Here is a 134,896-nt window from a genome sequence, read left to right on the forward strand (position 1 = left end):
TGTTAATACCTCTGGGCTTTACTGTAGTGTTAATACCTCTGGGCTTTACTGTAGTGTTAATACCTCTGGGCTTTACTGTAGTGTTAATACCTCTGGGCTTTACTGTAGTGTTAATACCTCTGGGCTTTACTGTAGTGTTAATACCTCTGGGCTTTACTGTAGTGTTAATACCTCTGGGCTTTACTGTAGTGTTAATACCTCTGGGCTTTACTGTAGTGTTAATACCTCTGGGCTTTACTGTAGTGTTAATACCTCTGGGCTTTACTGTAGTGTTAATACCTCTGGGCTTTAGTGTTAATACCTCTGGGCTTTAGTGTTAATTCCTCTGGGCTTTAGTGTTAACACCTCTGGGATTCAGTGTTAATACCTCTGGGCTTTACTGTTAATACCTCTGGGCTTTAGTGTTAATTCCTCTGGGCTTTAGTATTAACACCTCTGGGATTCAGTGTTAACACCTCTGGGCTTTAGTGTTAATACCTCTGGGCTTTAGTGTTAATACCTCTGGGATTTAGTGTTAATACCTCTGGGCTTTAGTGTTAATACCTCTGGGATTTAGTGTTAACACCTCCGGTGATTTAGATTTAATACCTCTGGGATTTAGTGTTAATACCTCTGGGATTTAGTGTTAATACCTCTGGGATTTAGTGTTAACATCTCTGGGCTTTAGTGTTAACACCTCTGGGCTTTAGTGTTAACACCTCTGGGCTTTAGTGTTAATACCTCTGGGCTTTAGTGTTAATACCTCTGGGCTTTAGTGTTAATACCTCTGGGAATTAGTGTTAATACCTCTGGGATTTAGTGTTAATACCTCTGGGATTTAGTGTTAATACCTCTGGGATTTAGTGTTAATACCTTTGGGATTTAGTGTTAATACCTCTGTGTGTTGTCAATGTGCAGTGACATGATGCATTATATTATAGCAGTGATGTAATAGTCACTGCTTACTCTTGCGACACAGGGTTTGATTCCTGAACGGCACCCCCAGAAAGCAGTAATGGTGAAGGGTTGGGCATGGGGATAGTAACCCCAATCGTAAAATCCTTGTGCTCATGAAACATCAACAAATAGAGGTGATGCTACTGATGTGGCTGTATAGTGGGGGTGCTGAGGTAATGAGTTGGAGCTCTTTAGTAGAACAAGTCTGTATGTTTCTGACTGACTGTCCCTTCCTCCCGGATCAATAGTGAGCTCTTAGGCGATCCACTGACTGTGTTCAGAGGGCTGTGCCTGCCTGCCTGTTTCTCAGCTCTGCCACAGAGAGAGAGAGAGAGAAAGAAAGAGAGAGACGGCTGCTATGGTGACGTCACCTCCAACGGGGAAGTGCACCGCCTCTCTCCTTATCCAAGCCTGGGCGCTCTGGGGTGTTGAGGAGGAGTCTTAACATCCTAATCTACTGTCTGGCACACACACACACACACGATTGTATACGGGTGCACATGCACACACATACATTGTTGTATGCCTGTGCACATGCACGTATGCACACACACAAACTTGTATGAATGTGCACTCACACAAGGGGCCACAGAGTGGACTCACTTTTCCTAAAAACCCAAACCCATTTTCCCTCATGTCCTCCCTGAAGACATATTTTCCCCTGGGCAGATAGCCTTCCACCAGCAGAGTAATCTTATTAAGAAATGCTCTTGGATCCGAACACCCCCTCCCCCTCCATCCCCAGCGGGAACAGAGTAGAGTGATCGCTCTGAGACTTTTCATCCCAATCCGGGGGAGTAACATGACAAGCCATGACCTGAATCCTGCCCTTGTTGCCCCAGAGGGAGGGCTGGGGGGGGGTGGAGGTAGAGGGGGGTGGAGCTCAGGAGGTTGGTGGCATCTTAATTGGGGAGGACGGGCTCGTAGTAACATGGTTTCCATGCGTTTGATGCCATTCCATTCGCTCCGTTCCAGACGTTATACAAGCTGTCCTCCCCTCAGCAGCCTCCTGGGGGGGGTGAAGGTAGAGGGGGGGGGGGGGGGGGGTGGAGGTAGAGGTAGGGGGGTGGAGGTAGAGTGGGGAGTGGCGGTAGGGGGGATGGAGGTGGGGATGGAGGTAGTGGGGGTGGAGGTAGGGGGGTAGCTACTACCTCCTCAACCTCTGGTGCCATCTGCCAGTGACTTTGCAAAAATGCAAATCGGCTACCCACAGTGCACAGCAGACGCGCAGCGCGCTCCATCGGAATAGCCTACAAAAATAGGTCAGACGCACCATGAGCCTAGTGTCTTGGGCAGCATGCTTTACTGCTTTGTGTAACGGGGGGTGGGGGAACTTCACAGAGAGAGACAGAGACAGAGAGACAGAGACAGACAGAGAGAGAGACAGAGAGAGAGAAAGAGAGAAGGGGTGGATAAAAGTGAAAAGGAGTCGGGGGAACATTTTAAATGAGTGCTGGCAGTGAAACAAAGGCTTCGCTTGACTTTGTCATTTACCAAGCGCTCTGCCAGCCAGCCAGTGAGAGTGGCACAGGGCCTGCAGCTCTTCTCACTGCTCCAAACGCAACGCTGCTCTGTTCTGTCTCTCGTCCCGCCGAACAATCACACAGCAGTAACCATCCAACCAGCCACACACAAGCCCACCGGCAGACCCAGGTTTACTCTAACAGCACCGTCCTCCACAACCCAAATCCCCAGCATTCTTCTCCCCTCCGCAGCCTAACTCTTCATCCAGAACCAATTCTTTCTTATCGGATGCTAAAAAAAGATCAAAGACCCCCAGCTGGGGATGGGTGTGTTAATGAGAGTCAGACAGGCAAGCAGGAAGAGAGGCAGGCAGGCAGAGCAGAGGCAGGCAGGCAGAGGCAGGCATGCAGAGAGGCAGGCAGACAGAGCCGAGGCAGGCAGAGCAGAGGCAGGCAGAGAGGCAGGCAGCTGATGCAACGTTGTGGCAAGGCTAGTGCAATCCAGGCAGCTGACTTCTTTTTCTTGCAGGATGACTCTGATGAATTATGCATCCCCTTGGAGCAAAAAGCTTCCCTTTCACCACCACCCCCCCCCCCCTGCTGCAGTTCTGCTCTGTTCCACCTAGTCTCTGGATGAGCATTAGCATGTCATCTGAGCAGCTTCTATCTCTCTCCTCCTGCCCCTCACGTGAAGCTTGGTGTGGCACGAGGGGTACAGTGACTGATGTACTCTGTGTGCTTAGTCAATGTCTTGCATTGTGCGACCTGCTGAGTGAAAATGTTACAGGAGATCACACACATACAGTTGAAGTCGGAAGTTTACATACACGTAGGTTGGAGTCATTAAAACTCGTTTTTCAACCACTCTACAAATTTCCTGTTAATTTCTAGTTTTGGCAAGTTAGTTAGGACATCTACTTTGTGCATGACACAAGTAATTTTCCAACAATTGTTTACAGATAATTTCACTTATAATTCACTGTATCACAATTCCAGTGGGTCAGAAGTTTACATACACGAAGTTGACTGTCCCTTTAAACAGCTTGGAAAATTCCAGATTGTAGACCTCCACAAGTCTGGTTCATCCTTGGGAGCAATTTCTAAACGCCTGAAGGTACCATGTTCATCTGTACAAAATACTATGCAAGTATAAACACCATGGGACCACACAGCCGTCATACCGCTCAGGAAGGAGACGCGTTCGGTCTCCTAGAGATGAACGTACTTTGGTGAGAAAAGTGCAAATCAATCCCAGAACAACAGCAAAGGACCTTGTGAAGATGCTGGAGGAAACAGGTACAAAATTATCTATATCCACAGTAAAACGAGTCCTATATCGACATAACCTGAAAGGCCGCTCCGCAAAGAAGAAGCCACTGCTCCAAAACCGCCATAAAAAAAGCCAGACTACGGTTTGCAACTGCACATGGGGACAAATATCGTACTTTTTGGAGATATGTCCTCTGGTCTGATGAAACAAAAATAGAACTGTTTGGCCATAATCACCACTGTTATGTTTGGAGGAAAAAGGGGAGGCTTGCAAGCCAAAGAACACCATCCCAACCATGAAGCACGGGGGTGACATCATCATGTTGTGGGGGTGCTTTGCTGCATGAGGGACTGGTGCACTTCACAAAATAGATGGCATCATGAGGCAGGAAAATTATGTGGATATATTGAAGCAACATCTCAAGACCTCAGGAAGTTAAAGCTTGGTCGCAAATGGATCTTCCAAATGGAGAATGACCCCAAGCATACTTCCAAAGTTGTGGCAAAATGGCTTAAGGACAACAAAGTCAAGGTATTGGAGTGGCCATCACAAAGACCTGACCTCAAATCTCTAGAAAATGTGTGGGCAGAACTGAAAAAGCTTGTGTGAGCAAGGAGGCCTACAAACCTGACTCAGTTACACCAGCTCTGTCTGGAGGCATGGGCCAAAATTCACCTAATTTATTGTGGGAAGCTTGATGAAGGCTACCTGAAACATTTGACCCAAGTTAAAGAATTTGAAGGCAATGCTACCAAATACTAATTGAGTGTATGTAAACTTCTGAACCACTGGGAATGTGATGAAAGAAATAAAAGCTGAAATAAATAATTTTATCTACTATTATTCTAACATTTCACATTCTTAAAATAAAGTGGTGATCCTAACTGTGGTGATCCTAATTTTTACTAGGATTAAATGTCAGGAATTGTGAAAAACTGAGTTTAAATGTATTTGGCAAAGGTGTATGTAAACTTCCGACTTCAACTGTAAATAGTATTGTGTGCACATTGCACACAAGCATGCATGCACACACACCTTAGGGCCTTACAATTACACACTGGTGCCAGTTGTGGTAGGTTGGCTTCATATCACACTCCTATTAGAAAGCAGACCGTCCACACCGCAGTAAAACTGCACTTACTGGAAAGGAAACGCTTCAATTTGATTCTACCACTCTGTTTTTATAGTCATATATCAGTTAACCCTGAGAGAAATGTGCTTGTATCTGACCCTGAATCCCGTTATCTGGTTTTAATGTCCATTCCAGAACGCCCTTCCAGCCAATCAGAACCGACTATTCAACAATGCTGTGGTATAATTAAGCAATAGGCCAGAGGGGGGGTGTGGTATATGGCCAATATACCACGGCAAAGGGCTGTTCTTACACGATGCAACGCAGAGTGCCTGAACACAGCCCTTAGCTGTGGTATATTGGCAATATACCACAAACCCTGAGGTGACTTATTGCTATTATAAACTGGTTACCAATGTAATTAGAGCAGTAAAAATAAATGTGTCATAACCGTGGTATACGGCTGTCTGCCAATCAGCATTCAGGGCTCAAACAACTTTTACGTATTGTTCAGTGACAAGTGTTAGATCAAGAAAAACCCTCCAAAAACAGGGCAAACCCTTTGAGAATATCGAACCTCCCAAGCATGAAGAATACTACCCAAACTCCACAAATACAGCGCATGGTGCTGCATCAGTACCCGAACCCCCCCCCACCCCCCACTCTCAACCCCCCTTCCCGTCTCTCATTTCTTTGGATAGTTTTGGCCTCTTCAAGCCAGTGTGTGAAATCTGTTCAGTGGGCTGTTCATAATTCTGCATTCTGGGGTTTCTGTGGCACACTGCGTTGATAGTGGTAGCATGCGAGACGGCATAGCCTAATCACACACAGACCAGTGTGGAGGCAGAGCCTGGTGCCATAGCAGGTGTTACTGCATGGGGCTGGAGAGCGACGAGGGCCCGCCGCTGCACTTTTGCCCATAGACGTGGGAAGTAGGGGTGCTGCAGCACCCCCTGATAATTTTTTTTATAATAATAATAATTATTATTAAAAAAAAGAATACCACAAAATCAGTAAACTAGGACTTTATTACTCCTGTACGAGGGGAGAAACATACTCATCAGCACCCCAACCCAAAACATCTTCCTGCGGCCATGCGCTGGGTGTGTACACACACACACTGTAAAAACACTAAGCACATATACATGTGTGTGCATGTGTATGTAGGCACATGTGTGTGTGTGTGTTAACCCCGATCTGGGTGCTGCAGACTAAGTTGAGTGGAGGAGAGTGGAGGGCCTACTACTACCCCAGCAGCCCGGGGCCCCGGCCCAAAACGGTGTAATTATGTAGGATTAGTCGGGGGGGGGGGGGGGGCTCTCCCTCTCCAGACCGGCTGCCAAACATTTTGTCCCAGATTACTGCCCTGCCACTAAGCAGCTGAACTCAGCCAGCGTCGGGCGGCCGCCCCGGGTGGAATTACACTGCCCCGGACGGGGGGTGGCAGGGTCACAGGGCCCTTACCCAGGATCTGCCCTGTGCCCATGGAGGCTAAGTTATGTCAGACAGTCATACCCAGAGTCCTCCGGCTGTACTAATGCCAGGGGTCACACAATGGTGGGTGAGATCTGGTATTACTCAAGCACTACATAGTGTGCCTACTTTGCCTAATGCATTTAGATGTCATTAAGGGATCTTGATTGCTTTCTAATTGCTTTTTGACTGCCACATCCATTTTGTACGACTTTTCTCTGAGCTCTGTGCGGATTGGTTTCCATACCACCTGCCATCTTCCTGTTTATCAGTGCGAAACGCAAGTGGAGTTAAAGACACAAAGTGGGAGATAGTTCGATTTTTTTTTTATTCAAGCTGAATCAAAATAAGGTGTTTAGAGAGAAATCCTGAGTAACAACACAATAACTTACAAGTACAGCTTTTCATTTTGCCTGAACAAGGCAATAGAACAGAATCATTGTACACCTTTTTAAAAGATCAGGTCAAGGGGGGTGTTAAAGACACCTGTTTTGCATCAAACTACACATGAACACAGCATAGCCTCTTCATCCTCCAGCATATAAACACCAAATGTATTTGGACATTGATTTATTTTTATTTTTTTACATTTATACTCATTTTGGATTTGAGATTAAATGTTTCATATGAGGTGATAAATAAAAAAGGTGACATTTTGTACTGAGGGTAATTTCATACCATGTAACCATTTAGAAATGAAAGCACTTTATGTATCGAGTCCCCCCATATGAAGAAGTCATAAGGGAAAGGGGAGAATACCTAGTCAGTTGTACAACTTAATGCATTCAACTGAAATGTGTCTTCTGCATTTAACCCAACCCCTCTGAATCAGAGAGGTGCGGGGGGGCTGCCATAATCAACATCCACGTCTTCGGGCCGCCGGGGGAACAGTGGGTTAACTGCCTTGCTCAGGGGCAGAACAACATATTTTGACCTTGTCAGCTCGGGGATTCGATCCAGCAACCTTACTGTTACTGGGTTACCGGCCCAACGCTCTAACCACTAGGCTACCTGCTGCCCCTTTAATATACTTAGTGTATTAAAGTAGTATTTGGTCCCATATTCCTTGCACACATCAAGCTTGTAACTACAAACTCCTTGGTTGCATTTGCAGTTTGTTATGTTTTGCCCAATAGTAACTGAATGGTGAATGATGACTGGAGTCATTTTCTAAGTGAGTAGATCACATGTTTCTGAACAGTTCTAAATTTATCCTGATAATGCCATGATTATGAATAAATTCATTCAGGATTTGTAATAATGATGAGTGAGAAAGTTATAAAGGCTACAACAAAACATGCAAACACCTCACCATTACCAACAACAGGTTAAGTTTTTTTTTTTTGGGGGGGGGGGGGGCAACCTTTGTGCCTCTAACTTTCTCAATCCTCATTATTCACAACTATCCATTCATTATGGCATTCATCCACATTTATAATAAAAGTGACACAATACATTATTCACCATTCAGTTCCTATTGGGCAAAACATTATCTGAAACAACCAAAACAAACTGCATATGCATCCAACAAGTTTGTAGTCACAAGCTTGATGTAGTCACTGTGTGCTAGGAATATGGGACCAAATACTAAACTTTTGACTACTTTAATACACTGTTAGTGAATTTGTCCGAATACTTATGCCTTCTTCAAATGGGGGTACTAGATACATAAACCGTAAAAACAGATATATATGAACATTTCCTCCAAAAAAAGGTGACATTTTGTACTGTCGCTCAAATAAAAAAATGCTGGAGTAAAGAGACATTTTAAATTGTAGCTTCACTGTCCAAATACATATGGTGTTGACTGTAGTGTCAGACAACATATCAAGTACCTCAATGGATGAAACTGATCTTTTTTAACAGATTCCATCCATTCACAGAGATCGATCATTACTCCCCCCCCCCCCCCCATCTCTGTGAATGGATGGAATCTGTAAAACAGATCAGTTTCATGCCACCCTCTCTGGGCTAACATGCTGTACACATAGAACCCCACCACACTATTCTCCCAACCCCAGAAGGCGGCATCAGAGAGAGTGCTTCAGAACGTCAAACACCTTCAGGGCAGACTCGATACAGCCGTCGAAATTGGAATGCGTGAAGCCATCGCCCCCACACACCAACAGAGGCTGGGACAGCAGCGTCATCTGCCCCGGGCAGTCGGCCACCGAGCTCCTCACCTAATTAGTCGAGAAAGAGGGGGGTAGAGAGTGAGGGGGGTGGAGGGTCCTTCTGATTTTTGCGATATTTCACGAGACTCTTTGGATAAATTTGAATTATTACCGATATTGACATTCAGGAAAATATGAATCTCTACACTACTTGCCACATATCTATTCACACAGATATAGTAGAATGAGAATTGAGAGAATTATTTGTTTGTACTACAATTATCCTGAAATCCCCAAAGTATTTTCTAACAGTCTGTGCTCAGGGTAGGTCTATACATGGTGGGATACAATGGAGGCTGCTGGAGGGGAGAACAATTCATAATAATTACTGGAACGGAGCAAATGGAATGGCACCAAATACATGGAAACCATGCGTTTGATTTATTTGATACCATTCCACTCCAGTCATTACCACGAGCCCGTCCTCCCAAATTAAAGGTATCACCAACCACCTGTGGTGGGATAGTACAGATCAAGCCAGAAAAATGCACTGTCTTTGGCTAGACGAGCAGATATGAAATCAGCCTCGCAGCCAACTGTCTTCCTCATGTTTCAACCCTGAATGCCGAGAGTTCAGTGTGTTAATGATTTGGGAGTGTAAACACACAAGTCTGTGTACGTGTCATAGCAAGGGCCATTTTTAGAGGCTTCTGCTGGCCTGCACTGAGGTACAGTGCTAAGGGTAAGGAAATAGTATCCATTTCCTGCTGGGGCTTTTAATAGCCTACTACTGTGTGCTGATATCAACTCCCACTCTCCATCTCCCTCCATCCCCACTCCTCCCCAAAAACTAAATATTGTGTTTGCCCATGCATTTCTGAATGGTAATCACCATGTAAATCAATTGATAAGCATTCTTGTTGAAATCTAGCCATGGACAAATTGTTTGGTTTACTCTAGTGGTAAGTTGATACAGCAGGCCTGAGCTCTGCTGTCTCCATATACAGTGTGAGGCTGATTTTCCAGGGGAAAGAGCACGGAGAGTGAAGGAGGAGGGTGGTTTTGGACATTAAGATAAAATGCCCCAATATAAACACGTTTTATAGCAAGGAAAGCATGAGATTCTATCAGCTGAGAATATGGCTGTTTCATGGCCAGGTCGCAGTTGTAAATGAGAACTTGTTCTCAACTGGCCTACCTGGTTAAATAAAAGTGAAATAAATAACATAAGTATCTAAAGAGAGAGCAACCTATAACCTACATCTAAGCAACAGTTAACTACTATAACTTTTAGGATAAATAATTTCCTCAAGTTTAAATATATATTTTTTTACACTTGTCATTTAGCAGTCGCTCTTATCCATTTTCGTACTGGTCCCCTGTGGGAATCGAATCCACAACCCTGGTGTTGCAAGTGCCATGCTCTACCAACTGAGTCACACATGTTCCTCGCTCTCACAATGGTCTTTGCTAGAATGTCTGCTTGTGTATTTGACAGGGAGCTGATGTGTGTATGGTATGAGTGTGTGTGTATGTGTGTATTACAGTATAAATGTGCATGTGTTCTATAATGGCCCGTCCAGTTCGTGGGCCTTGGCCCATGCTCTGGCACTCCCAGTGATGTGCCTCCCACACAGATGTTCTGTGGCCTCTGACCCCCAGCCCAGTCTCGCTTAGCAGAGTGTGTGTGAGTGTGTTGGAGAGGGAGAGAGAATGATAGAAAGAGCGAGAGAAAGAGCATGATAGAGAGTGAGAGAAAGCGAGCGAGAAAGAGCGAGCGAGAGAAAGATCATGATGGAGAGAGCGAGAAAGAGCGAGAGAATGATAGAGCGAGAGAGAATGAAACCGAGAGAGAGAAAGAGCGAGAGAATGAGAGAAAGAGCGAGCGAAAGAGAAAGAGAGCACGAGAGAGAAAGAGCGAGCGAGAGAAAAAGTGCACGAGAGAGAGAATGAAACCGAGAGAAAGAAAGAGGGAGAGAGAGAATGAGAGAGAAAGAGGGAGGTAGAGAGACATGTTCTTGTTCGACTTCAGTAATTAAAGCTATAGTGTCTGGTCCAAGAAGCTCAGAAATTCAGGGAAACATCACAGTAAGTAAACAGGACATTGGAGCTACTTGAAAAATGAACACCGTGTCCAACCAGTCTCCATTCACTATACTCATGTAGTTTATACACAAGCAGAGAAATGTAATGCACTGAAGTTTAATAGGGTTTGATCATGATAGATACAGCATGTCAATCCTCTACGTTGACCTTCTTTCCATGCATCGTGACAGGACTGTGAAGTAGAAACAGTTATTAATGAAGTAATGAAGACAAACCTCTTGACAGTCTACTTTATCTTCTCTCAAAGAAGGAATGCGGTAAAACTCCTGACCGAGTAACCCCGCTCACCTGCGAGTATCTCCACTTCTGGCATTTGATGCTGTCGGGCTGTGGCAAGCCGGGCAGCAGCTTGTTCAGCTCCTCCAGGATGAGAGGCTCCACCTGCTCCTTTGCCTCCTCCAGGTGTTTGATACCAAAGGGAACACTGGTGTGAACCACCATGGAGGTACCGCACTCAGGGGATTCTGCACAGAAAGAAAACACAGCACGGTTCAGAACCAATACCACCATGGATGGACTAACTCTGCTGACTTTGAACAGCACCACACAGGCATAGCTAAGAACACAGTGCAGTTATGTTTACAATGCAGGACAGTAGAAGTATCAATAAAAATATATATATATTTTAAGACATTTATGTTTTGGCCATACTGATCATTAGAAACAACTTCTAAGACAGTGAACTCTTAAAATCTCACAGCTGAACAGTAAAAAAAATTAAGAAATACAAATCCAAAACCCCTACTGAATGTGTCCTCAATAGCGGGTCATGAGAAGATTCGTTTTCAGAAAGAACTAAGACCTCAGATTTAAACAGCTGGAGATGGAAATAGCTAAGATGTTGAATAGAACCAAAAATCATCCTTGGCATCAAGATCGGTCCCCTAATCTAACAGCGGAATTCTTTGATAGGATTCTGACTCCAGGAAGAAAAAAAAGCACTTCCTTATCTCTGTCCTGATGTTTAATTAAGAGTTGCATGCCAATACCAAACGGGGGTCAAAACTGTGCACGCCGCCGACAACATACGTCATGGCTTTTTAATGAAACAGACTCCTGGCCCCAGAATCCCCTGTTTCTGCTCAACTAATATGACCAGCTTGATTTGTAATGCAAATGTCTCCCTCAGTCAGAGGTTGTTGTGTGTTGCATGTACAGGTACTGCCAAAAAGGTAACGCCAATGTAAAGTGTCTTGAAGCTGTTCTGGCCACCACGAGCCAGAATAGCTTCAATGCGTCTTTGCATAGATTCTACAAGTGTCTGGAACTCTATTGGAGGGATGCGACGCCATTTTTCCATGAGAAATTCTATCATTTGGTGTTTTGTTGATGGTGGTGGAAAACACAGTCTCAGGCACCACTCCAGAATCTCCCATAAGTGTTCAATTGAGTTGAGATCTGCTGACTGAGACAGCCATGGCGTGTGGTTTACATCGTTTTCATGCTCATCAACCACTCGTACCCTGTGGATGGGGGCTTTGACATCCTATGGGGGCATAGCCATGGTATCCAAAATAATGGCCTGCCCAGCATTTTTACACATGACCCTAAGAATCATGGGATGTTAATTGCTTAATTACCTCAGGAACCACACCTTTGTGGAAGCACCTGGTTTCAATAGACTTTGTAATCCTCATTTCCTCAAGTGTTTCCTTTATTTTGGCAGTTACCTGCATGTTGTGTTTTTGGTAACTGTACACACAACCGAAAGGCTTGTCTGCTGTGGGTCCGGCTGTGTGATGGTGACATCATGCAGGGAATGGACACAGTAAGGTCCTGTTTCTAATGACTGACAGACAACAGGCACAGACACAGGGCTCTGACCCATAAAGGATGCTTTGCGTTGATATATCGCGGCTGTACGTCGTGAAGTCATCTCTCTGATGAAAATGTCTTATAAACATATTTAAACTGATTGCGGAGAATAATAGTTTACCACAGCAAATAAACACGTCCCGCGATTGACTTGCCGGAGCGGGACACAGAGTTACCAGAAGGTCAATAATCTCTTCCTGCTCGGTTCATTTTTTTTTTTAAGCGGCAGACGAGACCATGTCGCGGGACTGAGCGTACACACAAACACAGCCAGCTGTTTTGTTTGGAGCTCAACTGGAGATGCTAAACTGACTTGTGGGAAACTAGGGAGCTGGGGATGCTCACTGTGGGGTCACAGACACTCTACAGCACACATTCACTGGGGTCCAACTTTTGTCCAGTGGGCCATTGTGGGTTGGCTCATGGGTAAGAGAGACACTCTAACCAGTGTTTGGCATCACTGTGCCCAGGCAAAGGGCCAGCTAGAGAGAGAAAATGAGAGCGGGAGAGAAAGAGGAAGACAAACAAAGAGAAAGACAGAAAGAGGTGCGAAACCCAAACAGCGTATCCTGTGCGGAGGATATTTGTTGTCATGGTGACTGAACCCACAGATGACTGTTTCCCCCTGATCACTTGAGATGTGTCATTCCTGGAAGTGAGCTTTTGCATCTGCCGTTCTCCTCCAACAAAAAATTCAGTTCAGATGGATAGGGCAGAAATGGAGATGGAGACCATGTTAATATGACAGGGTTCTCCAACCCTGTTCCTGGAAAGCTACCCTCCTGTAGGTTTTCAATCCAACCCCAGTTGTAACTATCAAATACATTTTTATGGTCACAAACATATATAGCAGATGTTATTGCGGGTGTAATGAAACGCTTGTGTTCTTAGCTCCAACAGTGCAGTAGTATTTAACAATACACACATCTAAAAAGTAAAAGAAACGAATTAAGAAATATTAGGACGAGCAATGTCGGAGTCCGGAATGTAACGGGATGTATAGACAATATGGACAGTATATAGAGTAAAAAAAATTGTATATCTGACGAATAGTATATGTACAGCGATTGTTAAATAGGATAGGCCTCGACTAGAATACAGTATAGAAGTATGATGTGGGTGAAACAGTACTGTATGTAAATATTATTAAAGTGACCAATGTTCCATAACTATGTACATAGGCCAGCAGCCTCTAAGGTGCAGGGTGGAATAACCGGGTGGTAGCCGGCTAGTAACAGTGACTATGTTCAGGGCAGGGTACTGGCTAGTGGACTAAGTTCAGGGCCAGTTGAGGCAGGGTACTGGCTAGTGGTGACTATTTAAACAGTCAGATGGCCTGGAGATAGAAGCTGTTTTTCAGTCTCTCAGTCCCAGCTTTTATGCATCTGTACTGACCTTGCCTTCTAGATGGTAGAGGGGTTAACAGGCCGTGGCTCGGGTGGCTAAGATGCTTGACCTTCTTAGCCTTCCTGTGACACCAGGTGCTGTAGACGTCCTGGAGGGCAGGCAGTGTGCTCCCTGTGATGCGTTGGGCAGACTGCACCACCCTCTGGAGAGCCCTACAGTTGCGGACGTTGCAGTTGCCGTACCAGGCGGTGGTACAGCCCGACAAGATGCTCTCAATGGTGCATCTGTAGAAGTTTGTGAGGGTCTTAGGGGCCAAGCCGAATTCCTTCAGCCTCCTGGAGGTTGGAGGCTGTTGCGCCTTCTTCACCACACTGTCTGTGTGGGTGGACCGTCTCAGATTGGCAGTGATGTGTACGCAGAGGAACTTGAAGCTTTTAGCTTCTCCACTGTGGCCCCGTCAATGTGGATGGGGGCGTGCTCCCTATTACGGTCTCCTGAAGTCCACGATCAGCTCCTTCCTACAGGACGGTATCTCTGTAGGAACCTACAGGACGGTATCTCTGTAGGAATGGTGTTAGGCGAGCCCTGTTATAATATGTAGGATATGACACAGAGGAGATGGACAGAGGGCTCTTTTGAAATTCATATCTCGGACTGTGCAAGGCCATGGTATAAAATATTAGATTTTTTTAACGGTATATGGCACCACTAAAAGGTGTTTGAGTAGCTGGTATTTAGAGCTCACAGAATCAGTTATTGGTTGTTTTATACGTAGGTAGGTAGAGGCTGGCACCAACTCTGCTTCCGAGGTAGAAGCAAGAGACTACAACGTTCACCAGGTAGAAAAACAAAGACAGGCTCCACTCAGAGGAAGTTGGCAACCAAGTTATGCAGTGTGCAATTTGCATTGGTTAACTTACTTTTATATGACACAGGGGGCCCATTGTCCTGTCCTGTGAACTGACACTTGGTCACAGCAAGCGCCCCGTTTTAGACCACTGCAGAGAGTTGGAGAGACACTCCACAGCTATTCTTACAGCGCCTCTCCTGCTCTCTGCATTCACAAGCTATCAAAGGGCCATTCAGAAATAATCTGAGAGAAGTTTGCTTGCACACTACTACCCTGCTTAATCAGGTGGGAAGTGAGCTGGGAACTGGCGGGTTGATGGTATCAAATCCATTGCCTGCGGTAGTGACCTTGAGCAAGCTCCCCGGACACCCAGTGTGGCAGCCCCCCACAACTCTACAAAAACCCGGATACAGTGAGTTCGGAAAGTATTCAGAAAATTACTTTTTCCACATTTTGTTACGTTACAGCCTTATTCTAAAATAGATTAAATATTTTTTTCCCCTGATCAATCTACACCACACACAATACCCCATAATGACAAAGCAAACTTTTTACTAATTTATAAAAAAGAAATACTGAAATATCACATCTACGTAAGTATTCAGACCCTTTACTCAGTACTTTGTTGAAGCACCTTTGGCAGTGATTACAGCTTTGAGTCTCTTGGGCATGACGCTACAAACTTGGCACACCTGTATTTGGGGAGTTTCTCCCATTCTTCTCTGCAGATCCTCTCAAGCTCTGTCAGGTTGGTTGGGGAATGTCGCTGCACAGCTATTTTCTGGTCTCTCCAGAGATGTTCCATTGGGTTCAAGTCCGGGCTCTGGCTGGGCCACTCAAGGACATTCGGAGACTTGTTCCGAAGCCACTCCTACGTTGCCTTGGCTGTGTGCTATGGGTTGTTGTCCTGGTGGAAGGTGAACCTTTGGCCCAGTCTGATGTCCTGAGCGCTCTAGAGTAGGTTTTCATCAAGGATCTCTTTTCTTTGCTCCGTTCATCTATCCCTCAATCCTGACTAGTCTCCCAGTCCCTGCTGCTGAAAGACATCCCCACAGCATGATACTGCCACCACCACGCTTCATGGTAGGGATGGTGCCAGGTTTCCTCCAGACGTGATGCTTAGCATTCAGGCCAAAGAGTTGAATCTTGGTTTCATCAGACCAGAGAATCTTGTTTCTCATGGTCAGTCCTTTAGGTGACTTTTGGAAAACTCCAAGCGGGCTGTCGTGTGCCTTTTACTGAGGAGTGGCTTCCGTCTGGCCATGCTACAGTACCATAAAAGCCTGATTGGTGGAGGGCTGCAGAGACGGTTGTCCTTGTGGAAGGTTCTCCCATCTCCACAGAGAAACTCTGGAGCTCTGTCAGAGTGACAATTGGGTTCTTGGTCCCCTACCTGACCAAGGCCCCTTTTCTCCGATTGCTCAGTTTGTCCGGGCGGCCAGCTCTAGGAAGAGTCTTGGTGGTTCCAAACTTCCATTTAAGAATGATGGAGGCCTTGGGGACCTTCAATGCTGCAGAAATGTTTTGGTACCCTTCCCCAGATCTGTGCCTCGACACAATCCTGTCTCGGAGCTCTATGGACAGTTCCTTCAACCTCATGGCTTGGTTTTTGCTCTGACATGCACTCTCAACTGTGGGACCTTATATAGACGGTTGTGTGCCTTTCCAAATAATGTCCAATCAATTTAATTTAGCACAGGTGGACTCCAATCAATTTGTAGAAACATCTCAAGGATGATCAATGGAAACAGGATGCACCTGAGCTCAATTTAAAGTCTCATAGCAAAGGCTCTGAATACTTATGTAAATAATGTATTTACATATATTTTTTAAATTATTATTATTATTTTTTAACCCCCTTTTTCTCCCCAATTTCGTGGTATCCAATTGTTAGTAATTACTATCTTGTCTCATCGCTACAACTCCCATACGGGCTCGGGAGAGACGAAGGTCGAAAGCCATGCATCCTCCGAAACACATCCCAACCAAGCCGCACTGCTTCTTAACACAGCGCGCATCCAACCCGGAAGCCAGCCGCACCAATGTGTCGGAGGAAACTCCGTGCACCTGGCGACCTTGGTTAGCGTGCACTGCGCCCGGACCGCCACAGGAGTCGCTGGTGCGCGATGGGACAAGGATATCCCTACCGGCCAAACCCTCCCTAACCCGGACGACACTGGGCCAATTGTGCGTCGCCCCACGGACCTCCCGGTCGCGGCCGGCTGCGACAGAGCCTGGGCGCTAACCCAGAATCTCTGGTGGCACAGCTAGCGCTGCGATGCAGTGCCCTAGACCACTGTGCCACCCGGGAGGCCCCTGTATTTACATTTTTAATACATTTCTTAAAAATGCAAAAAACGTTTTTCGCTTTGGCATTATGGGGAATTTTGATATCATTATGGGGTATTGTGTATAGATTGATTAAATACATTGATGAGGACAATTTTTGAATAAGGCTGTAACGTAACAAAAATGTGGAAAAAGTCAAGAATGTATATGTTTGTGTGTCTTTAGGAGGGGCTGTGATAAAAATCTAAATGTACATTTCGGTTGGACCTTGTGTGGAATTGACCGATGAAGTGATCTTTATTTTAATACCCCCCCCCCCCCCCCCCCCGTACTGTGAGACATCCATGTCTTCATCACTAGAAAAGACTAAAGGTTTGATATCATTTAAAAGCTTCAAAACATGGCTGTGAAACAACGGAAACATTTCTGTAAAAAATGTAATAAAAAAACATTTAACCTTTAACTTCTCTAGGATAGGGGGCAGCATTTTCACTTTGGATGAATAGCGTGCCCAGAGTGAACTGCCTCCTACTCTGTCCCAGATGCTAATATATGCATATTATTATTACTATTGGATATAAAACACTCTGATGTTTCTAAAACTGTTTGAATGATGTCTGAGTATAACAGAACTCATATGGCAGGCAAAAACCTGAGAAAAAATCCAAACAGGAAGTGAGAATTCTGAGGCTGGTCGATTTTCAACTCATCGCCTATTGAAATCCCAGTGGTATATGGATATGTTTGCACTTCCTACACCTTCCACTAGATATCAACAGTCTGTAGAACGTTGAATGAAGCTTCTACTGTGATGTGGGGCCGGATGGGAGCTGTTTGAGTCAGTGGTCTGGCAGAGAGCCAGTTCCTGGTCACGCGCATTCCACATGATATCGACTTGCGTTCCATTACTTCTATAGACACAAAGGAATTCTCCGGTTGGAACGTTATTGAATATTTATGATAACAACATCCTAAAGACTGATTCTCTACTTAGTTTGACAAGTTTATTCGACCTGTAATATAACTTTTTGAAGTTTTCGTCCGACGTTCGCCTGGATCTGCGCGAGCGTTTGGATATGTGTACTATACGTGCTAACAAAAGTAGCTACTTGGACATAAATAATGGACATTATCGAACAAAACAACAATTTATTGTGGAACTAGGATTCGTGGGAGTGCATTCTGATGAAGATCATCAAAGGTAAGGGAATATTTATGATGTCATTTCGTATTTCTGTTGACTCCAACATGGCGGAGAAATGTTGTTTCTATCTGAGCGCCGTCTCAGAATGCATGGTTTGCTTTTTCCATTAAAAAAAATTGAAATCTGACACAGCGGTTGCATTAAGAACAAGTGTATCTTTAATTCTATGTAAAACATGTATCTTTCATCAAAGTTTATGTATTTCTGTTATTTGATGTGGCTCTCTGCAATTTCTCCAGATATTTTGGAGGCATTTCTGAACATGGCGCCAATGTAAACTGATATTTTTGGATATAAATATGCACATTATCGAACAAAACATACATGTATTGTGTAACATGATGTCCTATGAGTGTCATCTGATGAAGATCAAAGGTTAGTGATTAATTCTCTCTCTATTTCTGCTTTTTGTGACTCCTATCTTTGGCTGGGAAAATGGCTGTGTTTTTCTGTGGCTATGTACTGACCTAACATAATCGTTTGGTGTGCTTTCGCCGTAAATCCTTTTTGAAAGCAGACATATTGGCTGGATTCACAACAAGTGTAGCTTTAATTTGGTGTCTTTCATGTGTGATTTCATGAAAGTAAGATTTTTATAGTAATTTATTTGAATATGGCGCTCTGCATTTTCTCTGGCTTTTGGCCAAGTGGGACGTTAGCGTCCCACATATCCCAGAGGAGTTAACATCAATTATCTAAAAACACGTAAAAAATTGATTCATTTTTACATAATCTGAGGTATTTGTGTCGTGCCCACCATCGTTTGAGACACAGCATACTCTTGAATACATGGTGGGTGTCATGTTTTGGCTGATAAAAGAACTCAAATAGGAATTTATATTTTCAAAATGGAAGCACGACGATGGTTGGAGGTCCACACATCAGAGAATGTTGGCTTGAATGGGAATATCAGTTTTTTTTATTATTATACTATCAATCTTCCATAGGAAACCTATTGAAATCAAAGACACAGATAATGAAATATACATTCCTATTTAAGTTGGCATTCGCCAGTGGGTGGACCAGAAAGCCACCTTTGTGGTAGTAATTGTGAGATAAAACTTCAATTCAAATAACATTTCAATGATGTACCAACTAAATGATACTGGTCTGAAAGTAGATTTCAAATCTATTAATTCTATTTCTATGATTGAAATGACAGCCACACTTTATTCAAGAGTATGCTGTGTCTTAACCGATGGTGGGCACCACAAACACCTCAGATTATGTAAAAAGGGTATAAAAATGTAAAAAGGGTATAAACTACATATGTATAATAAAAAAAAATATATATAAATATATATAAAAAGCCATTTAAAATGTTTTTTTAAATTCATAAGGATTTTTTTTAAAACAACATTTTATACAAACTTTTTTTCAAGGAATTACAAAATACTTTGACAAAACTGTTTGTAAGGATTTCAATTATATAAAACTCAACCGTTTATATTTTCCAGTGATGAAGACATGGATGTCTCATGGTATGGTAGGGTATGCAACATGGGTCAACTTTAAGCACCTTCATCCCCTGAATGTTTTGGCATTCAGGTCAAAAAAGTAACTTTATGAACACTTCTATGATGGGCAAATATGTACGGAAAATTGTAAAATTTGTCTACTATTCTTGTGGGGACTTCTGGTCCCCACAAGTATAGTTAAACATGTCCACACACACAAATACATATATTTCTCTCTCTGAAACACACACACACACAAACCCCTCCAGGTGTGATATAAGAGGATGTTGTTCCTTCTTATAGCAGCCGAGAGGCAGTGGTTTTGTAGCAGAGATCAGAGCTGTTAATGAAGGCTGGTGCATGTGCGTGTTCGCAGAAGCCTGACCTCAGGGTGCTGTGCTCCCCTGCTCAGCGTCTAATGCGTCTCCCTCCTGTGTTCAATCAGTAATGAAGCCTGACTACCAATGGACTGACTGGGCAAGCCCAGCACTCAGGGAGCCAATCAAATACTTAGGACTATGGAGGGTCTCCCCAGCACCATCAAAAAAGGTTGAGTTTGAATGAAAACATCACAACTTGTATATTGGGATTTTGAATGCACACAAAATGCAGCTTCATAAAGTCAAGGAAGAATTCGGTGGACTGAAGGCATAAGCTGGCATGGAAAGTTACATGCCTGCTGAACAGTGGTACTCAATTAGAGAGAAATTCTGACGCATGCCTTCCAGAGAGGGAGAAAGAGAAGCAGAAAATCAAACAGAAAGAGAGAGAGTGAGTCAGACAGAGAGAAAAAGAGAGTGAGTCAGACAGACAGGAGACAGAGAGTGGGAGTCAAACAGACAGACAGACACAGAGAGACAGACAGACAGAAAGAGAGTGGTAGCACTGACCTAAATTGGCGATGAAGCAAAAAATAGATTAATGCATAGCGGGGTAGGGTGAGATGAGCCGGCGGAGGGGTGGGGAGAGAACGAGAGAGCGAGAGAGAGCGAGCAAGAGAGTGAGACCGAGAGAGACACAGGCAGAGAGAGAGAGAGACACAGGCAGAGAGAGAGAGAGAGACATGGCAGCAATAAAATGGTAGCACTGACCTAAATTGCGCTTTTTATCGTCAATGGCGATGAAGCGAATGCAGGGATTATTGGAGATGTACTTGGCGGCCCAGGGGACGTCGATGTGAGCCTGGGCTTTGTAGAAGAGGCCCAGCGCATAGCGCGACGAATAGCTCACCGCCTCAAGCTGCTGCCGCTGACTCTTCTCTAGCACTGCAGCATAGAGAAACAGAGGGACAATGTCAGGGTCTATACGCCTGTTAACATGCCAGTATCAGGTAGCCTAACCTGGACACACACAACCTACACTTACAATGAATACCACTGAGGTGATGGGACTGTGTACCAAAGTCTAGGTCCCAGTCAAGCTAACATTTACCAGTATCAGGCTTCACTCATTCATTCCCACTGAGCCCTCAACAACGGGACATTAATGGCTCTACACAGTAGTCTACGAAACGGATCCGACGGAGGTTCGTTTGCGTTGCTCTCTACAAAGTCAGATTGCGTAGACTGTGACACCACTGTGGAGAGCCCTTCAGATGACATAGATTACATTTTCTTAAAGGATTTGATCCAAGCAGGTTTACAGCAGCGACATTAATGCAATCTTGAAAAAATAATTAAAATACTCTGCATGTTAGGCTCCAGTTATGATATGAATTATATTGTAACTTGACCCATATAAAAGCATGTCTAATGAGGTGCTCAGAGTATGATCATTGAGCAAGCATTCAGTCTACTGAGGCAAGATAGCTACCGCCTATCAGACCACATGCATAAGATTGGGTGCAACTAAACGAACATCCATTATTGCAAAGACTGAGTGGAGGGCGAAAAGAGGTTCTCTCCTTAGCTTATTCATAAGTGTTTGGATTTTTTTTATTTTTAAAATGCTGTTTCGTCTGGAACATCTGTTGTTTATTGGCCTCTGAAGCATCAGCTTGGCCGTGCTTTAGTTATTTAGGGCCTCAGAGTGTAGAGCATATACAGGTCAAAGGTCAACGCTGTGGATTCTAATACATATTTCTACGAGACACGTTGGAAAGAAAATCTTCTCATTGAGGCCAACAGTGGGTCCTAAGAAAAAGCAGCAAGTAAACTAACCCTATGGTCGTCTCTGGACGGTCCTAAACAAATACATGACTGAGGCGATTCCAGGAGAGCAGAATCAATATGTGGGTAGAACGATGTCTCACTAAAGTTCACGTATGACCGGTTGTGCGACATAACCATTTCTGAATCCGAACAACGACTTACAACAGGTCAATAGAAAATATATTTTATGCAAACAAGATTTACCAAGAAAGTAAAACAGGGCGAAAAGGGCCAAAGATATAAAAAATGAAGTGAGGCTTACAAAGCCCCCAAAAAAGTCCATGAGCACAAGTCATGTTAACATATTGCATAGTACAAATAACAAGCACCACATCTGTACGCTTAACATCCCAGCGACAAAAGCTATTAAATCGACAGAATGAAAAATGATCCGCCCAGTAGTCCCAATGCTGTAGTTTCACTACTGCACGGAACACTTGCAAACGGTCATCTAATTAGCGCCACACGGAGCTGACCATGGGGGAATATGACAGTGCCAGTCACAAGGTCACATGACTTTCCCAGGATATGGAGCCTTTTATCATTATCTGTGTCATCCAGGAACATCTGGCCCAGATTAGGCCCATGTAAATGTGGCTCTTGGTACGACCGGGCAATCTGCTGCAGCATCGCACAAAGCACCCGGCCAGCGCGCGCACGCACGCACACAAAAAGGGGATAATGCAAAACCACTATCTGATAGATATATAAAGATATATATCTATCTATGAGGCTTTCTGTTTCTCATGGAAATTAAGCAAGCCCATTGTTAGCTGCTGTTTAAAGATTTCAGACACAGGCAGGGTGGGAACCAATCTAGTCAAAATATACCATTTGAGACAGTAAAGTCCCACACCAACTGTGGATTCAGTACAGTATTCACAAACGCATTACGCTTAACTACAGTCAGACCCTGAGGTAACATTTGGTCATGGAAAATACTTGAATGATCTGAATAGAGACAAACCTTTTGAAAGGCTTGTTCTACTGAGCGGTCAGCATTGGGGTCCACCTAAACCTCACTCACGGAGCTGTTTAAGATATAGCCCTAGTAGATCGGAGGGGAAAGAGAATTTCGGCTCAAAATGATCCTGAACAATGCTGCTTGTTCCAATGAGCTGTTCATGGAATCCTCAGACAGTCCTCTGGCCACGTGAAGGCTGCTCCATTCCATCTCATTAACCTTTTTCTACTAAGTCTGACCTGATAAAGGCTCATTGAAGGTTCACTCATCCCGCTTTCTTCAGTGGTGTGGACTCAAGTGTTTTGTTGTGGGTGGCTGTGAGAGATGCCGTCCAATGTGACGATCATCTGGGGGGAGTTATTGTGTCCAGTGCACCAATTCTAGCACAGACGTCCAACAGGTTGTGGTAGGAACACTTCTTGGTATGAACAAATATGGAACGGGTATATGTGTCAAATACCTTGTGTTCAGGCCTGTAAATATACAGTGCATTACAACATTCTGTAAATATCTATCAGTTAAAGTAATCAAAACACTAGGAACCATTCCTTTCCATATCTATTGCTTTACTGACTAGGACACTCAATATTCATTCTGCACAACAAGACGACGACAGATAAATGTGCAAAAGGCTGGGGCCTCTTTGGTCCTCCAAGCAGAAGGGAGGGCCTCTCCAACCCCCTTCATTCACCACGAGACAGCACTACAACACACTCACACGTGCTCACAAACACACACACACACGCTTGCACACACACGCCATCCTCACACACACTTGTCACCACGGAGGCCTCTGGAGTGGGGGTGCCTGCACTCTGTTTGTTCATACATTCCCTCAGGTCCTCTCTGCAGAGACCTGGCCAGCTGCCGTGGCAGGCCTGAGAGAGTGGCTCCCTCCAACCCTGGCAGCTTTGAACAAATGCTTTACAGCTCCTATAAAAACACATTCAGAGCATACGGTTCATCACCAAAAGAATCCATATGAGCCGGCGGCTTTTCTATATGATCACCTGGATGTGTAGCAGTCAGGGATCTCTATGAAGGTATTCATGAAGGTATTCACAGGTGTGTGTGTGTGAGATGAAGATAAAGAAAGAACAAGTATGTGTGTATGTGCACGCGCCCACACAGTTGTGTGAGTGCAGATGAGAAGGTTCACATTTTCCAGCGTGGTTGTGGTGCATTCAGTGTGGCTGCCACCGCTGTGTGTGTGTGTGTGTGCGCGTGCGCCAGTGGCCGCCCTGATTTTTGATGTAGGAGTGGGCTTGCGTGCACTGCACACACACCGCTGAGACACGTGTTGACAGGAGAACTCTGGAGGCCCATACGTAGTCCTCTGAGATACAGATATGACACGGACACCTGGCAGAGCAACAGCCCCTTCACTCCTAACGGAGGTCCTGGTGCCAGCGATGGGTGGGCAGAGCTACAGCCCCTTCACTCCTAACGGAGGTCCTGGTGCCAGCGATGGGTGGGCAGAGCTACAGCCCCTTCACTCCTAACGGAGGTCCTGGTGCCAGCGATGGGTGGGCAGAGCTACAGCCCCTTCACTCCTAACGGAGGTCCTGGTGCCAGCGATGGGTGGGCAGAGCTCTCAGCAGGAGCAGGGTTTCATCCAACCAGAGTCTCTCTGGGCCATCAGGCCCAAAGCTGTAGAGATGCATCTACTATAACACTGCCTTCTGTTCTATTTTCCTAAATGTGCAGATAGTGGATACTCATTGGCTGAATGCACAGCACATATAGTATAGTAGCAAAGGTAAAACGAACAATTCCTTTTAAAAATGCCCCTCAGGTATGCTTTATGGAGGTCTTTAAATCACAATTGGGACTGTCTATGGTCTATACCCCCCTACTTTAAGGATTCATGCCACCAGTCAATTACAATGGACCCTCAGGCTTATTGTCTGATGGCTATCAATGCCTTAATTACAATGCATTTCTTTATGAAAGAGGAAAAGGGAGGAGCTTTGTATAGTGAAGTGAAAGGTGGATGTGGAACTTACAGTATCTATTGTCATCACCACAGTAAGGGCGGGAGGGAGGGGAGGCATACTGGAAAGCGTGAAAGAAAAAAAAGCTTCCACTAACGCGTGCTCAATGTTAAGGTCATGGTCCATGGCAAACAAATAGCACACAGAGCTTCCTTATCTGGTTGTGTGTTATGATACCTAACAACGTCATCCATGGTTGACCACAGAAAGCCTTTAACCCCATTCAAATACATTTGAAAAACTTCTAACCTAATTTCAACATTCACCATGAGGTGTTCAGAAGACACGCAGCGGTTACAATTTGGAAGAAATACATTGCACTTACGTACATTGATGTATGGTCAACTGGGACATGCAGTGAATGATGTATGGTCAACTGGGACATGCAGTGAATGATGTATGGTCAACTGGGACATGCAGTGAATGATGTATGGTCAACTGGGACATGCAGTGAATGATGTATGGTCAACTGGGACATGCAGTGAATGATGTATGGTCAACTGGGACATGCAGTGAATGATGTATGGTCAACTGGGACATGCAGTGAATGATGTATGGTCAACTGGGACATGCAGTGAATGATGTATGGTCAACTGGGACATGCAGTGAATGATGTATGGTCAACTGGGACATGCAGTGAATGATGTATGGTCAACTGGGACATGCAGTGAATGATGTATGGTCAACTGGGACATGCAGTGAATGATGTATGGTCAACTGGGACATGCAGTGAATGATGTATGGTCAACTGGGACATGCAGTGAATGATGTATGGTCAACTGGGACATGCAGTGAATGATGTATGGTCAACTGGGACATGCAGTGAATGATGTATGGTCAACTGGGACATGCAGTGAATGATGTATGGTCAACTGGGACATGCAGTGAATGATGTATGGTCAACTGGGACATGCAGTGAATGAGGTATGGTCAACTGGGACATGCAGTGAATGAGGTATGGTCAACTGGGACATGCAGTGAATGAGGTATGGTCAACTGGGACATGCAGTGAATGAGGTATGGTCAACTGGGACATGCAGTGAATGAGGTATGGTCAACTGGGACATGCAGTGAATGAGGTATGGTCAACTGGGACATGCAGTGAATGATGTATGGTCAACTGGGACATGCAGTGAATGATGTATGGTCAACTGGGACATGCAGTGAATGATGTATGGTCAACTGGGACATGCAGTGAATGATGTATGGTCAACTGGGACATGCAGTGAATGATGTATGGTCAACTGGGACATGCAGTGAATGATGTATGGTCAACTGGGACATGCAGTGAATGATGTATGGTCAACTGGGACATGCAGTGAATGATGTATGGTCAACTGGGACATGCAGTGCATGATGTATGGTCAACTGGGACATGCAGTGCATGATATATGGTCAACTGGGACATGCAGTGAATGATGTATGGTCAACTGGGACATGCAGTGAATGATGTATGGTCAACTGGGACATGCAGTGAATGATATATGGTCAACTGGGACATGCAGTGAATGATGTATGGTCAACTGGGACATGCAGTGAATGATATATGGTCAACTGGGACATGCAGTGAATGATGTATGGTCAACTGGGACATGCAGTGAATGATGTATGGTCAACTGGGACATGCAGTGAATGATGTATGGTCAACTGGGACATGCAGTGAATGATGTATGGTCAACTGGGACATGCAGTGAATGATGTATGGTCAACTGGGACATGCAGTGAATGATATATGGTCAACTGGGACATGCAGTGAATGATGTATGGTCAACTGGGACATGCAGTGAATGATGTATGGTCAACTGGGACATGCAGTGAATGATGTATGGTCAACTGGGACATGCAGTGAATGATATATGGTCAACTGGGACATGCAGTGAATGATATATGGTCAACTGGGACATGCAGTGAATGATGTATGGTCAACTGGGACATGCAGTGAATGATGTATGGTCAACTGGGACATGCAGTGAATGCACATCACAAAATTGCACTCGTGAAGGACATCCTATGAAGGATACAACGCATCCTTGGAAAAATGTCAAATTGCATTTCCTCGATTCCTCACATCCTCGCCTCATCCTCCAAACCCATTGGATGAGAAGGTCAGAGGGGCGGGATCTCTAACCTTCTCATCCAATGGGTTTTGAGAAGGAGGCGAGAAGACGTGAGTAAATCAGGGAAATGCAATTCAGATTCTCCCCTGCTCCCCTCTCCTGTGTCCACCTGTCCTCTAGTCAGGAGACATGCTCCCCTCTCCTGTGTCCACCTGTCCTCTAGTCAGGAGACATGCTCCCCTCCCCTGTGTACACCTGTCCTCTAGTCAGGAGACCTGCTCCCCTCTCCTGTGTCCACCTGTCTTCTAGTCAGGAGACCTGCTCCCCTCTCCTCTAGTCAGGAGACCTGCTCCCCTCTCCTCTAGTCAGGAGACCTGCTCCCCTCTCCTGTTTCCCCCTGTCCTCTAGTCAGGAGACCTGCTCCCCTCTCCTCTAGTCAGGAGACCTGCTCCCCTCTCCTCTAGTCAGGAGACCTGCTCCTCTCTCCTGTGTCCACCTGTCCTCTAGTCAGGAGACATGCTCCCCTCTCCTGTGGCCACCTGTCCTCTAGTCAGGAGACCTGCTCCCCTCTCCTCTAGTCAGGAGACATGCTCCCCTCTCCTGTGTCCACCTGTCCTCTAGTCAGGAGACCTGCTCCCCTCTCCTGTGTCCACCTGTCCTCTAGTCAGGAGACCTGCTCCCCTCTCCTGTGTCCACCTGTCCTCTAGTCAGGAGACATGCTCCCCTCACGTCGCCGTCCCTGCAGGAAACCGCTTCATCCCTCCACGCCGCAATCTCTTTTCACCTAATTGCATTTTTTGTCAAACCTTGTAAAGGATCTGTGCGGGCAGCGGAGCGGCAGCCATGCGGAGTCACGTGTCACTTGCAAGGCCCGGTTACACATCATAAACAGCAATGCCTCTTCCCCATCTGGCAGGGGCAAGGCTGTAAAAGAGAATGTTATTGTGAAACACGCTCGACAGCTCACATCCAATCAATGGGGAGTAAAAGGGAGAGAAAGAGAGCGGAGGAAGAGAAACGTGCAGGCCAGGCATTTTTGGGAGGCATAAATATCATACCCCCCCAAAAAACTCTAACCTCTCCTGTCATTGGTAATGGTGGTGTGCTCTTTACGCCTCTGTAAATTTCTCACTCATTATTCACTCATCATTCATGATTATCTGTAATTATGGTAGCATCCACATTGTGTTTAAAAACATATTCTATTCTTATTTACAATAAAAGTGACTCCAAAATGACAATACATTATTTACCATTAATTTGAGCGCAGCATGATCTGAAACAACCAAAATAAACTGCAAATACATCCATCATGTCTGTAGAGTCACACGCTTGATGTAGTCATTGCGTGCTAGGAATATGGGACCAAATACTAAACTGTTGACTACTTTAATACACAAGTGAATTTGTCCAAATACTTGTCACCTTCAAATGGGGGGACTAGATACATAACATGCTTTCATTTCTAAACGGTATGTATGAAAAAACCCTAAAAATAAAATAAAAAAAGGGTGACATTCTGTACTTTCGCCTCATACGAAACATTATCTCAAATCCAAAATGCTGGAGAATAGAGACATATTAAAATATTTACGTTCACTGTCCAAATAAATACATAGGGGAGTGTATACAGCATTTTTAACTTACTGCGTCAGGGTGCTAGCCAGCCATGCTACATAAAGCCTGCTCTGGGCCAGATTTATAGGCCCTGCAGCCTGGGCCAAGGAACCAGAGAGAACTGCAGCCCTGCAGTGCTGTTGCTGGACTCCAAATGAATGTGTAGTGTGAGCAGGGTGTGTGTACAGGTAGGCACTGTTAATCACTACAGGTCTATTGAGGAGTCAGGAGGTCTAGTTCCCTAAACATACTACTTCCACACTCAAGGTGGATGTTTCCCCCCTAAAACCACAGGATCAGATGACCCTCCTAAATAGTCCTAACTTTACCAATTAAGGGAATGAAACAACACATGCCTGGCTTGACTAGTGATTTGGGGGGAGGGATCTCCTCCCTCTCAATATGGTACTGCAGACTGAGCTACCGTCACGGTACTCTGAGGATCCAAGCTATGTCCATTACTAAGGAGGAGAACCTGACATCCATTCTAGGTGGTGACAGTCACCATGAACATCATATTTGACCAGGTTAGACACCTACTGCTGGCTAATGGGCTGAGATGTGTCACTACACAAGGGGATAGAGAGAAGAGGGGACAGGGAAACGGAGTGTCCTTCATCTATGATGAACATATAGAGGAGAATCTGAGAAGATCCTTGTAAGTCCCTCTCACTATAACAAGGATGTTCTGTCCACCAACACCAACTCTATAATAAAGGGCTGGCAAGAACAAAAGGAAGGCTAACCCATACAGATGTAGGATCTTACATTTCAGACAGTTTGCTACAGCAGGACAATAATCCTGCAGCAACAGGAAATGTGAATTATTACGTGGATTATAATTATTGGAAATGTATACATTTTTTGTATGGGAAAATCAAGTCTGAAATTTCAAAGTAGAAATTACAAACTTCAGAAGCCTTTTTAAACCTCAAATTCACTACACGTTTTAAATGTACTGCAACAGGGTGATCAAATTAAGATCCTACATCTGTAGAACAGCATAGTGAGACGACAACACTACAAATACACTGACCACATCCACCGGCCTGTTAACACATACCTAGGTGTCAAACCATGCAGACTCTTTCCTTCACAGTGTATTATAAAGTGTGACAACAGTTCAGTAATAAAGGTTTGATAGGATGTAAATAGAAGCGCATCATCTCTGTGGTGTCCACACACTGTGCCATGCTTAATTTAAAAAGCAAGATGTGATACGCAAAGAATGAACTGAGCCACAAAAACCAAGTACTCAATGAAAAGAGCTACATTGAGTACTGACACACTCTCACCTGCAAGAGTGTTTATTAACCAAAGCATCAGTCTGCTGATTTGAAAAACAGGGGTGGTAGGAGATGACATTGCTGCGAGCGAACACAAAAGTTTGAATGGGTCGCAACACTACTCCCATCCATTCTCCATTGTTCCCAGCCAGGACCTGGTCTTTAGCCATTTCCCTAGGGGGGCTCGGGTCCGGTACCATGGCAACGCATTGAAAAGTTATTCAGCTCTAGCTGCACCGTTCCCAAGTTATGATCTCTCAGCCCTTTAAAGGTTGATTTAATATTTGCCTGAGAGGTTTTGGACGGCATCCCGTTAGTTAGAAGGAAAGAAAAGGGAGGTTGTTTTGCTAACCTTTAATGCACTTGTACGTGAACTGTGTCCGACAATAAGTACAATATTTATTGGGTAGGGTGAGTCATTGGCGTGCGTAGGGAGGGGGGAGGAGACGGGGCGGTCAGCGGCTCAGCACTGAGTGTCTGTCAGTGGTCAGAAAGCCCCTACACAGGAGCGACCAGGCTCCGTCATTAGCCCCGTTTCCTAATGGATCCCATTTGAGCCCTAATTTGTTGGAATAACAATGTCGTAGAGGATATATTTTAGGAAGGGGGCCAAATTACGTTTCCAACTGCAGCACGCATCTAGACACGGGTCAGTTTAGTGAAGTTCTACAGAGAGAATGAGGTAGTGTGTTGGCCAGACAGAGGAGACATGTCTGTGCTGGATGAAGTAGCACATTAGAATAGGTCAGAATCTCATTCAATCATTATTTATCATCTCGGACTGTTTGGCTTGCTTCTGTTTGTGTCTTTTTCATTATTAAAAAGACAATTCCCAGACAAAGGTCTCTGAGCCAAGCCAGTAATTGACTCTGCTGCTACTCACCACAACAAAGATCCACGTTCAGCGACCACCTTCCTTTCCCGAGCCACAGAGTCAGACTAGAGACCTGAGCGGCCAACATATCGACCGCTCTGGACATTCATACATCCGCTCTCTCTCGGTAGTGTGCATCTTGCTTCAGCAAATCTGTAAATTAAAACTTCAGGCCTCTTTACCTCTGGGGTGATGCATGGAGGACGGTGAGGAAAAGCAGATCAGATTGTCACTGACTCCACAGCTGCAGTCTACTTTTAAAGCACACGTTTTCAGGGATGTTTATTAATGCATTTGCTGGAGGGGCTTTTGTCTCTTGCTGCAAACAAGCAACCCCCTTTGTGAAGCCAGGCAAATGAAGATAGCTTGCTCGGATGTCACAGATTTTTTGTATTTCATGGGATGAACAGAGCAGTGCAGGGCAAAAGCGGCTGGGTTTATTTCAGAGATAGCGTGTGTTTAATTCTGTCCCAAACAGAAACATTTAGAGTGACAACCTGCAGGCTCCAGGACTGACGTCAAGCCAGTGGTTATTTTAAGCAGGGAGGGAGTAAAAATGTGCCAGTTCCACTGTATTTTTATAGGGGGAGCTTCACTTGTCCTGACCAGCCAAACCTATACATACTGCCCAAGCTACTCATATGGTTATTGCATCATCCAAACAGAAATAAAGCTACCTTTCTGTTTCAGACTTTGAACTGGGCTGATGGATAGCTACCAAGTACATTCATAACGGTGGCAGTAGTTCCTTTAGATGACTCATATTTAGTAGGCTATCTGTGGAACTCCCTCTCCCCTCTGTAGAAGCCACTGCTGCAGAGTCAGAGTGCTGCAGAACAGAATAACAACAGAACAGGAAATCAATATGCCCCATTTCAAAATACACAACAGTTTCTCTACGAATGAAAGCCGTTGGCACAACTGGGGGAGTAAAAAATAATCTACTTAGTCAAATTCAGCCAGTGAGTTGGGAAATGGAGAATTGCATACCACCCATTTAGTACAGAGCTTTGGCTGGCATCTATACAACCCCTAAAATGGATGTGTTTGGTGCTTTTCTATCGATGACATCTGTGCACACTGGCAGGCTTGTGAAACCACTAGCTGCCATATAACCAAGTCACCATGCTCTGCACAGCAGAGTCCTGTGAGATATCTGTGGCCATAGCTTCTATTTTGAATAAAAGCGCTGGTAGGTAGAAGTCAGTGGAGGCTGCTGAGGAGACAATGGCTCATAATAATGGCCGGAACAGAGCAAATGGAATGGCATCAAATGCATGAAAACCATGCATTTGATACCACTCCACTAATTCCACTTGTCATTACCACGAGCCCGTTCTCCCCAATTAAGGTGCCACCAACCTCCTGTGGTAGAAGGCTGTGGCCATATTTTGTGGGACTTACGGGTGAGCTAGAGTATGCAAGTTGGGTTGACACGTTGAGTGGGTGTGAAATGTTTCAACCCAGGTGATAAGAGACGTGGAAACCTGTGGTGATGCACCTCCGCTACACTTGTAAAATGTCTTCACCAGTGAGAAACCACTAAACCATTCAATTCTACTTATTACCCTTAATAAGCAACAGCAAGTCCATTCTATATTTTCACATGCACTTGCAATGCAAAGCAGCAAGAAAAAGCTGTGAAAATAGGGTTGCTACTGGAAACAATTTGTGGGTGTGATTTAAAATTATGTGCATGCATACACGCACACACACACACACACGCTCAAAAGTTTGGGGTCACTTAGAAATGTCCTTGTTTTTGAAAGGAAACATTTTTTTGTCCATTAAAATAACATCAATTTGATCAGAATTGCAGTGCAGACATTGTTAATGTTGTAAATGACTATTGGAATAGCCTTCATTTCTCAGAACAAGAACATACTGACGAGTTTCAGAAGAAAGTTCTTTGTTTCTAGCCATTTTGAGCCTGTAATCGAACCCACAAATGCTGATGCTCCAGACACTCAAATAGTCTAAAGAAGGACAGCTTTATTGCTTCTTTAATCAGTACAACAGTTTTCAGCTGTGCTAACATAATTGCAAAAGTGTTTTCTAATGATCAATTAGCCTTTTAAAATGATGAACTTGGATTAGCTAACACAACGTGCCATTGGAACACAGGAGTGATGGTTGCTGATAATGGGCCTCTGTACGCCCATGTAGATATTCCATTAAAAAAAGAAATCTGCCATTTCCAGCTACAATAGTCATTTATAACATTAACAAATGTCTACACTGTATTTCTGATCAATTTGATTTCTTTCAAGGACATTTCTAAGTGACCCCAAACTTTTGAACGGTAGTGTATATGCATACAGAAAATATACTGTAGCCTACACCCTAGCACCATCAAGTCCTCACCATATATTCTGACACATATTGCACATCTCTGTCCCCTCTATGGTGTGCATTTGTAAGATGACATAGAGCAGGCAGGAAATAAGCAATGCGTCTCTGACAATAATCAGAGAGAAAGATTGCATCATTTCGTACACGTCAGACTGACGCGCTGCTGTAGCTGCCCAGGGCATACAGACCTACACTCGGGCTGTGTTTCAAACTCAAAGTAGACAACCATCGGCCCTAAACCCTCAGCCCTTGAATGACGTTTTACATCGTCACATCCGAGTGTACCTTAAATGTCCCTTGCCCAAGCGAGGGAGTGTGATGGTCGGAGGCAACATCCTTGGAGGAAGTCTTGAAGTTGAGCTTAACAACAACCAACCTAAAGCTAATAATGTACAGAGTAAGCGAACAAATCTAGCTAGCACGCCTGTCAGATAGCTGGCTAGCTATTTTTATAGTTTGGTCATTTATTCCAATACATTTCAGAATTGAAAAAAATATGTTTATGAATCTAGCAACATTTTATAGGCTCCTCATACGAGACTAAGACAATTTACCAACGCTTATATATATATTTTTAGCAAGCTAGCTTCATACTTTTTTCTGACATGCTGGAAATACAACATGGTTGATTAAATTTGACACTTCACGGCTACCAGAGTTTGACATGTGACTACAGTTCATTGTGTCATGTCAACCCCGCAAGTGACCATGGTTGTTCACTCGCTCCGTTGAGCTAAATCGAGGGCCGAGGGGGCAACGTTAGTAAATTGGACCTCCACTTAAGATGGCTATCAAACTGCATCCAGTTTCGACGGGGATCCCCCTGAGGGAAAGTAGCTAGCGCAAGGGCTGAGGCGGTAATAATAATGCGTTTGGACTGCAACGTCGGCCTTAGGTCTACACAAGAGTACAGTCAAACTATAAAGACGTACCTGTTCAACGGATACAACTGCATAAATAACTAAGGGTATGATTGTTTCAACTTTGAATAAACTAAAATGTGCAATATGGCTGTTCACTAATGAATTTGATAAACATAGTGTGGGGGGTCCATCAGTGTGAATACTATTAATCTCAAACTATCAAAGCCACAAATCAAACCCGGCTGCCAAAAAGACAAATTGCCACAAGCGAGGCGAGCCTGCCAAGAAGAGTTTGTAATTTCATAAGATCTTAACAAGAATGATGTTTGTCAATATCAGCCTGGTGTGGGAGCCAAATAAGAGAAGTGGACGTGAGGGTTAAAATAATGGGAAGTGAGTGACTGCCTGCCCTGCTTTCTCCATAATGCTCCCCCCTCTGCTCTATGCTGCAGTCCTAGTTCTATTCTGCTGTAATTATCTGTGGCTATCTACAGCTCAGGGAACTCAAAGCAGTGGCCTAAAGCCTCTCAGCACAGTGCTGTGCAACAGGAGTGACCAGACAGAACAGGACAGATGATGTCATCGGAGAAAGGAGAGGAGACTGCTGGGATCCATAGGAAGTGTAGTCCAGCCAGAGGGACAGATGATGGCGGGATGAACGGAGGGTGGGAGATCAGTTCAAGTCCCCCCCCCCCCCCAATGACACAGCCTATGGGTAATAATAGCCACCCGTCTGACGCGGTAGTTTAGGGAGAGCGGAGGTGAAAATGCTGTGAACCTGCAAGGATGTCATAAAGTACATTTGAGTGGCTTATGATTCACAGCTTGGTGGAGGCATGCTATAATTTCTCTGCAAAAATAGTTGGGCCTTGGCTTAGAGGGAGCTGGAGAGGACCAAGTGCACTTTGATCTCATGGATCTGTGGCTAATTGGTTTGACAGACGATAACACCAGTGCAAAGGGAGTGGCTACACACTGAAACTTTGATATAAATTCTGTAGAAGCAATGAGCGGTTCTACAGATGCACCATTGAGAGCATCCTTTTGGGCTGCATCACCGCCTGGTACGGCAATTGCACCATCCGCTACAGCAGGGCTCTCCAAATGGTGGTGCGGTCAGCCCAACGTATCACTGGGGCACACTGGCTGCCCTCCAGGACATCTACAGCACCCAGTGTCACAGGAAGGCCAACAAGATCAAGGACTTCAGACATCCAAAACTGCACCTTTATCTCAGTTCTTTGATAAGGTCAGAAAATAAACTACCAGTTAGTCTCACGCCTACTCACTACATGGCCAAAAGTATGTTGACACCTCTTCAAATTAGTGGACTCGGCTATTTGACGCACACCCGTTGCTTTATACACCGACAGGGGTATAAAATCGAGCACTCCATAGACAAACATTGGCAATCTCCATAGACAAACATTGGCAGAATAAGGGGCCATCATAGGATGCCACCTTTCCAACAAGTCAGTTCATCAAGTTTCCGCCCTGCTAGAACTGCCCCGGTCAAATGTACGTGCTGTTATTGTGAAGTGGAAATGTATAGGAGCAATAACGTCTCAGCCGTGAAGTGGTAGACCACACAAGCGCACAGAACGGGACCGCCGAGTGTGGAAGCATATAAAAAGTGTCTGTCCTCGCTTGCCACACTCACTAGCGAGTTCCAAACTTCCTCTGGAAGCAACATCAGCACAATAACTGTTCGTTGGGAGCTTCATGAAATGGGTTTACATAGCCAAGTAGCCGCACACAAACCTAAGATCACCATGCGCAATGCCAAGCGTCGGCTGGAGTGGTGTAAAGCTCGCCGCCATTGGACTCTGGATTAGTGGAAACATGTTCTCTGCAGTGATGAATCACACTTCACTCTCTGGAAGTCCGACGGACTAATCTGGGTTTGGCTGATGCCAGGAAAACGCTACCTGCCACAATGCATAGTGCCAACTGTAAAGTTTGGTGGAGGAGGAATAATGGTCTGCGGCTGGTTTTCATGGTTCGGCCTAGTTCCAGTGAAGAGAAATCTTAACACTACAGCATATAATGACATTTTAGATGATTCTGTGCTTCCAACTTTGCGGCAACAGTTCGGGGAAGGCCCTTTCCTGTTTCAGCATGACAATGCTCCTGTGCACAAAGCGAGGTCCATACAGACAGTTTGCGAGCCAGGCCTAATCGCCCAACATCAGTGGCAGACCTCACTAATGCTCTTGTGGCTGAATGGAAGCAAGTCCCCGCAGCAAAGGGGGACCAACTTCATATTAATGCCCATGATTTTGGAATGAGGTGTTCGATGAGATGTCCATATACTTTTGGCCATGTAGTGTACTTTTAACGCTTCCTAAAATCAGAATGGATCATGGCAAAAAGTGTTTTAGTTCTGTGGTCTTGGAATTCTCTCCAGACCAGCTTGAAACACCAGGGTCTTGCTCCCTTGGAGGAGTTTAAAAGTTTGGTTGACTCACATTACTGAGGAATGTGATCGTCATTAGGACTTGATGCGGTGGTACATATGATTGATTTTCTATATAGGACGCTTGTATGGTTCTGCATTTGGAAAGTATTCAGACCCCTTGACTTTTTCCACATTGTGACGTTACAGCCTTATTCTAAAATGCATTAAAAAAAAATAAAAAATCTACACACAATACCCCATAATGACAAAGCGAAAACAGGTTAAGGAATTCTTGCAAATGTATAAAAAAATTAACAGAAATACCTTATAAGTATTCAGAACCTATGCTATAAGACTCCAAATTGAGCTCAGGTTCATCCAGTTTCCATTGATCAGCCTTGATGTTTCTATAACTTGATTTGTCATCTATGCATAGTCACTTTAATTAACTCTACCTCAACAAACAGGTGCCCCTGCACATTGACTCTGTACCGGCAACCTGTATAAATGGTTATTTTTTACTGCTGCTTTAATTACTTGTTATTTTTCTCTTATTCTTATCCTTATTTTTGAAACTGCACTGTCGGTTAGGGGCTCGTAAGTAAGCATTTCACTGTAAGGTCTACACCTGTTGTATTCAGCGCATGTGACTAATACAATTTGATTTGAGTCCACCTGTGGTAAATTCAATTGACATGATTTGGAAAGGCACACACCTGTCTATACAAGGTCCCACAGTTGACAGTGAATGTCAGAGCAAAAACCAAGCCATGAGGTCGAATGACTTGTCCGTAGAGCTCCGAGACAGGATTGTGTCGAGGCACAGATCTGTGGAAGGGTACCAAAAAATGTCTGCAGCATTGAAGGTCCCGAACACCACAGTGGCCTGCATCATTCTTAAATGAAGTTTGGAACCACCAAGACTCGTCCTAGAGCTGGGTGCCCGGCCAAATTGAGCAATCGGAGAAGGGCCTTGACCAGGGAGGTGACCAAGAACCCGATGATCACTCTAACAGAGCTTCAGAGTTCCTCTGTGGAGATGGGAGAACCTTACAGAAAGACAACCATCTCTGCAGCACTCCACCAATCAGGCCTTTATGGTAGAGTGGCCAGACGGATGCCATTCCTCAGTAAAAGGCACATGACAGCCCGCTTGGAGTTTGCCAAAAGGCACCTAAAGGACTGACCATGAGAAACAAGATTATCTGGTCTGATGAAACAAAGCCTGAATGCCAAGCTTCACATCTGGAGGAAACCTGGCACCATCCCTATGGTGAATCATGGTGGAGGCAGCATCATGCTGTGTAGATGTTTTTCAGCGGCAGGGACTGGTAGACTAGTCAGGATCAAGTGAAAAATGAAAAGGGGTAAAGTACAGAGAGATCCTTGATGAAAACCTGCTCCAGAGCGCTCAGGACCTCAGACTGGGGCGAAGGTTCACCTTCCAACAGGACAACGACCCTGAGCACACAGCCAAGACAACAGTAATGGTTTCGGGACAAGTCTCTGAATGTTCTTGAGTGGCCCAGCCAGAGCCCGGACTTCAACCCGATCGAACATCTCTGGAGAGACCTGGAAATAGCTGTGCAACGACGCACCCCATCCAACCTGACAGAGCCTGAGAGGATCTGCACAGGAGAATGGGAGAAACTCCCCAAATACAGGTGTGCCAAGCTTGTAGCGTCAGACCTAAGAAGACGTGAGGCTGTAATAGCTGCCAAATGTGCTTCAACAAAGTACTGAGTAAAGGGTCTGAATACTGTGTAAATGTCATATTTAAATGTCATATGTAAATGTCATATTTGCGTTTTTTAATTTTAAATAAATGTGTCAGGTGTAGATTGATGAGGGGAAAAAACAATGGAATCAATTTTAGAATAAGGCAGTAGCGTAACAAAATGTGGAAAAAGTCAAGGGGTGTGAATACTTTCCAAATGCACTGTATTAGTCTGTCCCCAAATTGTTATGGTGTGTCGATGTCTGTCAGTTGTTACAGAACGTCTGATATTTGTCTCAAACATTGTTCCCCCCAGCTGCTGTCTTGGTTGGACCTGGTCTCTCTTGAAAAAGAGATTCTCAAATGAGACTAACCTGGATAAATAAAGCTTTAATAACAAAAAGTAACAATTTAATATTTACATACTGTTTACCCACTTCATATGTATATCATGTATTCTAGTCAAGGCTCATCCTATAAATCTACTGTACACACATTTTATATTCATATACTGTCCATAATGTCTAAACACACCATCATATATAAATATATTTATATTCTGGCATTGCTCGCTCACATTTCTTAATTTCTTTCTTTCAATTTTGGGGATTTGTGTGTATTGTTTTGTATAGTTAGGTATTACTGCACTGTTGGCGCTAGAAACAAACATTTCGCAAAAAAATGTGTACGAGACCAATAAAATTGCATTTGACTTTCACCTCTAAAAAGTGTAACACGTAAGCTTTGACTACGAAAGCGATCACACTCAGATCCACAGATAACATGGAAGATATCTACATTAGTTCAGACAGTAAGACTGCCTTTCACTAAGAAGGCAATACATGTAATATATTGTAAATCAGTAAACCTCTACCCAGGGGCGCAACTTTGGTTTTAGAAGTGTCCCCCCTTCCCCAGTGAATGTTGCACCCCTGCCTCAACCTATTTAGAGGACAGGGAAAACCATTACACTGTACATACTATACAAAATCATTATTTCCATAAAAAAACACCATTCTTTTCAATGGGTAAGTAATGTTTTTATAAGCAGAAAGTGAACAAACTTCCGCTTTTGTCCCATTCTTCCTTTACCCACAAGAACAGAAACAGTTCCCCTGATGCTATAACAGTATGTGCCAAAGTGGAAGTGAGTTTATATGACATTCTAATTTTAAAAATGGCCTTACTCAGCCCTTCTGCATTGTTCCAGGACTGGGTTAACCACCTGTTAGCAATTACAACCTCTGATGTAAAATATACCAATAGTGCTCCACTTCTGGCCTAGATTCAGATGAATTCGAGGAAAGTGTGGGCAAGAGAAGGGTTGTATAATGTTTCATGGACGGTTTCCAATGTGAGTACTGGGCGTGCGTGTGTGGGTTGCGGCTGGCTGTAGGGAACACACCGCACCAACAGGTGTCCCTGTGAATACTGCAGAAGACACACTGGCCCTCAGAAACCATTCAAAAATCTTATGTCATTCAGAGAACTCTGCCAGCTCTTGCAAAACCAAACATTGCTGCCTCTGTTGTTAATTTCTGGCAGTTGGCTTACGTTGTCAATGAAATCAGATATATTGCCAGAGTAAAGGGGGAAAAGAGGAGACATTCTGCAAAAGCTCCCAACATTAAGACAGGGAATTCACTTCCCTGAACTAAAAGAAAATAATTGTCCGTAAAGCAATTGGCTGGGGTAGAATGCATTAGGGCTCTGGCACAGAGGTTGGCAAGCCACCCTGGATGAAAGGACACCTCTGCCCCTAAAACTAGTGCTCCAGGAACCCTGTCAAACCGCTGACCCAAAATCCTCTGCGATATATTATGGGAAACAAATAAGCCAGGAGACCGCAGAGATTTATATCAGGCGTGCCATGGCCCGCCAGTGCTCCCTGAGTTCATTCATCTTTTGCAAACGTTACATGGTCCTATTTCCCTGCGCTGTGAGGGCCTTGACAAGCCATGCAACGCCTCAGACGCTGTGCCCGAGTATTCTGCTGGATACCAACCATAAAATCCAAACATTTCGGACGAGACAACATGAACTATATGGTGAGTACTTGCCCACTGTACATTTGACAGCATGGATATGTGGTTGTTTGAAACCAAGGGTTTGATTTCTGTTGGTTGCAGTTCTAAATTGTAGCTCTAAAGTAACTAAGGCAATAAGACCGAGAGAATCTGAATAACATGCACATAAACAGTCCAATCATCTTCAATCTAATAAAACAACTATGCATATGTACTCGTGTGTGTGCACACTAGATCTATACAGACTGTCAGTAAACAGTTTGAGGAACAGATGCAGACAAGTCTTCACAATACTCCTAACTTCAGTTTGTTCAAAGCAAGTAATACTATGAGGGATACAGTACCACTTTTTGCAAATAGAGCCATGCCATATTGAAACCTTAAGAATAGACCCATATCTCAACTATCATTTGTATGTTAACCACACTTAACAAAAAAAAGAGTCAAGACTAACTGCATTACAAAGAGCTAGAACTTTCAGATGCTTAAAAAAACATTGATCACTGCGGAGGCTCAGACAAGGTGGTTCTGGGGGGGGGGGGGGGTTTGCCAAAAACCTTGTTAATTTCAAAAAGGGTCTGCAGAGAACAGATAAATCCACATTGTTTGGTGAGATCAAAAGAAAGATGATTATATGACCCACTATTCTGTGAACGGTTAGACCGTGTGTGTATATATATATATATATATATATATATATATATATATATATATATATATATATACACATACATACATACATACATACACACACACAATTTGTATATTTTTTTTATAAATTTAGTTTTGCAAAGCAAATAATGTATGTGAATTATTAATTTATAGTAGGGACAGATCAGCAGCAAATACAAAATGACTGCTGAACAGTTAATCAACTGGCCACCCAGACTATTTACATTGTTTTTATACTGCTGCTACTCGCTGTTCATTATACATTTACATTTAAGTCGTTTAGCAGACGCTCTTATCCAGAGCGACTTACAAATTGGTGCATTCACCTTATGACATCCAGTGGAACAGCCACTTTACAATAGTGCATCTAAATCTTTTAAGGGGGGGGGGGGGGGGGGGTGAGAAGGATTACTTTATCCTATCCTAGGTATTCCTTAAAGAGGTGGGGTTTCAGGTGTCTCCGGAAGGTGGTGATTGACTCCGCTGTCCTGGCGTCGTGAGGGAGTTTGTTCCACCATTGGGGGGCCAGAGCAGCGAACAGTTTTGACTGGGCTGAGCGGGAACTGTACTTCCTCAGTGGTAGGGAGGCGAGCAGGCCAGAGGTGGATGAACGCAGTGCCCTTGTTTGGGTGTAGGGCCTGATCAGAGCCTGGAGGTACTGAGGTGCCGTTCCCCTCACAGCTCCGTAGGCAAGCACCATGGTCTTGTCCATGCATAGTCACTTTACCCCTACCTACATGTACACATTACCTCAACTAACCTGTACACCCACACACTGACTCGGTACCAACCCCCTGTATAGAGCCTCGTTATTGTTACTCTTTTTTTTTTTTTACTTTAGTTTATTTTGTAAATATTTTCTTAACTATTTCTAGAACTGCATTGTTGGTTAAGAGCTTGTAAGTAAGCATTTCACAGTAAGGTCTACACCCGTTGTATTCGGCGCATGTGACAAATACTATTTCATTTGAAACATCTAAAGAATAAGCTACTAGCAAAACAAGCGAGTAAGAATTGTACTTAAACTCCCCCCTCATACTCATCTGGAGGTTGAGCATTTTTTCATCTCCATGTAAAAAAAAAGTGTATATATTTTTAATTTAAAAAATCAAATAATAATACATAAAAAAAAAAAAAAAAAAAAAATCGGGACCACAATGGAAATAAGTCCCCGACTTTATTGTGCAATACCGGTCACTTAAAAAATAAAAAATTGTGTATATGTATGTTTTTTAACTAACAAATCAATAAATCTTAACTGTGCAGCGGCCAATTGATGAACTGAAAGAGACATCTGTTACAAAACGCCAGAAAGTTTAATGACATTCAGAGACTGTCAAGCCAAGCCTTCGATACTGGGTAGGCCTACAAGGGAGGGAGGAATGTATTTTCTGTTTGTCGCAAACTATGATATTGAAGTGTCCTAAGTCTTTGTTTATTGGTTGTGTGGTGCATTGGCACAGAAACCTTAGTGGAAAATGTGTTGCATATATTTTATATAATTCTAAATATGGCATCAAAATGTTGAAACTCAGATTGCCCTCTAGTTGATGATTGTCTGCAGCTGGCTCTGATTGTAGTGTAATGAAACAGGCAGGGAGAGGGAGCTCATTCGTGGTTGTCGGTGAACCGTTTATAAACACAAAGTCACTACAGTTATTGTTATTTGTGGTCGTAAACATTATTTTGAGTTAATTCTACAGTTTATTTTACAGTACAAGGGGAGGGTCATGTGAAAATATTTTTAACGTTGGGGTAGAGGGTGCATTTTTTTATGACACCTTGAGTTGGACCAGCCCTCCAACCCGTCAACTTCGATCTGTTCCTAAGAAGTGTGGCTTGAGCATGATCTACTATAGGCTTGGTGTAAAAGTCAGAGTTGATTCCTGCAAATTATCCGTGGGCTTTTTCTATTCTACATTTCTCTTTTCAACATAACGACAACACATTTCTCTTTTCAACATAACGACAACACATTTCTCTGCGTCTCATATTTTCAGAATTTTGAGCAACCAGGACCGAGAAGGAAGTGTGAAGCAAGGGTTATTTTGGAGCTTGATTCTGTTTAAAATTACTTCCAGATTGCATCCTCATGGGGCAGGGACTGGCCCCAGCTCACCTGTTACTGCCCCCCTCTGTCCAGTTCCTCACACTGCATCACTATCAATGACGTCTTCAAATAATTCAGGACCTTTTTACACAATATGCCTCATAATGAATGAATCTGACAATAAAGCCAGTCCTACCACCGACATTTAGGAAGTGTATGTACTGTATATTATATAATATGTATCTAATATATAAACACAAACCAATGTGTGGTGGTCCTCCAGAAATGTTATATCAATATACTGTATATTCAGCTTTGGCTTGTATGAGCCTGAAGGCTGTAAAAGTACACCCCCTGAACAGGACGCTGTCTATTGCAAGGCCTGAGTATATTCGTACAGTACCAAACAAACTTTTCCTTTCCAAGAGGTTGATTGTTGGATCTAGAATGATCTACACATTCTAGAACATTTGCTGTTACTTAAAAACACACCCCATGAATACGTACTTACAATCAATCCATGATGAGTTAGACACACTCTATATGGAGACGGATGGTTCGGTTGGACCAGATTTAATTTGACCGAAATACTATAACGAGAACAAAAATATCCAAGTGTCAGAAGTTGTGTGTATAAATTAAACAACAAAGGAGACGGGCCTCTGAAGAACGCTCCCAAATGACTCCAGTCTGTTTCTGTAAAGCAGGGCCATTTGTATGGATAGAGTTTCTCCAAAAGGCACAGAGCACATTTCTCAAACGAATCCACAAATCCATTTCTAAGTCAAGGGGGCTTTGAAGTCATTTTCTATGGCTTTGAATGAAAGCAGTCAAACTGGGCTGACTTACATGCTTCTATTAAGTGAACTCTAGCAGCTCATCATGCCCATCCCCAACTGAGAGAAAGAGTCAAACATTTCCTCCAGACAACGCTGTGAATATTTTAGGGACAGGTAATTCAGTGTGCAATACTTTCAGAGGCTCTGTCTTAATTGAAAGAAAACTATTCCCCACTGAGATTTCAGTGAATCTTGACATGGACTGACATTTCCTGTATGCACCAGTCCCAGTCATACGGTGTATAGTAACTTAGGGGACACCACTACTTCAGTCAGACTATGGTTCCTTTCACGTGTACCTCTCAGCTGTCACTCAGTGCAGCACACTTCCAGAAGATAATGCTTCACCAACTCCTGCTCTAACTCCATACTTCGACCATCCTCAACCTTCTGTGTGTGATGCCACACGAGTCATTCAGAATTCAGCATCTCAGACCATCTCTTCAACCTAATAGCAATAGGCACCGATTCCTCCACCCTTTTCACTCGTCTGGTTCCCTTGTTCCGGCCAGCGGCTAATTTGGAATGCAACCATTTTTTTGAAAGCAGCGACTTCTGCTCGCGCTCTGCATTATTCAGCATTTCCATGAAACTCTAGGCACCCTGGAGGACTATGCCTTCCTCTCTCATTTCCATATTTGTCCTGTAGGACTCTACACTACGCCGCGTTAGGGTTTAGAAATCTTACTCGGAGAATACCAATTTGTGGATGAATGTGAGCCCCTCGCAGCCAGAGAGACACCTGGAGACCAATTTAACAAGCAACTGGAGGGATCCGGTCAGCGGTTGGCAGCTAAGGACAGGCTCTGTGTCTGTCTGTCTGTCTACTGGTGTGGCCGTGACCCCACTCTCCGAGTGTGTCTCAGGGGGAGGTGGGATATGCAAAAACCACATTTCCAATTCACACATGCATATAATACACACTTTTACATGTGTGAAATAGGACAAATATGAGTACCCACCAAATTGTTATTATTAATATTATTATAGTCACCCACCGACCAGCCAGTCAGCTGTCTGTCTATAATGAGAGGCCAGAGTGACACCTTCATACATATATGCATTGGAGTGAGGAGCACCCAATTTTTCCAAGTCAGAGGAACGATGGGGCGCTTATTCATGAAAACAAATTACGTAGAAGCAGCTTGTTACATACAGGTAACTTGCCCAAATAAAGGAAACACCTAAATAAAGTGTCTTAAATGGGCGTTGGGTCACCATGAGCCGCCAGAACAGATTCAATGCGCAGTGCTTTCCCTAAGCTACGGCCGTCGACTAAACAGACGACAACAGACTTAATGTCAGCCGGCTACTTTTTCCACTTCATAAGGTAACTAGGATTATTTTCATTGAAAAGTTTCAATTCGCTAGTCAGAAATGTTTGTATAGCCTTCTCGCTCTAGAATGAACAACATGCATCTTCTAGCGATCAATTGATAGGAAAGGCGCATGTCAGTCACAAAGCAAGCAATGACAGAGAAACACTGCTGGTTTGTCAGTCTGCTGTCTATCCAGCCTCTCGGTACCAGTGTTATTTTTGTGCGATGTGGTTGGCTGCAGTTTAATTTCTTTTCACAGAGGAGGGAAAACATGATGCTTCTTCATCGTCTCCTGTGAGTGAATTTAATGAGAAGTTGAAATCCACTTAATTATTGTTTTGTTGCACATTAATTTATTTTCTTCCGCGTGTTTCATATGAACTATATGCATCTAGCCAGACATGGAGTTGGGAGCATGGGCTATTGATGACAGAATAGCAAGTGTTGACTAGTTCATAAAAGGTGTCGAACTGACTGAATAAAGTAGATATCCTATATCCCTTTGCTATTCATAAATCATACAATGTAGTTACACTTAGTGTACGAAACATTAGAAACACCTTCCCAATATTGAGTTGCTCCCCCTTTTGCCCTCAGAACAGCCTCGATAATTTATTGGGCATGGACTCTACAAGGTGTCGAAAGCATTCCAAAAGGGATGCTGGCCCATGTTGACTCCAATGCCTCCCACGGTTGTGTCAAGTTGGCTGGATATCCTTAGGGTGGTGGATCATTCTTGATACACATGGGAAACCTTTGAGCGTGAAAAACCCAGCAGCTTTGCAGTTCTTGACACAAACCGGTGCACCTGGTACCTATCCAATGCCTCCCACGGTTGTGTCAAGTTGGCTGGATATCCTTAGGGTGGTGGATCATTCTTGATACACATGGGAAACCTTTGAGCGTGAAAAACCCAGCAGCTTTGCAGTTCTTGACACAAACCGGTGCACCTGGTACCTACTACCATACCCCGTTCAAAGGCACTTAAATGTTTTGTCTTGCCCATTTACCATCTGAATGGCACACATACACAATCCATGTCTCAAGGATTAAAAAGCTTTCTTTAACTTGTCTACTCCCCTTAATTTACACTGATTGAAGTGGATTTAACAAGTTAAATCAATAAGGGATAATAGCTTTACCTGAATAGTCATGTTCATGGAAAGAGCAGGTGTTCCTAAAGCTTTGTATATCGCATCGGGACAATGGTATTTTATTAGGATCCCCATTAGCTGTTTGTAAAACATGAAACATTACATAATAGAGAACATTAATAGACAAGAACATATGAAGGACAGAACTACATCAATTTAAAAAAGGCACACGTAGCCTACATATCAATACATGTATACAAACTATCTAGGTCAAATAGGGGAGAGGCGTTGCGCCGTGAGGTGTTGCTATATCAACTATGAAAAGACCCCTGGTGGCATGTCTGGTGGGTTAAGTGTGTATTTTCCTAGGATTCGAAGCCCATGTCGAGACTTGCCAGTGACCGCTAAAGTGAATTGCTAGTGTAGCCTAGTGATGGGTTCATTCGGCTCCCTAATTTGCATACTGGTAGGCTACTACTACTTTTTGGCAGTTATCTGCAGATAAATTATGAAAACATTCGATAAAGATGTTGAATCCTCAATGCAGGAACAATAGGAAGTGGAGAGAGCCTCAATCTGGTCCAAAATATGATAAAAGAAAACATTTTGAAGGTTATAAAAGCTAATGATAGTATTTCAGATATTTATATAGGCCTACTGAGTTGATTAAAGTGTCAACAATGGAGTAGTCAACTGCTGCTTTCTGTGTAGCAAAGCCCATGTTTAACACCTGCTTCATTCTTCAATCATACCTGTAGGTCTATTCGTGGTTACCTGACTTTGTCACGCTGATTCGGTGAGCGGGTATATTAGCAAGTGCATCGGCGATGTCGTACCCACAGCGTCTATTAAAACATTCCCAAACCAGATACCGTGGATTGATGGCAGCATTCGCACAAAACTGAAAGCGCGAACCACTGCTTTTAAATCAGGGCAAGGTGACCGGAAACATGACCAAATACAAACAGTGTAGTTATTCCCTCCGCAAGGCAATCAAACAAGCTAAGCGTCAGTATAGAGACAAAGTAGAGTCACAATTCAACGGCTCAAACACGAGAGGTATGTTGCAGGGTCTACAGTCAATCACGGACTATAAAAGGAAAACCAGCCACGTCGCTGACCAGGATGTCTTGCTCCCAGACAGACTAAACAAATTCTTTGCTCGCTTTGAGGACACTAGTGCCACTGACACAGCCCGCTACCAAAACCTGCGGGCTCTCCTTCACTGCAGGCCCAGACGGCATCCCCAGCCGCGTCCTCAGAGCATGCGCAGACCAGCTGGCTGGTGTGTTTACAGACATATTCAATCAATCCTTATCCCAGTCTGCTGTCCCCACATGCTTCAAGAGGGCCACCACTGTTCCTGTTCCCAAGAAAGCGAAAGTAACTGAGCTAAATGACTATCGCCCCGTAGCACTCACTTCAGTAATCATGAAGTGCTTTGAGAGACTAGTCAAGGACCATATCACCTCCACCCTACCTGACACCCTAGACCCACTCCAATTTGCTTACCGCCCCAACAGGTCCACAGACGACACAATCGCAATCACACTGCCCTAACCCATCTGGACAAGAGGAAAACCTATGTGAGAACGCTGTTCATCGACTACAGTTCAGCATTTAACACCATAGTACCCTCCAAACTCTTCATCAAGCTCGAGACCTTGGGTCTCGACCCCGCCCTGTGCAACTGGGTCCTGGACTTCCTGACGGGCCGCCCCCAGGTGGTGAGGGTAGGTAACAACATCTCCACCCCGCTGATCCTCAACACTGGGGCCCCACAAGGGTGCGTTCTCAGCCCTCTCCTGTACTCCCTTTTCACCCATGACTGCGTGGCCATGCACGCCTCCAACTCAATCATCAAGTTTGCAGACGACACTACAGTGGTATGCTTGATTACCAACAACGATGAGACGGCCTACAGGGAGGAGGTGAGGGCCCTCGGAGTGTGGTGTCAGAAAAATAACCTCACACTCAACAAAACAAAGGAGATGATCGTGGACTTCAGGAAACAGCAGAGGGAGCACCCCCCTATCCACATCGACGGGACAGTAGGGGAGAGGGTCGAAAGTTAAGTTCCTCGGCGTACACATCACGTACAAACTGAAATGGTCCACCCACACAGACAGCGTGGTGAAGAAGGCGCAGCAGCGCCTCTTCAACCTCAGGAGGCTGAAGAAATTCGGCTTGTCACCAAAAACACTCAAACTTTTACAGATGCACAATTGAGAGCGTCCTGTCGGGCTGTATCACCGCCTGGTACGGCAACTGCTCCGCCCATAACCGTAAGGCTCTCCAGAGGGTAGTGAGGTCTGCACAACACATCACCGGGGGCAAACTACCTGCCCTCCAGGTCACCTACACCACCCGATATCACAGGAAGGCCAAAAAGATCATCAAGGACAACAACCACCTGAGCCACTGCCTGTTCACCCCGCTATCATCCAGAAGGCGAGGTCAGTACAGGTGCATCAAAGCAGGGACCGAGACTGAAAAACAGCTTCTATCTTAAGGCCATCAGACTGTTAAACAGCCATCACGAACATTGAGTGGCTGCTGCCAACATACTGACTCAAATCTCTAGCCACTTTAATAATTAAAAATTGGATGTAATAAATGTATGACTAGCCACTTTAAACAATGCCACTTTATATAATGTTTACATACCCTACATTACTCATCTCATATGTATATACTGTACTCTATACCATCCTCTGCATCTTGCCTACGCCGTTCTATACCATCACTCATATATTTTTTTATGTACATATTCTTATTCATTCCTTTACACTTGTGTGTATAAGGTAGTTGTTGTGAAATTGTTAGGTTACTCGTTGGATATTACTGCATTGTCGGAACTAGAAGCACAAGCATTTCGCTACACTCGCATTAACATCTGCTAACCATGTGTATGTGACAAATAAAATTTGATTTGACCTCGGATGTTTTTCCCCCCCATGGCTCCTAATTGATAAAAAGATAGGATGAAATAGGAGCAGCATACATTGACCCTCAAATCTGAAGCTGTGTAACTCTGGTAGAAGTATCATGATAAACCATGCATACAGTATGTGTGTTTCGGTGATGGTAGGTAGATCAGTACTCACAGGAGCCCACGTCTCCTTGCAGCTGTAGGATCTGCGGTACTGGCATAGTGAGGACCACGGCGTCAAACTGCTCCGGGGCCCCGCCCTTCCGACACACCTCCCAGATGGCGCCCTTCTGGTAGATGTGGGTAACGTGGTGGTCAAAGAACACCTCTGCCCCTGCTTGGGTGCAGAGACACAGAGTTGGCATTGTTGCAGTGAAAGACAGGGACAGATGGAGGAAGAAAAGGAAAGAAAGAGTCGGTTAGGAAGAAATCCAGAGAGGATGTCAAATATAGAGAAGACTGTTTGATTGTGCACCACTGGGGAAATGATTAAAACTTTGTGGTTAATAATACATACATCTTGGATATGGTTACATACACTCTCTGGCGCACATGGTGGTGTCAAGAGAGTTCTAGAAAGGCATGCTACCTCACTTCATTCCGTTCCCAAATTACAGATAACGAGGAGAAAAATGCAGGAAGAGATTGTGAATTAGAGAAAAGATGCACAACTCCTCTCCCTGAGGATGCCGAGTTGTACATTCCAGAATTAGACTACAGTATAAAGAAACAATTTTTCTCTTTAAAGATCAAGAACAAGGTTAGGAGCGTCATAGAGGTCCAGAAAAAAATATATAGATAGAACCCTCAACCTTTTTTTTGTGGAGACCAGAGATAAAATAACAGTTGTTGCTTGAGGGTTGTTATTTGATCTGCTAATAGTGTACCATTAGGTTATGTCCTATTAGTTGATTACTCTACTGATTAATCAGATGTGGAGGTAGTATATCAGGCCTCTATTCATCATTCATAACTCATTCTAAAAAGGCCTGGAGTGGGTAATACTGTAGATAGACCTACTTTGTTTGGCCTGCTAACAACTTGTGACCCACGAACTCTTATAACATTCCATGGCTTTGACCTAGCGTGACACTCTGCCATCTTTGAATTTCAATAACATTATTTGTTATCACTTTTTTGATTTGTATGACATTCACCTTGATTTACTGAAATAGACACTTCAGTAGGGGTGAAGCCGGGTTAATGACCTAATCATTACTGACCAAGTTAAAGGCAATATTTTGGATTATCTGATTCATCTTTTTTCAGAACTTGTCGTCAACTAAAGCATTAGTTGATCAATCAGTTTGATTAATGGATTCATCTTTACAGCCCTAGTTTTGAAGTCAAAGCAACATCCTGCAATGTCCCTGCTTGATATCTAGTTGGGCTAGGCCTTCATTATCTGGACTCAGTAAGGTTTAGACAATATAAATCACCCTATGAAATCTGGCCTTATTCACTCCTCGCCCTCTAGGAACTTGGACAAATAAATGAAAGCTGGATGAGTGGGAGGACATGAACCTCAGGACATGAGCTTCTTGCAAAAAATGTGTTTAATTAAGAACAGAAGGAAAACATCTGTGAAATACTCAACAGAAAACGACGCGAGTAAATCATTTCTCCAACAAGGTCCTTGTCGAAGATATTTGAGACTGACATAACATGTGCTCCTCAAATAAAAGGTAAAAAGGTAGGAGACAGGGCTACCTGACTGCTTAAGGAAATGTTTGACGATGGCGGACACTCCTGTTGGACTGACATAGTTTTTATGGCCTCCGTCCTTCATCACCTCCCCTTCCACAGAGGAAACCAGGGGCTTCAGAACACCATGGGCCAGCAGCTCTTCATAGAAGCTGAAACACAATGGGATGAAGATGAGAACCATCTTGGAACACAAAGAATAACTTGCTCAAAGTAAAAAAAAAAAAAAAAACATACACCAATGGATGGACACATTTGTTGCATCCCCTAACAAGTATCATTGGCCAATATTTTTTTTTTTTTACTGATTATGCTAGTAACATACTGCCATAATCGTTATGGTGCTGTGGGTAATAGGTAGACCCTACAACAACAGATTTTTAGAAGTTTGGGACATGATATGCATTGATCGTGGAATACAGTACTTTTGATGCATTTTGGCATAGTATGTCGTGGCAGTAATGTACTGTGCACCAAGATCAACTATACAGGAGGCATCAGACGGACTTCTGCTGGTGGACATCCTTCCTCCTGCAACACAGAAACATTATGTATAAACAAAAACATTGAAATTATATTTGCTCAAATTACATATCAATAGACTGACTGGAAAAATAGACAAATTATAATTGTTTACTGATGAGATTTCATGAGTTTTGTTGACAACATTCACGTCAACTCAAACAAAACATCTGCATGTGGGCCTATGACTGTCACAGGAAGGTCGACAGCAGCAAACATAGATAGATCACTTTATTGGTCAATTGTACACAAGGTCCAACTGAAATTTGACTTCTGCTTTTAACCCAAAGCCTCCGACACACACACACACACACACAAACACACAGGTGACAGGTGCGGGGGGGCTGCCACACTGGATGCCCAGGGAGCTGTTGTTGCGGGGGGGTTAAGTGCCTTGCTCAAAAGAAACAACGGCAGGCAATGGCAACCCCCCGGTTGCTGACTAGCCTCTCTAATCGCTACGCTACCTGTCGTTTAGGGTTATGTAACCTATACATTAGGGTCAAATATTATATATATTTCTAAAAACCAACATTCTCTGATACAGCTTTAAGCCCCAAGCCATCAGATTGCTAAATAGTAAATTAATGGTTTTATTTGTATTTTATTTAACTAGTGCTTATCAGTTAATAACAAATTCTTATTTACAATGACGGCCTACAATGGTACCCAAACTATCTGCATTCACTAGACTGTATACAAACCATATACACACACACACACTCACGCAAAACACTACATTGACAATCCCACACACATTTACTACATATGCACACACACACACATAATTTGCTGCTGCTACTCTGTTCTTTATTTTACTCTTATCATCTATCCTGATGCCTAGTCACTTTACCCTGCGTTCATGTACATATCTACGTTAAATACCTCGTACCTCTGCACATTGTTGATTTTGACATTTTATTTTTAGAGACAAAAATATGTTTTAAACTCCATCAGTGGCTTGTCAACGCCGTCACTGATGGCTAACCCTTAAGGTCTTCTTTTTGGTATCTGTACATTACTTTAGTATTTTTACTTCACTACATTCCTAAATAAAATAATGTACTTTTTGCGCTACGCCAATGAATTTGACCCTCTCATTTTTACTGTTCTCTATAGAATAAGCACGCAGCCGACATTGTAATTATATAATTTTGTATGGCAACTTGCATCTGGCCAACGTAATGTACATTCTGTGCATTGCAACATTGTGACACTCATTATTGCCTCGTGTAGCGGTATGCTACGCTTCTGCTTCGGAAACATTGTATCTAAATAAGTCAAAATGTAAGAACTTTGTCGGCAACTGACACAAACTTACCTGCTCCTCGCGATTTATCCCAGACAACAATAACTTTGTTTGGCATTTCTCTTCGCAGAAGACAAGCGCATAAACTGCCTGTCAAACCTGCACCAACTATAAGAACTCGAGACATTATCACCTGAAATATAAACTATTTTCTTTGACAATGTTTGACCGCACCAAGCTTCTTTGGGCGTGTTTGGTAACGCTGCAGATTTAACCTCTATCCTATAATTGTAAACATGAATGGCTGTTGGCCGACCAAAATGTTCCCTTGGTTGTATGCATGGAGAAACAGTTTATTGTAGCAAAATAAACAAACCACTTAGTTTCCATTACAAAATCGCACTGAAACCGTTATTGTTACATCTATATGACTGACTAATTAGGCTACTAATCACCCATTGTGGTTGATACAAGCCTTTCACCCAATCGGCAATAAAACCAGCAGGATGTGGTATCATTACTCCGAACACATGCCAAACGCAACGAAAACTAACGTTTATATTGGACAGGTTCAGGAAATAGGGCGGGACCTAACCGAAACTGTCCAATGGAAACGCTGGTTTTCGTTGCGAAACAGAACGTTTTGTAACTTGAGTAATGATTACATCCCACTGGTGCCTCTGACGTTTTATCACGCTGCTGCTCTTGTGACTTATTCCTCTTTCGTCGGCCAACCAAGAATAATACAGTATTCTAATTCTACACAGAAGTTGTCCGGGTAAGTGTTTGGACATGGACACATTGTAGCTATCGTAAATTATATTTTTGGGGATATTGGCTATTTGATAGCAGAATTTTTTTGTTGTTGCGTTTTCCATATATCACCAACGTGATATGTGGCAATAGTTTAGAAGTTGTCAGTGACTCAGTGCAGAGCACAGTGTGATGAGCTACGTTTGGGAATACTTTTGGGAATAGAGTAGATATAACACCAGGATTTTCATGAGTAAGTGGAAGTTTAAATCTCTAGCCTTTAAAATAGAAAATGTTAATTAAAAGACCTAACCTACAGCCTGCGTTGAATAGGAAGGCTTAGCAAGGCTTCCGGATCGCTCCGGCCAAACTAGCGTTTCTTGTCCATGATTAATGAATGGTGCGATCATAGAGCAGCGGAATGAAATTCAGGATGAGTAGTCAGACAAAGGCTTCATTGTACTCATTAAAATGCCCTTTTTGCTCTATTGACTGCAAAGGCAACCTTATAATCAAGTTTGTTGTTCTCTAACTAATCGGCTATGAGACTCAATCATTTTTATTTATTATTTTACCTTTATTTAACTAGGCAAGTCAGTTAAGAACAAATAATTATTTTCAATGACGGCCTAGGAACAGTGGGTTAACTGCCTTGTTCAGGGGCAGAACGACAGATTTTTACCTTGTCAACTCGGGGATTCGATCTTGCAACCTTTCGGGTTACTAGTCCAACGCTCTAACCACTAGGCTACCTGCTGCCCCAAATAGCTCGATGTCAAAATCTGGACCCACTCAATAGCAATATTTATAGCATTGATCTATTTAATGATAATTCTTGCCACAATCCCAAAATATTTTGATATTACACAAACATATGGCTAACTTTGAACTTGTATCAAATGCAAAAACACTATCAAGCCATATCTCATGGCAAAGAGAAGAAAATGCAGCTGTGAAATCCAAAGAGTAGCAAGTAGAGACAGCAACATTTCGATTGCAATAATCTCGCTTAACCCAGAACTAAAATCTTGCGTTATTATTATGTTTCGACGGGAGATTAGGATTGCAATGATACGTTTAATGTATTAAGTGCCCTTTGACCATATGTATATGTCCAGGTGTGTGCTGCTGCATAGGTCTTGACCTAATGTGGTTAGAAAATGTATTATTATAATTTTTTAGGTTTATAACACATGTATTATGTTTTTCAGAGTGAAGATGGTGTGGGTTCTACTTTTAGTGGCTTTCCTGAACACTGGAGCGGTCCAGTGTCAGAGATCCTCGCTGAAAGACAGTAAAAGACTGGACCCAGAGGTCAACATGAACATTGTGAGTTAGATCAAATCAATAACAGAAGCTGTGTTCTCGTAAACAAAGTGGCCAAATACTAACAAATTGTATTTATCCAAACTGTTTTTTTTTCAGACAGGCTTCAAATACACTACTGGACTTCATGGTTCATAGAGCTCATTAACAATTCATAGAACTAGGCAATCTTCTGGGCCTCACAAACAAATAGTCATGGTGGTTACCTCATGTGGGGAGTACTGTTTTAGCCCATGTTCTGCCCTTTGTACCCCATATATCCCATGAGTTATTTCAAGGAATGTCATAACATGTGATAGTGGGGCTGTTGCAGTGACTGTTTTACCCGCAATCAGTAGTCATGACCACAGTCAAATGAGTAACTAGGCTTCTCCAAAACTGCACTCTGATGTCGCTGATGGTCTTTAGTAGCCTACCAGACTTGCTAATGGCCTGGTACTCAGCGCTCTATTTAAGCAATAAGGCATGGGGGGGTGTGGTATATGGCGTCGTGCGTGGACACAGACCTTAGATGTGGTATATTGGCCATATACCACAAACCCCGAGGTGCCTTATTGCTATTATAAACTGGTTACCAACGTAATTAGAGCAGTAAAAATAAATGTTTTGTCATACCCGTGGTATACGGTCTGATATACCATGGCTGTCAACCAATCAGCATTCTGGCCTCGAACCACCCAGTTTATAATGTCCCTCTAATCACTCTGACATCAATGCAAATGCCATTGAAAATCGAACCTAACACTTCTTGAGAGCCCTGGCATTCAGAGTTTGAATATAATAGGCTCACCTGTTGCAGAGTGAGAGCCAGCTCCTCACAGCTGGTTGATGCATGGAATGAAATAAGTGTTCGTATAAGCCCATGTTGCATTTCTATAGGCTATGTAATTGCAACAGAGTTTTGATGGCTTCTATTAAAAAGAAGAGGATCCCATCAGCGTTCTATAGGCTAGGCCTACTATATTTATTCCTCAACTGGAGTAGCCTACCTGGCTGGCATGTAAGTGAACCGTGGGAAAAGCGGTCTCCTTTCGCTATTCAAGTACCTATGGATGACTTGTTAATTATTATTTATATTTTTTTCTGTTCCGACAGATGCATGATAATGGCCCATTCAAAACAAATTTCCCAAATATATTATGATATATAAAGACAAGATTAAATTGAGAATAGTCTGAGAGGTGTGAATATTATCACGTGAATGATCCCCACTGTGTGCAGTCTAAGGCAAGAAACGGCAACCTTTTCCCCCCCCGACTTTTTCAAATCATAGTGGCATGCATCATGTAGCCTAGTCCATTGGCCTATATGTTTTGATAAGGTTTGTATCACAACTAAAGTGATGCCCATAGGCCTAGAACCCCTGGAACAGGGTTGGAGAGCCCAAAGCCTACAGAGCCTAGTGAAACGTGTTCTTGTAAGCTCAGTCATTGCACAATTGCGTGTGAAAACAGAATTTTGACTGGGCAATATTTAATAGAGGATCCCAGCTTCCTCATGCTGCTATAACCTATTTATTGCTCAATTCTTAAAATTAGGCACATAAATTCACTTTACAACTGGTGTAGCCTACCTGCACTAAAATACTGCTGGATTACAGGCTTTTGGTCACTTAGTTTGGTTGTTTTCTTTAAAAACTGCTGGGTTATTGATGCTGGCTTATTGATGCTGGCTTATTGATGCTGGGTTATTGAGCTATGACCCAGCGGATCAGAAGACTAGAGGCGTAGTTTAGTAGGGGCGTGGCTTTCAGATAGTTAGTTTTAGCCACCCATGAGAGTAAATGCCATTCCTGTTCATCTGTTTTGTAGACGGGTTGGTTGTTTAGCTACGAAACCGAGGCGTGCGCAACTATGGGGCAAAGCATACAGGGTTGGCATAGATTGTTGACAACATGTAAGCTACATTTCGTCTCCAATGTTTATTGAAAACATAAATGCATTTGCACAATGAGCACTTGTCTCTCAAATACATTGTTACAGTTGTTGGTTAGCTGGCTAGTGAATTTTAGCCATATTAGCATTGACATGAAATCAGTCAAAACACCTCAAAGCAAGACATGATATCAATAACAAGATGAATCGAGCTGAAATAAGCCACTTACGATTCCCCAAATGGCAGTTTCTTGTCATTCTTGCTAGCAATCTGGCCATCCAGAATCACAATAACACGCCCCATGGAAGCACGCACATTGTTTTCTTGACATTGTCAGCTAACCCATCTATAGTTATCACATGTTGAGGTTGAACATTTACATTGTTGTAGCTTTAATGAGGCTTACAGCAGAGTGTAAATTCCCTAAAAGACTATTTGAATCCCATTGTTGGATACAATAAGGTGTAAAATGCAGTATGTTCACTTAACATGATGAACAGGAATTACATTTATGCTCACGGGTGGCCAATAAGATCTGCCTTAAAGCCACACCCCTAATAAGCCACGCCTCCTGAAAACAGGATTTCATCAAAAAAGACCCAGCTGCTAGGTCAACCAAGCATGAGAGTAAAAAATATCAAATTGATGGTTAAATTAACCCATGTTTGGGTAATCACAACCACCCAACATGTTGGGTTATTCACGCAACCCAACTGGCTGGGTCAAAATAACCCAACATGTGTTCTGTCCACTATTTAACCGGCGCTAGGTTACCAAATAACCCAAATTTGGTTGTTTTTAGCACATCGTTTTTTAGAGTGTGGCATATTTACAACATAACCGCTGGAAGCACTTCCTCCATTCGCATATTTGAGTGCAAGCTACGGATTACATGTTTTTTTTATTTTTTTTTATTTCACCTTTTATTTAACCAGGTTGGCTAGTTGAGAACAAGTTCTCATTTACAACTGCGACCTGGCCAAGATAAAACAAAGCAGTGCGACACAAACAACAACACAGAGTTACACATGGAATAAACAAACATCCAGTCAATAATACAATAGAAAAGGTCTATATACAGTGTGTGCAAATGAGGTAGGATAAGGGAGGTAAGGCAATAAATAGGCCATAGTGGCAAAATAATTACAATATAGCAATTAAACCCTGGAGTGATAGATGTGCAGAAGATGAGTGTGCAAGTAGAGATACTGGGGTGCGAAGGAGCAAAATAAATAACAGTATGGGGGATAAGGTAGTTGGGTGGGCTATTTACAGATGGGCTATGTACAGGTGCAGTGATCTGTGAGCTGCTCTGACAGCTGGTGCTTAAAGTTAGTGAGGGAGATATGAGTCTCCAGCTTGAGTGATTTTTTTTTTCTTCAGTTCGTTCCAGTCATTGGCAGCAGAGAACTGGAAGGAAAGGCGGCCAAAGAAGGAATTGGCTTTGGGGGTGACCAGTGAGATATACCTGCTGGAGCGCGTGCTACTGGTGGGTACTGCTATGGTGACCAGTGAGCTGAGATAAGGCAGGGCTTTACCTAGCAAAGACTTATAGATGACCTGGAGCCAGTGGGTTTGGCGATGAATATGAAGCGAGGGCCAGCCAACGAGAGCATACAGGTCGCAGTGGTGGGTAGTATATGGGGCTTTGGTGACAAAACGGATGGCAGTGTGATAGACTGCTTCCAATTTGCTGAGAATTGGAGGCTATTTTGCAAATGACATCGCCGAAGTCAAGGATCGGTAGGATAGTCAGTTTTACGAGAGTATGTTTGGCAGCATGAGTGAAGGATGCTTTCTTGTGAAATAGGAAGCCGATTCTAGATTTAATTTTGGATTGTAGATGCTTAATGTGAGTCTGGAAGGAGAGTTTACAGTCTACCCAGACACCTAGGTATTTGTAGTTGTCCACATATTCTAAGTCAGAACCGTCCAGAGTAGTGATGCTGGACGGGCGGGCAGGTGTGGGCAGCGATCGGTTGAAGAGCATGCATTTAGTTTTACTTGTATTTAAGAGCAGTTGGAGGCCACGGAAGGAGAGTTGTATGGCATTGAAGCTCGTCTGGAGGTTAGTTAACACAGTGTCCAAAGAAGGGCCAGAAGTATACAAAATGGTGTCGTCTGCGTAGAGGTGGATCAGAGGATCACCAGCAGCAAGAGCAACATCATTGATGTATACAGAGAAAAGAGTCGGCCTGAGAATTTAACCCTGTGGCACCCCCATAGAGACTGCAAGAGGTCCGGAGAACAGGCCCTCCGATTTGACACACTGAACTCTATCAGAGAAGTAGTTGGTGAACCAGGCGAGGCAGTCATTTGAGAAACCAAGGGTGTTGAGTCTGCCGATAAGAATGTGGTGATTGACAGTCTAAAGCCTTGGCCAGGTCGATGAATACAGCTGCACAGTATTGTCTCTTATCGATGGCGGTTATGATATCGTTTAGGACCTTGAGCGTGGCTGAGGTGCACCCATGACCAGCTCGGAAACCAGATTGCATAGCGGAGAAAGTACGGTGGGATTCGAAATGGTCGATAGATATAGGTCTGTAACAATTTAGGTCTGGAGTGTCTCCCCCTTTGAAGAGGGGGATGACCGCGGCAGCTTTCCAATCTTTGGGGATCTCAGACGATACGAAAGAGAGGTTGAACAGGCTAGTAATAGGGGTTGCAACAATTTCGGCGGATCATTTTAGAAAGAGAGGGTCCAGATTGTCGAGCCCGGCTGATTTGTAGGGGTCCAGATATGGGGGGGTGCATTCTAAACCAAATATAATTCCACACATATATTAGTAGGCTCTATTTAAAGACTATATTAAATTGAGAATAGTCTTATGGGTGAGATTATTATAATGTGCTTGACAAATTGTGAATCAGAGAATGTGTGTATGCAGCCTGTGCAAAAAATCTGAGCAGAGCACATGCCTTTCACGCAATCTTTTATTTATTTTTCAAATCATCATTAGAGCCACATAAATGATGTGGCATCATGCAGCCTTGGAATGTATCAGAAATGAAAACATTTAGCCTAAGGTTTGTATCACAACTAAAGTTTCATGAAAGCCCAGAGATGCTGAACGTGTTTACGTTAATTAACGGCCAATTACTGTGAGACCGGCAGTTATTTGCATGGGAGTTACCGGCTGACAAAATGTCATGGGAAGTCCCTCTGTCATGTGTTGAACTTCAGCATAGATGTATCTCTAGATTGGACAATATCACAGCCCCATGATATACCTAAAACCTTCAGTCTAAGATTTGACCTAATGAAACAGAAAAAGCTATATAAAAATGTGTAAATTGCAGTAAAATATATTTGTCTGTATCCTCTTGCTCCAGTGTTTCTATATAATAATGCATATAATTATTATCATTTAATAATAATAATAATTATAATTATAATTATTATTAAGGTGTAATAACCCTTGAATTGATCTTGGGTTGTTTGTTGTAAGCTAAAAGAGTTTTGATAGGCATTCATTCACTTTTCAAGAATGGATCTAAGGGACAAATGGTGATTCTGTGTGCTTAGTGATATCAGTATCATTTGTGCTCCAGGAGCACACACAGGCCTACAGTAGTTGAAATATTTGACATGGCAATCAATCAAATGCGTTCACCACAACTTGTCAGAAAATATACAATGTATGTTTATTCATATCTGAGGTATGCCAATGGTAAAATAAACGTGTGGATTTGGCGCCTGGTGCATGTCAGTGGTTATCCTTAAATCTTTGATAAGCACAGTAACACAATATCATGATCCTGAATCTAGTGTCTAGTTAGTATACAGTATTTGTCATTGGAAACTACCGTCTCAGTGTTATAATCCTAATACAATTCCCAGTAGTAATGGTTCTCACATGCTAATGTTTCTTTCTCCCATTGTAGGCCTGCAAGCACATACCCTCTCAATAGCTCTCCTCCCCACACGCAGGTCACGTGACATGAAATTATTTTCAATACTCCCATTTCCCTATGTAAAACCAGACCCAAATGAGACCGAGCAGAACACCGATTCTCCCCTCCACCCCTGGGCCTCTGATACCTCCTCAGTGTGTGTTGAGCATGCAGAAGGTTTATCACAGTCCCACAGTCAGTAGAATATGTAGACTTGCAGCATAGAGGGAGGCAGGAAATGGTGGTGGGTATTAATTATGCATGGCTAGATTGCATGGCAGGCCTGGCCGGAACCAACAGGCTCACACGCTTTCTTTTGAAGGTCCAGATTAGCGTATATAATATCTGGGAATGGGCGTGTGGGAGGGAATGCAACAGAGGAAGAATGGAATTTTTTTGTGACATGCTGACTAGTAGAGGCAGGGGAAATAATGTTGTCTGCTTGAATTTTACTGTAATTTCACAGTGAGTAAAGTATGGTAATAGGGCTGTAAAATAAAGTGTTACCATAGAAACCCTTTCTGTCAGAAATCCGAATATATTTGACTGTTTGTTTGTTTTTGTCTTCTCTCTCTCCCACACAGAGTGAGATCATCAGGCATTGGGGCTACCCGACAGAGGAGCACGACGTCGTCACAGAGGACGGCTACATCCTGAGTGTCAACCGGATACCACACGGTCTGAAGAAATGTGACGGTGTGTATAAAAGGGTTCATGGCCATAGCATGGGGTTAATTCATATGGTCAGTGGCCTTAATTCTTTTAAACACAGAGTAGAGGTCTGCATTGACGTGCACTTTGGAAAGCCAGGGCCTCAAGCCCTGTAATCAGATCCACATATCAAAGACCAACACACACACACACAAACACCGTGACTAACATCTGAAGTGCTGATATTTCCCACATTGTCAAACATTAGTACTGAGTCAAGATCCAAAATTGAAGTGGTCTTCAGCATTAGTCACTCTGACAATAGCGGAGGAGGACTCCATTTCTATGTTTTGCGATTGCACCGCCCAGCCTACGCCTGACCTTTTGTTGGTCAGAAGGTGGCTTGTCCTGTCATCACGAGCTATAATATCACATGCATCCAGTGAGGCTGTCTAGCTGCAAATAGTTTACCTCTATGCTTCAATCATTTTGAGCCCAGACTACGATTGAATTGAATTTCTGTGGCATTTTTATTTGTTTGGTATTCCTCATAATCCGTCCCTAGCTTGAGCTGTTTCAAATGTAGCTCGGATCATTTTCAACCATCTCATTTATTAGGCTGTTGTTCAAATGTATTTACAGTGTATTTTCAATATGTGATGGGAAAAGTAATAGTTACAGTAATAAGGAAGAAATGATTTGATTTAGTGTGTTGGGAATGCATAATGGTATTAAAAGTTTTAGATTTCTTCTTAAGAGCAGTTGTTGTCTTACAAGTTTAGGCGAAAATACCGTGATCCACTGCTTCTGTCAGACGGAGCTACACTCGCTCTCCGGTTCCTACGAATCAGTATTCAGTTTCTCTTGCCTGTGTTGCCGCTATATTTCATTAATAAGCAAAGTGATTGCTGAGCCTCACACTAATCTCATTGGGGGAAACCATTCGTGTGCAAAACACATTCAGATGCTATAAACTATGCTTTTTCCTGAACACAGTGTCTCATATCATTCTGAACAAGAACTCATGTTCTCGACACAGATCTCTCTGTAGGTGAATTTAAGTGCCTTGAGTATTAAACACTGGCCTTGGCTCCGGTCTTGTTTTTACTCCATTGGATTACTTTCCAAAACATGAATTAGTAAATGAACTACTTCAGTTGACCCTCTCCAATGATTTAAAATGCAAATTCAGTTTAGTGTTAATATTGACATTGGTTTGTCATTAGAAATGCTTCATAAACTAGCCAGGGGTTCCACTTGAAAGATACCCCCCAATACGATGTGATATGCCAGGGTTGAGCTAGTCTGGGGAGTTAAAAATCTCAATAATATATTCTGATATCCTCTAAATAAGTAAGGAGCCATCATGTTGTTTGTATCTCTTGATGCTTCGCGCTCCCTGCTCTGTAGTATGTGGCAGCAGCAGCACATCCAGTCAGGGAGGCAGCAGGGCTCTGTGATAGGCTGGAGATGCAACTCATTTCCTGTTGTCCCACTTCCCTTGCTCACACGGGAGAGCGTCTGGATGACTCCAAAGGAACACAGCAGAGCTGGAATTATTTCAGCCCCCAGATGGGGTTTTGTTCTGAAAATCGTGCTAGTTAGAAGAGCTAATGTTGGAAATCTTTGATGTTCAATCTAGGAGAGATACTGTAGATTTGGTCTTCTTGCACACAGCTGCATTGTGGCGAAGTGGTTGAGACATATCATTCATAATGTATAACATTTGAACAGATAACACTGTGTTCATGTCTTTGACTATACATTAGACTATTGTTAAAACAAAAACCCTATTTGTCCCTTTAACTCCTTAGCTATTGTAACAGTGAATGACAGTCTTTTAATACTAAAATATAACATAGATACTTAATAAACACACACACACCCATTTCACTGTAAGACAACAGTCAGGACTTCCCATCAGCACCCACTACAAAGCATTATGTGTGTCTCTTGGGATCACCTGGGAATTATGTTAAATCTAAAGATCTCTCCAGCAGCATGCTGGAAATTCAAGTAAAGGCAGTCTCGGCAACAGGGTAGGCTAGGGGTCCATTCCCTATATCAATGTTCATTGATCACGTACACAGATTTGCAAGTGTTCTAGCAGGTGCAGTGAAATGCTCCGACAGTGCAATAGAGGGATAGTACCCAATCCTATCATCTAATGGTCTGTTTATGCCACAGATCCTGTTTCTGACAGATTTCTGGGATTTTTAAAGCTCCCAAAAATGAACTGGGAGAGTGCTGAGCCACAAGGAGAAAGGCTGCCCTGCAGCTGGGATGTACTGTAGCTTGGACAGACACGCCCTCTGGTGGTGACAGTCAACACAACACTTGAATTATGAATTGACCAGTTAGTTTTTAAATCCACTTTCAGTTGATGTATTTTTGGTCATGTTGGAATGTGAATGGATTCTTCAGCCATGTTTGAAAAGAATGGATAAATATTACATAACCACTATGTTATGCCTATGATCCTTGCTTTACTTTGCTACAATATTCACCCTATAGCATTATGCTCAATTAAGTCAATTTCTCATCCTCCTAGATCCCAAGCCTGCAGTGTACCTCCAGCATGGTCTCCTGGCTGCGGGGAGTAACTGGGTGACCAACCTGCCCAACACCAGCCTGGCTTACCTGCTAGCAGACGCTGGCTACGACGTCTGGATCGGCAACAGCAGGGGAAACACCTGGTCCAGGAGACACCTCACACTCAGCCCTGACCACAACGAGTTCTGGCAGTTCAGGTAGCTTCAAAGATTCATTCCACTTATACTGATCCTTGCTTGCGCTTCACGTCATGGCTATGCACCTAGGCCTGGATATACACTCAGTGGCCAGTGTACCAGTTAGGTACACAAAAATGGTTAGCTCCTACAGAGAGTCACGAGGCTGTGGCGCAGTACAACAGCGGAGCGCAGAACGGCATCTCGGAACGCACAACTTGTCTGTCCTTGTCACAGATGGGCTATTGCAGCAGACAACCACACCGGGTTTCACTCCTATGAGCTAAAAACAAGAAGAAGTGGCTCCAGCAGGCACGCGATCACCAACACTGGACAATTGAGGAGTGGAAAAACATTGCCTGATCTGACAAATCCCGTTTCCTGTTGCGTCATGCTGATGGCAGATTCAGAATTTGGTGTAAGCAAATGGCCTAATCCTGCCTGGTGTCAACAGTACAAGATGATGGTGTAGGGAATGTTTTCCCGGCACACGTTTGGTCCCTCGAAACCAATTGAACAAGGTTTCCACGCCCCGAAACATTCAGGCTATTCTGGAGGCAAAGTTGGGTCCGACTCGGTACTAGACCTAATAAACTGACCATATGAGTGTATATCCCCTGTGCTCACCAACATAATCACAAGAGGTTCCAGTAGAAACAGATGATATTGTATGAAATGTCTATTTAAATAGTCTTATTATGGCATTTAATGAGTTTCTTCTGTTCTTATTCTTCAGTTATGATGAGATGGCAAAGAAGGACCTGCCAGCAGTGGTCAACCACATTCTGAAGACCACAGGCCAGGAGCAGATCTACTATATCGGCCACTCTCAGGGAACCACTATTGGTGAGATGGCTTGATTGTTGGTTATGTGTCATATTACATGAAGCAGAATATTGTTCACCTGTAGTTTGGCACTGCTATCTATTCTACACTATGGTTTACCGTTTTAAACCATTAAATGTTTATCTGATTGCTTGTGTCTGTCCCCGTAGCTTTTGTTGCATTCTCTTCCATGCCTGAGCTGGCAAGCAAAATCAAGATGTTCTTCGGCCTGGCTCCAGTGGCCACTGTGGCTTTCTCTGCCAGCCCCATGAGCAAGCTCTCCATCTTCCCCGATTTCCTCATTTGGGTGAGTAGAAAATTACTTTTTCTTACACTGTATTATGTCACAATTTATTCATACAATACGTCTAACCTGTGGCTTACCTAACTTTGGCGGAAGTTATTTTTATTTGAACAATCGGTCAGAATCTTTGATTATTTCAATACTGACTAATGCTAATCCATTGTTTGGTTTCTGTATGGTAGGATGTGTTTGGGAAGAAGGACTTCATGCCTCAGAGTGCTCTCATTAAGTGGTTCGCCACCAACGTCTGCAGTAAGAAACCTCTTAGTGAGCTGTGTGGAAACCTCTTCTTCGTCCTCTGTGGCTTCGATGAGCTGAACCTCAACATGGTGCGTCTCCACAGCGCTCACATTTTGGTTATCGCTTATTTTTTTATTGTACAGTATTACTGTTGTAGACTTCCTTAAATCTACTTTCCTCAAGCCAATTCTATAGGTAGGAATGAAGATGGGGAAGATGTTGATTTCTATATTTATTTGTTTTTGTCCAGACTCGCACACCTGTGTACACCTCCCACTGCCCAGCAGGGACCTCAGTCCAGAACATGATCCACTGGTCTCAGGTAAGAACATACCTGATGACAGCCTATCAAAACACCCTGGATCCAATATGATTCACCTCACTTCTTCATACCTATACATCCCGCCCCAACCCCATGTAGGCCTACCCTAGATGGCAACCTATATATCCAGGAAGGCTGGAGTGCAGGCAGCACAGTCTGAATCGAGAATGAGTTTGCTCTTCTTACACCACGCAGTTCTAATAGCTCCTATACTGTACGAGCCTCCATTTCCCGAGCACTAGCCGTGGAAGTAAGACGTCCAGTCAAAGACCAGAGGGATCAGAGCAGACACAGCTTTGGATTAAGTTCACAGCTGCAGTCAGATGTACTCCCCGACTGACTGAGTCTCCCGGGCAGACTTTACTCACAACACCCTGCTCTGATCCCCCTGTCTGGGTGCCTTTGATGTTCCTTTCCCTTTTACAAGTCTCATATCCTCCCTTACCAATCCCTCTATTCCCCCCATCCTCTCCCCTCCAACCCCCAAGCCTCCGCTCCGTCCTCGCTAGGGTTTCTTGGCTACAGGTAATTTACCAAAGTTACTTGAATCTATGGTATCTTTGGTAATTTATACTTGAATAACTTATTTTTTTAAATGTTATATATAGTATTCATTTTCATATATACTCATTTTCATATATATGTGTCCATATTGTCCATGAGTTTCTAGTGGATAGACTACAGTTCCAGAGAAAATAGCCTAAATCATTTTTTAAAAAGCATCTAATCAACAATGGCATTATTTTTTATTAACTATGCAAATATTCAAACTACAGTTTGGCTCCAAAACATTTACAACAGAGACATATTGACATAGTAAAATAAATACAATTATATAAAAATGTGCCTCTTTTTTTATTTTAAAATCATCTTATTTGATTATTTTATATATTGTACATGTGATAATGCCAAACGGAGCGCCTGAGATAATTACAGACGTGATAATCGTAAGTACCCAAAAATACCTTGAAAGTTACAAATATTCTGGTTGTTTACTGGTTTCCAGTTATATACAGTGCATTTGGGAAAGTATTCAGACCCCTTGACTTTTTCCCCATTTTGTTATGTTACAGACTTATTCTAAAATTGAATAAATTGTTTTTTTCCATCATCATACGACACACAATACCCCATAATGACAAAGCAAGAACAGGATTTTATTTTTTTATTTTTTGTTGCTAATTCATAACATTTTTTAAACGGATCACATTTACATAAGTATTCAGACCCTTTAGTATTCAGACCCTTTACTCAGTACTTTGTTGAAGCACCTTTGGCAGCGATTACAGCCTCGAGTCTTCTTGGGTATGACGCTACAAGCTTGGCACACCTATATTTGGGGAGTTTCTCCCATTCTTCTCTGCAGATCCTCTCAAGCTCTGCCAGGTTGAATGGGGAGCGTCGCTGCATAGCTATTTTTAGGTCTCTCCAGAGATGTTTGATCGGGTTCAAGTCCGGGCTCTGGCTGGGCCACTTAAGGACATTCAGAGACTTATCCCTAAGCCACTCCTGCGTGGTCTTGGCTTAGCGTTTTTGTCCTGTTGGATGTTGGAAGGTGAACCTTCACCCCAGTCTGTCCTGAGCGCTCTGGAGCAGGTTTTCATCAAGGATCTCTGTACATTGCTCCATTCATCCTTCCCTCAATCCTGACTAGTCTCCCAGTCCCTGCTGCTGAAAAACATCCCCACAGCATGATGCTGCCACCACCATGTATCACCGTAGGGATGGTGCCAGGTTTCCTCCAGATGTGGAGGAAGTGGCATTCAGGCCAAAGAGTTTAATCTTTGTTTCATCAGACCAGAGAATCTTGTTTCTCATGGTCTGAGAGTCTTTAGGTGCCTTTTGGCAAACTTCAAGCAGCCTGTCATGTGCCTTTTACAGAGCAGTGGCTTCCATCTGGCCACTCTATCATAATGGCCTGATTGGTGGAGTGCTGCAGAGATGGTTGTCCTTCTGGAAGGTTCTCCCAACTCCACAGAGGAACTCTAGAGCTGAGTAACCATCGGGTTCTTGGTTACCTCCCTAACCAAGGCCCTTCTCCCCCGATTGCTCAGAGCGGCTGGGTGGCCAGCTCTAGGAAGAGTCTTGGTGGTTCCAAACTTCTTCCATTTAAGAATGATGCAGGCCACTGTGTTCTTGGGGACCTTCAATGCTGCAGAAATGTTTTGGTACCCTTCCCAAGATCTGTGCCTCGACACAATTCTGTCTCAGAGCTCTATGGACAATTCCTTCGACCTCATGGCTTGGTTTTTGCTCTGACATGCACTGTCAACTGTGGGACCTTACATAGACTTTTTATTTATTTTATTTAACCTTTATTTAACTAGGCAAGTCAGTTGAGAACAAATTCTTATTTACAATGACGGCCTACCCGACCAAACCTTAACCCAGACGACGCTGGGCCAATTGTGCGCCGCCCTATGGTACTCCCAATCATGGCCGGTTGTGATACAGCCTGGAATCACTCCTCTAGCACTGAGATGCAGTGCCTTAGACCGCTGCGCCACTCGGTAGCCCAGGTGTGTGCCTTTCCAAATCATGTCCAGTCAATTGAATTTATCACAGGTGGACTCCAATCAAGTTGTAGAAACATCTCAAGGATGATCAATGGAAAAGGGTCTGAATACTAACGTAAATAAGGTATTTCTCTTTTTTATTTGCAAACATTCCTAAAAACATGTTTTCGCTTTGTCATGATGGGGTATTGTGTGTACATTGATGAGGGAAAAAATCATTTAAATTTTAGAATAAGGCTGTAACGTCACAAAATGTGGAAAAAGGGAAGGGGTCTGAATACTTTCCGAAGGCACTGTACCTTCCCTTCACAACCCTAGTCCTCATCCATTCAGGATGCATGGCTCGTCTGTTCATTGCTTGCAACAGAGGCTTTCATGGAAACCGTTACATTATGAAGGGGGATATGTCAGAGGAGATTTTCACTTTTATTTTCATGTTTGCAAATGTAATGTCCCAGATACTTTTTGATGCAGGGGAGTTATTATTTATGTCAAACCGACACTGATTTCACAAGCAACTGAGCAAAAACAGACACTCAGGACATAAATAGATGATCTCAAAGACGTCGATAAATTATTCCTCAATGTTTCTGTGTCATAAATTATTACTTCACCCTGTTTATGACACAGTTTCACACCCAAGTCAACTATCATCGACATTCCGCTGTGTGAAAAGGAGCGGCACAGACATTCCTGCTACGCACAGACTTATTGACTTAAACACGCCCATTTTCCCCACTCAACGATTCAGTGTTGAAGAAATTAATGAACCTTGAGTAAAGGTCAATCCCAGATTTACCAAAGACAACTTTAACCTTACTGAAGTTGACCTATTGTTGGACTTGGTGCACATAGTACTCTCCCATGGGCAGATTCTGCTTGTAGACTGAAGGATCTGCCGGGACTGAATAGGATCCGTGAGATGATGAGCAGCATTAGTTACATTTTCGTTTTTTTTGTCACTGGTTATTTGGACGAATCAGGATTGGGTGAAGGTGGTGCTTGAACTGCTTGGCACATGTGTCTTTTGCGAGGGTGGAGATTTTGTCAATTTCTAACATGTATGAACACAGAAGTTGATCACGCAGCGGACCAAATTTCGTAAGATTTTACTTCTGGGTTAAGAGATTATACCTTTACATCCAGGACCACCACGTGTTCAGCTACCTAGAGTCCAAGTATTTGTGATGTGTATTCTTTTTACAGGCAGTGCATAGTGGAAAGCTGATGGCCTATGACTACGGGAGAGCAGGGAACATGGCTCACTATAACCAGGTAAGGCCAGCTCAGAGCTCATTAGTCTGTCAAAATACACACACACCACTTCACACTGAAGTTGTTTTCCAAAGCTCTCAGAAGCTCCCACCTCTTTCTGAAAGTACCTTCTCTTTACTGCTCCGTATCCACTGTGCCCTTATGGTCGATCTATGCCTTTAGCTGACATCTTGTCCCCCTCCAGTCGACCCCCCCGCTGTACAACATCCAGGACATGAAGGTGCCTACGGCCCTGTGGTCCGGAGGTCACGACACCCTGGCTGACCCTAAGGACATTGCCATGCTGCTCAACCAGGTCCCCAACCTGGTGTACCACCGCCACATTGAGCACTGGGAACATCTGGACTTCATCTGGGGTCTGGACGCCCCCCAGGAGATGTACAGTGAGATAATCAAACTGATGAGTCAGCAGGACTTGGTGTGAACAGTGGATTGACAGGGAGAAATATGGACAGTTTTAGCCTCAGCTCTCAGCACACTAGCTGAAGCGATTTTAATACTGTATCTGAAACATATTGGGAGACATATCGCAGTGCCTGGCTGCGAGTGTGTACACACGTTTGTGCACTTTGTGACTATAAGCATGTGTAAAAGCGAGTATTCGCGTAAGCCATGCTCTCAAGGAGCAATAATCATGTACCTCTAAATTGGGATGGTGAGGAAAACAAGCTGTGAGTTTAGGATTCAGTGTTGTGAGGAATCCTCTATTTTGTGATTTTACTACCACAGTCAGAACACTTGAATGGATTTTAGATGTCTTTAAAACAAAATCATTTTACCTTTTAACTAGGCAAGTCAGTTAAGAACTAATTCTTATTTACAATGACGGCCTACTGGGGAACAGTGGTTTAACTGCCTTGTTCGGGGGCAGAACGACAGATTTTTACCTTGTCAGCTCGGGAATTAGATCCAGCAACCTTTCGCTGACTGGCCCAACTCTCTAACCACTAGGCTACCTGCCGCATTTAAGAATGTCCCAGGTCCGTGAAGATATACTAGTAACAAACATTCCAGGTTATAATCCTACATGAGATGCAGGTTATGAATGTAGCTTAAGTCATTGGTACATTCTCATGAGAAATGTCCAGGGTCCAGTTCAACATACAGTACCTCTCTACAGAACTTGCACTTTTCAAACTGTCATCACCAGGACTTTATTGCGGTGTTGTGTTGGTTAATGTTGCTGTGCCTTTTTTAATCAAACACATTCAATTTGTGTTTACCTGTCCCTACTGATACTTGTCATTTTGTTACAGAGATTAAGTATTTTTATTGGATCTTAGGTAAGGAAGGGTGCCGACCAATGAATGACTGACACGTTTGTTCATTCATTTTCTACTTCCGTTGTGTTAGAATACTTATGTATGCTGCTTTTTATTGTATCCAACTACTCAATAAAAATTCATTAAATCTGTTGTACAATTCAATTTATTGACAAGTGCTTAAGAAACTGGGTATCTACTCATAGAATGCTTTAATCTGTAACAATGATTAAATTCACTTACTCCTATGTACAATATCAAAACCAGGAACTCATCCGTTTCTAATTTACATATATTATACAAATATTTTGAGACGCATAGTATGAATTCAATTAATGTCATATTTCAAGGAGGTTCAACCATGAGACTAAAAACAATTTCTTGGCCATTTATATTGGTATGAACTTTAACGAATGGTTGCCAGACAGCTGAGGCCAAAGTGTCGAGTATGAACCATAGATTGTATACATATGAACAGAGATCATTCCTCAGTCGGACAAAAGACGCCTGACGAGAAGGTGATGTTGCCATGGTGAAAAATTCCCCATCGTCTGCAACCCCCCCCCCCCTCCCTTCAGTCAGGCTTTTTCAGCATTGTAACAATATTCTTGAACTGCAGTCTCCTTGCTATATCGAGTGGGGTCTCATCATCCTAAAGGACAGGGTAATACATTATATTACCACCAAAGCTTAGTGAAATAGTAACATAAAATGTCCTCTTATGCTTTATCAGAGGCGTCGAGCAGGTTAGAGAAGAGATGAATAAGCTTACCATAATGCAATTTGCAAAAGTGACCTCATACCTACTTTGTTTTTAATAGAAACGTCTGCCTTTTTCTCCAGTAACAGTGGAACGAGTCTGTGACTCTTCATCTGACAGACATAGTGAAGACCAGTGTTTCCCTGCTGAAATACACAGTGAACACAAAAGGTCAAATAAGTCACACAGAATGATCATTAGCTCATCATTCTAATATTACAACTATATACTTCATCTCAGTACTCACATAGTCCACAGCGTCTACCTCCACTTTAGTGCTCAAAACCAGATTCATTAGTTTCACATTCTTCCTTTGCTTGTCTTCCTGTTGAAAGGAGGAAGGTTTATACCACAGTGACCAACAACAACACTTTCCTATTGCTCTTGCAGTGTGGCTGGTCTGGAAGCCATGACTGATGAGAGACTTAAGACTTTGCCCCACTGTATTCCAAGGTCAGCGTTTCAAAGTATATCCTACCAGAATGAAGTATCCAATCAACAGAATTGGCATGAGGATAGTGATCATCAGGTAATCCAAGAAGGAGAAGGTCCTCTTTGCAGCATAGTGCAAACATGTCCTCTGTTTCTACAGGCAGACAGGGAGAGAGAGCATGGATCAGTGCCACACATTTCACAAGACGCCAAGTGTTGGCAGGCTCCTCATTGAGAACACTAACATATTCCTGTATTGTTTATTCAATTGCATCACCTAATTGAGGAACATTCTCATTTCCACTGTAGATTCCTACAAACATTGAAGTAAATTTCACACTTGGTCTGATAGTATCCTTTTTTACCTAATATTTACATATAAATGACATAGTGACATAGTAAATAATAACTACTGTTTGTGTATTTGGTAGTCATAGAAACAAGCATAAATAAAAGTTACACAACTACTGTCCAAATGTCTCAGAACTGCATTTCCACTACCTTGTTCCTTATAACTACATCTGCCTTCAGGTCCAAAAGGTACTTGACCATTCTGATGTTTCCACATCTGCAGGCAGCTATGATTGGTGTATCGCCAGATTCCTCATCTTGAACATTTAAAGTCTTGGCATCCTCTTTTAGAATGTGGTACACCTTTTGAAGGTCGTTATCGTAGGCAGCTTGGCAAATGGGCTGCGGAAATAAGCAAATGGTAGCATGTAAAGTAACTTCATAAACCAGTTCATGCATTTGTAGGCTACGTATGGTAAATCAATGCATGTTGATTCGTCTTGATTTCACATCTGGGTCAAGGGTTTATTGAAGGATAAACAAACCAACAATGAAACAATGCCAACATCAGATACGGTAAGTGAGCCTACTGCTGTACTGAGAAGGCTCCCTTCTGTAGCCAGCGGCAGATAAGATGAGCAGCAAAACAGGTCCTTCCTGTCTCACTTCAGTTATAACCGTGAGACAACCAGCCAGCCCCTCCTTAGGTCACATTCTTTAAAAAACACAGATGACACCTGAGAGCGGTCAAATACAGGTCACCTCCGGTTTCTGTCAGATGGCTAGTGAAATATCATAGCTTATATGGGTATGGCCAACATTGCCCTTTAACAAGACAATACATCTGTGGGAGACCCCAAGTCACAGAGGTGCAACTTTCACATGACCCTCCCAAATAGTGAAATTGCATTTTTGTCCACCCCAGTTTTATCATTGCACTGTGACACAAAAAGCGTAATCAGTGTGCTTTAGGACCATGCGGACGCCTCAGAGCGGCCGGCTCGGCTGTTTGGTGGTTTCAGCCAACTAGATTTAGGGCCGCGTGGACACCACAAAGCGTTCAAACAGAGGCAGCTGTTATCTATGTGTGTTATGCTTTTTCTCTGAGTTGTAAAAGCAAGTAGAACAGAAAATGACTACTTTTTATTTAACTGATGTAGCTGGCAAGGTAACTGCTGTTTGACTTAATAGAAAAAAAAGAAAAACAATTCCAGTGCTGAGCTAGTAGTGTAACTGACATGTAACATTAGCTAATGTTTGATCCCCTCTCGACTCAAGTTATATCTTAAGTGAATGAACAAGCTAGCTAGCTAGTAACTAGCTACCACAGCCAGTTCAGCTCTAGCCTCTAGCTATCTGTCAGGTAGCAGTATCTAACAGTTGTTGTGTGTATGGAAATGTTTTGTAGCTTTTGTTTTGTACCGTTTCAACAGAAGTAAATTAACTTGGCACGTTTTCGCCAGTTGATGTACCATAGAGCTAGCCAAAAGTTGGCTGACGTTATATATTATTTTTTATCCTCAATCACAGTCAGTATAGCAATGTAACGTAATTGGTCTGTCAGTTTTCCTACATAATTCCCTACTTTTCACACTGACACGGTATTAACAGCGCTACAGGCTTCAGTGTCATGGTGGACACTCAGTAGAAAACACTATGCTCATCATGTCTTAGCACGATTCGATGGTGACAGCAGGGTCAGACAGCCAGGGAAGACCAGTCTACGGAGCTCAGGTGAATTTTATAGATGCAACACTTTATTCTCTCGGTGCAGCAAACACTGGACAAGACAGAAGCTTCAAAGATTGAAATGATTTTAAGGCCGTCTGACAAACCTCAAGTTGATTTACAAACTGTACCAAGGGTTGATAGAGGCTTTTCCTGATGACACTAAACATGTAAAACAAAAATATGAGGAAGACCTGGGAGACACTATGGATAATGATGAATGGATACAGATATGTTTGAATGCCCAGTCATGTTCATATAATCTCAGACATAAATTACTGCAGTTTAAGGCCATCCATAGAACATCCTATATGCAAGTGAAACTGAATATCACATTCAGAAATGCAATACCTCTGCTGGAGGTGGAAAACACAAAAGGGGACATATTTCAATATGTTGTGAAGGCTGGCTGAATTCTGGCAAAGAGTATGTACTTTATCTCAGCATGTCTACAAACTCTCCTTTCTCCCTGTTTTTCTTTGCTAGGAAATGTTGATACGGGAGACTTGTCAGAAGAAACTGTGTAACCTACCATTTATAGCGGCTAAGAAATGCATTGCCATTAATTCGAAGGTTGGTTATCCTCCCACAATGTCACAATGGTTGACAGTAATGTCAAGTTATGCATCAATAGATTTGATTTATTTCCAGATTAAGGGTATACTGTGCAACTTTCATACAGTTTGGATGTCTTATATTGAATAGTGTGTGACAAAAGGAGTCTGTATTGAAAACATGCCCACGTCATGGGAGATACCTATTTAGGCAATCCCTGCTGGGCTGCTCAGTCCTGGCAATGGGGGTCTATTGGTTGTCACTCTGGCCTAACACACCTGGAACCAATAATGAATGTTTCACTAAGATCCTAAAGCTGAGTGGAGTCTGTTGGGGTTGGGGCGCTGTAGGGCGGTGGACCCATAGGGACAGGACGGAGCTCTACAGTACCATTAGGCCTATGATATGAATTACAGTGCCCTCCGTAATTATTGAGACAGTGAAGCATTTTTTATTCTTATGGCTCTATACTCCAAAAGTTTGGATTTTAAATCAAACAATGACTATGAAGTTACAGTGCAGACTGTCAGCTTCCACTTGAGTGTAATTTCATCCATATCGGGTGATCCGTTTAGAAATTACAGCACTTTTTGTACATAGTCCCCCATTTTAGGGGCGCAAACGTATTGGGACAAATTCACTTGTATGTGTATTAGTAGTAGTAGTAGTAGTAAAAGTAGTAGTAAAAAGTTAAGTATTTGGTCTCACATTCATAGCATGCAATGACGACATCAAGGTTGTGACTCTACAAATTTGTTGGAAGCATTTGCTGTTTGTTTTGGTTGTTTCAGATAATTTTGTGCCCAAATGAAAATAATGGTAAATAATGTATTGTGTCATTTTGGAGTAACTTTTATTGTAAATAAGAATATACACTGCTCAAAAAAATAAAGGGAACACTAAAATAACACATCCTAGATCTGAATGAATAAAATATTCTTATTAAATACTTTTTTCTTTACATAGTTGAATGTGCTGACAACAAAATCACACAAAAATGATCAATGTAAATCAAATTTATCAACCCATGGAGGTCTGGATTTGGAGTCACACTCAAAATTAAAGTGGAAAACCACACTACAGGCTGATCCAACTTTGATGTAATGTCCTTAAAACAAGTCAAAATGAGGCTCAGTAGTGTGTGTGGCCTCCACGTGCCTGTATGACCTCCCTACAACACCTGGGCATGCTCCTGATTTAGGTGGCGGATGGTCTCCTGAGGGATCTCCTCCCAGACCTGGACTAAAGCATCCGCCAACTCCTGGACAGTCTGTGGTGCAACGTGACGTTGGTGGATGGAGCGAGACATGATGTACCAGATGTGCTCAATTGGATTCAGGTCTGGGGAACGGGCGGGCCAGTCCATAGCATCAATGCCTTCCTCTTGCAGGAACTGCTGACACACTCCAGCCACATGAGGTCTAGCATTGTCTTGCATTAGGAGGAACCCAGGGCCAACCGCACCAGCATATGGTCTCACAAGGGGTCTGAGGATCTCATCTCGGTACCTAATAGCAGTCAGGCTACCTCTGGCGAGCACATGGAGGGCTGTGCGGCCCCCCAAAGAAATGCCACCCCACACCATGACTGACCCACCGCCAAACCGGTCATGCTGGAGGATGTTGCAGGCAGCAGAACGTTCTCCACGGCGTCTCCAGACTCTGTCACGTCTGTCACATGTGCGTGTGAACCTGCTTTCATCTGTGAAGAGCACAGGGCGCCAGTGGCGAATTTGCCAATCTTGGTGTTCTCTGGCAAATGTCAAACGTCCTGCACGGTGTTGGGCTGTAAGCACAACCCCCACCTGTGGACGTCGGGCCCTCATACCACCCTCATGGAGTCTGTTTCTGACCCTTTGAGCAGACACATGCACATTTGTGGACTGCTGGAGGTCATTTTGCAGGGCTCTGGCAGTGCTCCTCCTGCACCTCCTTGCACAAAGGCGGAGGTAGCGGTCCTGCTGCTGGGTTGTTGCCCTCCTACGGCCTCCTCCACGTCTCCTGATGTACTGGCCTGTCTCCTGGTAGCGCCTCCATGCTCTGGACACTACGCTGACAGACACAGCAAACCTTCTTGCCACATCTCGCATTGATGTGCCATCCTGGATGAGCTGCACTACCTGAGCCACTTGTGTGGGTTGTAGACTCCGTCTCATGCTACCACTAGAGTGAAAGCACCGCCAGCATTCAAAAGTGACCAAAACATCAGCCAGGAAGCATAGGAACTGAGATGTGGTCTGTGGTCACCACCTGCAGAATCACTCCTTTATTGGGGGTGTCTTGCTAATTGCCTATAATTTCCACCTGTTGTCTATTCCATTTGCACAACAGCATGTGAAATTTATTGTCAATCAGTGTTGCTTCCTAAGTGGTCAGTTTGATTTCACAGAAGTGTGATTGACTTGGAGTTACATTGTGTTGTTTAAGTGTTCCCTTTATTTTTTTGAGCAGTGTAATATGTTTCTAAATACTTTTACATTAATGTGGATGCTAACATGATTACAGCTCATCCTAAATGAACTGTGAAAAATTATGAGTGAGAAAGTTACAGATGCACAAACATCCTAACCCCAAGACATGCTAACATCGCACCACTACACTAATAAAATAGCTTAGCATTTTTCAAGGGGTATGATATTTGTGTGTCTATAATTTTCTCACTCATCATTATTCACAATTCCCTCAGGATTATCCATAATCATGGCAGCATCCACATTCATGTAGAAGTGTTTAGAAATAGATATTCTTATTTACAATAATAGTGAATGCAGGAAATGATGAAAGTCTTTCTGGTATTATGAAAAGTGTTTGACTTATTTCATTTTCCTTCCTCTCCAATAGTTTTGTAAGTGTAGGCTGCTATCTATCATGTTCTACATACAATTTATTATGTAAGTACATGATGTGTTATGTTAATTAATTATAATTTTACAGTGAATTTATTAAGTAAACCAGGTTTGTCGGCTATATGACTCGACGACTGCACCCATCTTCGATTCCCGACGTCTGCTTTTCACTGGAATGTGGTTTGCACGAAATTAACTGTTTTTGTGATTTTCTTTCACCCTTTTACTCGAGACACCGATAAAGTTTCCCGAATAGTCCTTTAAATATCGTAAAGGCTAGGATGATGGCTCTCCAACCCTGTTCCTGGAGCGCTACCATCATGTAGGTTTTCATTCCAACCCCAATTCTAGCGCACCCGATTCTAATAATTAGCTGGTTTACAAAATGGGGTTGGAGTGAAAACCTACAGGAGGGTAGAGCTCCATGAACAGGGTTGGAGAACCCTGGGCTACAGGTAGTGCTACTCAGCTGCGAGAAATTGCGTCTACCTGGCTACACCTAGCAATCCACATGCTGCACTGCGGAGGGACTATATTGAGGGGCATCCTACTAAAACTTTCTCAGAGACTAAACAACTACACACAGACTAAAAAACGTTCCCATTAAACGTGTTTAAATGACAGCTCACCTCTGAATACACTATCCCCATGTCGCCTCTTCTTCAGTGACAAAATACTTCCCCCGCTAATATAAAACACTTGACTTTTATTTTTAGAAGCCAGTCAAGTAAAATTTCTTCAGAGGTAGGCTAATATTTCCACAGCCGATTTATTAATTTTTCAGTTACGCACCTATCAGATTCATCATCTGGTTCCCCATGCTAGTAACGCATCTACTGTAGGGTGTGGCTTGTTTGAGACATTACCATAGAACGTCACTTTTTTTTTAGGTGTGTCTAAGGGCCTTTTCACGAAGATACGTTTGCCTACACAAACCGTATTACGCTACAGTTGAAAGCTAATGCTATTTTAATTTTAACAATAACAGGCAACTGTGGGTAAGCACTTTGTGTAAAGTCCTAACTGCAGTCTACTGTGGTATTTTGGACCCAGTAGTTGTAGAATAACTTGTGTAGGCCTACTACTGCAGATATACTGCACTGTGACTCCAATTACACGGCACTGCTAAAGCTAACTCTCTCTCCTCTGCTCTCATCCTTCTAGACCTATCGGCTGCCTTTGATACTGTGAACCATCAGATCCTCCTCTCCACCCTCTCCTGCTGGGCATCTCCGGCGCGGCCCACGCTTGGATTGCGTCCTACCTGACAGGTCGCTCCTACCAGGTGGCGTGGCGAGAATCTGTCTCCGCACCACGTGCTCTCACCACTGGTGTCCCCCAGGGCTCTGTTCTAGGCCCTCTCCTATTCTCGCTATACACCAAGTCACTTGGCTCTGTCATATCCTCACATGGTCTCTCCTATCATTGCTATGCAGACGACACACAATTAATCTTCTCCTTTCCCCCCTCTGATAACCAGGTGGTGAATCGCATCTCTGCATGTCTGGCAGACATATCAGTGTGGATGACGGATCACCACCTCAAGCTGAACCTCGGCAAGACGGAGCTGCTCTTCCTCCCGGGGAAGGACTGCCCGTTCCATGATCTCGCCATCACGGTTGACAACTCCATTGTGTCCTCCTCCCAGAGTGCTAAGAACCTTGGCGTGATCCTGGACAACACCCTGTCGTTCTCAACTAACATCAAGGCGGTGACCCGTTCCTGTAGGTTCATGCTCTACAACATTCGCAGAGTACGACCCTGCCTCACGCAGGAAGCGGCGCAGGTCCTAATCCAGGCACTTGTCATCTCCCGTCTGGATTACTGCAACTCGCTGTTGGCTGGGCTCCCTGCCTGTGCCATTAAACCCCTACAACTCATCCAGAATGCCGCAGCCCGTCTGGTGTTCAACTTTCCCAAGTTCTCTCACGTCACCCCGCTCCTCCGCTCTCTCCACTGGCTTCCAGTTGAAGCTCGCATCCGTTACAAGACCATGGTGCTTGCCTACGGAGCTGTGAGGGGAACGGCACCTCCGTACCTTCAGGCTCTGATCAGGCCCTACACCCAAACAAGGGCACTGCGTTCATCCACCTCTGGCCTGCTCGCCTCCCTACCTCTGAGGAAGTACAGTTCCCGCTCAGCCCAGTCAAAACTGTTCGCTGCTCTGGCACCCCAATGGTGGAACAAACTCCCTCACGACGCCAGGTCAGCGGAGTCAATCACCACCTTCCGGAGACACCTGAAACCCCACCTCTTTAAGGAATACTTAGGATAGGATAAAGTAATCCTTCTAACCCCCCCCCCCCTTAAAAGAGTTAGATGCACTATTGTAAAGTGGTTGTTCCACTGGATATCATAAGGTGAATGCACCAATTTGTAAGTCGCTCTGGATAAGAGCGTCTGCTAAATGACTTAAATGTAAATGTAAAATTACTGCAGTAAAAACAACTTATTTTAGAAGCAGTATTTGCAGCAAACTGCAGTTATACTGCACTCTGCAAACTTTTTTCGTAAGGGATGGCACAACAACACGGGTGTGCCAGGGGAGGGGTTTATCATTGTGCCACATGTTCACTAGAATAGAGCTATCTAATAAATCTGCCTAGCATTTTTACACATGATCCTAAGCATGTTTGGATGTTAATTGCTAAATTAACTGAGGAACCACTCCTGTGTGGAAGCACCTGTTCTCAATATACAGTATCCCACATTCACTCAACTGGTTCCATTATTTTGGCATTTAGGATTTTCATTTGTAGCATTACGTGGTGATTTCCATCTATCCACGTTGCAGAGATCAGCACAGCAGAGCCGCAGGAAAACGTGTGGCAAGCAGGAATTTGCCCCCAGCACCTTTGGTTCAGTTGAAGAAAAAATATTGACACAAAAGTGTTGAAAAGGAGGGACAAAGTACTGTTGTTTAGACTGCTTTGCCTCATGCTTTGTCAACTCGTGCACAATTAATCTGATCAGCTATAGCCTACCGATAACAACCACAGCTGCAGGTAGCCTAGAGAAACCCTATGCGCTCTGACCCACTCTGGCCAGGGGAAACGAAGCGGTAACGTCATGTATTCATAGCCTAAGCTATGTACTGCATTTATAGCCTAAAATAGGCCTATTTATTTGTGTTAAGAGACCATGTGAATGTTATCAAATGTTGTTTATGTTCAAAACTTCGGGTGGCTAGGCTGTCTAGACCTTATCAATCCAAAATGATTGACTGGAATTAATAAATCAACACAATAGTGATGACATACTGTATGAGTAACTTTTTAATTACAGATGCAAAGGCCTACACAGATGATATACATACGTCTATATACATAATATATATCTAGCTAGTTTTTTTATGCGTCAAACCTCTCATCGGGGACCCCTAGATGTTTTACAATTTTGTTTTTGCCCTGAACTAGTTCACCTGATTCACCTTATCAAGGGCTTGGTCAGTGGCGCCCACATTTAAAAAATAAATAAAAATGCATGTTATTTTGGCATTAATGTGTCACATATCAGTTTGCAAACAATGTAAAAAAAATAATATAGAATTGAGTTAATAAAGCCGCATACAAACATGGTCTCTTTTTTGTTTTCTTGAGTAACATGCTGACCAGACCAGACACGTCGCGTGCGCGAGCGTCGCAAAATAAATTTAGAAATCCATGTTATTCAATTATTGCACACACTCTGCTTGCGGGTGCCAACGAGCGTCTGCGACACCAAGGGCTAAAATAGATGTCTTTCCTATTTCTGACGCAGATCGCGCTCCAAGTCCTGCCTCTCCCATCTCCTCATTGGTTTATAGAAGCAGGTACCCACGTGCCATGTCCTTATTGGTTTATAGAAGCAGGTACCCACGTGCCATCTCCTCATTGGTTATACCCACGTGGGTGATAGAAAGACAAACTGTTTTGCCGATAAGGTGGTAATACAATGAAAGTTTAGATGTGATCACCATATAATTTAAACAATGAAAAAGCCTGGAAGGAGGAGAAATGACTAGAAACGATTCGGTTGGCCGTTTTATGTGTGGATTAATTGTCGGAGTAGAGATCCTTGTGCATTTCAGGTAAAATAACAACTCAATGTTTATATCCCAGGACAAATTAGCTAGCAACAGCAAGCTAGCTAAATAGGACAAATTAACGTTAGCTAGCAAGTGCAAGCTAACTAGCTAAATTACCATACATGTTTAATGCTTTTCGACCTGTCCCCAAATTAATGTCATTGGTTCAGAGTTTGTTTTGATATTTTAACCTGCGTGTCGTGATCGCGTTTGGTGTGGGGGGGAAAAATAAATTTATTCACGATAGCGCACGATGGCGCACGCGCGCAGCCGGTTTGGGCAAGGTGTAAGGCAGCTCCAAAATGCAGGTGTTTCAGCCTAGCTCTGTGCTTTCTGTGGTGGTGGGGCAAGCCAGCAGAAAATACGGAGCGGTGCGCCGTGATTGGCTCAGTGTTCTGTCACTCATGGGGACACTACGTCACCGCCAAGTCTAAGAGTAGAGCTAGAAAATTCAAACCTCTTGGGTACTGCCATAGAGTTATATTAGAAGTGCCCATCCAAGAAGGCTCAAGGTCATTGGCCACAGATAAAACAACTTCAAATCATGTTTTATCTACAGCAGATTTGATTGGGCTGATCATGTTAACATCATACTTTCAAGATCTTAGCTTGCAGTCATCATCATGAATCGAATCGACAATCTACTGACAAATCCTTTTTATCCTTGTCATGTGAAGGGAAATAATGAAGAGAAAGTGTCGATAAAACATATGGGTGCTCATCGGCTATTGGACATAAACATTACACAACAACTTGGACATCGCAAATTCAACAATGAGTGGTTTGGAAGGAATCAGTGGCTAACTGCAAGATTTGCAAAGCAATCAGCCTGCTATTCAGTGGAGTGGCTGTGTGGTTCCAAGTCTAAGATTAAGGGTCTCTTTTCCTAGTTTAAAATTATAAACATTGGCCATGCTGTCAATGAAGCTCAAAACAACCGTTAACTCGGAACTGCAAAATCGGACTTTAGTAAATTCAAGACAGCTGGGACCTCGGGAAAAACGAGCTACGACTGGGAAAATACGTTTTGAACTTTCATCCAACTCAGAATTGTAAATCCGGAAGTCGGACCTCTTTCTAGAGCTACGGCCTGAATATCACTGACGTCATCATGATTCAACCTTTCCCCCCCCCCAAGTTACCAGTTGTCTTGAAAGCACCATAAATCCAGAGAATGGCAGACTTTGATGACAGTTTGATGACAACATTTTCCCACAAAGGACTGCCGTGCCACCTTCCTGAGCACAGCACAAAAAGGTGAGTCCAAAAATGTATGCTTCTGCATAAATTATGTAATATACCAGGGAGATATGTTTTATTTATTTAACCTTTCTTTAACTATTTTCAATGACGGCCTGAGAACGGCAGATTTCTACCTTGTCAGCTCGGGGATTCGAACTTGCAACCTTTCGGTTACTAGTCCAACGCTCTAAACGCTAGGCTACCGCCCCAATGTATACTGTACTGTATACTGAAAGTAATACTAAGTGTACATTGTGTAGTGAGCTGTTAGTAGCCCATGTGAAACACCCTAATAATTTGGTCTATTTTCACCTCTTAATTTCGCCTAATGTTCTGACTTGGTGGTGCACATGTAGCCTATAACCTGTTTTTGAGAAATGTAATGATCGAATATTGTAAGAGCTTTCATTGTCTGCTTATATGCCCCCTTTATTTATCCTACGGTTCTGACTTGGTGTACAGGGAGAACACTAAGAACGGCCCATATTATGAATTCTGTCACTGTACATTTCAAAAGTGCTGAACAAATAGTTATACGTTCGTCCTAGCTCGCTCATTAATGCCTCTTATCCGCATGTCGTCCCCTTATGCCATAGTTTGTACATCTCAATTGTCATTAGAAACCACATTTGCTTAAGCAAGTCAGCCATAACAGCTATGTTTTTTTGAAAGGCAGTAAATGAGGCTGAATGAACTGTTTCGCTGCCAGACATGGCTCCGCTGATAGCCAGGTGTAGCAGTGGTAAGGTGTTGGGACAGCTTTATGTAGGCCCTAACAGTTTGTGGGCACCGTTTGTCACCGTTATAGCGCAAATTGTTTTAGTGTTGTGGCTTTGCTGGCATGCACCCCCCACACACACACATATCTCAACATTTAGACTTAGTATCACGAAATGTTAAGAGTGCATCTCGAACATTTTTAAATAGCTTCCACATTCAAAGAAATGTCGGTAGCTGAATGGGCTTCCATAGAAATATCTTCTTGTTGGGCAGCCTTTAGATTTTTTTATTTCAAATTTTCCCCAATTTAACACGCAATGTGTCAAGCCAAACGCTTCTTCATGAACAATCTTCTTAAAAGTTACAGGATGCATGAATATTCTTATTGTAAATTACAGGATGCAAATGATGCCGCATGTGTCGCAACTGTAAGGCATTTTCTCTTTTGTCCACCAGTGGTGGACTGGATTCTCCTCCCCACACATCACTTCATAGAGACCGCCGCTGCTGCCACCACCACCAACACCACAGCGCCGATGTTATAATAGGTGGACTGGATAACAATCTCTCTCGCCTTATTGGACATTGGATTTGAAAGACAGCTTTCAGCCATTTTATCGCTGGTAAACTGTCGCTCTTTCTATCCTTTTTCATTTTGAACAATGACTTCATGAAGTAGGTTACTGTACAAAAGCTAAATCGGCGAGGTTTGGATAAGAGAACAGTGATTTATTGACGCCTGTTTTCGTACTCAATTCTAGCATGTGCCACGTGACGACAGGGACACACGAGTATGGGCATTAGACGCGGGTAAATACACTGGTAAGCGTTTTCACCTATTTACATGGTTGATCAGTTTACTGCATGTTAAGCTATTTGATTTAAACCGCTTCTATTATTTTCCTGGATTTACACGCAGTAGTCTGATTAAGTTAGTCTCATTCCTAAGCCCCCCTCTTAAATCTCCTGATGTTGCAAAGCTGTTAAATGTCCAGGAATTTATTTTAAATCACAAACATGAGGTCCAATGAAAGGTCCTATTGCTACATCGAATCTGAAATTACAAATTCACTGTAGCCCAAGGGATGATCGACGTCATTGTACAGATACAATGTTGTTGATGAGACACGTTCCTATCGTTGACATGTAGGGTGTGATTTTTTAAATCTTTATGTTGATACACATGGCTATCAAAAGAGGACGATGTACTACTGTAACAGCTAGTGACAGGTGCATCAGTTTACCAAAGAATACAGGAAACACAGTCAAGCCTGTCTGAGAGAGCGGAAGTTACTGTACATTCAACTGTTTCAGAGGATACTTACACACGTTCTATGTCTATAAATTCACTGACGTTCGTTATTAAAATAATTTAAGATAATGTTATAATGGATATTAGATACTGGTATAATGGACAATTTATCCAAATGATAGTACTGTGACTCAAATACAGTAGACTGCCTACAATGCAACCACATTCATTTTTTTTTAGAGGGTTCCTGAATCTGCACTGTTTGCAAGTCATATCTTAAAATTGCCTACCATTTTTGAATGATGCGTTTAGTGTGCAAATTCAATTGAAGGAAAGACTCATGATTGCGATGTCCCTTAGTAGGGCAATGTTAATAGGTCATTTCAATCAAATGTGTTCAGTAGTTCCCTGGAATATTGACTTGTCATTTTAGGTATGTTTTAAAATAACTTTTAGCTTTCTATGCCTTTCCACTCTCAAGTAACACTTCATTATGTTGGTTTGTTGTCCTTACTGTACCATACCACAGAAAACAGTACTGAAATTACTGTCAGAAATAGCACTAAGAGTAGTACACCGTAGTTTCCTGATTGGGTTTGTAGTTCGAAAGCCTAATCAATATCATGCTGTATTCATAATCTGCTAGTAGGGTTGAATGGCGGGAACATGATTACTGGGATTTACCACCTAAAACCACTCCCTTTTCCCGGGATAAATAACTGAGAAACCGGTAAATGATAATAAATTATTTATATAAACAGCATGGAGTGAAATGGAACTGTTAAATTATATGCAATGTCTAAATGTGGCTTCTCTATGGCCTCTGCATGATGAATCACCAACGCTCAGGGTGGGGACAGACCATATCAGATTGGAGCGTAGTTCACAATGTATGTCGATCTATCTCATCATGTGAACTTTTTTTTATTTTCTTGTGACAGGTAGGCCTACATTTCCTACATCTAACTTTCAGGGGTCACCTTATTTTTCTAAAAGATAAAGATATATTTTTGTAAAGATATAAAACATTAAAAAAATTGCAGCTGCAGAGTTTTAAAACATTTCTCGAATATTGTTGCTTTAAATCAGTGCACGCCGAGCAGTCTCTCGCAGTCTTTCTCTCTCGTCATCAATTCCATTGAAATTGATAATCCTGTTCTAGATTGCTATATAGATGTTCTAGCCTAACCTTCAGGGAATGCAGTCAATGCAGTATTAGCCTTATATTTATCTAATTAATGGTGGGAATACAGTAGCGGTGTGTGGGTAAAATCACTGGGGAAGCCAAAGAAAAGCCATATTACAACCTTTGTGTTGTGATCGTTACATTGTTTGCTCTTATAACCTTTTAAATGATATCCCTTGCGACCGTGATTTATAGGCCTAAAGGCACAGACAATAAGACACAATGGCAGAATACATTCAACCACACCTTTTGGTTTTATCACAAAACTAGATGGCAACCTCTGTCCAGCGAAGTCCACAAAGCATATTGCATGTACAGTAACAGACAGTTACATGACTTACAGCATGGTCAAGCAAGTTCATGTTTCCATTTTTGGACCACTAAACAACTATTGATTTAGAACCACAAAGAGTTACCGCAAGTCACAAAAATATATAGAACTGTCATCAAGGCAAAGGGTGGCTACTTTGAAGAATCTCAAATATATTTTGATTTGTTTAACAATTTTTGTTTACAATATGATTCCACGTGTGTATTTCATAGTTTTGATGTCTTCACTATTATTCTACAATGTAGAAAATAGTCAAAATAAAGAAACCCTTGAACGAGTAGGTGTGTCCAAACTGTTGACTGGTACTGTATGTGTATTGGATAACGACACAATCATTTGGCCTTTTTTGGGCTCATTACAAGTCTTTAATGTAGGGCTCATAAAATGTATGTAATGTATGGCTCATTAGGCGCAGGTAGCATCAGACTTGAATTTTCAATCAAAGCTCTAATCAAATCCAGACAAAGGCCTATTTACAGTATATGCTTTTGAATGGCTCTTACAGTTTTACCAGATTACCTGGGAGAAAAGTGATTTATTCTAGGGATGGAACATTTGTAAAATACTGGGAAAATATTCAACCCTATCTGCTAGTGACTGAAGCCTGTCAAGTCTCCTGTAATTCTATTTGGTAAAAAATCTTATTTGAATCAGTGAATGTTGTTCCCATCTGCTTGAGCATTCATTACTGCTTCTTGCAGAGAAAGTAGGAATCCAAAGCTTGGCGAACACTTCACACATGAATGATGAGTACTCAAGTGCTTATGACAGGATAGACAAAAGGATACAAGAGAGATTTTGATCAGACTAGCCAGATCTCTCTGGAGTCTGGACCTCCACTAAACTATTTATTTTCAGTACAGAGGTCAATGTTTCTATTTGGGGCACACTTTGGATTATAAAGGACTTGTTTGCCTTTTCTTTTCACATTTCTTTGTTGGCGTGAAAATGAATTAGAGGAATAATTCAGAATTCTAATCAAATTTTTGTATTAAATACATGTATTAACTGCAGAAATATACACATTTTACAGGAACTGACTTGAAGTCTTTTTTTCACATTGCAGTCAGCCTTGGGCAGTGTTAATTACACCTAGATTTCACACTATGCTGCTATTGTGTACTGTACGTGATGGGTTTCCATGGCAGCATCAACCAGAATGTCACTGACAAATGGAAAGGGTTTGGATGTATTGCAACATCTTGCTTTCAATTCGGTTGCAGTATCAAATAGTAGTTTTGGGATTGAAGAGTAGAGGGACCCTGGAGGATTAAAGGCACTGTTCAAATCTGCTCATTGACCAAGCTTAGTGATAGATAAAGGATTTCATCTCAGCAGAATATGTCCATGAATCACCCTATTTTGCTCCTTGGTTACAAGCTGTCATAGCAACAGTATGCCACCTTTTCTTGGAGGCCGTTAAAGCATGTTACTCTATTTTGAAGAACCTGTAAGAATTTGATTGAGCGGCTGCTTTTGGAGACTCGTGCTATGAAACAACAGAAATCCTTGTTGGCTGAAAATACTACATACTGTAATGCAAGTCAAGTTCTAAGTCAAGAACTTGATCAATTTATATGACTCCTACCGAGGGTAAGCTGTCTCTGTGGACAACATTAATGTCTCGATCTCTGTGAGAGGTAACTTTATCGACCACACGGCCATCATTACACAACAGAGTCATGGCCATTAGCCGAGCTAAGATTTCTCTCCTCTCGTCTCCAGTGGGCTTTCATCTTAGGAGATGACAGGTGGACACATTTGGGAAGATTGGAGCCTGTGATCCTGCAGTCTAAAGACACCATGGAGCAAGGCTTCAGCTTCAGCACACTGGTGAGTCTTGTTAGTCGGGGGTAAAGGCGTCTGTTTGCTTCCCATCCTAAACAGTTCGTGCATATATTATGACATTTTGTGACGTTTTTGTTCCCGTTGGTCTTCAGCAAGGTTTTTTTTCGGCTGTTCATGCTCACAATTTTTTGTTGTTGTTGTTGAGGCAACCCGAAGTCTGGTGATTGGTCAACAGTAGGGATTCTTCAAATAAGTGTTTGTTGTCATTCAATGAGAGACGACTCGCTTTCATGCACATTTTTTCCACTGTGAAATACTGCAACAAACATCTTAGCTGTAAAATTACTACAACTTCTTCGGAACGAACGTCAATTAATTACAGATTTTTTTGAGTACATTTTTGAGGAAGTGTTAACTGGCTATGGCATCTCAAGAGGGACAAACGGTACTATTGCCGCGCTTTTCAATTTTTTCAAGCGATTGTCCTTTAAGGGAGTATGCGAGGCACATACGTTCACTTCACCTAGCCGAGTTCTGCTAGGCGCAAACTGAACCTAGTGTGCACGCCTTAAGGGGTTAGAGGTGAAGTGGGGAGAGATGGGCTGTGTGTGGGTGGGGTAGGTGGGAGGTGACGGGGGGAGTGATGGGCTGTGTGTGGAGTGGGATAGGTGGGAGGTGAGTAAGGTTGATGGACTGTGTGTGGAGTGGGAGAGGTGGGAGGTGACAGGGGGAGTGATGGGCTGTGTGTGGAGTGGGGTAGGTGGGAGGTGAGTAAGGTTGATGGGCTGTGTGTGGAGTGGGAGAGGTGGGAGGTGACAGGGGGAGTGATGGAGTTGGGTAGGTGGGAGGTGACGGGGGGAGTGATGGGCTGTGTGTGGAGTGGGGTAGGTGGGAGGTGAGTAAGGTTGATGGGCTGTGTGTGGAGTGGGAGAGGTGGGAGGTGACGGGGGGAGTGATGGGCTGTGTGTGGAGTGGGAGAGGTGGGAGGTGAGTAAGGTTGATGGACTGTGTGTGGAGTGGGAGAGGTGGGAGGTGAGTAAGGTTGATGGACTGTGTGTGGAGTGGGAGAGGTGGGAGGTGAGTAAGGTTGATGGACTGTGTGTGGAGTGGGAGAGGTGGGAGGTGACGGGGGAGTGATGGGCTGTGTGTGGAGTGGGAGAGGTGGGAGGTGACGGGGGAGTGATGGGCTGTGTGTGGAGTGGGGTAGGTGGGAGGTGACTGGGGGAGTGATGGGCTGTGTGTGGAGTGGGAGAGGTGGGAGGTGACAGGGGGAGTGATGGGCTGTGTGTGGAGTGGGAGAGGTGGGAGGTGAGTAAGGTTGATGGGCTGTGTGTGGAGTGGGAGAGGTGGGAGGTGAGTTGAGTTCACTTGTCTTTGGGAAATGTAGGAATCAAGGTGAGTATAGGAAGGTGGGTGGAAAGCTGGAGTGAATGGGTGTCCTCTGTGTAGAAGCAGATGATGTGGGTGGGCTGCATTGATTTCTTCTGTAGAGTGGGAATGGGTTAGTGGGCTGGGGATCCATGCCAACGGTTTCCCCTGACTCACTCCCATTAGTATTCAGCTGCTCTGTCAGACTCATCCCTCCATCCTGGGGTGGGAGAAAGGGATAGAGCGGATGTTTGCCTCTTTACACTTCCTCTGCTCATGAATAGATGATTAGACAAAGGAGATGCTATCATCGAGCCCTCCAACGAGAGAACTCCTGCCTGCTTCAACTGTCGCTGCCGAAAGGATGTCTTAATCTGATCCTTCATCGAGAGTACAATCATTTCCCCCGCAGTCTTCATCACTACCCCCTGCAGAGTCCAGTGGAGTCTTGATAAGACTCCCACGTCAATAGTAACCTCAAAGAACTCTGAGGCAGCAGTGTCCCGTGTGTACTGTGCTGTTTTCATTAGTGTGGTGCAGGACTGATCAGGCTAGTGTGTACTAGCATAGCGTCGTCCGTTCTACCTATGAATGCTTCCGATCAGCAACCCCCCCCTCCATCCCCCGCCTGTTTTGGCCGACCTGACCTAGTGAGGGATGACAGTGGTGATGTTGTCTGGTCACGTGACCGCCTGGGGAGGGCTGGGAGGCTGCTGAGGGAGACGGCTCATGCTGATCCTAGCCGTTGCTATTTCAGTTGATGCTACAGTAGTACTGCTGCTAGGGGTGATAGTGTTGCTGTGTCAGGCTGTTAGCCTTAGGGTTTTTCTGCCCATGTAGACACTGGTTCTGATGCAATGTTAGTGATAAATGTGTTGTTTTGGTCCCTGAGGTGTAGGAAGAGGTGTGCTAGTGCTGACAGGGCTGTCCTCTCCATGCTTAGTCAAATCCTAACCTTATCCATTGGAAGGAAAATGCCAAACTACCACGTCTATTATGCTCTTCTATACTCCGATGCGTGGGGTTACATTGACTGCTAAGTTGACCTCTGTTACACTTTGAACTCTGACCCTGGTGACCTCTGACCCCCAACAGAAGAAGCTGGCGGCCGAGCCGGACCACACCGACGTGAGCCTAACGGCGGCGGAGCGCGTGCTGGCCCTCAGCAAGATGGGCTGCAGCGTGGAGATCAACGAGGAGATCACGCCACGCCGCTACTTCCGCTCCGGCGTGGAGATGGAGCGCATGGCCGCCGTGTACCTGGAGGAGGGCAGCTTGGAGAACGCCTACGTCCTATACAACAAGTTCATCACGTGAGGAGAGAGCGTACCCACTGGGCACACACTGGTGGAAACAACGTTGTTTCCACGTCATTTCAATTAAATGACATTGAACCAACGTGGAATAGATGTTGAATTGACAATTGTTGCAGACTAGTTTAGGGCCTGTGATAGTGGAATACTAACATACCTATGTCCAATGTACTAATGGCAGTTCAAGTACTTGATTGATGAATAATACAAATACAAATGTTTTCGTCACATGCGCTGAATACAACCGGTGTAGACTTTACTGTGAAATGCTTACTTACGAGCCCTTTCCCAACGATGCAATAATAATAATAATGGTAACACAAGGATACACAAGATACATAAAATACACAAGAAGGAAGCTATATACAGACAGTAGCAGTACCATATCAATGTGTGGGGGTACGAGGTAATTGAGGTCGATATGTACCTAATAGGCAGGGGTTAAGTGACTAGGGTACAGGATTAATAATAGTAGCAGTAAAAATAAGTCTTCATAAACTATAATCTGTCTAACCATCTCTCTGTTGTGTCAGTCTGTTTGTAGAGAAACTCCCCAGCCATCGAGACTACCGGGAGTGCAGCGTGCCAGAGAAGCAGGTGATAATGAAGGTAAACCCTTGTCCTGCTGTGTTGGGGGACCCCCATGGTGCTAAACCCTTGGGCTGCTGTGTTGGGGGACCCCCGTGGTGCTAAACCCTTGGCCTGCTGTGTTGGGGGGACCCCCGTGGTGTTAAACCCTTGGCCTGCTGTGTTGGGGGGACCCCCGTGGTGCTAAACCCTTGGCCTGCTGTGTTGGGGGACCCCCATGGTGCTAAACCCTTGGCCTGCTGTGTTGGGGGGACCCCCGTGGTGCTAAACCCTTGGCCTGCTGTGTTGGGGGACCCCCGTGGTGCTAAACCCTTGGCCTGCTGTGTTGGGGGGACCCCCGTGGTGCTCAGACCTGCAGAGAGCTCATTAACCTGGCTGGAGGGATGGAGAGAGGGGTGAAGGGGTAGAGGGATGGAGAGAGGGAGGGATGGAGAGAGGGGTGGTAGGGATGGAGAGAGAGGGGTGAAGGGATGGAGAGAGGGGTGAAGGGGTTGAGGGATGGAGAGAGGGAGGGATGGGGAGAGGGATGGAGAGAGGGGTGAAGGGATGGAGAGAGGGCCCTGTCTGCCTGAGTGATAGGCTACTTAGTGGTCTGCTTTGATTTAAGTGAGGTATGTTTATGGTAAGCGAAGCAAGGTCAGCTCAGGGACAGCACCAGTCTAGAAAAGGCGATAGATGACCTTCTGATGACTAACAGTAGAAACGACACTATAATCTATTAAGAGCTTTGAAATGGTAGGTTAATGGCTTGTCATTTTTCTTTTCTCAAAGTAGTGATTCAGCCCACTTGGACTGACCGTTTAAGCTGCAAATTCCCACTGCTAATGGAAGAAAGTGTTTCCCTGCCGGCACTCACACAGATGACCTTGTCCCGTTTATCTGTTGAATGTTATTCTCAGAAATTGCAAGATGTCGCATTTCCGCGCAAAGATCAATTGAGGAAGCTCCTCCATGAGAAGTTCAACAAGGAACACGCAGCATATCTAATGAGTCAGGTAAGGTTTAGCACCCAAACCTTTCATTACATTCAGACAGATTATTTTGGAAGCTGGCTGGATACCCTGTTCGTGCTAGTGTGCAACACCTGTTCATATTATTTGGATCCCTTTTTGACGAATGGGAATACTTCAATGCAGCAAGTTTATAGTTGTATTGATGAGAAGTGGTTTGGAGAAAGATCACCTATATCAACAAATGGTACGAACATTGAAATGGCACAGATTGTGTGTGTGTGTGTGTGTGCGTGCGCACAGAGCCAGGCCGTGGTGGTGGATGGCTGTGGCCAGCAGCTGCAGAGGACGTCTCTGGTAGAGCAGGAGAGACTGAGGGTGGCTCAGCTGCGCAGGATGCAGATGGAGGCGGAGCAGTTCCGCTACTTCGAGGACCAACTGCGCAGACAGGAGCTGGCCAATCGCAGAGACGAGGCGGTCGCCAAAGTGCCTGAACAAACGGACGGGTCCTGCCTGTCCCACTCCTCCAAGAACCATGTTCGTCTCGACCCAAACCGCAATCAACCTTCTCTCCCCAGCAGCAAGCCAGCAGCTACACTGGCTGGCGGACATAGTGAGTGTCCTGCTTCCATTACGATGGAACATCTAGGCTCTATATTTTAGATTGAATGGTTGTTACTCAAACAATCCATTAGTTAGGTAATATGGGGAAGTAAACAATGAGTTACATTAATAGTTACTGTGTATATTTTAGCTGGCTAGTATAATAACTGTTGATGTATTTGTAGTCTGTATATGTGCTGCATGAGTCACATGGTTGGACATCCTGTTATTGTAGTTCAACAGTGTGTGTGTGTGTGTGTGTGTGTGTGTGTGTGTGTGTGTGTGTGTGTGTGTGTGTGTGTGTGTGTGTGTGTGTGTGTGTGTGTGTGTGTGTGTGTGTGTGTGTGTGTGTGTGTGTGTGTGTGTGTGTGTGTGTGTGTGTGTCCGTGTGTGTGTCCGTGTGTGTGTGTGTGTCCGTGTGTGTCCGTCCGCGCGTCTGTACAGCTCAACTGGTTGAGGGCCTGAGGCGGGTCGTCATTCCGAGAGACCTGACCTACAAGTTCTTGCTGCTAGCCGACAGCAACACAGCCAGGGGCATAGAGACATGTGGGGTCCTCTGTGGAAAACTGGTAAGACATGCTCTTCCATCAAATATACTGTACGCAAACATTTATCTCTAAACTGCCAGTTTATTGGGGAAAGTCAAACATCCCAGTTTACTATGTCTAACCGTACAACAGGAGTCACCATTTGTAATCATGTCCTCTGCAAACGATAGTTCTGTGAGCGAGGAGGAGGGAGGTTGCCAATGTAAGGTGTTCAAAGTTCAAGAATAGTATTTGAAGTTGCTTGTACTCCCTACATTATTTGCTATCTTATGATGTAAGTGCCTGCTCCAGATTGCTATGTGTAGGTGGGTGTGCCAAATCCTGCACAATAGCAATAACAGTACTTCAGTGTCACCAGACTTATGAACCATTATTAGCAACTGTTGTGCATTTGTAATGAATTAGCTCATAAGCTGTTATAAATGCACTTCTAATCCCGTCTGAGGGCATTCATGGGAAGTGTTACCTTTTGTCTCTTCCAGACTCAAAATGAGTTTCTGCTGACCCATGTGGTGGTTCCCAAGCAGTCAGCTGGCCCAGACTACTGTGATATGGAGAACGTAGAGGAGCTCTTCAGTTTCCAGGACCACCACAGTCTGCTGACTCTGGGCTGGATCCATGTGAGTGTACACCACCCCCCCCCCCCCCCCAATCTTATATTTATACAGCCCTTTTTACAACAGCAGTTGTCATAAAGTGCCTATATAGAAACCCAGCCTTAAACCCCAGAGAGAAAGCAATGCAGATGTAGAGGCATGTTGGCTAGGAAAAACTCCTTAGAAAGGCAGGAACCTAGGAAGAAACCTAGAGGAACCAGGCTCTGAGGGGTGGCCAGTCCTCTTCTGGCTGTGCTGGGGAGAGATTAGCAGAGGCTGAGCTTTTATTTGCATAATATCACCATAGAAACCAGGCCCTCTGGATCAGATGTCACAGTTATTCATAGCCCTACCAGTCACCTTCAGATAATGCATTGTAGATTCTGTACCCCTTCAATATAAACCTTGGATTTATGGTTTACATCCCCTAACATGGGAGTTGTACAGGGGAGGAACACAGTGAAATGTACAGATGTAGGATTTTAATTTGAGCCAGTTTGCTACAGCAGGAAAATTATCCTGCAGCAACCGGAAATATGAATAATTACGTGGATTATAATGAATGAAAATGGTTGCATTTAGCATTTTTTGTTATGGCAAATCAAGTGTAAATTACAAACTTTAGAAGCCTTTTAGAAACTCATACACTACAAGTTTACATTTCCTGCTGTGCAGTAACAAGAGTGATCAAATTAAGATCCTACATCTGTAGTTCCACCGATTTTTGGGGAATAAACATCAAATGTAATTCACCTATCAGAAAATGAGCTTTTTGACGCAGTTCCATTATCTCTTCTGCTGGTTGCTCTCTTCTCCTCTGCCCTTAGACCCACCCCACCCAGACGGCCTTCCTGTCCAGTGTAGACCTGCATACACACGGCTCCTACCAGCTCATGCTGCCTGAAGCCATCGCCATCGTCTGCTCGCCCAAACACAACGAGTGAGTCTCTGTCCGCTAGAATGAGTAGGCCTGCTGACGCTAAAGAAAACCAATCCACTAAGACATGCAACGTGGACGGTAGTCAAATAGTTTATTCAGTAACGAGCAATGTTCCAGGGAGTTAGAAATGCGTGATGTAGAACGGACATGACGATTCTCTGTGACGTGGAACAATGAGTCGTGTCAGTTCTATACTCAACGTCTCTATCTGGTTCTCTAAATGTTCCAACCCACTGAACGAGCCTCGGGTGTAAGCTCAGCTCTCAGATGACTAACCTATGTTGGCTTTAAGGTTGCTTAGCTGGAAGACTATTTACTTTTACTAGACAGACTTTCTTTGGCCATGAGAGCGTCGTGTAGACGAGGCCTGTGGTATGTATTTTGCAGTACGGGGGTGTTCAGACTCACCAGCTCTGGCATGGGGGAAGTGGCCCGCTGCAGACTGAAGGGCTTTCACCCACACTCCAAGGACCCGCCGCTCTTCAGCGTAAGTCATACACACAGACATCCTCTCAGCACTGTCACGAATAGAGCTTGTATGTGTTCACATTTCCTTCTATTGTTAGTTGTGCTTCTCCACGGTGAGTTGACCTGAACAGTTAAACGAGGCTTTTCTAATTTCAGATCTGTAGGCATGTTGTTATAAAGGACTTGAAAACAACCGTGCTGGACCTCAGGTGACAGAGAGGGGAAGGGAAGACACTCACCCCCCCCCCTCCTCCTCCTCACCATCACAAACTGGATCTCCTATTTATATCTTTGTTTACAATGAAGGCTTTTGTATTTATTTTTTAAAAAGGACGTACTGTCAATTGAAACTGCTTTGCAACACATGGTGATGAATTGTTCTAATGGTGTCGTTTTATCAACCCTTTATCCTAAAGTATGTTTTTTTTTGATAGCTTAACATGTCAATTTGGCAGAGTGGATTTTTTTTGAGCCAGATTTGATGTGGAATTCTCCAGAGAGAACTACTTTAGCATGCAGGCCTGCTGTAAATGGCCTGAGGTGTTTCAGTTTGAGAACTGGTTAAAGTGTGTGCACTTATGTGTTATGTGAATGATAGTCTCCCATGAAGGTATCCTTACCATTTAACTTTCCTGGAACAGGACACAATGGAAAAGACTTGTAAAACACGATTATACAGCATTTGCACAATTGATTACATGCAGAGATTTGACGAACAAATAAAAAGAGATTGATTTCTTAAATATAAAATGGACTGGATTTAATTGTGATGGCTCTGTGGTTTAGGAAGTTGTTTTGTTGTCTTAGTTATAATTCATGACTTTTGGCCAGTTGGATGTTAGCCTTGACATTTTTGCATTATTTGTGAGTCTTGATTTATTTTGAAGTGTTGACCAAAAAACAGAAAATAGAACCATAACTTAAATATTCCTAAAAGTAGCCTGTCGAGGTGGCATGTCTTGTGTGGGGAGGAACAAACCAAAGTGCTCAGAGAATTTGGAAGCAAAGAAACCTTAGGCGCCTTAAAGTAACAGTAGCTTTTTGCCATTCAAGGGCCTTGACTACACAGAGCTCAGGTAGCGGCTCACTTTCCACGCCCATGAAGCATTTAAGTAGCCTGGTTCCAGACCTGTTTGTGCTCTCATCATTGTTTGGGTTGCCAATGACCATTTGAAGTTAACGAAACACCACAAACATATCTGGGACCAGGCTAGCCTTTAAGCACACCTCCCTGTAGAAAATTGAGCTCTCCTTCTTTCACCTTTGGCAGAAGTGGGCGTGAGGGGAAAAGAGCTTGTCACACCCCCTCACAGCAGTCCTGATAATGGCTTTGTCTTTCATTTGACTTTATATCAGTACTACAGTGTGTTGTTGGACTGTTGCTACAGTGTGATTAGCTGTCCCAGTGGCGCTGTAGGAACATGCTCTGTTGTAGTGGCTTTGTGTTTAGAAATGGGAAAGACAACCAGTCAATGCTGTGACTCTACCACACTTTTCCACTGTCATTTTGGTAATAAAACACATACTGCTTTATCTTCTTGTCCAAGTTGTTGTTTAACTGCGCGGCGTGTTTTTCCAAATGTAGTTGTTCTGCTTTCCCCTCCCCAAATTAACAGAACCATGTTTTTATATATAATTTTATATTGTAAACATTTGCTTTTTGGTCTTCATTTAAGGTTAAGGTTAGGCATTAGGGTTAGCAGTGTGCTTAAGGTTAGGTTGAAAATCAGATTTTTATGACTGGCTGTGCCAGCTTGTGACCACTCTGAAGAGCTGCCTCCAGAATAAGATTCATGACATTAAACGCTAACCCGCTGAAAATGTGGCTAGATGCGACAGTAGTCATAGTAATTATATTCTAAACCCTTGTAATCTAAATGTATGAGCCAGACAGAGTTCCTTGTATGAGAGCTTTATTCCTTCCTTGGGTGTTCGTTCATGTTTACATGGATCTTAACAAACCGTCAGATTGTTAAAGCTTTCAGCAGTGATCTGAGCCATGCGAGAGACCTGGCCACATCCAGGGATATGATGTACTGAACAAAGTGAACACAAGAGGGAGAATGCGAGCTCTGTGGAACAGATTCAGCTTCTTTGCTTCTATAGCCATCGCTGGAATCTACATACATACATACATTGCCCTAGGAATGTCCCCAAAGTTTTACACCAGCTGCACGTTCAAGCTTTATTCTTTGAAAGGTACACGACCAACCACATAACATTCACGCAGGGGTGGGCAGTGCAAAGACAGAAACACACAAGGTTAAATGGGGTACACATTCACAGTTTACAGGCAATAGAACGAGAGCAGAGTTTGGGGCAGGAGGGACGGAGTGGGCTGGGGGTGGGGTGGTTCTGGGCCTTGTTTAGAAGCACTTGCGATGCACAATGGAAGGGCCGGCCTCGTCGTACTCCTGCTTGCTGATCCACATCTGCTGGAAGGTGGAGAGGGAGGCCAGGATGGAGCCGCCGATCCAGACCGAGTACTTCCTCTCAGGTGGGGCGATAATCTGGTAACACAAGATAACATTTAATATACTGAATGAGGAAATCCCATATGTGTAGTAAATAGTACACCAAAGCTTCGTGAGACAATATCAGTGACATTCAGATTGGGCCTCAACAACTTGCATGACATTTTGAAACACTTATCAAGACAATGATTTCTATTCATAGAAACCAGGTCAAAACTGGAAAGGATAATTGCGTCAATGTTGAAATGGGACAATATCATTACTGGAGGTGAATGGAAAAAATATACCATTACAGTTATGAGGACTACCATATTGAATAAATTCAAATCACTGTATAGCATCTCACTATGACATGCAAGTTAACTCTGTCAGTAGCATCTCACTGGCATGCAAGTTAACTCTATGTTCTATGTTAGTAGCATCAACACACCTTGATCTTCATGGTACTGGGGGCCAGGGCTGTGATCTCCTTCTGCATTCTGTCTGCGATGCCAGGGTACATGGTGGTACCTCCTGACAGGACGTTGTTGGCGTACAGGTCCTTACGAATGTCAATGTCACACTTCATGATGCTGTTGTAAGTGGTTTCATGTATACCGGCAGACTCCATACCTGGAGAGAAATCAGAGGAAATCACGCTGAGTCACAGGGGACAGTGGGGAGAATAGATATTTGTTTCAAACTGTTGAGAGAAAGGCAAATGGAGAGAGTGGAAAGAGGTAAAGAAGGAGTGAGGGATTACCGATGAAGGAGGGCTGGAAGAGGGTTTCCGGGCAGCGGAACCTCTCGTTGCCGATGGTGATGACCTGACCGTCGGGCAGCTCATAGCTCTTCTCCAGAGAGGAGGAGGTGGCAGCGGTGGCCATCTCATTCTCAAAGTCCAGGGCGACGTAGCACAACTTTTCTTTGATGTCACGAACAATTTCTCTCTCAGCTAGAGAGAGGAGAATAAGGGTGAGGTCAGAACAAGAACTTAGATTGATTTGTAGTTTGGCAGAACAACACTTCTGTGTCTGCATAGGCCTCTGCTTAAAAGTCATGCACTGTACGGTATGTGTCATCAGAGTTTATAGCATCCCAGAGTTTCTACTGACCTGTGGTGACGAATGAGTAGCCCCGCTCGGTCAGAATCTTCATGAGGTAGTCAGTGAGATCACGGCCAGCCAGGTCCAGGCGCATGATGGCGTGAGGCAGGGCATAACCCTCATATATGGGGACATTGTGGGTGACACCATCACCAGAGTCAAGGACAATACCTGTGGAGGTTTAGGAGAACACAGGTTTAGGAGGACACAGGTTTGGGAGGACACAGGTTTAGGAGGACACAGGTTTAGGAGAACACAGGTTTAGGAGGACACAGGTTTGGGAGGACACAGGTTTGGGAGGACACAGGTTTGGGAGGACATAGGTTTGGGAGGACACAGGTTTGGGAGGACATAGGTTTGGGAGGACACAGGTTTGGGAGGACACAAGTTTGAGAGGACACAAGTTTGAGAGGACACAAGTTTGAGAGGACACAGGTTTGGGTGGTATAGGAGGACACCATTTTGGGATGACACAGGTTAGGGAGGACAGGCTTGGGAGAAAAAAGTTTTGGGAGGACAGTTTTGGGAGTAAACAAGTTTGGGCTCAGTGGGACTGAATGGTCAGTGTAAAATGAGGCTGGTTTTGACTAGTGTCCTATACTGACCTGTTGTGCGCCCAGAGGCATAAAGTGACAGCACGGCCTGGATAGCTACGTACATGGCTGGAACGTTGAAGGTCTCGAACATAATCTAGAGCAGGAGCATTTGTTTAGGTTACAGTGTTATTTTCCACACTAACATTATGACAGTGAGCATTTTAATTCTAATTGCACCAATCATACACTCAGCATCATGTAACAAATTCCTACTGTTTATATTAGGTGTATTACACAGTCTTGAAAGGCTGGGTTGAAGATATACATTGGAACAAGTACTAGTTGTGGTGTATGTAGTCATCACTTTCTTGATGTCTACAGTAGAATAGTTCTTGATGTCTATAGTATTCACTCTGGTATGCAATCTGGTTTCCGCTCAGGTTATGGATGTGTTAATGCAACCTTAAAGGTTCTCAATGATGTCACCATTGCCCTTGATTCTAAGCAATGTTGTGCTGCTATTTTTATTGACTTGGCCAAAGATTTTGATACGGTAGACCATTACATTCTTGTGGGCCGGCTAAGGAGTATTGGTCTCTGAGGGGTCTTTGGCCTGGTTTGCTAACTATCTCTCTCAAAGAGTGCAGTGTATAAAGTCAGAAAATCGGCTGTCTCAGCCACTGTCTGTCACCAAGGGAGTACCCCAAGGCTCGATCCTAGGCCCCACGCTCTTCTCAATTTGCATCTACAATGTAGCTCAGGCAGTAGGAAGCTCTCTCATCCATTTATGTGCAGATGATACAGTCTTATACTCAGCTGGCCCCTCCCCGGATTCTGTGTTAAATGCTCTACAACAAAGCTTTCTTAGTGTCCAACAAGCTTTCTCTACACTTGACCTTTGTTTTGGAGGTGTTCAGAACAAGGTTATGTGGTTTGTTAAGAAAAATTCCCCTCTCCCCGCAGGTGTGATTACTACCTCTGAGGGTTTAGAGCTTGAGGTAGTCACCTCATACAAGTACTTGGGAGCATGGCTAGATGCTACACTGTCCTTCTCTCAGCACATATCAAAGCTGCAGGCTAAAGTTAAATCTAGACTTGGTTACCTCTATCGTAATCACTCCTCTTTCACCCCAGCTGCCAAACTAACCCTGATTCAGATTACCTTCCTACCCATGCTAGATTACGGAGAAATAATTCATAGATTGGCAGATAAGGGTGCTCTCGAGCAGATACATGTTCTTTACCATTCGGCCATCAGATTTGCCACCAATGCTCCTTATAGGACACATCACTGCACTCTATACTCCTCTGTCAACTGGTCATCTCTGTATACCCGTCACAAGACCCACTGGTTGATGCTTATTTATAAAACCCTCTTAGGCCTCACTCCCCCCTATCTGAGATATCTACTGCAGCCCTCATCCTCCACATACAACACCCGTTCTGCCAGTCACATTCTGTTAAAGGTCCCCAAAGCACAGACATCCCTGGGTCGCTCCTCTTTTCAGTTCGCTGCAGCTAGAGACTGGAACGAGCTGCAACAAACACTCAAACTGGACAGTTTTATCTCAATCTCTTAACTCAAAGACTCAGTCATGGACACTCTTAATGACAGCTGTGGCTGCTTTGCGTGATGTATTGTTGTCTCTATCTTCTTTCCCTTTGTGCTGTTGTCTGTGCTCAATAATGTTGTACCATGTTTTGTGCCGCAACCATGTTGTGTTGCTACCATGTTGTTGTCATGTTGTGTTGCTACCATGTTGTTGTCACGTTGTGTTGCTACCATGCTGTGTTGTCATGTGTTTCTGCCTTACTATGTTCTTGTCTTAGGTCTCTCTTTATGTAGTGTTGTGTTGTCTGTCTTGTCATGATGTGTCTTTTGTCCTATATTTATATGTTATTTATTTATTAATCCCAGCCCCCGTCTCTGCAGGAGGCCTTTTGCCTTTTGGTCGGTCGTCATTGTAAATAAAAATGTGTTCTTAACTGACTTGCCTAGTTAAATAAAGGTTAAATAAAAAAATCACCTGCGTCATCTTCTCCCTGTTGGCTTTGGGATTGAGGGGGGCCTCTGTCAGCAGGGTGGGGTGTTCCTCAGGAGCTACACGGAGCTCGTTGTAGAAGGAGTGATGCCAGATCTGCCAATCATCGACAATAATTAGCATAACATCGCTGAACATGTCTGGGGTCTCTTTAGCTAACTCCTCGTTCTGTTATCATGTAACAGTTCTGAGAATAGATCCTGGATCTAAATGCCCCTGGATAAATCCCAAAGTGCCACCCGGGGAGTTGTGTTGGCTGAGGCTACTTTTGAGTGCCATGATGGAAAATCACAAAGTACATCAAATTCCATGTTAGTGTGTCACTGTTTTCCAATTATATTGTTTTAAAATCGTCTGAATCCTGAGTCTGTGTCATTGTTGGATAGGGTGTGGTAGGGTTGTGTGGTAGGATGGGGTAGGGTAGTGTGTGGTAGGGTAGGGTAGTGTGGTAGGATGGGGTGGTGTAGCGTGTGGCAGAGTAGGGTGTGGTAGGGTAGGATGGGGTGAGGTAGGGTAGGGTGGGATGAGGTAAGGTGTGGTAGGGTGGGGTGGGGTGAGGTAGGGTGTGATAGGGTAGGGTGGGGTGGGATGAGGTAAGGTGTGGTAGGGTAGTGTGGTAGAGTGGGGTGGTGTAGCGTGTGGTAGGGTGTGGTAGGGTGGGGTGAGGTAGGGTCTGGTGTGGTAGGGTGTGGTAGGGTAGGGTGGGGTGGGATGAGGTAAGGTGTGGTAGGGTATGGTGTAGTAGGGTATGGTAGGGTGTGGTAGGGTAGGGTGAGGTAGGTTAGGGTGAGGTAGGGCGTGGTAGGGTAGGGTGGGGTAAGGTAGGGTGCGGTAGGGTGGGGTGAGGTAGGGTGTGGTAGGGTATGGTAGGGTGTGGTAGGGTAGGGTGTGGTAGGGTAGGGTGGGGTGTGGTAGGCTTACTTTTTCCATGTCATCCCAGTTTGTGATGATGCCGTGTTCGATGGGGTACTTCAGGGTCAGAATACCTCTTTTGCTCTGCGCCTCGTCACCCACATAACTGTCTTTCTGTCCCATGCCCACCATCACACCCTGGGGAGAGAAACCGGCTGCTCAGAAGCACACTCACCACACTGTAAAGTGGATGCCATTGCTAGCACTGAAATTCAACAAATAGGCCTTGCTGTGTTGAGTCTTAAACCATGATGGGTAAATAAAATCAAAAAATGATGCTTTAAATTAAGAATATACCAAGGACCATGAAAGACTACGGACAAAAAAGTGGATGCATTCTCATCACCCAATCAGAAGTTACATCCAGCCTGTCTTTTAATGAACGAATGGTGGCTCACCTGATGTCTGGGACGGCCCACGATGGAGGGGAATACTGCTCTCGGGGCGTCGTCCCCGGCAAAGCCTGCCTTGCACAGACCGGAGCCATTGTCACACACAAGGGCGGTGCTCTCTTCATCGTCACACATTGTCAATTCTTTGCTTTACGTTCCTTACTCCGACTGGAGACAATCACTGCAGGGGCAACAGAGAGAAAAGTGTGTTAACATCTTCAGAGTGATAGATTTGATTCACCCTTCTGAGGTGAATTCATAAAAAACGTAAACCATAAAATGTTTAAACTGGTGTGGCAAGTATTTACGTTAATTCATTCAGGAATACATGGCTCAGGCAAATCCACTGGACTACCAAAGTGTGAAGAAAGGATGAGGCTATTCCTATTGAAAGTGAAAAAGTCAATTTGGAAAGTTGACCTGTGCTTAGAGTATAATATAAATACAGTCCACCAAAATCCTATGAAGCACATTGTTATATAATGTTATAATACTGTAAACATTTAACATTAATAGCAAAGCATATATGCTTAAGATCAAAACTCCCCATAGGAGTTATCCTAAAACACTCTTTAGTTAAGGTTAGGGTTGAACTCCAGTCTCTAATGAATGGATGCAGCACCCTGGGAAAACTTCCTAATTAGGAAATGATGCAGAGTCATGTCTGTCTTTGGACTGGACTGTGCAAACCTCACTCCCTCTCTCTCTCTGGCCCTGCCTATCTACAATCGTTTACAAAAAAGGATAGAAAAAAAGACGGGATGGGAGGGAGAGAGGGGGGGAGAAAGAGAGAGAGGGAGAGAGAGAGAGGGAGAGAGAGAGGGCAGTAGATTCCAGCAGAACCATATTTAGTCATAAACCTTCAGAATAAAGGATTTCCTAAGCTTTCCAGCAGAGGGTACCATGAGCAGCTATGATGGAGTTCAGTGCTGAAAGTTGACCAGTGTTGAACTGTCCAATAACATGACAGAGGCCCCTGTATGCATCCAGCCATTATCCCCTTTGCACATTTCAAAACCTTTACTCATTTCAAAACTGTGTACGATGTTTTCAAAAACTTCCAAACTGTTCCCAAGAGACCTTACAACCTATCAACCTGACTTTCCCCAAGAGACTTTACAACCTATCAACCTGACTTTCCCCAAGAGACCTTACAACCTATCAACCTGACTTTCCCCAAGAGACCTTACAACCTATCAACCTGACTTTCCCCAAGAGACCTTACAACCTATCAACCTGACTTTCCCCAAGAGACCTTACAACCTATCAAACTGACTTTCCCCAAGAGACTTTACAACCTATCAACCTGACTTTCCCCAAGAGACTTTACAACCTATCAACCTGACTTTCCCCAAGAGACCTTACAAGAATTTGAGACTGTTTCTATTGCATTATGGGACTTATGGCAACAGATGTCTAATATCATAATCAACCAGCTGAAAAAATTATGCATAATAGGTAGCTTAGCATATACCAGAATATCAACAAGACAGTTCTAGCATTTACTACTGTGACATTCTACCACACTGTTTCAAGCAAGTTACAGCATTAGCAGCAACACTAACTTCTTCAACCACAAGTTCTTAATAAACCACAACACCACCAGGCTTAGGATCTCATCTACTGTGACACTTAATACCCACAACAGACCCCAGTGACTTAGCTGTGAGATGTCTAAACACCTGTCTTTCATTAACATGCGCCTGTGAGATCAGCCAAAGCTCATCAAGCCTAATGAGCCTGGTTTAAATTGATTGAGAAGCAGTCTGCACTGTAAGGTGCTGACCCCTGCGGTTGACTCAGACTAGCAGATTAGCAGCTGACAATTTAGCAGTTGTTGACTTGAGGCAGTCGGGCAGACAGGAAGGCAGGAGTAGAGGAGAGCAGAGGAGAGCGGAGTGGAGAAGTGGAGAGCAAAGGAGAGCAGAGGAGAGCAGAACAGAGCGGAGAAGAGGAGAACAGAGCGGAGGAGATGAGAGCAGAGGAGAATGTGCAGAGGAGTGGAGAGGATAAAAGAGGGTACACTTAAGAAAAAAGATTATATCTAGAACCTGAAAGGGTTCTTCAGCTGTCCCCATAGGATAGCCCTTTGAAGAACTATTTTTGGTTCCAGATATAACCCTTTTGGCTCAAGGTAGAACCCTTTTGAATTCCATGTAGAACCCTTTACACAGAGGGTTATACAGCGATGCAAAAATAATTCTATCTGGAACCAAAAAGGGTTCTCCTATGGGGACAGCCAAAGAACCCTTTTGGAACCTTTTTTCTAAGCGTGTAGGAGAGGAGTAGGCAGGAGAGAGGACAACGAGGGGGTGAGAGGAGGAACAGGGAAGAGAGAGGAGGACAGGAGAGGTGAGGTGGTGGTCCACTTACCCTGACAGTGCTTGGCCGGGGTTTGCCGCTCAGGGATGGTGTGCCCTCTCACTGGCCTGGGGAGACTTTATGTAGCTCCCAGCCAGCCCCCATCCTGCACTTACCCCTCCCACATCCCAAACATGGAGCCGGGGCCGCACTCTCCCTGTCTGCCTCACTCAGCCAGAGCCTTATAGGGATGGCCGGGGAAAAACAGTCCAATCCAATTGCTTCTGCGGAGGGCCCAGTCACATCATTCAGGGCATTCCAGGGGCCTTTTTTTCTGTGAAAGGCAGGAGATCTCACCATGCTGGAACATAAACACACAGCACAGAGCTTGCAGGACTGCCCCCTGTGACAAACAAGCCCTCACACACACAGACAGTGGCATTCCCGTGTAGCAAGACCTCACACACAGACAGTGGCATTCCCGTGTAGCAAGCCCTAACACACAGACAGTGGCATTCCCGTGTAGCAATCCCTCACACACACAAAGAGTGGCATTCCCGTGTAGCAATCCCTCACACACACAGACAGTGGCATTCCCATGTAGCAATCCCTCCCACACACAGACAGTGGCATTCCCGTGTAGCAATACCTCACACACACACAGACAGTGGCATTCCCGTGTAGCAAGCCTTCACACACAGACAGTGGCATTCCCGTGTAGCAAGCCTTCACACACAGACAGTGGCATTCCCGTGTAGCAATCCCTCACACACACAGACAGTGGCATACCCGTGTAGCAATCCCTCACACACACAGACAGTGGCATTCCCATGTAGCAAACCTTCACACACACAGTGGCATTCCCGTGTAGCAAGCCTTCACACACAGACAGTGGCATTCCCGTGTAGCAATCCCTCACACACACAGACAGTGACATTCCCGTGTAGCAATCCCTCACACACACAGACAGTGACATTCCCGTGTAGCAATCCCTCACACACACACAGACAGTGGCATTCCCGTGTAGCAAGCCCTCACAAACACATAGTGACATTCCCGTGTAGCAAGCCTTCACACAGACAGTGGCATTCCCGTGTAGCAAGCCCTCACACACACAGACAGTGGCATTCCCATGTAGTAAGAATGACAGGGGTCAGGTCACAAATACAGCATCTAGGTGCTGCTTGAATTGGCATCAGTTAGATGTTGAAACATTCAAACAGTATGAGGGTATATTCTTACTTGTCAGTTGGTGTTGAGGAAAAGGTCAGTTGAATTCTCTAACTATGGAATATCCTAACCTTTCAAAATGCCAGAATGTCATGCTACACAATTTTTCTCAGTGTGTCCTTGAAATTACCTTGCAACCCAACTTGTAACAGTCTGTGACAACCCACTACGGAATGAAAATGCTACCGTTTGTGAGCGGCTGCTCAGTGGATGGGCCTCGAGACCACAGCAAGGAACAGTGAAGTTGAGGCTTTACAGAACTAAAGAAAGGTGCCAAAAGAACCTGTCACCAACTGCACATTGTCACAGCACTGAGACCCACAGTGGACGGCCTGTTAAGTCGCTGGCTCTTAGTATGGCAAAGCCCACATCACCCTCCTCTAACAGTCAGGGGGTCAGTGTCTTCCAGCAGCGTTTATATGAAAGGGGCACTTCACCACTTTTGTTCATTGTCTCCAACACCAAACCACTGTCCAGCCTACATACGTGAAAACATAAATCTTTCATTCTACAGTCAAAAGCTAAAGTGGCCCTTTAAGTTTAAACTAGGTGTAGTTATTATTGAACTGTAAGAGGAGTCATAAGCTGGGAACGGGACGGCATTCATCTGCGCTGGTGGGACCACATACTGTAAACATCAGACGGATTGACCGGGTGTTGCCTCATGTCCCAGACTCCCTGCACTCTCTCTCTCTCTCTGTCTGGTGAGGTATGCTACGCTACGACAACGCACGGACAATGGCCAGCACAAAGCCATATCAGGATGGAGAGAGTAGGGGAGAGAGAGAGATGGAGGAGAGAAGGGTGGGGAGAAAGGGGGGTGGTGGTGGGCGGGGAAAGAGAGAGAGAGAGAGAGAATAAGGAAGTAAGAGAGAAAGAATATTATCAGCATGACTGGTGGACCATTGGGTTTGTGATTGAACTAACTGAACATACTGTAATTGAGGCAGGCTATTGTCAGTGAATATGAATTGTCCTGCAAATGGTATACCATTCCCTCTGAAACAGTTCAAATTGTCAGGAATCGCCACCAAATGACTGTAGTTGTCACCCAATAATCAACAGCTTTCAAGTTACAGCAAATTGAGATGTTCTCTTTTTTTTCTCACAGAATTTGTCTTTCTCTGGCATAAATCTTGATATAACTCTTCTATCATGATCATGTTCTGCTGTCATGACGATTACAGTTTACTGAGCTTGCTTCTTACTTTGTGGGTCCGAGGGGATTCTCAGTCCTGTTGTATTAAAGGATTTGTCATGTCCAATAGTACAGGGCCTAAACTGTTTAATGGAAACAATGCTTGGAATGTAAGATCTGCTATCAAAAATAAATGTGTCTTGTTGTTGTCTAGACTCCATTCTAGACTCCATTCTAGGCTGATGGTGCTCTTCATTTTGTTCATACTTCTAATACTTGAAATTAATAACAAGATGCCGTACAGCTGGATGGCCAAATGTAACATGGTATCACACTTTTCATTCATTGTCAAACAAAGCCTAAATGATTCAACAGTACACAGTTCTCCTCATATTGTCTAGCTAGTCAGACACTTGTCTATCAAAGCACAGGGAGCCCCAGTAAAGATACATGATATTTGCAACACTAGCATGACTATCACTGTCATTCAGAGTGAAATCACTCAAATTGGAGGTCAGCTTTACACATTGAAGGAAAGCTACTGGTCTGCCTCCCACTCAGCTACAGTAACAGCGTACAGCAGAGTTTGATGCAGCACCAAAAAAGGAGCTGTTCAGTAAATAAGGAGACTTGGCAGACCACGCTCCCCGCAAGGCATGTAGGGAAGAAATCATCCCACTGTAGGTGTGGTCTGGTAAAAGAAAAACATTATACCCTCAATCTATCGCTTGTGTGAGTGTCTGCGTCTACGAATTACTGCAGGTGAAAAGACATCCTGCATGTTCAACTAAAGATTACATTTACATTTAAGTCATTTAGCAGACGCTCTTATCCAGAGCGACTTACAAATTGGTGCATTCAAAGATAACCTTTGAACCCCGTCAGTCAGTGTTTAGCTGCACTATATACTTCCTGTCCGCTCCTGCAGGGACTTTTATTCTTTATTATGAGACCTCTCATTATTTCCCTCATTGAAGACATATGTGTGCCTAAATTATAGTAACGACAGTAACTAATTCAGTAAGCCTTGTTTTGAAAGACCTTTCAGAAGACCATGGGTACAGTATACAGCATTACGCAACTATACCAAGTACAGACGACAAGTTGTTGTCTATTTGAGAGGTTCTAACAGGAAGATGTAAGTCGTCACTATACCCTTGTGCCACATGACTTTACAGTCATCTCTCTCTCTCACTATCGTCCACTCATGCCTCGTTCATTGAATTGAGTCTGCAGCATTTATGGGGAAAGTGAGTCTAGACCAGAGGTGTCAAACTCATTCCATGGAGGGCCTTATGTCTCCAGGTTTTTTTCTTTTTCTTTCAATTAACACCTAGACAACCAGGTGTGGGGAGTTCTTTACCAGTTACTGACCTTCATTTATCAATCAAGGACAAGGGAGAAGCGAAAACCCGCAGGCACTCGGCCCTCCGTGGAATGAGCTGGACACGTGTTCTAAGACCATTACATCTCCCTCAACACAGCTACTGTTGCTATGGTTCCAACTATCAACACTGATAATACCCCTCTCCACATTAAACCCCATCTGACATCAGTCCATAACAGCAGACATCAACAGGGCAGTGCGTGCAGAAGGGCCCTGCTCCATTGGCATGTGCTTTGACCCAAAATGGCAAAGCAGCTGTGCTCTTAAAGGATGTCCCAGGCATCTGCTCACAACCAGCTCTGGAATGTCTTATGGCGACTCCTCGCAAGCAAGTCCTGAGCCCGAGCCCATTTTGCGTGTGTGAGAGAGAGCGAGCGAGAGAGAGAGAAAGCGAGAGAGAGAGAGAGAGAGCGAGAGAGAGCGAGAGAGAGCGAGAGAGAGCGAGAGAGAGCGAGAGAGAGCGAGAGAGAGCGAGAGAGAGCGAGAGAGAGCGAGAGAGAGAGCGAGAGAGAGAGCGAGAGAGAGAGCGAGAGAGAGAGAGGCTACTTACTGTATGCTGCATTCTAGTAGGCTACTGTATTCTAAAATTCCTAGTGTCAATATGTCTGGGACAAATTGTGTTAGTTAACTCGTGTATAGATGCAGTACCTCAGTACAAATTCTGAGGTAGTACATCAGTACAATGCAGTACCTCAGTACAAAATAGACAAATTCAGTTCCTGAATTATATTATCTGATGTTATCAGTAGGGTTAACCTATGGATATTATCTGGTGTTATCTGTAGGGTAAACCTATGGATATTTTATGGTGTTATCTGTAGGGTAAACCTATGGATATTATATGGTGTTATCTGTAGGGTAAACCTATGGATATTATATGGTGTTATCTATAGGGTAAACCTATGGATATTATATGGTGTTATCTGTAGGGTAAACCTATGGATATTATCTGACGTTATCAGTAGAGTAAACCTATGGATGTTATCAGCTGTTATCAGTAGGGGTAACCTATGGATATTATCTGGTGTTATCTTTAGGGTAAACCTATGGATATTACATGCCATTACCTGTAGGGTAAACCAATAGATATTATCTGCTGTTATCTGTAGGGTAAACCTATGAATATTATATGCCATTAACTGTAGGGTAAACCAATAGATATTATCTGCTGTTATCTGTAGGGTAAACCTATGGATATTATATGCCATTATCTGTAGGGTAAACCTTTTGATATTATCTGCCGTTATCTGTCTTTTTATTTTTTATTTTTTTATTTCACCTTTATTTAACCAGGTAGGCCAGTTGAGAACAAGTTCTCATTTACAACTGCAACCTGGCCAAGATAAAGCAAAGCAGTGCGACAAAAACAACACAGAGTTACACATAAACAAACGTACATGTCTCTGTTGGTTTCCTCTTCTTCTACTGTTGTATTCAGCCTCACCTGACCTCTGCCCTCTGGCCTACTGCCCTCTCTTGTCTGCGGTCTGAGAGAATTGGAACTCTTTGGAACTTTCTGGAACTCTCTGTACTCGATGTGCCTTTTCCTCTCTCTCCCCCTAGTGGCATAATAATAACCTTGTTGTTTCTCAGCAAAACAGCATTTGGGTAGGAGTTAATATATAGAGATAGCAAATTTAACCCAACTGCTTAAATAGAGTGTTCTATGAAGTACATAGACTACCGTTCAAATGTTCAAATGTTTGGGGTCACTTACAATGTCCTTGTTTTTGAAAGAAAAGCACATTTTTTGTCCATTAAAATAACAAAATTGATCAGAAATACAGTGTAGACATTGTTAATGTTGTAAATGACTATTGTAGCTGGATATGGCTGATTTTTATTGGAATATCTACATAGGCGTACAGAGGCTGTCACGTTCGTTGAAATGAGCGGACCAAGACGCAGCGTGGTATGTTTCCATCCTTTTATTTGGAATAGAAAACTTAAAGAACAAAACAATAACGCGAACAAAGGAAACGTGAAGCTTAGAGTAGTGCTCACAGGCAACTATACCTAGACAAGATCCCACAAAGCACAATGGGGAAATGGCTACCTAAATATGATCCCCAATCAGAGACAACGCTAAACAGCTGCCTCTGATTGGGAACCACACCAGGCCAATAGACATACAATTCCCCTAGATAACCCACCCTTAATCACACCCCGAACTAACCAACATAGAGAATAAACAGAATAAGAATAAGAATAAAGAATAAACTATGGTCAGGGCGTGACAGAGGCCCATTATCAGCAACCATCACTCCTGTGCTCCAATGGCACGTTGTGATAGCTAATCCAAGTTTATCATTTTAAAAGACTAATTGATCATTAGAAAACCCTTTTGCAATTATGTTAGCACAGCTGAAAACTGTTATGCTGATTAAGGAAGCAATAAAGCTGTCCTTCTTTAGACTAGTTGAGTATCTGGAGCATCAGCATTTGTGGGTTCGATTACAGGCTCAAAATGTCCAGAAACAAAGCACTTTCTTCTGAAACTCTAAAGTCTATTCTTGTTCTGAGAAATGAAGGCTATTTCTCGTACAACGCTGTGTACTACTCCCTTCACAGAACAGAGCAAACTGGCTCTAACCAGAATAGAAAGAGGAGTGGGAGGCCCCGGTGCACAACTGAGCAAGAGGTCAAGTACATTAGAGTGTCTAGTTTGAGAAACAGACACCTCACAAGTCCTCAACAGGCAGTTTCATTAAATAGTACCCACAAAACACCAGTCTCAACATCAAAAGTGAAGAGGCGACTCCGGGATGCTGGCCTGGTGTCACGACTTCCGCCGAAGTCGGGTTCTCTCCTTGTTCGGGCGGCGCTCGGCGTCGCCGGTCTTCTAGCCAACATCGATCCACTTTTAATTTTCCATGTGCTTTGTCTCGTTTTTCCTCACACCTGGTTTCAAATCCCTCAATTACTTGTTGTGTATTTAACCCTCTGTTCCCCCCATGTCTTTGTGTGGGATTGTTTATGGTAGTGCTTGCGCACGTTCCCCGTGAGCGCACGACAGGTTATTTTTGTGCCTATTTATCTTGTTGTTCTGGATCCCGTTGGTTTTGCTTAATAAATCTCCGGTTATCACCCAGTTCTGCTGTCCTGCGCCTGACTTCTCTGCCGCCAATTACGCACCCCGCTACACCTGGGTTCTTTTGCTCATCTTAATCTTTTATTTTTATTGGCTAGTCTGAGATGTGACTTTTTCTTTGCAGCTCTGCCTAGAAGGCCAGCATCCCGGAGTCACCTCTTCACAGTTGACGTTGAGACGGGTGTTTTGCGGGTACTGTTTAATGAAACTGCCTGTTGAGGACTTGTCTGTTTTCTAATGATTAGCCTTTGTAAAATGATAAACCTGGATTAGCTATCACAACGTGCCATTGGAACACAGAAGTGATGGTTGCTGATAATGGGCCTCTGTACGCCTATGTAGATATTCCAATCAGTCGTTTCCAGCTATAACAGTCATTTACAACATTTACAATGTCTACACTGTATTTCTGATCAATTTGATGTTATTTTAAAACTTCTTATGGCTGCAGGGGCAGTATTGAGTAGCTTGGATGAAAGGTGCCCATTTCAAACGGCCTGCTCCTCAGTCATAGTTCCTAATATTTGCATATTATTATTGGATAGAAAACACTCCAAAGTTTCTAAAACTGTTTGAATGATGTCTGTGAGATTAACAGAACTCATATTGGCAGGCAAAATCCTGAGTTGAAATCAAAACAGGAAGTCAGAAATCTGAGCTTGTCTGTATTCACCAGAGTCCCTTAAGAAATCCAATTGAGTTATGACTGATGTTGCACTGCCTAGGGGTTCCACTAGATGTCAGCAATCAATAGAAATTCCAATGAGACTTCTATGATGTTGTGGGAGAGAATGAGAGCAGAATCAGTCAGGTGTCCATCAAGCAGCCATGCCCTGATTATGCCTTTTCTTCATGCAAGGCACTGACGTTCTTCCATTGCTCACACAGACAAGAAGGAATACTCCGGTTGGAACTTTATTGAAGCTATATGTTAAAAACATCCTAATGATTGATTCAGTACTTAGTTTGAATTGTTTCTTCAACCGGTAATATCACATTTTGAACTTTTTGTCCGATATAACGCCGACCAGAATTAGCGTTTGGATATGTAAACCAGACGCGCTAACAAAAGAAGGTATTTGGACATAAATAACGGATTTTTTCAAACAAAACAAACATTTATTGTGGACCAGGGATTCCTGGTGTGCTTTCTGATCTAGATCAACAAAGGTAATGGAATACTTATCATGTATTTTATTGTTTATAGTGATGCCATCTTTGCAGCGGTGGTATGCTATTATTGAGCGCCGTCTCAGATTATAGCGTGCAATTATTTTTCCGTAAAGTTTTTTTGAAATCTGACATAGCGGTTGCATTAAGGAGAGGTATATCTATAATTCAATGTGTATAACTTGTATTATCATCTATATTTATGATGAGTATTCATGTTGAAACGATGGGCTATGCAAAGTCACTTGATGTTTTTGCATTTAGTGAATCTTGTAGCCTCAATGTAAACTCAGATTTTTTGATATAAATATGAATTTAATCAAACAAAACATGCATGTATTGTGTAACATGAAGTCCTATGAGTGTCATCTGATGAAAATAATCGAAGGTTAGTGATTCATTTTTTGTGAAGCTATCTTTAGCTGGGAAAATAGGCTGTGATTATTTTTGGTTTTGTGGTGACCTAACAATCGTTTGTAGTCCTTTTGCTGAAAAGCCTATTTGAAATCGGACACTTTGGTGGGATTAACAACAAGATTACCTTTAAAATGATATAAAACACATGAATGTCTGAGGAATTTTAATTATGAGATTTCTGGTTTTTGAATTTGGCGCCCTGCACTTGGACTGGCTGTTGTCATATCGGTCCTGATATCGGGACTGCAGCCATAAAAGGTTATTAATGGACAAGAAATGTGCTTTCTCTTTCAAAAACAAGGAAATGTCTAAGTGACCGAAAACTTTTGAATGGTAGTGTATGTATAACACTTCATGATGTTCTTTATAATCCATTATAACACTAACATAAGCGTCCATAATAATTCACAAGCGGTTATAAAATGTTGTGTTATGTTTTATAGATAATGAACTATAATGACTTAGACTATAGAGCATAATGTATTATAGCAATACTGGTTTGAAAACACAGACAAGATATATTTCCACAATGGAAATAAAAATACATAACACAGAGTTAGCTACCCTGGTAACATGATTTTTTTGTTGTTGACAGTGTCAGAATGATATAGCCATTTGTAAGCGAAGCTGTTCGTTATTTCAATACATAAAAAAACATCACATTTAGTTGTTTTGTTACAAACTTAGTGCATAGAAAGTGTCTAATTGGCAAGGTAGTTACATGCATCACATTCCCTTCCACTTCCCCATCCTCATGTTTGTAGCATTCTACTGCTGCCAGGTAGCTCAGTTCTAACTCTGTTAGAAAGTCTTGTCACTAGTGTCACAAGCCGGCTCATAGCCTGTGACAAAAATGAGGGGACACGAACAACAGGTATAGGCCAATTAAAAATTATCTTTATTATAAACCAAACTATTAACTTTAAACTAAGAAAAAGGAATGAGGTGTGGAAGTATCATAATGTAAGGTGTATGTAAAGTGCATGGATGCGTGAATCTGTGTGTGTGAATATGACTGAGTGAAAACTATGCAAAACTACAAAGGAACAAACAAAACAGGATTTTGAGAGATTAGTGAAGCAGCAGTTTAAATACCCTGAGCCCAGGTGACTCCAATCACTAACGACCCTCCTCTGCCTGCAGGAGGAACCGCCCCCTGCACTGCAGAGGGGTCGTGACACTAGCTAGCTACCTAGCCATTCACACCCGTGTTTTTCTGTGTTTTCAAACCAGTATTGCTATAATACATTATGTTCTATAGTCTTATAATTCATTATAGTTAATTATCTCTAAAACATAATACAGAATTGTATAACTGTTTATGAGTTATTATAGTCAGTGTTATAACGCGTTATAAAGGATGTTATAAGTATGTTCTTCATAGATAGGGATACCGAGTGTTAGAGCATCAATCAATGAAACTAGTTTCCTCACTGTTGTCGATCAGAGCGATAATAATGCATACATCAACATACTTCTAAAAACCATGTTTACCCCTACTTAAATATTCCTAACATCAAGGTGTCACTGTATTGCATCATGCTATCAACGGGAGGAGGCGGACAAGGAGGGGTGAGTTGCGCATTGATGTTTTGCCAGGAGCAAACAATGTGGTGAGTGCTGCTGGAGGTCTAATCTACTGACTGATAGAGACTTTACCACTCTTACCATAGAGCTGTGACCATCTGATGACTCAACTTGTCTGGTGGAATTACTGAGAGCTGAGAGCTATGCATGGTGCCTATGCAACCGGCAGGTGGTGCTGTTGATTGCTTTCTATGTCCATTCTACTTGGTTGCTTTCTACTCACATTCCAATGTGTGACGAAATTAACTTTCCGTTCCTTATGGTGCGTTCAACACAACTGGGAACTCAGACAAAAATGAGGTCAAATCATGTCAGTGATCTTCAGGCCAGAAAGTCAGAGCTCTAGAAATATGCCCGAGGTTCCGACTTGGACTTCCAAATTTTTCCCAGTCGGAGCTAGTTTTTTCCAGTTCCCAGTTGTCTTGAAAGCACTGAAGTCGGATGTCAGAGATTTACGAGTTCCGAGTTCCCAGTTGTTTTGAATGCGGTCTCCCTGAATGTACTACCGTACATCCTGTAAGGCAGTGTCTCAGAGATCAAACAGAAAAAACTCCCATTCCTGATGTTCAGGAATGTCTGCCTTGTTATTTAGAGAGAATAGCTGCACAGCAAATTGTCCAGTGTGCTGTCGTGTGTGAACATTAACTATGCCGTTGATATGACGAGTTTCTGTGGAACACGCTTGTATTTGTATTATAATGCGATTCATAAGTTAGATTGTAGGTTAGATTGATAGAATTTTAATTGCAGATGAGGATGGACTTTAGCCCCTAACTAACTCCTTGTTAGTTATACAACATGCAGTTTACAGAAAGTACTTTATTGGCATTCCTCATAGTGTAAACAAAATGCTGTAATTACTGTAGTTCTGTTAACAGATGTCCTAACAAGCCCTACTTTTGATAAACATCTATTAGTCATCATGGTCTATTATCCACACAGCAAATTCTCCAGTGTTAAAAACAAAACAAATTAAAACTGAGAGTGTTAAATCAACACTGAAAGTGTAGAGTCTTTGGACCCATATAGACACCAGGAACAGTGTTAAATTAACACTGCTTAGTGTAAAGCCTTATTCAAATATCTCCCTGAGTACCTTTCGAGTAAATTGAATTGTCGCTTTACCACCAATCAATGTATTTATTAGTGACAGAGACATGGTTGTTGCATTCATCCATTTTCGGTCCTACAGACTTCACCAAGTGAGATCCTAAACGAATATGTTATCATTAAAATACACTGAACAAAAATATAAACACAACATGTAATGTGTGTGTCACATGTTTCATGAGCTGAAATATCCCAGAGATGTTCCATAGGCACAAAAAGCTTATTTCTGTCAAATGTTGTGCACAAATTTGTTTGCAACCCTGTTAGTGAGCATTTATCTGTTGGCAAGATAATCCATCCACCTGACAGGTGTGGCATATCAAGAAGCTCATTACACAGGTGCACTTTGTGCTGGGGGAAATAAAAGGCCACTCTAAAATGTGCAGTTTTGTCACACAACACAATGAAACAAATTTCTCAACTTTGAGGGAGTGTGCAATTGTCATGCTGACTGCAGGAATGTCCAGCAGAGTTGTTGCCAGAGATTTGAATGTTCATTTCTCTACCATAAGCCGCCTCCAACGTCATTTTAGAAAATGTGGCTTCACAATCGCAGACCCTGTTTATGGCGTTGTGTGGTCGAGGGGTTTTCTGATGTCAACGTTGTGAGCAGAGTGCCCCATGGTGGCGGTGGGGTTATGGTATGAGCTATGGACAATGAACACAATTTTATTTTATCGATGGCAATTTGAATGCACAAAAATGCTGTGATGAGATCCTGAGGCTCATTGTGAGGCCAATTTGTTTAAGGTATCTGTGACTAACAGATACATATCTGTATTCCCAGTAATGTGAAATCCATAGATTAGGGCCTAACAAATGTATTATAATTGACTGATTTCCTCATATGAACTGTAACTCAGTAAAATCTTAGAAATTGTTGCATGTTGGGTTTTCTATTTTTGTTCAGAATATACTGTATATACAGTGCATTGCAAAAGTATTCATACCCCTTCCGTTTTCCACATTTGTTACCTTACAGCCTTATTCTAAAATGCATTAAATCTTTTTTTCTCAAATCTACACACAGTACCCCATAATGACAAAGCGAAAACAGGTTTTAAGAAAAATAAATAGAAATACCTTATTTACATAAGTATTCAGACCCTTTGCTATGAGACTCAACATTGAGCTCAGGTGCAACCTGTTGCCATTGATCATTCTTGAGATGCTTCTACAACTTGATTGGAATCCACTTGTGGTAAATTCAATTGATTGGACATGATTTGGAAAGGCACACACTTGTCTATATAAAGGTCCCACAGTTGACAGTGCATATCAGAGCAAAAACCAAGCCGATGAGGTTGAAGAAATTGTCCGTAGAGCTCCGAGACAGGATTGTGTCGAGACACAGATCTGAGGAAGGGTACCAAAAAATGTCTGCAGCATTGAAGTTCCCCAAGAACACAGTGGCCTCCATCATTCTTAAATCGAAGAAATTTGGAACCACCAAGACTCTTCCTAGAGCTGGCCGCCCAGCCAAACTGAGCAATTGGGGAACAAAGGCCTTGGTCAGGAAGGTAACCAAGAACCGGATGGTCACTCTGACAGAGCTCCAGAGTGCCTCTGTGGAGATGGGAGAATTCCAGAAGGACAACCATCTCTGCAGCACTCCACCAATCAGGCCTTGGCCTTTATGGTAGGGTGGCTAGACAGAATCCACTCCTCAGTAAAAGGCACATGACAGCCTGTTTGGAGTTTGCCAAAAGGCACCTAAAGGACTCTCAGACCATGAGAAACAAGATTCTCTGGTCTGATGAAACCAAGATTGAACTCTTTAGCCTGAATGCAAAGCATCACATCTGTAGTAAACCTGGCACCATCTCTACGGTGAAGCACTGTGGTGGCAGCATCATGATGTGGGGTTGTTTTTCAGCGGCATCGGCCCAGAGACTAGTCAGGATCGAGGGAAAGATGAACAGAAAGAAAGATGAACGAACAGAGAGATCCTTGATGAAAACCTGCTCCAGAGCACTCAGGACCTCAGACAGGGGCGAAGGTTCTCCTTCCAACAGCACAATGAACCTAAGCACACAGCCAACACAGGAGTGGCTTCGGGACAAGTCTCTGAATGTCTTTGTGGCCCAGCCAGACCCCGGACATTGAACCCGATCGAACATCTCAGAGAGACCTGAAAATAACTATGCATCAACGCTCCCTATCAAACCTGACAGAGCTTGAGAGGATCTGCAAAGAAGAATGGGAGAAACTCCCTAAATAGAGGTTTGTCAAGCTTGTAGTGTCATACCCAAGAAGACTCGATGCTGTAATCGTTGCCAAAGGTGCTTCAACAAAGTATTGAGTAAAGGGTCTGAATACTTATGTAAATGTAATATTTCATTTTTTTTATATATATATATTAGCAAACATTTCTAAAAAACTGCTTTTGCTCTGTCATTATGGGGTATTGTGTGTAGTTTGATGAGGAAAAACTAAATGTAATACATTTTAGAATAAAGCTTAACCTAACAAAATTAGGAAAACGTCAAGGGGTCTGAATAATTTCGAAGGCACTGTAGGACTGAAAATGGATGAATGCAACGAACATGTCTCTGTCACTAACAAATACGGTCATGGCTGGTAACGCTACAATTAATTTAACACTGTTCTAGTGTCTGTATGGGTCCACAGACTCAACACTTTCAGGTTTGATATAACAGTTTGTGTAAAAAAAATTATAGTAACACTGGAGAATTTGCTGTGTGGATAACAGACCAAGATGACTAATAGACTTTTGATAAACATTTGTTTACAAAACTACAGTAATTACAGCATTTTGTTTACACTATGAGGAATGCCAATAGAGTACTTTCTGTAAACTGCATGTTGAATAACTAACAAGGGGTTAGTTAGGGGCTAAAGTCCATCCTCATCTGCAATTAAAATTATATCAATCTAACCTACAATTTAACTTATGAATCACATTATAATACAAATACAAGCGTGTTCCACAGAAACTCGTCATATCAACAGCATAGTTAATGTTCACACACATGACAGCCCAAAGGAGAGCGTGGAAGTGAGTCAGGTGTTGACTCTTCCTTTCTGATGTAAGATAAGGAGAGTTCAGACTTGTCTGGGGCGGTCCTTTGGAGTCAGGTTACAAACTGTTACAAACCCTCCCATTCCCGTAAAATCCTAGGAAGTACTTTCCGAGCTTAGTTGCATTGCCAAACCCCAATTCTGCCACCAGCTGTAGCAGTGCTGCCTGGATCTGTGGGATTATTTGAGCTCCACACTCTGTCCTACTATCTGTCCACACACTGCCCTTAATGAGGCACTTTCCATTGATCATGTTACAAAGATGATGATCTACAGCACAAGAGGAGAGATATAAACTACCGTTCAACAGTTTGGGGTCACTTAGAAATGTCCTTGTTTTTGAAAGAAAGCACATTTTTGGTCCAATAAAATAACATTAAATTGATCAGAAATACAGTGTAGATATTGTTAATGTTGTAAATGACTGTTGTAGCTGGAAACGGCCGATTTTTTATGGAATATCTACATAAGTGTACAGAGGCCCATTATCAGCATGTCAGGGTTGTGTGCGGAGAATGTTTGGAGTCAAACGCAGGACACAGGTCTGAGCGAAACCACAGAGTTTTTACTCAAAATATATGCACAATTCCACAAATGGAAAAGAAACAGATACGAACACGTATCAAATACAACACCTAACGAACAAACAATCACGGACAAACATAAATGAAAGACAGAGGGTTAAATAGGGAACATGATGGGGGGAATTGATACCAGGTGTGTAAAATACAGACAAAACAAAACGAAACTGAAAAATGGATCGATGGTGACTAGAAAGCCGGTGACGTCGACCGCCGAACACCACCCGAACAAGGAGAAGGGCCGACTTCGGCGGAAGTCGTGACACAGCAACCATTACTTCTGTGTTTCAATGGCACGTTGTGATAGCTAATCCAAGTTTATAATTTTAAAAGGCTAATTGATCATTAGAAAACCCTTTTGCAATTATGTTAGTACAACTGAAAACTGTTATCCTGATTAAAGAAGCAATAAAACTGTCCTTCTTTAGACTAGTTGAGTATTAGGAGCATCAGCATTTGTGGGTTCGATTACAGGCTCAAAATGACCAGAAACAAAGCACTTTCTTCTGAAACTCATCAGTCTATTCTTGTTCTGATAAATGGAAGCTATTTCATGCGAGAAATTGCCAAGAAACTGAAGATCCTAATACTCAACTAGTCTAAAGAAGACCAGTTTGAGTGGGGGGCGGGGGGGGCGGTCTGTGCATATTTGTAAACAGCTGGTGCTCGAAATCTAAGGAAGTCTCTAGATTTTGCTCGCCTGAAGTAGACTATATTGTGATAAATTGCAGGCCACACTACTTGCCTAGAGAGTTTTCAGCTATACTTTTCGTGGCTGTTTATTTACCACCACAGACAGATGCTGGCACTAAGACCGCACTCAGTCAGCTGTATAAGGAAATAAGCAAACAGGAAACCACTCACCCAGAGGTGGCGCTCCTAGTGGCCGGAGACTTTAATGCAGGGAAACTGCATCAGCTCTACCAAATTTCCATAAAAATGTTAAAAGTGCAACCAGAGGAAAATAAATTCTAGATCACCTGTACTCCACACACAGAGGCGCGTACGAAGCTCTCCCTCGCCCTCCACTTGGTAAATCCGACCACAACTCTATCCTACTGATTCCTGCTTACAAACAAAAATTAAAGCAGGAAGCACCAGTGACTCGGTCTATAAAAAAGTGGTCAGATGAAGCAGATGCTAAACTACAGGACTGTTTTGCTATCACAGACTGGAACATGTTCCGGGATTCTTCCGATGGCTTTGAGGAGTACACCACATCAGTCACTGGCTTTATCAATAAGTGCATCGAGGACGTCGTCCCCACAGTGACTGTACGTACATACCCCAACCAGAAGCCATGGATTACAGGCAACATTCGCACTGAGCTAAAGGGTAGAGCTGCTGCTTTCAAGGTGTGGGACTCTAATCCGGAAGCTTACAAGAAATCCTGCTATGCCCTGCGACGAACCATCAAACAGGCAAAGCGTCAATACAGGGCTAAGATTGAATCATACTACACCGGCTCCGACGCTCGTCTTATGTGCCAGGGCTTGCAAACTATTACAGACTACAAAGGGAAGCATAGCCGCGAGCTGCCCAGAGACACAAGCCTACCAGACGAGCTAAATCACTTCTATGCTCGCTTCGAGGCAAGCAACACTGAGGCACATGAGAGAATCAGATGTTCCGGACGACTGTGTGATCACGCTCTCTGTAGCCGACATGAGTAAGACATTTAAACAGGTCAACATATACAAGGCTGCGGGGCCAGAGGGATTACCAGGACGTGTGCTCTGGGCATGTGCTGACCAACTGGCAGGTGTCTTCACAGAAATGTTCAACATGTCCCTGATTGAGTCTGTAATACCAACATGTTTCAAGCAGACCACCATAGTCCCTGTGCCCAAGAACACAAAGACAACCTGCCTAAATGACTACAGACCCGTAGCACTCACGTCCGTAGCCATGAAGTGCTTTGAAAGGTTGGTAATTGCTCACATTTACACCATTATCCCAGAAACCCTAAACCCACTCCAATTTGCATACCGCCCAAACAGATCGACAGATGATGCAATCTCTATTGCACTCCACACTGCCCTTTCCCACCTGAACAAAAGGAACACTTATGTGAGAATGCTATTCATTGACTACAGCTCAGCATTCAACACCATAGTACCCTCAAAGCTCATCACTAAGCTAAGGATCCTGGGACAAAACACCTACCTCTGCAACTGGATCCTGGACTTCCTGACGGGCCGCCCCCAGGTGGTGAGGGTAGGTAGCAACACATCTGCCACGCTGCTCCTCAACACTGGAGCTCTACAGGGGTGCGTGCTCAGTCCCCTCCTGTACTCCCTGTTCACCCACGACTGCATGGCCAGGCACGACTCCAACACCATCATTAAGTTTGCAGACGACACAACAGTGGTAGGCCTGATCACAGACAACGACGAGACAGCATGTAGGGAGGAGGTCAGAGACCTGGCGGTGCCAGAATAACAACCTATTCCTCAACATAACCAAGACTAAGGAGATGATTGTGTACTACAGGAAAAGGAGGACCGAGCACGACCCCATTCTCATCGACGGTGCTGTAGTGGAGCAGGTTGAGAGCTTCAAGTTCCTTGGTGTCCACATCAACAACAAACTAGAATGGTCCAAAAACACCAAGACAGTCGTGAAGAGGGCACGACAAAACCTATTCCCCCTCAGGAAACTAAAAAGATTTGGCATGGGTTCTGAGATTCTCAAAAGGTTCTACAGCTGCAACATCGAGAGCATCCTGACTGGTTGCATCACTGCCTGGTACGGCAATTGCTCGGCCTCTGACCGCAAGGCACTACAGAGGGTAGTGCGTACGGCCCAGTACATCATTGGGGCTAAGCTGCCTGCCATCCAGGACCTCTACACCAGGCGGTGTCAGAGGAAGGCCCTAAAAATTGTCAAAGACCCCAGCCACCCCAGTCATAGACTGTTCTCTCTACTACCGCATGGCAAGCGGTACCGGAGCGCCAAGTCTAGGACAAAAAGGCTTTTCAACAGTTTTTACCCCCAAACCATAAGACTCCTGAACAGGTAATAAAATGGCTACCCGGACTATTTACATTGTGTGCCCCCCCAACCCCTCTTTTTACGCTGCTGCTACTCTCTGTTTATCACTTTAACTATACATTCATGTACATACTACCTCAATTGGGCCGACCAACCAGTGCTCCTGCACATTGGCTAACCAGGCTATCTGCATTGTGTCCCACCCACCACCCGCCAACCCCTCTTTTACGCTACTGCTACTCTCTGTTCATCATATATGCATAGTCACTTTAACCATATCTACATGTACATACTACCTCAATCAGCCCGACTAACCGGTGTCTGTATGTAGCCTCGCTACTTTTATAGCCTTTTCTACTGTATATAGCCTGTCTTTTTACTGTTGTTTTATTTCTTTACCTACCTATTATTCAGCTAATACCTTTTTTGCACTATTGGTTAGAGCCTGTAAGTAAGCATTTCACTGTAAGGTCTACCTACACCTGTTGTATTCAGCGCACGTGACAAATAAACTTTGATTTGATATTCCATAAAAAATCTGCCATTTCCAGCTACAATAGTTATTTACAGCATTAACAATGTCTACACTGTATTTCTGATCAATTTTATGTTATTTTAATGGACAATTTTTTAAAAATGTTCTTTAAAAAACAAGGACATTTCTAAGTGACCCCAAACTTTTGAACGGTAGTGTATGTACATTAATATATCACTAGAGAAGACTAACCACACAGTGCTCAAACTTTTCTTGTCAAATTTAAGAATTCAAAAGGCAAGCCTCTGTCTTATGGGTCTTTTCACTTTTCCCAATGTCTGCAGGAAGATAACCCAGAACACTTGAACTGGAGATTACAACTATAAATAGACATCCTTGCATCTCACAGTCTTGAGAATCTATTGCAAGGAACACTAATAGAAGAGGTATCAATGTTTAGGGCATAATTTAACTTTTGTTTCCGTGTGAAACAATATTTTCTAGAAATGTGTTTAATAATCGATACCTCTTTCTCTTCTTTTAAAGGTTTCTTGAGGAGTACTTATTGGTCTCTGGTTACCCCAGGAAGGATGAACCGCGCACACATGCAGATTTACTATAAATACTGTAACATTTACAGGACATTGTTTTACATTGTATAGTATCAACTGCTTCCAGATAATGTTACGGTCTTCAAATTCAAACCTGAACCAATTATTTTCTCTGTGTGAAATGTGAAATATAAAAAGAGCTCTTTCCATTGACGTAAGACACACCAACCCACACAAACTACAGTCCAAAAGGGTTCTTCGTAAGGCACATGTCAAACTCATTCTACAGAGGGCAGATTGCCTGTGGGTTTCCGCTCCTCCCTTGTACTTGACTGATGAATTAAGGTCATTAGTAAAGAACTCCCCTAACCTGGCTGTCTAAAACCAGCGGACACTGGGCCCTCCATGGAATGAGTTTGACACCCCTATTGTAAGGCAAAGGGTTCTACCTAGAACCTCTAACATCCTAAGAACCGTTTTTGGAAGAAATGGTTCATTGATGATTCTTTGGAAGGCAAGAAGTATTCTTTGGAAGACAAGAAGGGTTCTACATAGAACCATATATAATATTTCCCAGCATGCTCTATTGCAGGGAGATTTTCAGAATTGTTTGTTTTACTGTAATATGTGTTTTTGCATGTACATTGATACATTTTGTGCTACACAAAGATAAATAACACAGTTTTCTAAATGAATCCATCTGTTATTAATTGGATTTGTTGCACCAGTTACTGAGATCGTTGTTCCAGTTTAGATGATCTTTTATATCCTGACAGTCATGCTGAATGCAGGTTTGTGGGTGAGTAACAAGTCGACTTGTTGGGTATCCTAACTGGATTCCAATAGGAATTACACATCACGTTGCAAATCAGCATAATGTGACCAGGAGATTCCTAACTCCACTGTGTTAAGGTATAACTAGACCCTCAAAGAAAGGCCTTGTGATATATGTACTGTATTGTCGTAAAAAATTACATTTTTAAAGGCTAATTAGACTGGTTGAACTGTTGATAGAGGGTTCTAGGAAGAACCTTCCAAAGATAAAAGGGTTCTCGGTAGAACCCTTCATAGATGGATCTAGGAAGAACCTTTAGATGATTAAATGGTTATTGGTAGAACCCTTAATAGAGGGTTCTAGGCAGAACCATATACACGGGGGTTCTTTGAACAACCCTACATAGTGGATTCTAGATAGAACCTCCAGTACCAAAAAGGGTTCCCCTATGAGGACAAACGGTATGGTTCTACTTAGCACGTTTTTTTCCTAAGAGTGTATAATGAATCAGAGCAGTAGTAAATTGTTAATCACACCATTTACTATCATTCATACCATCTGTCTACTACTTTCACAACAATATCGTATGTTGTATTGCATTGTAATGCTGTTATTGTAATGCTGTTATTGTAATGCTGTTATTGTAATGCTGAGAGCAATTCCGAAGCTCAAAAAACCCAGATGACCCAGACCCTTTCAAACCTTTTCTATTTTAAACCTTTTGACCCAGTACCCAACACATTATGCACATTCACCCACAGCTATTTGCATCTGTATGTAAAACTAGTTGAAACACATGACTTACACTAGACACACATTGTTTAATTGCATGTTTATATAATACTGCACTTTTCCTCTACTCAGTATGTTCTCTGTGTCTTTTGTCCATGAAGCCTTCCTTTAGAAATTAACGATTTTTATGTCAACAATAAAGAGAAGAGTTATTGCTCAATGGCAAGGTTGTTATGTAAAATTTAGTTTTTGCAAAGGCATGACGTCAGAGAAATAGGTTTGGGCACGATGATCAGTGCTATCCTTTTGAAGTGCCTCAGGGCAAAAGAGAAAGAGAGAGGTTGATTGCAACACAACTTTGAAGTGAAATGATGCACCTACAATTTGTTTTGGGTCAATGGGTAAAGGAACATTGTGGTCTTGCGTGAATTTGATACTATCACTGTAAAAAGTAAGACTTAGATTATTCATTTTCTAGAATATTGTCAAAACTAGTATTTAATGTGTGTTTTCATTGCTGAAGGGAAAATACAGGAGAAAATGTGCTACAAAAAAGGGAAGTCAAAATCAACCCACCATTTGATGAATCACCTGGCTTTACTTATGCAACATGGAACAAATGTCATTCACCATTCAAAATGGCCATCAATTCCTTTTTGTCAATGTATTACTGTACCATGATAACCTCTTGACCATACAAGACAAGTGTTTTACTTATCAGCCCCCAGAGATAGCTTGAGGACTATATGACAATTACAGTATTCTGCTTTGTCACGTTTGTGGACCTTCACACTGACTTGCAATACAACATTATTTCCATTATGAGATTAGTGGAAAACTAGAAATGCAACACAGGACCGGCCCATGTCAGAACCTGTCACGATCGTCTTCGGGTGAAAGAGAGGACCAAGGCGCAGCGTGATATAAATATATTACGTATTTATTTAAGAAAGACGAAGAACACTAACACAACCTAAACAAAACAAACCGACGATCGTGAAGCTATACAAAACAAATAAGTGCAGACACTGGCAACTTACACATAGACAATTACCCACAACCTACCTACTGACTATGGCTACCTAAATATGGCTCCCAATCAGAGACAACGATAGACAGCTGTCTCTAATTGAGAACCAATCTAGGCAACCATAGACTTACATAAACACCTACACTGAACACAACCCCATGAACTCTACAAAAAAAAACCTAGACAATACAAACATCCTATACGAGACAAAAACACACAAACATCCCCGATGTCACACCCTGACCTAACTAAAATAATAAAGAAAACAAAGATAACTAAGGCCAGGGCGTGACAGTACCCCCCCCCCCCCCCCCAAAGGTGCGGACTCCGGCCGAAAAAACCTGACACAGAGGGCGGCTCATGACTGGAGGGCGGCTCATGACTGGAGGGCGGCTCATGACTGGAGGGCGGCTCTGGCGGCCCCTGACTGGCGGGCGGCTCTGGCGGCCACTGACTGGCGGGCGGCTCTGGCGGCCCCTGACTGGCGGGCGGCTCTGGCGGCCCCTGACTGGCGGGCGGCTCTGGCGGCCCCTGACTGGCGGGCGGCTCTGGCGGCCCCTGACTGGCGGGCGGCTCTGGCGGCCCCTGACAGACGGGCGGCTCTGGCGGCCCCTGACAGACGGGCGGCTCTGGCGGCCCCTGACAGACGGGCGGCTCTGACGGCTCGGGACAGACGGGCGGCTCTGACGGCTCGGGACAGACGGGCGGCTCTGACGGCTCGGGACAGACGGGCGGCTCTGACGGCTCGGGACAGACGGGCGGCTCTGACGGCTCGGGACAGACGGGCGGCTCAGATGGCGCTGGGCAGGCAGGCAGCTCAGATGGCTCTGGGCAGGCAGGCAGCTCAAAAGGCGCTGGGCAGACGGACAGCGCAGACGGTGCTGGGCAGATGGCAGACTCTGGCCGGCTGAGGCGCACAGTAGGCCTGGTGCGTGGTGCCGGAACTGGTGGTACCGGGCTAAGGACACGCACCTCAAGGCTAGTGCGGGGATCAGCAACAGGGCGCACAGGGCTCTGGAGACGCACAGGAGGCTTGGTGCGTGGTGCCGGAACTGGTGGTACCGGGCTGGAGACACGCACCACAGGGCGAGTGCTTGGAGGAGGAACAGGGCTCTGGAGACACACTGGAAGCCTGGTGTGTGGTGTTGGCACTGGTGGTACTGGGCTTGGGCGGGGAGGTGGCGCCGGATATACCGGACCGTGCAGGCGTACTGGCTCCCTTGAGCACCGAGCCTGCCCAACCTTACCTGGTTGAATGCTCCCCGTAGCCCGACCAGTGCGGGGAGGTGGAATAACCCGCACTGGGCTGTGTTGGCGAACCGGGGACATCATGCGTAGGGCTGGTGCCATGTATGCCGGCCCGAGGAGACGTACTGGAGGCCAGATACGTTGAGCCGGCTTCATGGCACCTGGCTCGATGCCCACTCTAGCCCGGCCGATACGTGGAGCTGGAATGTACCGCACCGGGCTAAGCACACGTACAGGAGACACCGTGCGCTCTTCCGCATAACACGGTGTCTGCCCGTACTCTCGCTCTCCACGGTAAGCACGGGGAGTTGGCGCAGGTCTCCTACCTGACTTCGCCACACTCCCTTTTAGCCACCCCCCAATACATTTTTGGGGCTGCTTCACAGGCTTCCGTGCTAGCCGCGTACCTTGATAACGTCTCCGTTCCTCCATTCTCCTGTATCCCTCCTCGCACTGTTCCAACGAATCCCAGGCGGGCTCCGGCACTCTCTCTGGATCGATCGACCAGTGCTCTATTTCCTCCCAGGTTGTATAGCCCAGATCCTTCTCCCAAGTCCACGAGTCCTGCGTAATGGACCGCTGCTGCTGCTGTCGCTGCTGCCCATTACCACGCTGCTTGGTCCAATTATGGTGGGTAATTCTGTCACGATCGTCTTCGGGTGAAAGAGAGGACCAAGGCGCAGCGTGATATAAATACATTACGTAACACACAAACATCCCCCATGTCACACCCTGACCTAACTAAAATAATAAAGAAAACAAAGATAACTAAGGCCAGGGCGTGACAGAACCCAACCTACAAAACAGAACACAAACAAAAACGTGTTTGTGTGTGTGTGTGTGTGTGCAATTACTCTACTGTATGATAAAAAAAAAAAGATCTTTCCCGTCACTATCAGAGGAAATAGATGTTCTCTTTCTGTTTGGAAGGATCAGCGACAGATGGAAGATGTTACATTTCACCACAGTGGAGATAATTAACTACACTTTCCTCCAACAAAAATGGTCTGCTAAGATGTGCGTTTGTGTTAATTGTTTGACTGCTACTATTGGCAACGTGTCTAATCTACAAACTTTTGTTGACAAACTTTTCCCATTTAATGAGTTTGAGCTTTTCTCATGACACAATGTTCCTGTAAGTTCCAGGATATTACAGTGTTCCTGTAAATTCCAGGAGATGTTACATAGCTATGGATGTCTGGAAGACAAGCATCAGTTTTATTTTTTTTAAGATGAAACAATACCAAAACAATGGCAAAAGTCTATAACACCCTCTGTGTCCAATCTAAGTGTTTGCTTGAAGATATCATTCCAAGATATACAATTCAGTATATTTGTATTCAGAATTGAGGGGAAATGAGGGGAAATCTAGAATTCCTTATTAAAACGTGTGTTGACGTTTGCGGTCTCATGGTAAAAGGGGACGAATGAGTCTGGGATTGGCCAGTGGCCACTTGTGTATGGGAAGAGACTGAGTCTGGGATTGGCCAGTGGCCACTTGTGTATGGGAAGAGACTGAGTAAGACAATTGAAAACAGGAACGCAGTCAACTTCAGACATCTTTAAACTTGTGGTCAATATTAACGCAATCAGGCTTTCCATTCTGCACGAAGTGTCATTTTTATTCAGCCATTTGGAACAACACCAATAAATAACCAGAACATTTAAAACTATATAAATCTAAAAGTATATACAAAAATAAGAATCATCAAAAAGAAGTAACAAAGACAAATAGAAACAAATTTGTGTTGATTTGGCACTCGAGCATAAATGCATTACCCATCCCCCAACACTGTCAACCAAGAGTCAAGACTAAACCAATTCTGGTTTATATTATTAACGATTTTGCACAAACCAGAAAAAAATGCAACAATATGTCTGTGAAACTATATATTCACAGTATTATGAATGAATTGGTTAATTTGTTAGGATTTTGTAGTGTGATTGGTTTTACTAATTGCATTAGTATTGTACAAAGCTGTAGGTGCGCTATTTGATAGATTCCACCGCTCCTCCTACTTCGGGCTTCCAGTGGGGAGACCTGAGGTCAACCTACCCCCGCCCCCTCCCCATCTTGTACTTCTGAGTGGGAGACCTGCCCAGGCAGTAGCCTGCCTAGCTCACAAACTAGAATCAGGGCGCCCACTCCGACAAGGCTAATTTACCCACAGTCCCACACGGTGACATGATATCATTGACGTGAAGTGCAAATGAGCGATAGAAAACAAATTGCGTAAATGTCCTCATTCCCCCCAAAATTGTGCGGGCGCCCATTTTTATTTTACCTTAATTTAACTAGGCAAGCCAGTTAAGAACAAATTCTTATTTTCAATGACGGCCTGGGAACAGTGGGTTAACTTCCTTGTTCAGGGGCAGAACGACAGATTTTTACTTTGTCAACTCGGGGATTCGATCTTGCAACCTTTAGATTACTAGTCCAATACGCTAACCACTAGGCTACCTGCCACCCCATGTCACCTATACCTAAATCCGCCACTGAGGCTTTCACGTTGTCCTCTTGCTCAGTTGTACACCAGGGCCTCCCACTCCTCTTTCTATTCTGGTTAGAGCCAGTTTGCGCTGTTCTGTGAAGGGAATAGTACACAGCGTTGTACGAGATCTTCAGTTTCTTGGCAATTTCTCGCATGGAATAGCCAACAACAGTTTTCAGCTGTGCTAACATAATTGCAAAAGACTTTCTAATGATTAATTAGCCTTTTAAAATTATAAACTTGGATTAGCTAACACAACGTGCCATTGGAACACAGGAGTGATGGTTGCTGATAATGAGCCTCTGTACGCCTATGTAGATATTCCATAAAAAATCTGCCGTTTCCAGCTACAATAGTAATTTACAACATTAACAATGTCTACACTGTATTTCTGATCAATTTGATGTTATTTTAATGGACAAAAAAAATGCTTTTCTTTCAAAAACAAGGACATTTCTAAGTGACCCCAAACTTTTGAACGGTGGTGTACATTTACAAATTACCCGGACTAACCTGTACCCCCACACATTGACTTGGTACTGTGTGGATATTACCCTGAGGATGATGGTGTTTAGACTCTGCTATGAGGGTGCAGGCAGAAACAATATTTTCATGGTGGTTCTTTCCATCAGGCTATGTGTGAATAGCTACTCCTGTGAGTCGTATCCTACAGTACTTTACCAACCGCGTTGCTCAATGTCACTTCCTGTTCTCATCAATGATCTTCTACTACTGTACATCTCGCAGTTGAAACCTGATAGTGTACCTCTGGCCCCTCAGCTTTAAGGTGTTCTGGTGTTTATTTGACTCCTATTTTGATGGATGTTCCACCAACCATGTCAATGTTTAGCGCTTCACTTTAAGATGGTGCTGATATCTATCGATCTAAAACAAATAATTATTCAGAGTGATGTGAGGGCTGAAACCTCTGAAGTAACACATCAAATCAATCAAACTTTATTAGTCACATGCACCGAATACAACAGGTAGAGAGTTTACTGTGAAATGCTTACTCACAAGCCCTTAAGAAAATATCGACCAAATAAACTAAAGTAAAAAAATATAAAAAGTTACACAATAAAATAACAATATCGAGGCAATATACAGAGAGTACCAGTTCCACATAGCAATTTGGTTCAAATTTGGTTTGGGAAGAGACAGAGGACCATGCCACTTGTTTGTAAAAGTACATTATCTTATTGTCATTTAACAGACATTCTTATCCAGAGCAATCAGGGTTAAGTGTGTTGTTCAAGGGGACATCAGATTTTTTTCCTAGTTATTTCAGGGATTTGAACCAGTAACCTTTTGGTTACTGGCCTAACACTCTCAACCACTATTCTACCTGCCACAACAGGGAATAGTAGACTTGGAAGATTACTATTCTCAGTATGGGTGATATCGTGCCAAATAGTGGTTCCGGGGACCTTAAGGTCACCCTTGACTCACCGGGCTTTGTTCAATCACTGAGTTCAAGGTCAAGTTTTAATTTATACTTGTGTAACGGATGTGAAATGGCTAGCTAGTTAGCGGGTACGCGCTAGTAGCGTTTCAATCAGTTACGTCACTTGCTCTGAAACCTAGAAGTAGTGTTGCCCCCTGCTCTGCAAGGGCCGCGGCTTTTGTGGAGCGATGGGTAACGACGCTTCGTGGGTGTCAGTTGTTGATGTATGCAGAGGGTCCCTGGTTCGCGCCCGGGTCGGGTCGGGGCGAGGGGACGGACGTAAAGTTATACTGTTACATTGATGCTGTTGACCCGGATCACTGGTTGCTGTGGAACAGGAGGAGGTTGAAAGGGGGGTGAGTGTAACGGATGTGAAATGGCTAGCTAGTTAGCGGGTACGCGCTAGTAGCGTTTCAATCAGTTACGTCACTTGCTCTGAAACCTAGAAGTAGTGTTGCCCCTTGCTCTGCAAGGGCCGTGGCTTTTGTGGAGCGATGGGTAACGATGCTTCGTGGGTGACTGTTGTTGATGTGTGCAGAAGGTCCCTGGTTCGCGCCCGTGTCGGGGCGAGGGGACGTACTAAAGTTATACTGTTACACTTGGTTGAGTTGTCAACTAATGTGAATTGAATGTAAAATCAACCAAAAATGTCACCATGTCATTGAATTTAGGTTAAACGTTTTTGCAAATCCAATTAGTTTTCCACATTGATTCATCATCACATTGATTTTGTTGGTTGAAATGACGTGGAAACAACGTTAATTCAACCAGTTTTTGCCCAGTGGGCATTGCCTCCTATTAACACAATCCAGACTTGACCACATCACAGATTTGATCACAACCCATGGACCTGTGGTGACCCAGTATAGGCCGTAAACCACTATCTGGAAAACACTGCTCCAAAGGCTATAATAACATTCACAGCGAATCCTACAGATGTAGGATCTTAATTTGAGGCAGTTTGCTACAGCAGGAAAATAATCCTGCAGCAACAGGAAATGTGGATATAATTCATGGGCATTTTTTGTAGGGGTTGATACATTTTTCTTTAGGGCAAATCAAGTCTGAATTTGCTAACTTTAGAAGCCTCTTTAAACCTTGAATTCACTACAAGTTTGCATTTCCTGCTATGCAGGAAAATTCCCATCAACAAAAATGTGTGATCAAATTAAGATCCTACATCTGTGCATTCACAAAGATATAATCATACAATATTATAATGTGTTTGCATAGGCCAGCAAATCTTCAATTATTTATGGGAAATTCCCCATTGTCAATCTCAGAAAGTTGTCCTTTCCCTTTTTAGATGAGGCATCGGCGACTTCATACGTATTTTGATATTCGGAGGGTGAAAGGGTTGATTACAGCTTCTTTGTAAGTAGTGGACTTCATTCTGTATTTCCCCTCGTGAGGAGAGGTCAGGAAATGTCTGCATCCGTGTCAACAGGGACTTTTGGCTCTTTCATCTGATTTCAGTAACATTGGAAAGGGCCTAATTAACATGGATACTGTTGTCCATATAAAGTAAGAAAGTAAACTGTTTGTTAGAAACAATAAAATGAGTATGTGCTACTGTATACATTCTTGTTTCCTGGTCAGGTCACATGGTGGACGAACAACTCCTGGATGTAGCAATGTGTATCAACCTCTATTGCTCACAATGAGATCACCTGATCATGGACAGAATAGCACATGGCTTGGTTCCCCAGAGAGAGGGACTTTCCAATGCATTGAGACATTGGTAAGAATAAACTTTCCACTTGGAGAACAGGATTCATGAGTCATCAGACTTATATAAGCCCTAATGGACCACTAGTAGAATCTAAATTTGATTGCCAGAAAAAAAAGGTGCTAGGTAGAACCCTTTGCAGATGGTTCTACCTAGAACACGATGTAGGGTTCTTCAAAGAACCCCCTGTATATGGTTCTACCTAGAACTCTATGTAGAGTTCTGCCAAAAACCATTTTATTATCTAAAGGTTCTTCCTAGAACCCTCTATGAAGGGTTCTACCAAGAACCCTTTTATTTTTGGAGGGTTCTTCCTAGAAGCCTCAATGAACAGTTCCACCAGCTTTAATGTCCTTTAAAATGTAATTAAGACAGCTGCCTTTCTTTTAGGGCCTAGTTATATCCTAACAGTGGTGTTGGGAAACTCCTGGATTACAAGTCACATTATGCTGGTTTGCAATGTGATGTTTAATTCCTATTAGAATCCGGCCAGAGTTAGGCTATCCAACAAGTGGAATTTCTCATCACCTTCTTTCAGAATGACTGCTAGGGTAGGGAAGATTGAATATTGAGACGGCCTCAATCATCTAAGCTGCAACTACCATCTCAGTAACGTGTGCAATAAGTGAAAATACTAACAGATTGGATTAGTTTAGAAAAATGTATGCTGTTTATCTTTGTGTAGCATACAATTAATCAACCAATCAATGTACATGCAAAAACTGTAAAATATCTGTAAAGTACCTCTCGACTTATTCCACATTTTGTTGTGTTACAGCCTGAATTCAAAATGGATTTAAAAAAAATCTTACGCGTCTTCATCCTTGCAAAGTGAAACATGTTTTTAGAAATGTTTGCAAATATATTGAAATAATATCTAATTTACATAAATATTCACACCCTTGAGTCAATACTTTGTAGAAGCACCTTTTGCAGCAATTACAGCTGTGAGTCTGTCTGGGTACGTCTCTAAAAGCTTTTCCCACCTGGATTGTGCAACATTTGTCCATTATTTTCAACCATTCCCATATATTTCCAAGTAGATTTAAGTCAAAACTGTAACTCGGTCACTCAGGAACATTCATTGTCTTCTTGGTAAGCAACTCCAGTGTAGATTTGGCCTTGTGTTTTAGGTTATTGTCCTGCTGAAAGGTGAATTCATCTCCCAGTGTCTGGTGGAAAGCAGACTGAACCAGGTTTTCCTCTAGGATTTTCCCTGTATTAGCTCTATTCTGTTTCTTTTTTTATCTTTTTTTAAAGGCACGGGGCCGAAGCACAAAACAAACACGTATACAAACACACAGGGATGTAACCCAAACAAAAGAGCGAGGTAAAACCTCTAATAAATATACGGGACAAGACCCGTAACAACAATACATGGGACCAGACCCGTAATAACAAGTGCACAACACTATACGGGATGAGACCCGTAATAACGAGTACACACAACACACAACACAAAAGCTGAAACAACAAAGCACAGGTACTCACAAGACCAACGGACATGGGAACAATTACTGACCAAGACAATGGTGAACAGACAGCACATATATACAATTACTAATCAGGGGAAATGGGAACCAGGTGTGTGTAATGAGAAACAGGTCTAGGTCGGTGACGTAGACCTTCAGAACTGGTGCAGCGGGGGGGGGGATCCGTGACACATATCCATAACATGATGAAGCCACCACTACGCTTGAAAATATGGAGAGTGGTACTCAGTAATGTGTTTTATTGGATTTATCCTAGACATAACACTTTGTATTCAGGACAAAAAGTGAATTGCTTTTCCACATTTTTTTGTTTTGGAATATTTTGATTCTGTACAGGCTTCCCTTTTTTCACTCTGTCCTTTTAGGTTAGTATTGTGAAGTAACTATAATGTTGTTGATCCATCCTCAGTTTTCTCCTATCACAGCCATTAAACTCTGTAACTGTTTTAAAGTCACCATTGGCCACATGGTGAAATCCCAGAGCAGTTTCCTTCCTCTCCGGCAATTGAATTAGGATGGAAGACTGTATCTTTGTAGTGACTGGGTGTATTGATACACCATCCAAAGTGTAATTAATAACTTCACCATTCTCAAAGGGATATTCAAAATTTTACCCATCTACCAATAGCTGCCCTTCTTTACAAGGCATTGGAAAACCTCCATGGTCTCTGTGGTTGAATCTGTGCTTGAAATTCACTGCTCAACTGAGGGACCTTACAGATAATTGAATTGTATGTGTGGGGTACAGAGATGAGATAGTCATTCAAAAATCATGTAAAACACTATTATTGCACCCAGAGTCAATGCAACTTATTAT

At 43.4% G+C, this 134,896-nt stretch overlaps 5 protein-coding genes across 10 annotated transcripts; 2 read left to right on the top strand and 3 right to left on the bottom strand.

The window, feature by feature from the left end:
• Positions 1–6,523: 6,523 nt before the first annotated feature.
• On the bottom strand, positions 6,524–52,592 carry rnls (renalase, FAD-dependent amine oxidase). 2 transcript variants are annotated; one of them, XM_071391656.1, is made up of 7 exons: positions 52,149–52,592; positions 50,731–50,836; positions 50,312–50,457; positions 48,777–48,935; positions 20,488–20,661; positions 10,723–10,898; positions 6,524–8,397 (listed from the first exon to the last, which is right to left on the bottom strand). In XM_071391656.1, the coding sequence occupies exons 1-7, from the start codon at positions 52,261–52,263 to the stop codon at positions 8,245–8,247; spliced, it is 1,029 nt and encodes a 342-aa protein (XP_071247757.1). In that variant the 5' UTR covers positions 52,264–52,592; the 3' UTR covers positions 6,524–8,244. The 2 variants fall into 2 exon arrangements, with proteins under 2 accessions (XP_071247757.1, XP_071247756.1); XM_071391655.1 differs by having other exon boundaries at positions 48,777–48,938.
• A 162-nt stretch (positions 52,593–52,754) lies between these two features.
• On the top strand, positions 52,755–70,205 carry LOC139570107 (lysosomal acid lipase/cholesteryl ester hydrolase-like). Of its 2 annotated transcripts, none has more exons than XM_071391657.1 (10): positions 52,755–52,854; positions 54,041–54,158; positions 60,512–60,623; positions 63,130–63,328; positions 64,044–64,153; positions 64,303–64,439; positions 64,619–64,765; positions 64,927–64,998; positions 68,721–68,789; positions 68,974–70,205. In XM_071391657.1, the coding sequence occupies exons 2-10, from the start codon at positions 54,048–54,050 to the stop codon at positions 69,211–69,213; spliced, it is 1,197 nt and encodes a 398-aa protein (XP_071247758.1). In that variant the 5' UTR covers positions 52,755–52,854; positions 54,041–54,047; the 3' UTR covers positions 69,214–70,205. The 2 variants fall into 2 exon arrangements, with proteins under 2 accessions (XP_071247758.1, XP_071247759.1); XM_071391658.1 differs by lacking the exon at positions 52,755–52,854 and adding an exon at positions 52,958–53,082.
• On the bottom strand, positions 70,200–77,496 carry ankrd22 (ankyrin repeat domain 22). Of its 2 annotated transcripts, none has more exons than XM_071391659.1 (6): positions 77,292–77,496; positions 71,745–71,936; positions 71,290–71,397; positions 71,059–71,136; positions 70,859–70,957; positions 70,200–70,703 (listed from the first exon to the last, which is right to left on the bottom strand). In XM_071391659.1, exons 1-6 carry the CDS (start codon positions 77,310–77,312, stop codon positions 70,626–70,628), a joined length of 576 nt encoding a protein of 191 aa, XP_071247760.1. In that variant the 5' UTR covers positions 77,313–77,496; the 3' UTR covers positions 70,200–70,625. The 2 variants fall into 2 exon arrangements, with proteins under 2 accessions (XP_071247760.1, XP_071247761.1); XM_071391660.1 differs by having other exon boundaries at positions 70,620–70,703; positions 70,855–70,957; positions 77,292–77,491.
• Positions 77,497–83,155: 5,659 nt separating this feature from the next.
• Positions 83,156–96,154, top strand: LOC139570109 (AMSH-like protease). 3 transcript variants are annotated; one of them, XM_071391663.1, is made up of 12 exons: positions 83,156–83,313; positions 83,452–83,512; positions 87,185–87,292; positions 89,711–89,928; positions 90,462–90,537; positions 91,416–91,511; positions 91,770–92,079; positions 92,514–92,638; positions 93,100–93,237; positions 94,041–94,153; positions 94,541–94,640; positions 94,778–96,154. In XM_071391663.1, exons 3-12 carry the CDS (start codon positions 87,263–87,265, stop codon positions 94,832–94,834), a joined length of 1,263 nt encoding a protein of 420 aa, XP_071247764.1. In that variant the 5' UTR covers positions 83,156–83,313; positions 83,452–83,512; positions 87,185–87,262; the 3' UTR covers positions 94,835–96,154. The 3 variants fall into 3 exon arrangements, with proteins under 3 accessions (XP_071247764.1, XP_071247765.1, XP_071247762.1); XM_071391664.1 differs by lacking the exon at positions 87,185–87,292 and having other exon boundaries at positions 83,179–83,313; XM_071391661.1 differs by lacking the exon at positions 83,156–83,313 and having other exon boundaries at positions 83,338–83,512.
• Positions 96,155–96,517: 363 nt separating this feature from the next.
• On the bottom strand, positions 96,518–104,567 carry LOC139570110 (actin, aortic smooth muscle-like). Its single transcript, XM_071391665.1, has 9 exons — positions 104,436–104,567; positions 102,069–102,243; positions 101,680–101,808; positions 100,744–100,854; positions 98,786–98,870; positions 98,190–98,351; positions 97,838–98,029; positions 97,526–97,707; positions 96,518–97,131 (listed from the first exon to the last, which is right to left on the bottom strand). Exons 2-9 carry the CDS (start codon positions 102,195–102,197, stop codon positions 96,988–96,990), a joined length of 1,134 nt encoding a protein of 377 aa, XP_071247766.1. The 5' UTR covers positions 102,198–102,243; positions 104,436–104,567; the 3' UTR covers positions 96,518–96,987.
• Between the last annotated feature and the right edge of the window lie 30,329 nt (positions 104,568–134,896).

This window comes from Salvelinus alpinus, chromosome 3, assembly GCF_045679555.1.
Source record: "Salvelinus alpinus chromosome 3, SLU_Salpinus.1, whole genome shotgun sequence".
In the NCBI taxonomy this organism is placed as follows: domain Eukaryota; kingdom Metazoa; phylum Chordata; class Actinopteri; order Salmoniformes; family Salmonidae; genus Salvelinus; species Salvelinus alpinus.

What these genes read in the sequence shown, in the direction of transcription:
- rnls (XM_071391655.1), bottom strand. Translation starts at nt 52,263, where the DNA reads ATGTCTCGAGTTCTTATAGTTGGTGCAGGTTTGACAGGCAGTTTATGC. An exon ending in GGATAAATCGCGAGGAGCAG is followed by an intron (nt 50,837 to 52,148) that starts GTAAGTTTGTGT and finishes TCTGTGTTGCAG; the next exon opens with GAGGAAGGATGTCCACCAGC. An exon ending in TATGCCAAAATGCATCAAAA is followed by an intron (nt 50,458 to 50,730) that starts GTACTGTATTCC and finishes ATTGTGTTTCAG; the next exon opens with CTTCTATGAAGAGCTGCTGG.
- LOC139570107 (XM_071391657.1), top strand. Translation starts at nt 54,048, where the DNA reads ATGGTGTGGGTTCTACTTTTAGTGGCTTTCCTGAACACTGGAGCGGTC. An exon ending in AACGAGTTCTGGCAGTTCAG is followed by an intron (nt 63,329 to 64,043) that starts GTAGCTTCAAAG and finishes CTTATTCTTCAG; the next exon opens with TTATGATGAGATGGCAAAGA. An exon ending in ACATGATCCACTGGTCTCAG is followed by an intron (nt 64,999 to 68,720) that starts GTAAGAACATAC and finishes TTCTTTTTACAG; the next exon opens with GCAGTGCATAGTGGAAAGCT.
- ankrd22 (XM_071391659.1), bottom strand. Translation starts at nt 77,312, where the DNA reads ATGGGGATAGTGTATTCAGAG. An exon ending in TGGGGATAGTGTATTCAGAG is followed by an intron (nt 71,937 to 77,291) that starts GTGAGCTGTCAT and finishes TTATTTCCGCAG; the next exon opens with CCCATTTGCCAAGCTGCCTA. An exon ending in ACGTTTCTATTAAAAACAAA is followed by an intron (nt 70,704 to 70,858) that starts GTAGGTATGAGG and finishes CCTGTCCTTTAG; the next exon opens with GATGATGAGACCCCACTCGA.
- LOC139570109 (XM_071391663.1), top strand. Translation starts at nt 87,263, where the DNA reads ATGGAGCAAGGCTTCAGCTTCAGCACACTG. An exon ending in CAGCATATCTAATGAGTCAG is followed by an intron (nt 91,512 to 91,769) that starts GTAAGGTTTAGC and finishes GCGTGCGCACAG; the next exon opens with AGCCAGGCCGTGGTGGTGGA. An exon ending in AGGACCCGCCGCTCTTCAGC is followed by an intron (nt 94,641 to 94,777) that starts GTAAGTCATACA and finishes TTCTAATTTCAG; the next exon opens with ATCTGTAGGCATGTTGTTAT.
- LOC139570110 (XM_071391665.1), bottom strand. Translation starts at nt 102,197, where the DNA reads ATGTGTGACGATGAAGAGAGCACCGCCCTTGTGTGTGACAATGGCTCC. An exon ending in ACTGGGATGACATGGAAAAA is followed by an intron (nt 100,855 to 101,679) that starts GTAAGCCTACCA and finishes GATGATTGGCAG; the next exon opens with ATCTGGCATCACTCCTTCTA. An exon ending in CTACTCATTCGTCACCACAG is followed by an intron (nt 98,030 to 98,189) that starts GTCAGTAGAAAC and finishes TCCTCTCTCTAG; the next exon opens with CTGAGAGAGAAATTGTTCGT.